The sequence below is a fragment of the Lagenorhynchus albirostris genome, chromosome 19, assembly GCF_949774975.1.
Source record: "Lagenorhynchus albirostris chromosome 19, mLagAlb1.1, whole genome shotgun sequence".
Lineage (NCBI taxonomy): Eukaryota > Metazoa > Chordata > Mammalia > Artiodactyla > Delphinidae > Lagenorhynchus > Lagenorhynchus albirostris.
The window spans coordinates 53,233,060-53,375,785 of record NC_083113.1 but is presented as its reverse complement, the minus strand read 5'-3'; the positions used below and the strand labels follow the sequence as shown (position 1 = coordinate 53,375,785).

General features: G+C 42.6%; 6 protein-coding genes and 1 non-coding gene across 13 annotated transcripts in view; 4 read left to right on the top strand and 3 right to left on the bottom strand.

The window, feature by feature from the left end:
• Positions 1 to 11,818, top strand: part of LOC132509181 (polycystin-1-like protein 2) — an 81,941-nt gene extending 70,123 nt beyond the window's left edge. Inside the window, 9 exon segments of the mRNA XM_060129819.1 lie at positions 165 to 273; positions 275 to 370; positions 1,533 to 1,629; positions 4,598 to 4,735; positions 6,340 to 6,525; positions 7,414 to 7,511; positions 7,736 to 7,965; positions 8,216 to 8,270; positions 11,657 to 11,818. Of these exon segments, the coding sequence (XP_059985802.1) occupies positions 165 to 273; positions 275 to 370; positions 1,533 to 1,629; positions 4,598 to 4,735; positions 6,340 to 6,525; positions 7,414 to 7,511; positions 7,736 to 7,965; positions 8,216 to 8,270; positions 11,657 to 11,818 (1,171 nt within the window).
• A 3,924-nt stretch (positions 11,819 to 15,742) lies between these two features.
• On the top strand, positions 15,743 to 28,208 carry GCSH (glycine cleavage system protein H). Its single transcript, XM_060130370.1, has 5 exons — positions 15,743 to 16,021; positions 19,518 to 19,597; positions 20,748 to 20,811; positions 25,785 to 25,916; positions 26,793 to 28,208. The coding sequence occupies exons 1-5, from the start codon at positions 15,874 to 15,876 to the stop codon at positions 26,888 to 26,890; spliced, it is 522 nt and encodes a 173-aa protein (XP_059986353.1). The 5' UTR covers positions 15,743 to 15,873; the 3' UTR covers positions 26,891 to 28,208.
• An 18,316-nt stretch (positions 28,209 to 46,524) lies between these two features.
• Positions 46,525 to 60,709, top strand: C19H16orf46 (chromosome 19 C16orf46 homolog). Of its 2 annotated transcripts, XM_060131475.1 has the most exons (3): positions 46,525 to 46,734; positions 51,813 to 52,781; positions 60,686 to 60,709. In XM_060131475.1, exons 1-3 carry the CDS (start codon positions 46,525 to 46,527, stop codon positions 60,707 to 60,709), a joined length of 1,203 nt encoding a protein of 400 aa, XP_059987458.1. The 2 variants fall into 2 exon arrangements, with proteins under 2 accessions (XP_059987458.1, XP_059987457.1); XM_060131474.1 differs by lacking the exon at positions 60,686 to 60,709 and having other exon boundaries at positions 51,813 to 52,826.
• A 2,317-nt stretch (positions 60,710 to 63,026) lies between these two features.
• ATMIN (ATM interactor) lies at positions 63,027 to 78,815 on the bottom strand. Its single transcript, XM_060131473.1, has 4 exons — positions 78,471 to 78,815; positions 68,276 to 68,401; positions 67,492 to 67,691; positions 63,027 to 66,793 (listed from the first exon to the last, which is right to left on the bottom strand). Exons 1-4 carry the CDS (start codon positions 78,813 to 78,815, stop codon positions 64,978 to 64,980), a joined length of 2,487 nt encoding a protein of 828 aa, XP_059987456.1. The 3' UTR covers positions 63,027 to 64,977.
• Positions 78,816 to 79,746: 931 nt separating this feature from the next.
• CMC2 (C-X9-C motif containing 2) lies at positions 79,747 to 117,169 on the top strand. Of its 5 annotated transcripts, XM_060131629.1 has the most exons (6): positions 79,865 to 79,881; positions 80,505 to 80,594; positions 89,541 to 89,690; positions 108,978 to 109,093; positions 113,164 to 113,235; positions 116,783 to 117,169. In XM_060131629.1, the coding sequence occupies exons 4-6, from the start codon at positions 109,013 to 109,015 to the stop codon at positions 116,867 to 116,869; spliced, it is 240 nt and encodes a 79-aa protein (XP_059987612.1). In that variant the 5' UTR covers positions 79,865 to 79,881; positions 80,505 to 80,594; positions 89,541 to 89,690; positions 108,978 to 109,012; the 3' UTR covers positions 116,870 to 117,169. The 5 variants fall into 5 exon arrangements, with proteins under 5 accessions (XP_059987608.1, XP_059987610.1, XP_059987612.1 ...); XM_060131625.1 differs by lacking the exon at positions 89,541 to 89,690 and having other exon boundaries at positions 79,747 to 79,881; XM_060131627.1 differs by lacking the exons at positions 89,541 to 89,690; positions 113,164 to 113,235 and having other exon boundaries at positions 79,747 to 79,881.
• CENPN (centromere protein N) lies at positions 81,873 to 102,436 on the bottom strand. Of its 2 annotated transcripts, XM_060131624.1 has the most exons (11): positions 102,133 to 102,436; positions 99,579 to 99,759; positions 98,281 to 98,326; positions 96,369 to 96,428; positions 95,992 to 96,068; positions 89,789 to 89,965; positions 87,892 to 87,993; positions 86,552 to 86,615; positions 84,914 to 85,026; positions 82,753 to 82,879; positions 81,873 to 82,497 (listed from the first exon to the last, which is right to left on the bottom strand). In XM_060131624.1, the coding sequence occupies exons 2-11, from the start codon at positions 99,747 to 99,749 to the stop codon at positions 82,415 to 82,417; spliced, it is 1,020 nt and encodes a 339-aa protein (XP_059987607.1). In that variant the 5' UTR covers positions 99,750 to 99,759; positions 102,133 to 102,436; the 3' UTR covers positions 81,873 to 82,414. The 2 variants fall into 2 exon arrangements, with proteins under 2 accessions (XP_059987607.1, XP_059987606.1); XM_060131623.1 differs by lacking the exon at positions 87,892 to 87,993 and having other exon boundaries at positions 102,133 to 102,263.
• Positions 117,170 to 142,123: 24,954 nt separating the features above from the next.
• TRNAV-CAC (transfer RNA valine (anticodon CAC)) lies at positions 142,124 to 142,196 on the bottom strand. Its single transcript has one exon. It is a non-coding gene; the product is annotated as a tRNA-Val (tRNA).
• Between the last annotated feature and the right edge of the window lie 530 nt (positions 142,197 to 142,726).

The following is a 142,726-nucleotide window of genomic DNA, read 5'->3' as shown; positions in this document are numbered from 1 at the left end:
ATATGTATGTGTACCGTATAGAATACAGAATAGGATAGAGGAGAATACTGAGGGTCTGAGGGGTTAAGGAGCTTGGCCAAGGTCACGCAGCTGGTAGGGTTGGGGCAGGGTTTGAACTGGAGCCCAAATGGTGCCCCCCTGATTATACCCATCCTCTCTTGCAGCTCCGGGCAGGCGAGCAAGCCCCCTCGAGGCCTCCCCTGGTGGTGTGTCCTGGTGGGCTGGCTCCTGGTGGCAGCCACCAGCGGAGTGGCAGCCTTCTTCACCATGCTCTTATGGCCTGCACTACGGGCGGGTCAGCCCCCTCAAGTGGCTCACCTCCATGGCTGTCTCCTTCGTGGAGAGTGTGTTTGTCACCCAGCCCCTGAAGGTCAGGACCCCTGTGTGGCTGCCCTCCTGCCCTCCTTCCCTCCACCCATGATTTCCCTCCTGCCAGCTGCCCAGTTCTTAGGCTTCAGCAATTCCTTCATCTATTCAATCTATTCATTCAACAAACCCACTTGGAGCACCACTTCTGGGTGGACCTGGGGCAGCTAGGTAACTACCAGGATAACCCATGCTCCCTCAGGGCCAGATGCTGACATTTCATCATCACAATCACCCTTAGGAGGGGCCTCACCTCCATTTTACAGATGAGAAAACCTGAGGTTAAGAGAATAAGGTCACCAAAAAATCTTGCCCTTAGGCCACATGTATAAATAGGAATGATATCATATTTCCTCAGGTCTAGGATGCTTTTGATCGTGAGATGAGCCAGCAACTTACACAAACTTTACCTTCAGAAAAAAACCCACCAAGCCATTAAATGTGTGCATGAACTGGAAATACTCCTATTTCTGAAAATGTAAAATTACGCAAGAGAGCAGTGAGAGTCAAAGAGACCCTGAGCCCCGCCTGGAAGGAGCCAGGCAGCAGGAATACTGTGTCGGGGGAGCTGCAGAAGTGAGGGAATATTTAGAGAAAATCCTTCCACCTACGAGGCATCACAGCATCCCCCACCCTCATTCTTCCCTGAACAGCCTTCGTCAGAGACTTAAACAGCTCCTGACACCTCCCTCAATCTAGTCTGAGAATATTAAGAACAGAGTCCTGAACCTTTTTGTTCCCCAATCAAACCACAGAATCCTTCTGTGCTTGTGCACTGAAGGTGCACAGACAATGTAATGGAAGGAATTACTTAACACAGAAAGAAAGGGAGGGAGGGAAGGAGGGAGGAGGCAGGTGTAAGCAGCTATGCTAGTGAGTCACCAGGCTGAGGGGTAGGAGAAAGGCCAGCAGGTGGGAGGGCTGGAGAATGCCGGAAGCAGCGTGAGCTCAAGGATTTGCTGGTCTCTGCCTGGTTGGTGGCCAGGCACGCAAGCCCTGCCCCTGACCCTTTATGACCACGTCCCCTCTCTGCAGAGGATGGCTTCCCCAGAGCATGGCTCCTGCACCCAGGACACAAGTGTGGCTCCCGTTCTACCCAAGCTCAGACCAGGAATTGACAGGGAGTTTCCAACACAGGCTTGGGGTTCACAGTGGGTGCCTTCCAGGTGCTGGGGTTCGCTGCTTTCTTTGCGCTGGTGTTGAAGACAGTGGAGGATGAGGAGGAGCCTGTGGCCCCCCTCCCGGGACGTGTCTCTGGCCCAGGTAATGGTGCCCGGGTGCAGGCAGGGCTCTGGAACCTGACAAGGCTGAGAAAGCCCCGTGGAGCCCAGACACTGGGTGGTCCCGGCCTCAGGCCTTCGCTCCCCATCAGCCTTCACCCTGACTATTGAAGCACCCCCAATCCATCCAGGGACAAGTGACTCTTCCTCTGTCTCTTGGGCAACCTGTTCCTCCCCTATCCGAGCCCTTCTGTCTGACACCTAAGCATGAAGAGGCACCATGGGGTCCACGTTCTTCAAGGGCCATCATCCTCTGTGTAATCCCAAGCAGGCAGCTTTCTTCCCCAGGGCTCAGGTCATTAGACAACCAAAAAACAACAAGCTTGTGTGTGTGAGGGGTGTGAGGGAGCTATAATTAGGGTTCTAAGACAAAGGTCTGCAAACAACAGCCAGGGGGCCAAATCTAGCCCAGCGCCTGTTTTTGTAAAGAGTTTTAGTGGAACACAGCCATGCTGACTGGTCAGAGGAGCCCACGACCAGCCCTCTTCCCCCCAACCTGATTTCTCACTTCCCAGCCAAAACTCCTGAGGGTGTCTCCAATAAGAGAATTACAAAAAACAAACAAGCAAGCAGAACAGATTCAACACTCTAATAGTCTAAACAGAGATTTTGACTTTCAGGGGAAGTAAAACGGGAACAAACGAAAGCCCACATCCCTACATCATCATGCAGTGTGGTGACCTCCTCATGGGACTGTATTCTTCTGCCCTACAATAGGGATTTGGCTTTGTAGATCCAAAAAGTCCATTAAAACCATCTTCCCAAGTCAAAAGAGTAATTTTTCTCCAAAGAGACGACAGCCTCCTGACCAATCAAATATTCATTCAGTAATTCCTTTGGCAATTATCCAGGGAGTACTTTCTGTGTGCCAGGCAGTACAATGGCTTCGGAACATGATTTACATAAAATCCAGTCATTGTAAGTGTATAATTACTGATTTTAGTAAATTTATAGAGTCGTGCAACTATCACCACAATTCAGATTTAGAACAGCTTTTTGGAACTTACCCCCAAAAGTTCCCTCTTGCCCATTTGAAGTCAATCCCCACTCTCAGCCTCAGCCCTGGCAACACAGCACTGACTGGAGGGAACAGGCTGCTGCTCTTGGAATGAACAGCCCATCTGGGAAGACGCATTAAACAAGTAAATGCACAAAACGACTTGTAAGAGAGAATGAGGGGGCAGAATAAGAGGGTGGCTCCTAGAGGATGGGAGAGGGAGGGTCTGAACACTGGGCATGTGCAAAGGCCCTGAGGTGGGACAAGAGCTTGTCATTTTATAGCAATTACTGACAGGGTGGCCAGAGCATGGGGAGCTGTGTGTGCATGGAAGGAATGCTTCAAGATGAGGGCAGAGAGGTGGATGGGGAGCAGGTCATACAGGGCCCTGTAGGGCCCGGGGCCATGCCGGGGTTTTGGAGTGTTTGAAATAGGAGAGCAGCATGATTGGACTTGTGATTTTGTGACTGCTCTTGGAGACCAGAGGTATTGGGTCAAAAGTAGAAGTGCGGAGGCCAGTAGGAAGACTACTGAAATGGTCCAGACTAGAGGTGGCATGCATTAGCAGTGGGGGTGGACAGAGGGGCATGGATCCAAAGGATAGCTGGGTCAATATACCCCTATCAGACTGGCTAGAAAGAGTGATAACACCAAATGCTGACAAGGACGCAGAGAAACTGGAGCATTCATACGTTGCTGGTGGGAATGTAAAATGGTACAGCCATTCTGGAAAAGTTTGGCAGTTCCTTTCAAAACTAAAAATGGGCTTACCATACACCCCAGAAATTACACTCTTGGGCATTTATCCCAGAGAAATGAAGAATTATTTTCATACAGGAACTTGTACACAAATGTTCACAGAAGCTTCATTTGTAACAGTCAAAAGATATTTAGCCACTCCTAGGAATCTACCCAGGAGAAATGAAAATATATGTCCACACAACACATTCCTAGCAACATTATTCTTAATAGACCAAACTAGGAGTAATCCAAATGTCCATCAACAGGTGAATGGATAAACAAAAGGTAGTATGTCAGTACAATGGAATATTACTCAACAATAAAAAGAAACTAACTACAGGGAATTCCCTGGCGGTCCATTGGTTAGGACTCTGCGCTTCCACTGCAGGGGGCCCAGGTCTGACCCCTGGTCAGGGAACTAAGGTCCTGTAAGCCACGTGGTGCGGGAGAAAAAAAAAAAAAAAGAAAGGGAAAGAAAAAGAAACGAACTACTAATATACACAACATGGACAAACACCAAACCATCGTGCTAAGTGAAAGATGCCAGATACAAGAAACTATGTACATATGATTCCATTTATATGAAAAGTCCAGAGAAAAGAATCTATGAAGACAGAAAGAAAATTAATGGGGCTAAGGGTGGGGATAGAGTGGGAGTAGAGACCAATTTCAGGGACATGAGGAAACCTTTGAGGGTGACAGAAATGTTCTAAAACTAGGTTGTGGTGATGGTGGCACAACTCTACAAATTTACTAAAATCACTGAATTGCAGGCTTCCAACGGTTGAAATTATGAAAATTATAGGTCAGTAAGGTGGTTTGAAAAAGAAGATACTTGGAATTACATATAACAGGACTTTGAGATATTAGTAACCTTCATCCTTCCATCCTTCCAAGTTTTGGAAGCACTGGGATCCATCTTAGAGTTCAGGAACACAGAAAGACAGCATCCAGGAATCAGTAAGACTTCAGGTGAGGAAGGCATCTGTGCTTTCAGTATGAGGAGAATTCTCCAGCTAGAGAAGAAGGGACGGAATTCTGAGCACTGGGATAGCACGGGCAGAGGCATGGAGGGTAGCATTGGGAAATGGCTCCCAAGGAGGAGGAACAGTGGATCCCGTTGTACCTGGTGAGGGGAGTCTCTTGGTTGCAAACGTACAAGCTGGTTCCACTGCCCATTTGGGGGACTGTCCTTGTGCCCTTGCTTTCACAGACCCCTCTGCCTTGTTCCAAGCACGAAGAAACAGCAGAAGGGACATCTACCAGAAGCCTCTGGCCTCTGACGTTGAGAAGATGAAAACCACCCACCTCAAGGAACAGAAAGCACTTGCTGTAATCAGAGAAATCTTGGGTAGGCAGCCAAGATTACTTACAAGCAACCTTCCCACTTGCTGTTTCTCAACATAGATTTGAGCAGATGTGGTACAATCTCTGACAGGCCCACACTGCTTCTGGGCCCATCGCCCCAGATATCTACTCTCCCCAGCTTCTCCCCTAAACTTAAAATCCTTCCGTGGCTCTTCCAGGCCCCTGGATAACGTCCAAACTCCCTGCTGTCCTCCACCCACCCAGGTCACCTCTCTCGGCCCCTTGTGCCCTCAGCTCCAGTGACACTGCGTCCTGCAGCTCCTGACCCAGGCCCTCTGGCATCTAGTCTGCCTGGAATGTGCGCACCCTCCTCCCTGCCTTTTCCTCTGGTTAATTCCTTTTATTCTTCAATTTTCAGCCCAAAGGCTGTGTCGTCAGAGAGGCTCCTCTGGACCGCTGACCAGACGCTTTCAAACCTCACTGTGTGTCTTAGTCTGGGCTCCCCCACAGGCAAATCTGGGCGTAAGCAGTTGGTTTGGGAGGCGATCCTGAGAAGCACTGGTAGGAACAAGTGCAGGAAAGAGACGGAAGCCGATGGAAGGCGGTTGGTGAGTGGGTTCCATGTGGGCAACTGGGGCTCAGTCCTGCTGAGATCTCGGGAGGGGCGAGCGTAGTACGTACCCCCCAGTTGCCACCCACCAGGTGAGGGCTGCTTCCGAGGAGGGCGCTGACCCTGCCGCAGCCCTGGCCTGCCCTCCCACGGGGAGCCCACGTGGCCAAACCACAGAGTGGTGGAGCTTGCATAGGAGCTGCATGTACAGAATGAAAAACAAGACAGATGTGGGCAGAACCCCAACAAGTCATCTTGGAGCAGGGGTGCCAGAATGCAGATTCCCAGGCCCTGGGCCCAGAGATTCTGGTTCAGTAACGTTCTGCATCCCCCAACATGATTCTGATGTCGGGCCTCCTACACTAAATCTTTGTACCTAATGGGCCCTTAGGTCACACTTACCTGTCTACAGGTGTGCTCCATGAGGGCAGGGAACACGTCTGTCGTCTTTATTGCTCTATCCTCAGCACTGCAACATGGCAGAGCCTCTTTTTTTTTTTTTTTTTTGGCCACACCATGCAGCATGTGGGACCTTAGTTCTCCGACCAGGGATTGAACCCCTGCCTCCTGCAGTGGACGCTCCGAGACCTAACCACTGGACCGCCTGGGAACTCCCCAGAGCCCCATTTAAAAAAAATTCTATTTAAGAAACATTCATACAGCACGAAGTCCGTTCAGGCACTATTTTAAGTGCTTTATAAATATTAATTTGTTGACTCCCTCATCACAACCCTGTGTGACAGAATTATCCCCATTTCACAGACGAGGAGAGTGAGGCACAGAGGGGTTAAGTCACTTGTGAAGGGCACATGGATAGGAAGTGGCAGAGCTGGGATTTGAACCCAGGCAGGAGGCTCATGGCCTGTGAACTTCACTACTTTCTGCTGTCCTTATAAGGATTCCTTTGTCACCAGAGGGGTGAGTGGTTGGTCTACAAGACCTCGACTGTTCTGAGCCATGTGCCTTTCCAGTTCCTGCCCTGGACTTGGTAGGAGCTGGGGCCTCTGCCTGACCAGGGGCTGTGCCTCCCTTCCCAGCGCACCTGGGCTCCCTGTGGATGCCGCTGCTGGTGGCCTACGGGCAGGGGGACCCCAGCGCCTACCACTTCAACAGACACCTTGGGCACAGCTTCACCTGAGGCTTTTCAGCCGTGCTGGACTTTCAGGACTTGCTCACGTGGGCCAACACCACCCTCATGAGCAACCTGGACAGTCATCACCCAGGTACCGTCCACCCACCCCAGGACGTGGGTCAGCTCCCTCCCGGGAACAACTGTGGGTCACTGTCAACTTCAGCCTTACAGAGAACCAATAACCACAGAGCCATATGCTTTGAAGGAGAGACCCTCTGAGGGTCCCTAGCCCTCCCTGGATGCAGAGTGGAGAACCTCCTTCTTAGATAACTGAGCAGGAATTGGCCAGGTAGAAATGGTGTGCCAGGCAGAAGGGACAACATGAGAAAAGGCAAGCCTGAAACACCAAGGCACTATACTGGAACTACAGAGCGTGGAGTGTGACTTCAGTGTACAGTAGGAGTTGAGGACCCACAAAAAGCAGAGCAGGAGAGAGGAACAGGGGCCAGATCATGAAGCCTCTGGAAGCTCATAGTTTATGCTTAAGGGAGTGAGGAGCCATTGACAGCTTCTCGGTGAGGCAGTAACATAATCAAATCTGTGGTAGAAGCTGCATTGGAAGTTGGAGTTGAGGGTAGGTAAGTTAGGATGCTGGGCAAAAATGATGCGACTGATGTAGGGATGGGGGCAGAGGTGATGGAGAGACGGGGTGGGTGCAGACAACATTGAAAAGGTACTATTGGTGGGCCTCGTTGACCCTTAGGATGTAGGCATCGAGGGAAAGGACATAAATGGTCTCCAAGTTGATGACTGGGTAGGAGTTGCCATTCCCCAAGAGAAGTTATGCAAGAAGTAGACCAGGTCCAAGGTGGGGAGATGGTGATGAATGGTTGAATGTAGTCTGTGGTTGGCCATGAACTTCTCTTGGCTAATTCTACAACGGGCACACTGAAATTCACATTAGCATCCAGGCCAGAAAGCTTGGGATTGTTAAGATGATGTTGATGGCTAGATTTATCCACTTGTTTCTCATCTCCAGGCTTTATCACCGATGGGAACTCCAAGCTGGTGGGCAGTGCCCAGATTCGCCAAGTGAGGGTCCAGGAAAGCTCTTGCGCTCTTGCCCTGCAGCTGCAGGCTTCTCTTTTTTTTTTTTTTTTTTTTGCTGTACGTGGGCCTCTCACTGTTGTGCCCTCTCCCGTTGCAGAGCACAGGCTCCGGACGCACAGGCTCAGCGGCCATGGCTCACAGGCCCAGCCGTTCTGCGGCATGTGGGATCTTCCCAGACTGCGGCACGAACCCGTGTCCCCTGCGTCGGCAGGCGGACTCTCAACCACTGCGCCACCAGGGAAGCCCTGCAGGCTTCCCTTGATGGATGCCGTGTGCCATATTCCCTGGACGTTGAAGACCTGTCAGACTATGGGGAAGGCTGGAATGCCTCCGTCCTCAATAACAGCAATGACTTTTCCCAGGCTTGGCAGTACCAGAGCCAGAGCCAGCGCCGAGGGTATCCCATCTGGGGCTAACTCACTGTGTACCGGGGAGGAGGTTACGCGGTCCCGTTGGGGACTGATCGCCAAAGTGCATCAAGGTAAGGCTCACTGGATTCACATGCAGCAGAGGAAAGACATTTGCTCAAGTCCAGGTCTGATTGGAGGGTGCAGCTTTCAAAACAGGGCCGAGCCAAGCTCATTGTATCATTGTGGGGAGGGGCTGGGGGATTCAGAGGCATTCAGGTCATATTTTCAGGCCCCTGGAAACTGTGCAATCTCAGAGTTCGAAGGGAAATCCTGCTTCCAGCATTCTCAGCCTGGTGCACCAAGCCTGGTGGCCTCTGCTAGAGCCAATACAGGGATGGGAAACTTAGTACGACGTAAAGTGTCCGCCACCAGGCAAGTAGGAAGTGGTGAAGGCTCTTAACCTTAACCAAGAATTATGCAGGGTCTGAGGTCTTACCCTACTCATAAGCTAACACACTAGCCTGTTTCATGGATGCTGGCAGAAGACACAAGACTCCTAGGTCAGAGACAAAGGATTTCATTACTCACAGCAAAAGCAGTAGCAGAGCTTCATGGTGTTTGAAGTCAGTTCCCTAGGAAGGGCCACAACAGATGCTTGCCCATGCAGTGAGTTACAGTACCAAGGAGGAACACTGAGCTTGGAGCATTCACTGTTTCTACAGTGGCAGAAGCAAGCCTGCTCTTTGTCTGAAGGAGGATGTCACCTCATCCCTTGAGGTTGCTCACTGCAAACTCAGCCCTGAGATGATGCCTGGGTAAAGCCCTGCCAGAGCCTTGCATTCCTGGAATACTCAGCACGAATGTGCAGGGACACTCAGGACCCACACACACTGTGTCTCCCAGCACGCTCTAGAGTCAGAGAGCCCTAGGTTTGAAACCCTGGCACTGCTCCTGTTAGCTGTGTAGTCCCAGGTGAGTTAGTGAACCCATGTGAACCTCCATCTCCTCCATGGCACTATTACAGCACCAAGGAACACAGGGAGCAAGCCCCAAAGGAGGACACCTGGCAGGGGTCCCCTGGGATTAAGGACAGGCCAGGAATAGCTTATTTCCACATAATAGGTGTTTTCCTGCCACTCTGAACAACTGATACTCTCTCTCTGCTTCTATGTATCAAAGCAGGATGCAGACCCACCAGGGACAGGGCATGTTTTAAAACAGGCCCATCATTACTGCTCTAAGTAATAACAGCTATTATTACTACATGTGCACACACACGCGCACACACACACACACACACACACACACACACACTTCTATTTCCTCTTCACAATGATCCTGAGGCACTGGTGTTAACACTATTGCAGATGAGGAAACTGAGGCCTGAAGACATTATCAGCTTTCCCACAAGGCAGGCAAGATTTGAACCCAGGTCCCTCTGGCATGTGCTCTTTCCATGGCACCCATGAGCAGATCTCCAGGAACTGGTCTTGTGAACTGCTAGCCCAAGAGGGACTGTGACAGTTGCAGCTAGCTGCTGCCTGCCTAAGCCCCTGATGCTCTATGTGGCTGCTCTAACACCATGGTCCTCAAACTTTAAAATGCATCATATACGAAGTACTATGTATAAAATTGGGACTTCCCTGGTGGTCCAGTGGTTAAGACTCTGTGCTTCCACTGCCGGGGGCATGGGCTCGATCCCTGGTCGGGGAACTAAGATGCTACATGCTGTGCAGCATGGCCAAAAAAATAAAAAATAAAATAGGCACGCAACAGGGAGATATATACATATATATATATATATATATATATATAATTCCCAAGTGAATTATAGCCCTTATTCTGTAATAACTTTTAATTAATTAATTAGGCTGCACCGGGTCTTAGTTGTGGCACACGGGATCTTCGTTGTGGCATGCGGGATCTTTTTCGTTGTGGTGCGCAGGCTTCTCTAGTTGTGGCACACAGGCTCAGTAGTTGCAGAGTGTGGGCTTAGTTGCCCCGCGGCACGTGGGATCTTAGTTCCCTGACCAGGGGGCAAACCCACGTCCTCTGCATTGGCAGGTGGATTCTTAACCACTGGACCACCAGGTAAGTCTCTGGAATAACTTTTTTTTTTTTTTAAATATAATTTATTTTATTTATTTATTTTTGCTGTGTTGCGTCTTCATTTCTGTGCATGGACTTTCTCTAGCTGTGGCAAGTGGGGGCCACTCTTCATCGCGGTGCGCGGGCCTCTCACTATCGCGGCCTCTCCTGTTGCGGAGCACAGGCTCCAGACGCGCAGGCTCAGTATTGGTGGCTCACGGGTCCAGCCGCTCCACGGCATGTGGGATCCTCCCAGACCAGGGCTCGAACCCGTGTCCCCTGCATTAGCAGGCAGACTCTCAACCACTGCACCACCAGGGAAGCCCTGGAATAACTTTTAATGGAGTAAAACCTATAAAGGTACTGAATCACTATGCTGTACACCTGAAACTAACATTGTAAATCAACTATACTTATAGATAGATAGATAGATAGATAGACAGACAGATAGATATAATGTTTAAAACAAACCAAAAAACCGCCAGTCATAATCCCTCGGATGGCTCATCAAAACACAAATTCCCAGGTCCCACCCCCAGAGTTTCTGACTGGGGAGATCTGGGGTGGAGCTTGAGAATCTGCAATTCTAACAAGTTTCCAGATGATGTGATGCTACCAGTCTGGGGACTGCATTTTCAGAACCTCTGCTCTGACGGCCAGGGGACCTTTGCACATGGGATGGGAAACTGAGGCCCAGAAGGAGGAAATTAATTCCCCAAGATCATGGCAAATGAAGGGCAGACTAGAATCATGTCTCCTGATTCGTGGGACTCTGTTCATTACATCAGTGATTCCCAGCCCTGACTGTACATTAGAAACACCTGGGGGCTTTTGGCAATGCCTGTCACTGCACCTGAGACCAATAAAAACAGAATTCCTAGGAGAAGGATCCAAGCACTGGTATCTTGAAATCTCCCGTGTGGTTTGCATACACAGCCAAGATTGAGAACCCACTGGAAAAATGACTAAAGAAAACAATTTAGGTGATGACAAACAAACTTTAACTTTTCATGAAGTGGACTGTCTCCATTCAGAGATCTGCAAAATGGAGTGGAAGGCAGGAAGCTTTTGTAGGGTAAAGAATAATGAACAAGGAAGCGGAAAATAGAAAGTATCTGATTGGCCAGGGCCACAGAGTCAACCTTGTTTGGGATGAGAAGGAAGAGGAAATAAGTATAGAGCCTGGAATTTGCCTGGTGTTTGGGGATTAGCTGACTGGATACACTGCCTTTCTGGTCAAGGGGAGCCTTTACAGAGACACAAAAGTTATCCAAGTTTCAGTTTGCTGACATGGCACCCTGCATAGGAGCAGCTCCATCTTGGGCCCAGAAATTTATTTCAGGATGTTCATATGGTTACTTTGGTTTAAATTTTGAGAAACCACCAAACTGTTTTCCATTTCACATTCCCAGCAGCAATGAGCGTCTTTGTACACAAATTCCTAATAGCCTTTGTGGGGGTTGGGGGGTGGTGGAGGGCATCTTGTCATTCTCAATGGAGGGGAAAAAGGAACCCCCTGGGGATAAAGAAGGACTCCTGTGGGGATAAAGGCAGGAGTGAACACCCTTGGGATTCCCAGAAGGAGGTCAATTCCAACACAAAAGCAACACTAAACAGTGAAGTGACTTTGGCAGGGACCAAATTGGACGATAAAACCATGGTTTCCCCTTAGAAAGAAAAGCCCTCAAAGAGAATGGCCCTACCTAAGTTGCATGGTTCTTTCTCCCTCTGCAGCTGTCGGAGGAAGGAGAGATCATCGATTTGCTACTGATGAAGATACTCAGTTTCCTGGGCATTAAATGTAAAAGACAGGAGCCTGGAAGCAGCAGTGAGCGGCCTGAGTTGCTGTCAGAGGCCTGGGCCCCTCAACCTGTATCAGCTGTGCCCCAAATTTAAGCTGTTGGTCCAGGCACAATCATCTGTAGAGTAGGGGAGGGCCAGCATCTTAGGCCTACACTTACCAGTGATTCTGTAATCTCTCCTGGTCAATATTTTTCTGTGTCCATAGAAGAGTTACCAAACCTGGCAAGCAAAAAAAAAAAAAGGAAAAATACATACATACCTCCATACAGTTGCCACCACTATCATAGACTGTTTGTTCAAATATATTTTCTACTAGAAATATAACAAATATTGTCTGGAGTTCGGGGAGGGGGGGTGGGAAATCCCCTCTACAGACTGATTATTTCATCTTCTTGGTCAGTCAGGAGTTGCCTTTGAACGATTCTAGTTCAGGGTTTCCTAAACTGTGTCCAGGAGATGCTAATGGGTGTCATATTAGTTTGCTAGGGCTGCCAGAACAAAGTACCACAAACCGGCTAGCTTAAAACAACAGAAATGTATTGCTCCACAGTTCTGGAGGAGAGAAGTCCAAAATCAAGGTGTCAACAGGGCCATGTTCCTTTGGAAGGCTCTCTTTTAGCTTCTAGCGTACGCCAGCAATCCTTGGCGTTCCTTGGCTTGTAGATGCATCATTCTGACTTCTGCCTCTGTTGCCACATGGCCTTCTTCCCAGTATGGGGTCTGGGACTTCAACCTATCTCTTTAGGGGCCACGATTCAACTCATGACAGGTGTCATCCTCCCCCAAATGTTTCTAGATCAAACGTGGGAAACACTGGATACACAAGTGCTTTAGCATGGGAATTGTTAGAGCTTTTAATATGCTAAATGTGCACTATGAGTCTTCTGGGATGAGATGAATGTGAGCAATAAAGTGTGTAATGATTCCCAAACCCCTATGACCATGGCTTCTGGTATTGAAGCACTTCAGTCAGGGCTAGTGTTCCTTAGGCAATACTTTGGGAATCGTTGATCTACACCAGTGGTTCTCAATACTGGCTACACGCTAGAAACCCCAGATTTCATCCCAATTGATCAGAATCTATGGGTCCCAGGCATCAATATTTTTTAAGCCCCCCCTGATGATTCCAATGTGCAGTCAGACTTGATAAACATGCTTTAAATTCTGAGAACCACAGACCTAGATAATAAAAGTCTTCCAGGTGACTGTGTGGATAACTGCACATTTCCCCTCTCCTATGCAGGAGAAGCACCTCACGAATCCTCTCCAATTCACCCTGTCTTGTCTCTCCTCCTAACACACCCATTGTAGCAGGTACTCTAGGTAGCCTGCCCCAAATCCATTCCATGTGTCCCTCCTTGCTATCAGAATCCCAATTTGTTCAGGTAGCCCCTACCCCTACCCCACATGACTCATGGTAAGGTGACCCTGTGGCCACCTCAAAGTAAATCTTGATTTGTCTTAGCAATAGCCCTTGACAGGGCTTCCCTGGTGGCACAGTGGTTGAGAGTCTGCCTGCCAATGCAGGGGACACGGGTTCGTGCCCCGGTCCGGGAAGATCCCACATGCCGCAGAGCGGCTGGGCCCGTGAGCCATGGCCGCTGAGGCTGCGCGTCCAGAGCCTGTGCTCCGCAACGGGAGAGGCCACAACAGTGAGAGGCCCGCGTACTGCAAAAAAAAAAAAAAAAAAAAAAAAGAGATAGGCTCTAGTGCTGGACATTGTCTGGTCTAAGACTGCTGGAACTCTGACAGCTACCTTGAGACCATGGGGAACAATCTGAAGATGGCAGAGCAGAAAGATGAGAGGAACATGCACACTTGATGAGGTCATTAAACAGCTAGTTTAACCGTGAAGCTGAACTACTGCCAGCCTTCTATCTGGATGAGAGCTTAAATATCTTTTTATGATGGCTGAACCAGGATCCCACCTAACTACCATGACAATCAAAAGCCAGAATCCTTTATAAACAGAGAGACACATAACATGGCAATACACATAAGACCTTGGGGATTTATCTTCTATGCACCCCAAAGCCCATCATCCATTCTTTATTGTGTCAGGTATGAACATGAGCTATATAAGCAGATAAGCATCAAATAATTCATACCAAGTGCACACATGTCTCCCGAAAGTCTGGTACAGAAATCTAACCAGACACATAAAGTCCGTTAGTTTAAATAGGAAAAGTTCTAAGATCTAGAGAAGTTGTAAATTCTTCATTTCTCTTTCCCATCTTTCCCATCCACTCTCCACGTCTCTGTTGACTATAAATATCAAACTGGAAATTTCTTGTTGTGAGAGAGAAAAATATATCTGCTTAAAGAGATGAGAAGGCCCCCCTGAGACACCTGAAAGAAATGACCACCTGCATTTTCAGGTGCCTGTACCAACTGTGCAATGAGATGACCTTTCACATTCCAAGCCATGGATGTTACAAAGATAATCAGACGAAAAAAAAATTTTTTTTTAATCCACAATGCTTGTTACATTAAAAAAAAAAAGACACACTTCCTATTGCTTTGGCATAAGGGCCCACAACATAGCCCACACATTGATATGTGACCTTGTTCTTCATACCAAATGAGTTAGTGAAGCTAGGAATAAATATTTTAGGGCATGGCTTGCATTATGCTGCAGTGGCTTGTAATGAAACAATAAAAACAGAACACTGACATTATGGAAACCAGACAAGATCTGGAGTTTACAGTAGACCACTGTGAGCCAGTCAGCATCCCAAACAGCGGCAAGTAGAACAGAGCTGAAGAGCAGTTGATTGTGAATCAGACTAGAGGGCAAGTTCTGCTACTGCCACCTAGTAACTGCTTAAGTCATAAAATGCCTTCCTCATTCCACTCCTGGGAAAGTTAGTTAAACTTTCTGAGTCTCCAGCTCTTCATCTACAAAATGAGTATAATACCTGCCAGAAGGGGTTTGGAGAAGATTACAAAGATAATATCTGCACAGCCCCAGTACATAACAAGGGCTCAATTAATGGCTATGATTTACTCAGAGGAAAACAGAGCACAGCAGCCCTTGCAGGCCACCACACACATGTGCCCACATCCCCAATTTTATAAATGAGGCAGAATCTCACTGCAACATTTGGGTCGCCCAAACGCAAACACACACACACACACACACACACACACACACACGCTTCAAGGTACTCATCCTGTAATACTGAAAGTGTAGAGATTGAAGTGTTTTTCACTCTCCCGTTTCTTTGCTGATTCATGCCCACTCCATAAAATCCATGTTAAAGGTGAGATCTTTCCTCAAACCTAATTATTTTGTCTCCTTGGATTGGGTGGGACATGTCTCCTGTTTAAGTAAGGAACTGATCATGCTGGGTCTCAACTCCCTGCCTTTTGATTGCTCCTGCAGTCCAGACCCCACCAAGAAGCCACTCCTACCCCTTCAACAAGTCCTTGCCCCTCTAAGTTTCATGATTCTGTCTGTCCCCTCTTTGGGGACCGTGGGCCTTTTGGGATCTGTAAAGTAATAAAGTGGGTTCCTGGACTGTTTTCAATATTTCAAAAAGTCAAAGAGAAACTGCATTTGTGTCACCGAGCCTTTGGCCAATGCCCAATAACCATCTTTGGCTGGCATGATTGTTTGGCCCTACTATGAATCCTGCTCTGGGTGACCCTGATCCTCGTAGAAGGGTGGGAACTAATCTTTTAACAGAACTGGGAGCACCCTGCCTTCCCCAGGGCCCAAGGGCACTGGAATGCGCTGGCCCAGCAGTACCACCCCTGATTGGAGCCCATTTCACCGCCCGGCTGGGTCGCGGAGGCAAGAAGGCCTGACCCAGCGCTTTCACTCGCCCAGAAGCAATGCCGGAAGGCGTGGCTCCACGCCTCCCGGGAGGCCCCGCCCCTGACGCCCGGCCCGGCCCGGCCCGCCCCCGTACTAGTCCCCGCCCCTCGCCGCAGCCCCTTCCGGGCCACAGGGCGTTCCGAGTGTCACGCCCCTCCCGCCTGCCACCCCATCAGGCCCCGCCCCTCCCGGGGCCCCGCCCCTGCGCGCCGGTCCAGCCAGCTCGCTCCGGCTCGCTCCGGCCCCGGGGCCGCCCCCTCCCCGCCCCGCCCCCTCCAGCCGGGGGTGCTCTAGATGCTGCGCGGAGACCCTCTGCACCCCTGCGAACATGGCGCTGCGAGTGGCGCGGAGCGTGCGGGCCGCGGTCTGCAGCCTGCGCGCCATCTCTGCGCCCAACGCGCCCTGCCCGCCGCGGCCCTGGGGACTGCGGGCGGGCGCCGTCCGGGCGCTGCGCACCGGTCCCGTTCTGCTGTCGGGTAAGTGCGGGCGGGCACGTGGGGCGAGCCAAGCTGACTCGGGGTAAGGGACTGGGGCCTCGATCCTCACCTCGGGTCCCCGCCGCTGGTCGCCCCGGTCAAGGGAGGCGACCCCTGCACACGCTTATTGTTGTTGGGATCCCGTGTCGCGAGGCCGCTACTCCCTGAGTGACTTAAACGACCCCGCAGTCTTTGTCCTGCGGGTTGGGAGGAGGGGGGAGGAGGGCGGGGAGGCCTGGAGAACACGCGCGGTCGCCGTGTCCCGGCTGCTTCCGGCAGGAGCGTCGGCCGCTCGCTGCTGGAGACCCGGGTGAGCGTCGCCGAGCTCCTTCCTGACCTTAGATTTCTAGCATTTGTGAGCGTCGTGGACCCTAAGAGTGAAGACAAATAATAGGCTTTACTTTGCTACACGGATCGTCGCTGAATTCTGAAGTAAAAGTAAAGCAAGAGCATTTATTGAAATGTAAAGCACTGGGTCTAGATTTTTACCAGCTAAAGCTGGCACAACTTTGGAGAGAGCTATTTCCTAAAGCAGTGAGATAAACTCCACTGGACTCCACAGAAGACGTTCTACTGAAGTCTGTATCGAGTCGTGAATGTGTGTTGGGCTGAAAGGAGGCCTTAGTTACATGGACTTGAAGGAACAGGGAGACATGCCCGTAAATGTCTTGGCCATCTGTCCTACTTTAGCACGCGTTACCGCAGAGGAAAAAACGTTTTACTTCATGCACCAATACCTGAGACATTAACTGCACCTCCGAGAACTCAGGCTTCTTGCTGACAGAGCGCAGGTCTGTGGTGGCTGTTCTCTCATTAAGTTCGTTGTTTTAGAAACCTGTTTGGGACTAGAAAAGTTGATAGGTTTAAGTCCAAAGTCAAACATAATGAAGCTTACCTCCTCCCCACCCCACCCACCCATTAAAATCTCTCAGCTCTGTTAGTGCCGCATTTCAAGGGAAGAGCCTTTCTCAGATAAGAACTGAATTTCAAACCTATGTATTTTGGTTATTCATTGTTACACTATCACTAGCTTTTTGCATTTTCCTGTTATCTAGTTAAATATTGCCCAAGATATCAATACCCATGATCTGGTTGAACACCTAGGTTTTTAATACTGAAGAGACCGAGTTCCAAAATTTCACTCCACCTCTTATGAGCTGTGACATCTTGGGTAGTCACTTAGCTTCTCTGAGTCTGTTTCCCTAATCAGAAAAATGGAAATGATAATCCATACCTTACAGATTTGTTGGATGAAATGAAATAATTTAACTGCTGTACATATAGTTTGACGCATAGTAAGTACTTGATAAATGTTACTTCTTATTAAATATTAGTGTATAGAATCAAATAAATAGCGGAAAGTTGATCAAATGTTAATGTATTTTATTTGACTCAGTGACTGAAGGGAGGAGAATGCAAACTTCTCATAAATTACTCAACACACCTAATTTTGGGGGGGGCCAAAACCCATGTTTTTCAAGACTCAGAGGAAAAGTAATTATTTACCTAATCTCCTGTTCCCTTCTTTCCTGTCGGGCCAAGGGTTAAAGGAGAATTGTACGAATCATCGTCTTTTGCCTAAATTGCATGGCCTAGTACAAAGACTGCATGGCCTTTGAAGTCAAGTGGACCTAGGTGCATTTAGCTTAGCAATGTTGCCGCCTTTTCCTCTAAACTTGAGGTTGCTCAGTTGCTAAATTGAATGTGAGAGCACTCTTACTCCTAAGATTATCTTTACAATTAGGTAAGATGGCAAGACCAAAGTCAGGACAGTAATTTCAGAGAAGTCATATGTTTATGGTTGTCCAGTCCTTACTTTTAAAAGGTATATTAGATTTAAACTGCCAGTTTTAGAGTTGTGACAGAATGTTAGGGAGAATTGAGTCCTGTAGCCAAATAACTATATATTAGATGTTTTGCTGAGCATCCTCTTAAACTTAAAAAAAAAAATTACTTCACTCCAGCTTTTGAGTGCTTTCTATATGCCAAGCACTGTGTTTTGAACTGGGAATACAGATGAGATAAAGCCTGCTCTTGCTTGCTTTGTACTTGGTCTACTGCCTGGGGGAAACTGTAGCCTGTTAAGTGCTATGAGTGTGTGGGGGGAACGGTGTGGGAGAGTGGTGCAGAGTGCTGTGGGAGCAGGTTGGACGGCCCAGGAACCCAGGCTTGGTGGGCTGCATAAGGCATCGGGCAGGCAGAGCTGCTAAAATGAGATCTGAAAGTCAAGAAAAGGCGGTGGGGAGAATGGGTTGCAGTCAGAACACTAAGTACCAACACACTTTCTTAGGGAAACACACGTTGACCTGAAGCATTTAGTATTTGAAGTGGAGTGAAGCAAAGCAAGTTACTTTGTGGCAGATTTTGCAACCTCTTACACTGAGGAGTATGGTATTAAAGTTTTTTAATGACTGGGAGGAAAAGAAATACTCTTTATTTACACTCTGCTGTGTATCAGAGCTGTGTAATCAAGGCAGTTTAATGTTGTTTTAAGTACAGTTATCTTTTGGGTAAGGGGTAAGAGTGAACCAGCAATGCTTATTGTAAAACAGTATTGAAATTAACGAGCCATTTTCTTATTAACTTCCGATGCAGTATTTTTGGAAAAATACTGCTTCACTTCAGAATGTGATATATATTTAGGAAGGTAAGTTTTTTTAAAAAAAATATTATTTTAAGCAAGTACTTTTGACATTAAATCGTAAGGAATTTTTTTCACATCACTCGAACTTTGGTAGGTCTTTCTTCCAAGAATCCTTCAGTATTTTGGCCATCCGTGTATTTGAAGAGAAGCAGCTCATAAAGCCAAGGCCTAACCTGTCCAATGAATGTCGAGCAGAGGCTGCCTTTCTACCATTTAATGTCTTAGCTCTGAGGTGACCATTGAGTTCTGATCGTATAGTTTGCTTCTTTAAATGATGGTAGTCACTTTCCTCAAGGGGAGACTTGAATTCATTTAAGGTGGAATCAAGAACTTAGACAAGCTATAATTGTTCCAGGTCAATTTTATTCCTGTTAAGATTCCACACAGCTCTACCTAAAGAGGCACATAATTTTTTAGGTTAAATCATTTATGAGCAGTCTTTATGCTCCTCCCAAAAGCTCATCACTCTTTCTTCAGAGGGACAGACTTGCTTTGTATGACAGACCAGTAATAGATAAATATATATTTGAAATGTGCTCCAAAATTTGTGTGTGTGTGTGTGTGTGTGTGTGTGTGAGATATAGACTGAGTAATGTGAAGGGCAAATAATCATATCTCCAAAAGATGCAAAGGTGTTCACATCAAGCCATCTTTGCCTAAATGATACCAATGTTGAGATGTGTCTTCTCACATGATCTGTTTTGTCCTGGGCAGTATACTGTTGAATGGCAATGCCAATAAGTCAAACACAAATACTGGGAAGGTCTTGCCCTTTGACAGCACTGATATGTAAAAAAATGCTTTTTAAGAAGTGATGCCACTGCTTTTCTGAAATATTGGTCTTCTATTTAGGTCGTAAATTCACAGACAAACATGAATGGGTAACAACAGAAAACGGTGTTGGAACAGTGGGAATCAGCAATTTTGCACAGGTATTGGATTGTCTTGCAATATTTCAGTCTGTTCTTGCCTAAATTGGATTGCTTTACCTTTTAAAAATTGTTTATTCTGCCCCTTAGTATTATTTTGGGCCCCTTAAAGGCCCTTAGAAGAACATCAGTCATAGATGGAAAAAGTAAAACATAGTTTAGTTAGGGCAGCGTATAGTGTTTTTAGAGATATTGAAAGGTTAACACTTAAAATTAAAAATTAAATTCAAGAGAGAAATGTTTGTTTCATATTGGGGCAGTTAAGGAAAAAAGCAGAGCAAGCAAAAGGGCTGGAGTGTTGACAGTGTTTTGTGGATAACAATGATATACACGTGATCTGGGGACTTGAAGAGGGAACACCTAGATTGGCACAGATTACACAAAGATAAACCTTTTATTTAGAGTTTGTCTCTACTAATTCCCTTATTGCCACTGATCCCATATTGAGATATTGTGTAAAAGCACTTGAGAAGCCAAATAGCAGCACCATCACTGATCTTCCACGATCTGTGGGTGGGGTGGGGAGAAGGGGCGGGGGTATTAACTGATGGGAGTATATACAGTATTCTTCAGAAATGCTGCCATCTCAGGTACTGAGAATCCATGACAACTGTATCTTCATTGGCATATCTGTACCTACTGAGGCCCAATACAGCATGCTTTGTGAAATACTGCATAAGTATTGTCCTCCGCTCCTGGAGTTTATGAGGGGGAATCAACTACATGGAAAATGACATACAAAACATTATGTGACGGATGCCTTGAGTAGTACAAGGCATTGTCACCTGATGGAGAGATCACTACTTATTAGTCAGCAGATGCAGTAGGGGAAATGGCCTCAGTAAAGTTGCAGAGGTGGAAAAGCACAAAGTGTTTTCTTAGAGGAGCCAGTAATCTTTTAGGGGGCATATGGTTTGTGACGGGGTCACTGCCACCTCTGGGAAATCCAGCTAGTGGCCTGTTTTCTTGCAGATCCTGAGGTAAGAATAATTTTGCAGTTTTAAAGGGTTATAAGAAAAACCAAAGAATTTGGCCCCTCAAGTGTAAAGTATGTACTGTGTGAATTAAAGGGATTCAGTGTTTGGCTTGTTCCTATTTACTAGGTTTAATTTGATTTCTTAGAGGTTTGGTGCTTTGTTTTTGTCTTTTAAAGGAAGCTTTGGGAGATGTTGTTTACTGTAGTCTGCCTGAAGTTGGGACAAAATTGAACAAACAAGGTGAGTGTTTTTCTCATCTTGGTATGTCATGATTCATGCCATGAATTTTCTTTATCTTGCATAATAACTTGTTTGTACCCAGGATCATTTAGAGTGCTTTTTCCTCAAGTAACAGAAAACTTACATAAGAGTAGATCAACCAACAGGGGTTTATTATATCTCATACAAGCAATCTTGGAAATAGGTGGATACAGGATTGACTCAATGGCTCAGTGAAGATTATCAAGGACACAACCTCTCTGGTACTTTTTCTGCCTCAGCATGTCAGAGGTCACAGAATGGCAGCAGAACCTTCAAGCATCATGTTCTCAATGACAGTATCCAAAAGTAGGAAGAGAAGGACAGGCTCTCTTTGTCTCTTTATCGGGAACAAATATCTCAACCAGAAATCTCTCAGATCACCTTTTCTTTTATCAATTTAGCCAAGTCTGGGTCGTATTGCCATGCCTAACTGTAAGGAATGATGGTGAGGAGAATAATGAGCATTTTCAGACTTTACAATGGAAGGCAGGAAGTAGAGGGAAATGGCTCTTAGCACCCTCCCCGCCACATGTTGATATAGTATAATATAGCTGAAGTCTCTGAAGTTTAAAAAATAAAGTCTGTCTTTGGAGGCAGTAAAGAATATCAGGATAGAACATGGGCTTCTGAGTCAGAATCTGGTTTTAAATCCTGGCCTCTCAACATAGCTGTGTGATTTGGGAGAGATTACTTAATGTAGGTCTCATCTGTAAGTTGGGATAATAATACTTACCTCATAGAGTAGTTGTAAGGATTAAATGAAATTAGCATAATAACCAGCATAAGATTAGTGCTTGATAAATGTCAGCCAGTGGAACCACGTGTATTATTATTCATGGGTTCCTTGACATATGTCAGGTAGCCCTACAGAATTTAAGTATCTGTTTTCTTTAATCATGTTTTATTTACTGTGTATGCACTTTGCTGTTCTCAAGCAGATCAGAAACTTCTGAACATCTCTTTATAGCAAGTGAGAAGGATGAACCTACTTTTTGTGCTTCTATTATAGAAAAAATTCTATTAAACTAAATATGTTGAGTAATACCCTTAAACTAATGAATGCTTTCTTTAAACTTTCTGCTAAAGGTGTTTTTTAAAGTGATACAAAATTTACATACAGTGAAAATGCATGGATCTTAATTGTATAAGCCAAAGAGTTTTGACAACTGTGTTTATACACTGTAAACCTTGCTAATCAAAACTCTTCTCAGGGCTTCCCTGGTGGCGCAGTGGTTGAGAGTCTGCCTGCCGATGCAGGGGACACGGGTTCGTGCCCCGTTCCGGGAAGATCCCACATGCCGCGGAGTGGCTGGGCTCGTGAGCCATGGCCGCTGGGCCTGCGCGTCCGGAGCCTGTGCTCCGCAATGGGGGAGGCCGCAACAGTGAGAGGCCCGCGTACCGCAAAAAAAAAAAAAAAAAAAAAAAAACTCTTCTCAATATACAACCACTTCTCTGATTTCTGTCACCATAGATTAGTTTTGCCTGTTCTTTAACTTCATTTAAAAGGAATCAGACACTATGTATTATGTATGGTTTCATTTGTCTAATGTCATAATTTCGAGATTCATTCATATTGCGTGATCAGTATTTTGCTTTTTTATGCTGCGAAGTCCCATCGTGTTTGCCAAAGAGGTTATACCATTTTACACTCTGACCAGCAGTATGAGAGAGTTCCAGGTGCTGCATATTTCATTGTGGTTTTAACTTGCATTTCCCTAGGGCAGATTATTGTTCACCTTGCCATGTGCTTTTTGCCACTCACATCTTTTTTTGTGAAGTCTCTAGTCTTTTACTTGGGTTATCTTTTTACCATTGATTTTTAGGCATCATTTTAAATTCTAGATACAAATCCTTTTTCATAAATGTATTTTATGAATATTTTGTCATATATATGTATGGAACATTGTCTTCTCTAAGAAGTCTTTTGTCTATCTTCATAGTTCCCAGACTATATACCCCAGTGCCATGAGGTGCTGTGGGGTATTTTTAATTTTTAACATCTGTTGGACACAGCACAGACTAATAAACAACGGAGGTAACAATTTCAATGTTGGATCTTACTACATTACTTTGGGTAATGTGACTTTGAAGCAAGTACTGCACAATTGGCATGGAACATCAGGTACGGCAGTGATTGATGTGACCTGATTCCCTGAGGGAGAACTTAATACAGTATGCAACAGACACATAATTTATATCTGTAAATTGTAATTAAAAATGAAAATTCTTTTTTGTTCAATTTATATGTGTTAATTTTTTCAAACCGCTACTCAATTGTTAGGATATAAAAACTTACTAAGTAGTTTGGACCTGACCTCTTAATAAATTGAAGTGTTAGGTATTTGTTTTGGTCTAGAGATTACCACAAAACCTTACTGAGACACTTAAGGGCATTGTGAACTGAGAAAGTGAGCAACTCTGGCCCATACCAAGGTTCGCAGAGATATAGTATTTCATCATTAGGTATGCTATTTAGCTGTGGAGTTTTTCATAGATGCCCATTATCAGATGATGCAGTTCCTTTCTATATCTAGTTTGCTGAGAATTATCATTTGTGGGTGTTGAATTTTTGTCAAATTCATTTTCTCCATCTATTGACATGATCAAAGGGTTTTTCTTGTTAATGTGATGCATGGTGATTCATTTTTGAATGTTTAACCAACCTTGCATTCCTGGTAGTCATGATACAAAAGTTAAAAATTATCTCTAAAAACATACTGCTGGATTTGATTTGCTAATTTGTACATTATGTTCATGAGAGATATTGGTCATTTCTTATAATGGCTTTGTCAAATTCTGGAATCTGTTATATTGACCTCATAGAATAAGTTTAGAAATATTCCTACCTCTTTTCTTTTTCTGAAAGAAAGTGCAAGATTAGTGTTGTTTCTTCTTTAATTGTTTGATAGATTTAACTGGTGGAATATGAGCCAGATTTCTTTGTAGGAAGGTTTTTGATACAAATTTCTTTAATATATATTCAGATTTTCTATATTATCTTACATTGGTTTTGAGAAATTTTTCCATTTCATGTTGTTATATTCAGCATACAGATGCTCATATTTTTCATTTATTATCCTATTATACCCATACGATCTGTAGTAAGGACTCCTTTTTCATTCCTTCATATTGGTGGTAATTTTCTCAATCAGTCTGCTGGCTCTATCAAATTTATCAATCTTTTGAAAGAACCAAATTTCTACTATGTTAAATTTTCTCTTATTTTCCATTTCATTTGTTCTTTCATATCTTTATTTTCTTCCTCCAACTTACTTAGATTTAATTTCCTTTTTCTAGCTTCTGGAAACTTGTGGTTTTGTTGGTTTTCAGGTTTTTTTACTGGACTTTTTTTTATCCATACTGTAAAATGCTGTCTCCCTTGTGGTGAGTGGCAGCTAAAATCTTAGTCTGATTCTTCCAGCCTTATCTAGGACACTTGGAGTCTGCCCCGTGCACATATGATTCAGGGATCATTCAGAGACCTGGACAGAATTTATAGACAGAATTTGGGGCTCTCCTTTTTATCTCTATCCTTAATGAGATTTCCCAGCTCACTTTCCAGTAGCTATCGTGGCCCCAAACTCTTGTCGCCTAGTCCTTTAAACCAGTAAGACTGAGATTTTCTTTCAGAATTTTGGCTGCTCCACCTGGCACAGATCAGTGTCCTTTCTTCAAGGCTAAAAGTCATTTAAAAAAAATCACCAGTGTCATCCCTTCTTTCTAATGTTGCCTCCTTTCCATAAACTGACTGCTTTTGTTCATTTTCTAGTGTCTTTAGAAGGCAGGTCATTGATTTTAAGATGTTCTTTTTAAATAACGCCTAAAGATTTTATTTCCTTCTAAGCACTTTTTTAGCTCTGCCCCCACAAACTTTGGTGTGTTGTATTCATCACATTCAGTTCAGATCACTTGATTTTGTCCTGCAGGTGAGCAGGGCTTTTTTTTTTTTTTTTAATTAATTAATTTATTTTTATTTTTGGCTGGTTGGGTCTTCGTTGCTGCATGCAAGCTTTCTCTAGTTGTGGCGACCGGGGGCTACTCTTCATTGCAGTGCGCAGGCTTCTCATTGCGGTGGCTTCTGTTGTTGCAGAGCACGGGCTCTAGGCACACGGGCTTCAGTAGTTGTGGCTCGCGGGCTCTAGAGTGCAGGCTCGGTAGTTGTGGCCCTTGGGCTTAGTTGCTCCGTGGCATGTGGGATCTTCCCGGACCAGGGCTCAAACCCATGTCCCCTGCATTGGCAGGCAGATTCTTAACCACTGCACCACCAGGGAAATCCCAGGGCTCTGTTAATTTTTCAGTCTTTTTTTTCTTTTCAAACTCTTCTTCAGATTGGTTAGTTTCAGATGATCTTCGTGTTCACTGACCCTTCTGCACAGTATCCAGTCTACTGTTAATGCCATCTAGTGAACGTTTTAGATATTATGCTTTCCAGTTCTAGAATGTCCATTTAAAAAATTATAATTTCTTTGCAAGTTATTTCCCCATATATTCACTCACTAGTTTTTTGTTTTTGTTTTTTGGTCTTTGAACATACTTACAGTAGCTATTTTAAGGTTCTCTGCTAATTCCAACATGTGGGTCTGTGGATCATTTTGAGATCTTTATACTGACTACTTTTTCTCTAAACTATGGCTCCCTTCTTTCTAGAATTTCAACCCTCAATTTCCAGCCACCTTAGGGGCCCACACTCCATCCTCTGACCCCTTTAGCAAATCAGACTGTGGTTTTCTACTTGTGTTCTAGTTACACTGTGCTCTTTGGATGGGGCCATGTTGTCAGGCTACAGACTGTATAAATGAAGATCTTGCATGACAAAACCTATGGTTTTATTTTAATTAAAGATATTTAGGACTTTCTGTCATTACTGTATTAGAGGTGATCACTTCTCCATATTTTGTATTTTGAGGTCACTAACTTGACATTTAATACTTTCTTTAATTTTCTCAATTTAGAGGAATTTGGTGCTTTGGAAAGTGTGAAAGCTGCTAGTGAACTCTATTCTCCTCTATCAGGAGAAGTAACTGAAATTAATGAAGCTCTAGCAGAAAATCCAGGACTTGTCAACAAATCTTGTTATGAAGATGGTAAGTTGTTGCTAGAAATTTTTTTAAAGATTGTTTGCTGCAGTTAACATTTAATCTGGAATTTAAAGCAATCTTTAGCTGATGGTGACTTCTTTTTGCCCTTCTTGGTACTAAATAGAGATATTCTGCTTTAAAAAGGGAAAACAGTTTAGCTGAATATATAAGGTTATGTTTAAAATCTGTCAATAAAAGCACTGCCTTATTTTATAGGGTTCTTAGTATCATAGTTGTAGACTCATTGTAAACACTTCAGAGTATTTACCTGTTCAGTCATAAAGCATCTAATCACATTGTGTGATGTAGGTGGTAATAGAATAACATTTATTACATTAATTTTCAGTTTTCTCACATCTTCATCTTCATAATAATGTAGTAAGGTAAGCTAGCAGCAATTTTTTCCATTTTGTAGATGAATTGAGGCCCCAAAGGATTTCTCTGCTAAGGTCACACAGCCAGCAAGATGCAAAATTAGCATTAGGTTGTAGTTCTCTATTTCCTATCACCTACTTCTTCTCTCTACTAAAGCTTTCTAATGCCATTAATCTAAGTTGTTACAGTGTTGGTGTTCCTTTTGTTAAAGATATACCTGGCCTTGTGTATTTGGATCCGTATGTAAAGTTGTTGATGCTTATTACAGCCTAGAAGTTCTTAATCCATTATGGTAGAATTTCTTCTGGTTCTTTTCAGTTATGATATGTAAGGAATATTAATTTAATTCTTACAGCTAAAATTTAAAGCTCTTTGAACAAATAATGAGTGATTTATGTAAAGAATACTAGGTTAATTTTGAGGCACTCAGAATTTACATTTTGAATGAATTTGACTTTCTCTTTAAAAAGGTGATTTAGAATATAAGATACTTTTTTTTGGTTGCAGGTTGGCTGATCAAGATGACACTCAGTAACCCTTCAGAACTAGATGAACTAATGAGTGAAGAAGCATATGAGAAATACATAAAATCTATTGAGGAGTGAAAATGGAACCCTTAAATAAACTAGTTTGAAACAACTTAATCTAGTATAGTTGTCTTAAATTAGTGGTGGATAGATTTTTAAAAAGCAACTTTTAGCAAAAGAAACTACTTTCAACAATGTTGCCTGAAGAAAATACCCCTTAACTTCCTAATGATTTCACATAAACACTATGCATCTTTTTCACAACAGCCTGTGATTTTTAGGCTAGTCTCCAGTTATAATACTCAGAATTCCTGAAATTATCTGTGGTAAAACTAGTTATAAAAATTATGTAATTCAAGGATAACATTGTTATCTTAACCTTACATAATATTGTAACTTGCTTACAGCCATCCCTGGATTTGGGTCAAAATACTCAATGAACTTGCCATTGGAAATAAATGACAGTGGAGAAAAGTTTGTTAGTTGTATAGTGTCCAGTGAAGAACATTACTATCTTAATTTTGCAATATACTGTGTTTGCTGGTGCTATTTTTATACAGTGAAGCAACAGCCTTGCAGGAAAATAAGAAACAGTTTAATAATAAAATATTCAACTTCTTAATTAATCGTGTTTTTTGTTTCGCTGTTAATATTTCATTTAGTGACTCCACTAGTATTTGTAAAGATGCTAATTTTAACTTACGGAAAGTTATTTTTTTAAAAGGAATTTTAAGCCCTAGTGATGAAAGATTGGTTCCAAGAAAATGTTTCCTTTTAGTCACAAATCTTGCTTTTCTTAAGCAAAGATCTAATTGCCTGATAGCATCAAGTACTATTTTTTGGTCATTTTTAACATAAAAGAAATCATTGACTTTGTTTTTCTATCATGCCAATTAGAAGAGAGGAGTAAAAACAAGGAAAGGTGAAATTTTGATCAGCATAGCACATGACATCCTTAAGAAAGTTAAACCACATTCACATAAGGTTTCTACTTAAGTAATGGGGACAGAAGTGGACACAGTGGCCAACATAGCATACTTTCTAATTAAGCCAATGGTAGTACTGTAGTATGCTGATATTTGGGGCAGGGGAGAGAACATACGTAAGTATATACACACACACAGATATATATACTTATACACACACACAGCAAGAACAAACTTCTACCATTTTCCCAGTTACTAGAGGAAAAGGGAAGTATGTAGACACTACTATCTTCTGGTAAATAAAGAGCAAATAAAGAACATAGAGTACGTAGGTAGGTAAGTAACATACAAGTCTTTCTTGTTCCTCTGCAGAAAGAATGCATTCTTTCCAGGACTGTGCCAGTGGCCATATCACTGCTGAGCTGTGTCTGTTATTAATCAGGTTAATTAATTTGACTGTCTGCTTTGGAAATAGGGATGAGTAATAATTGCTCATTTAAATCTAAATAAATCTTGTTTTAAAGTTACTCTCATATATTACCTTCTTTCATCTTTACCACAGTAGCCAGAGCTAGGTAGGGCATATCCATAACTACCACCATTTCACAGATAAGGTGACGGAGAGGATAAGAGGATATGGTTAGGATTTTCACATTTCCTGGCTCACTCTTCATCAGTTCCTTAGCAAAATGTAAGTTACTATGATAATACTTAAGGGAATTCCCTGGCGGTCCGGTGGTTAGGCGCTTTCATTACCAGGGCCCAGGTTCAATCCCTGGTCAGGGAACTAACATCCCACAAGATGCGTTAATGCGGCCAAAAATATATTTAAATGGGAATCTGGCAGGCGGGGGGAGGATCAAAGAACAAAACTTTATGACAACTTGCTCTTTTTCACTGTTTAGAATACAGAGCCAGTTCAACCTTTGTTTCTATTTTAGTGCTGCTGAAAATAAGAGGTGTTGAATGGCCCTCCAAATGGACTAAATCAACAGAGAATTCAATTTCTCAGACCTCATATTCCTTTGAATGGTTTTGGTCTTAATAGAGGAGCTTAATATAGGTTTTAAATAATGCTTTCTAATAATGTAAAATTCAAGAAATGGAACAGGTAACCCTGGAAGTGTTCAAAAAATTTTTTTTCTCTTATCACCTCCCAGATAGTTGAATAGTTTAAAGAAGTTGATGGCATTAAGTTTTAATAAAGAAACCACTAGAGGGCTCTCTGTACAGGCATGCTAGTATGAAAATGAGGCTGGTATTTCAGATCAACTCTTAAGCAAATCAATTTCTGAATTTTTCTGAATTTCTGCAGCTTTTCTGGGGCTGCTAAAATGTCAGAGTACCACCCACCTTCAGTTTTTAAAATTACGCTAACTATAACTGTGCCTTCATTACTTCTCAGCAATCACTGTATTATTTCAGACCTAATCATGCATCTTTCTCAGTGATTAAATTCTTTTTTCTTCTCAGCAACATGGCTTTACTATTAACTACCTATCCCCATCAGTCTTTTTTTTTTTTCCTTTTAAATACACTTTTTTAGAGAGTAGATTTAGGTTCAAAATTGAGCAGAGAGAAGTTTCTGTATACCTCCTGCCCCCATCTTGGTGTTTTTAAAACACTCCTTTGCCAACTCAGATCTTTTTCTACTAGAGCTTCTGTATCTTGATTCCATTTCTACTTTGGCTTTTTATAAACATGACTAGACAAACACTCATCCCTTTAAGTTTCTGCTCAGTCATGTTATCAGGCTTTTTTTTTTTTTAACATCTTTATTGGAGTATAATTGCTTTACAATGGTGTGTTAGTTTCTGCTGTATAACAAAGTGAATCAGCTGTATGTATACATATATCCCCATATCCCCTCACTCTTGCGTCTCCCTCCCACCCTCCCCATCCCACCCCCACTATCCCACCCCTCCAGGCGGTCACAAAGCACCGAGCTGATCTCCCTGTGCTATGTGGCTGCTTCCCACTAGCTATCTATTTTCCATTTGGTAGTGTATATATGTCCGTGCCATTCTCTCACTTTGTCCCAGCTTACCCCTGCTATCAGGCTTTTACCTGCTAAGCTTCAACAGTGATTAGAAGCCCGTTTAAAACGGGTATGCAGGCAAAATTAGTGTGAAGCAAATCATTTGCCAGATCTTCCACTTCCACATGTACTTAGGAGAATGTGCTTTCAGTCAAGAAGTTTAACAGTTATTTAGTAAATCTTAGTTAAGACTTTAGGTATACTTCCCAGAAACTGAGAACACAGCTTTAATGACTTGGCTAACAAATCCTGCTAGTCAGGTGGTTTCAAATTTTCTATTTGCAACAGAACTAAAGGAGGTTCTTTCTAACCAAACTGTCAGGTGATAATTAAAAAAAATTTTGTTGCTTACTAGGTGATTTCTGGTGTGGAGTTTACAAAGTTAAGAGACACTGCAATGACAAAAACTCCTTCATGGGGCGTCCCTGGTGGCGCAGTGGTTGGCAGTCCGCCTGACGATGCAGGGGACGCGGGTTCGTGCCCCGGTCCGGGCATGCCGCGGAGCGGCTGCCCCCATGAGCCATGGCCGCCGAACCTGCGCGTCCGGAGCCTGTTGCTCCGCGACGGGAGAGGCTACAGCAGTGAGGGAACCCGTGTCCCCTGCATCGGCAGGCGGACTCTCAACCACTGCGCCACCAGGGAAGCCCTATTTATTTTTATTTTTATATTGTTTTAAATATTTTTTTTGACGGGGACCCTTTTTAAAGTCTTCATTGAATTTGTTAACAATATTGCTTCTGTTTTATGTTTTGGTTTTTTGGCCCGGAGGTAGGTGGGATCTTAGCTCCCCAACCAGGTATCAAACCCACACCCCCTACATTGGAAGGCGAAGTCTTAAACATTGGAACGCCAGGGAATTCCCTCCAAATGGCTTTTAATCACAGGGGTATAAAAGGCTTATGATATTTTTCTCCAGCAGAAATCTTCACACTTTTAAAACCAGAAAGCACAAGGGCTTTGGAACCAGACCTGAGCTGGGTTCTACCACGAATGCCTGACTCCGGGCACAGGTTCCCACCCCTGGCTGCACCCTGGGATGCTCGAAAATACCAGCACCAGAGCTGGGAGGGGAGCAGGGGGTGACATTTCACTGTCTTCAACGAGTTCCTCAGCTGATTCAGCAACGTGGGGCTACTTTTCTACATTTGTATAAAAGATGCCAATGCCCACTTCACAGACTGCGCTGCTACACGACAGGGGGTGGCGCCTTAAAAACTTACTGGCCTGCACCACCCTGGCACAGTCCTTATGGGGGAGAGGCGATTGGGGGACAGTGGGCAAAGTCTGGGGACATTTTTGGTCGCCTGGCATCTAGTGGGTAGAGGCCAGGGACGCTGCTAGCCACTCCCCATCACAGAACTATCCGCGCCAAGGGCAGCAGTGCGGAGGGAGAGGTCCTGGGTCTCTGAGGGGAAGCTGGTCCCAAAGCCCTCACTTTCTAACTCCAGGGTCCGACGGGCACCCAACCCCTCGGTGGGTTTCCCTGACCAGCACTTAAGGCTACACGGTACCTCGCGAGGCGGCCTCCCGCGCTCTCAGCTGCAGTGAGCTCCTCAGGCGCGGGTGGAAGGTTCGCGGTCGCGCACAGCCTGCCGGGAGCACGCGCCCACCGCGGTCAGTGGGCGTCGCCTCTCGCGCTCAGCTTTGTTGCGCGTGGCGCGTATACGTCACTTCCACTGCGAATCCCCCGCAGACCCGCCTACCGCCCAGCCCCCAGCGCGTCCGTAACCCAGGGCAACTGCCTCTGCAGCCCGCCGGCGGGGACTAAGCTACCCGGGGGCCTTGTACCCCGCCGGCCCCACAGGAGGGTGTGAGCGGCGGCGGCCGCTTCCCCACCTCCGGGGCAAGTCCCCAGACCACTCCACGGGCTGCAGCGCGAGACCCCCTGCCCAGTTCGGAACTGCCTTCTGAGGCAGGGAGGCAAAAAGGAGAGGTAGTGTGGGCCCGGGCTGGAATGAGAGCGGGGAGGGCCTGGGGAGGAGGGCGCGGAATGGGTGGGGCAGTGGGAGGAGCCATTGAAAGGGCGGAGGCCTGTGGGGGAGGAGCCAATGGGGAAGGGGTGGGGCTTGTGGGGCAAGCGGGAGCGCTTTGCTGGAGGGCATAGCTATTGAAAGAAGGGGATTGGGAAATTGGGATTGACATATATACACTAATATGTATAAAGGAGATAACTAATAAGAACCTGCTGTATAAAAATAAATAAAATTTAAAAATTCAAAAAGAAGGGGAGCATCTTTTGTGGCAAGGTAGGAAGTGCTGGAGGAAGGGGAGGAGCTAGATGAGGAAAAAGGAAGGATCGTGGAAGAAGGGGAGGGGCCTGTGGGGGAGGGGTGGGGCTACTAGAGGAAAGAGAGGAGCCAGGTGTCAACTGCCTGGGCTTCAGGAGCCACAGGTGGAGTGAGTGTGTGTTTCAAGACTTGAACTTTCCTGTACATTGTATGCTGTGTGAGAGCCGGGAAGACGGGCGTTGCTTTACCATTTTACTACCAGTGCTAGGCATCTAATAGGCACTTCGTGAGTAATGAATGTGACTGGAAAAAGCAGAAGAGTTGGAGACTGGGATTGGAGTAGAAATGTTCTGGTAGGGAGGGATGGTTGTAGAAACTGCTGTCTAGGAATCATTCTGTGAATAATCAAAGCTGCTGTGCTTTGTAGGTGTATAAGAAGCATAAAGCACAGATAATGTACATGGGGAGATAACATTTATACTCTTGAAAATGTGAACAAATTGTTCGAATGGGGTGGTGCAACCTTTGAGGCGAAGTTTCAACTGCCAAGTTGTGTTCCCAGACGGTAAGTTAGGTCGCAGTCCCAGTATCATTTTCCTTTAGAAGCTATATTGCCAGTGATCAGCATGCCCAGGCCAATCTTCAAGACCTATTTAACCAGTTCATATGCATAAAACTTAGCTCTGCAGTAAGAAACTTAAGTTCCATCATGGCTAAGAGTGTTTGTATTCTTTGATTTCTTCATTCAACACATGTTGATAAGGATCCACAGGAATAACCTTTCAGAATTCCAAGTGAGGCTGCCAGAGACCCGACATTCCCTGGCTGGAATTCTGACATAGATTCAAGATTCTTTGAAACCTGAAACTTCTAGGAAAGTGGGGGTAGGTGTGTGGGCATGACATAGAGCCAGGGAGCGGGTAAGGAGTTTTGAGGTAATCACAGCCTGCTTTCGACAGAAACAACCTGCTTTTGACTTCAACACTCTGGGCTTTTCACCTCTTCTGGCCCATTAACATTCCCTTCATCATTAATTGATTAAGAATATGTCAACTAGGTATAGGAATAGAGGGTAAGGCATTTGTGGTCTGACTGCATGGACAGGTGATAGCGAATATGTGGCAAAGATGATGGCAAAAAGAAAGAAAGAAGAGTGTCGGCACTCTTCAAAGACAGTAAGGTGCCTCGAATTCCTCTCGTGCTTTGAATCTCTGACTTCTGCTGCTGCTACTCCTGCTGCTAGCCAGAGAAAACTCTCTGCTTTTAAAGGGCTCATATCATTAGATTAGGCCCACCCCAATAAACCAAGATAATTTCCCTATCTTCGGGTCAACTGATTAGCAACCATAATTACATCTATAAAGTCCCTTTTGCCACATAATATAACTTACTCACGGATGTTATAGCACATCATATTCATAGTCCCAGGGATTAGGATGGGAAACCTTGTGGAGGGAGGATTGGCAGAATTCAATTTACTACATTATCTTTCAGGAATACTGTAGAAAAGCTACTGCAACAGGTTTTTTTTTTTTATTTTCCCAGTTTCTCTCCGTGAACATAAATCACACTTATACACTATTAGTTCCACCTCTAATCATTTTACCTTTGAATTGATTCAAGTACACTCTTGGTCTTCCAAAGAATGGAGCTTGTATTCTGATACTTTTAATCTGTAATATTCATGTTTTCCTCTGACTTTATGATACGTACCAGCCTGGCTTTGCACGGTAGAATACCTATAGAAATTTGTTCCTTTCTATAGTGCTGAAATACGCTTTTGGGGGGTATTTTTTCATAGAAAAACTACATTTATTTTTCTTTCATACCTGAAGCTAGTTCTTGTTTTCTATCATTATGTAGCTTTATATACAATAGTGATAACTTACAGGAGTAAATAGCACTCTAGTCCCTTTAATACGTAACTCTTCATCCAGTTATTTTAAAAACTATGTTATAGCTAGCTAGTTTCTTCTTTTGCTTCAGGTGTAATAGTTAAATGAATCAGCGCTAGAATCAGAAAGGTCTGGCCTTGGAATTTCAGTTGACACTAACAATCTCAGTGACTGTGTTCATTGGTAGAGGTCAGGCTCTGCTGCAGTAACAGACAGATCCTAAAATCTCAATGGCTTGACTCATTAAGTGTGTTATCATTCATGCATAGTCTGATGAGTGCTTATGGGGGTTCTTCCCAAAGCTGTGACTCAGGATTCAGGCTTCCTTCGTTTTGTGATGCTACCAACTCAACATGTGACTTCCAAGGTCATAGTGGGAGGAGAAGAGAGAACTGAAGGGACACTTTACCTCTTAAATGTCTCATCCAGGAAGTGATATAATCAGTTCCACTCGTTCTGCTGGCTAGACTAGTCACAGGGCTCTAACACAACTGTAAGAGAGGCTGCAATGTAGGGAAAGACAATGGCTCTTTTGGGAGAACTAACTTTCTCACAGTGACCACAGAAATTTTCCCAACATTCCCATATGTTTTCTCATTAATAAAATTATCCTAATAATCAGTAACTATGAGTTCCTCTCTTTCAGAGGTTCAGTATAGGTACCAGATATAAATATATGTTGACTTTTATTTTTATTTAGCTGAGTTGAAACCAGTGTTTCTTGTATGTCATCTTTGTCTCGGAATTGTTCATTTTCAATATAATGATTTCCATTCCCCTCCAGCCATTATATTTTCTTTTCTGGCATTCTTCCAACCTTGATCACAGACAGCTGGTGGCTTGTATTGATTAGTAATAACGTGCACATTTGACTGAGTCATTTTGAGCTGTCCCTTCCCACCTAGAGTGGGGTTGAAGCATTCTGAATTGGGGTTGAAGCATTCTGAATAGACTGATCTCTAATAAAGAACAATAAAGACAGGGACCAGTTATGGACGTCCCTTGCACCCTTCTCAATGTGGCTAGACAGAGAGTCTCATACCACCAGAACCATCAGACTGCTGCTTTCTGATTGGCATTGGATTCCCAGGAACAAGAATTTCCACACAATATCATGAAGAAAAGCATGCATGGACTTTTAGAGTCAGAAAAACATGTCTGCAAATTCTTTGATCCTTCTCCCATGCAGAAGTGGAGTGTGGGTGTCCCCTCCTCTTGTGTGTGGGATGACCTCAGTGGTTGGTCAACCAGGTGAGTCCAGCAAAAGTGAAACGATGTGACTTATGAGGCTAGGTCGTAAAAGGCAATTCAGCTTCTGCCTATTCTAATATTGTAATGATATCAAACACTTGGCAAGCGTTAGTTGTCCTTCCTTTCCTCAAGCTTATCTTTCTTCAACTAGTTTCCTGAGAAACAAGACTGACTCTGCAATGCTGTGGTAGAAATTGGTTGCAGCCCAGCATCTTTACATTTCGGTAATATATACCGTATTATGAGTACCCTCTTTGAGGTAGAACAGAAAACTCAAGACCCCTGTACTACCTTGTAGCAAGGATTCTGGCATGTGACCTAGTTTCCACCAATTAGATGCACCCTCACAATACATGCATTGAGAAGTGAATAACAGGAAGAAGTGGTTGTTTGCGAAGGGGTGAAAGAAAATTGTCGTGATGGTGGCAGAGGCATTTGATACTTTGGGGCTGGGGTGGCAGAGCTTTGGAATCCAATCCCAAGTGTCCTATTTCTGAAAGCTGAGTCAGTTACATATTTTGAATAAATAGTTCCAGGAACAAATTTTTCCTCACTTTATAGCCTCAAAGTCTGGCTTTCTGACCCACTCTTCCCCTGAAGATTTTGTAGGCCACCTAATAACTTCTGATAATTTTGTTATTAAAAACCAATGAGGAATATATAAAATAGATAAACGGGAACCTACTTTATGGCACAGAGAACTATATTCAATATCTTGTAATAACCTGTAATGGAAAAGAATCTGAAAAGGAATATATATATAAAAATCACTTTGCTGTAAACCTGAAAATAACACAGCATTTTAAATCAACTATACTTCAATAAAAAGTTGTTTGTTTTGAAAAAAAAAAACAACTTGTGGTTACAATCAAGAGAAGGAAGGGAAGAGAGACAAATTAGGAGTTATGAGGTTAAAAAAAAATCAATGAGGATTCTGTCATTTACAACAAAGGCCCAACTAATAAAAATGTACACTTCCAATTTAAGCCTCAGATCCAACGATTAACGTAACACTTATGTAAGAATAATGTCTCATAGTTATACATAGTTTATAAAGAGCTCTCATGAGTTATTTTTTAATGTAAATTTTCATCTTTAATGCCAAACTCTTTTCCAAATTATACCCATTTACTCTCCTACCATTGACATTTTACACTTTATCAACAGGCATTTTTTAAACTTTACCAAAATTTTGGTTATGTTGTGCTATCTCAATTGACTTTTTGTGTAAAGTTCTATGAATTTTAACATATATATATAGACACCAATCTGTCTACCATTGCTATAGTTCTGTCTTTTTGAGAATGTCATATAGAGTATACACTCCTGTATACTGTAGAGCATTCAGTACAATTTTTTGAAAATGACTGGCTTCACTCAGCATAATGCCTTTGAGATTTATCCATGTCATTATACGTAGAGAGAGTTTGTTTCTTCTTATTGCTGAGTAGTGGTCCATTGTATGCATATACCAGTTGGGTTACCTGTTCACCTATTGAAGGATATTTGGGGTGTTTTCAGTTTGAGGCAATTATGAACAGAGTTGCTCTAAATACTCATGTACAGATTTTGTGTGAATATAAGTTTTAATTTCTCTAGAATAGTAATCAAGAGTAGGATTGCTGCATAGTTTGGTGAGTGTATGTCTCCCTTTATAAGAAATTGCCAGATTGTTTTCTAGAGGGGCTTTACCATTTTGCATTTCTATCAGCAATGTATGAGAATTCCAGTTGCTGCTGTCCTTGCCAACAGTTGGTATTGTCAATATATATTTTTTAACATCTTTATTGGAGTATAATTACTTTACAATGGTGTATTAGTTTCTACTTTATAACAAAGTAAATCAGCTGTACATATACATATATCCCCATATTTCCTCCCTCTTGTGTCTCCCTCCCACCCTCCCTATCCCACCCCTCTAGGTGGTCACAAAGCACCGAGCTGATCTCCCTGTGCTATGTGGCTGCTTCTGACTAGCTATCTCTTTTACATTTGGTAGTGTATATATGTACATGCCACTCTCTCACTTCGTCCCAGCTTACCCTCCCCCCTCCCCGTGTCCTCAATTCCATTCTCTACACCTGCCTCTTTATTCCTGTCCTGCCCCTAGTTTCTTCAGAACCATTTTTTTTTAAGATTCCATATATATGTGTTAGCATACCGTATTTGTTTTTCTCTTTCTGACTTACTTCACTCTGTATGACAGACTCTAGGTCCATCCACCTCACTACAAATAGCTCAATTTCGTTTCTTTTTATGGCTGAGTAATATTCCATTGTATATATGTGCCACATCTTTATCCATTCATCTGTCAATGGACACTTAGGTTGCTTCGGTACATCCCCGGTAGTGGGATTTCTGGGTCACTATTTTTAATTTTAGCCATTTTAATATGTGGTTTTAATTTGCATTTCCCTAATGGCTAATGATGTTGAATGTCTTTTTATGTGCTTTTTTTTTTTGTGGGGAATAATTGTGATCCCTGATCCCCATCACAAATGGGGTTCAACAGGTTACCTGCATCTCCCGGCATAGGGTAGGCACACACTGAGCTAGGCATCACAGACCTGTTATTGCTCAGTCTTGGGTGGCTGAATGCCCTTTGTCCCTCTAAGAAGTATGTGCTTATTATATCCTCTTTGGTGAAGTGTCTGTTCAAGTGTTTTGTCCATCTTGTATTTGGCAAAAATAATTTTTCAATTTTCTATTTGTTGTTATTTTCTTACTATTGAGTTTGCAGAGTTCTTTACATATTCTGGATAGAAGTCCTTTATCAAATAAGCGATTTGCAAATATTTTCTCCCAGTCTGTAGCTTGTTTCTTTTCATTCTCCAACAGAGCCTTTGGCAGAGTGAAAGTTCATAATTTTAATGAGGACCAGTTTATCTATCTATCTATTTACAGTTTATCTATCTATCTATCTATTTATTTATTTATTTTATGGATCATGCTTTTGGTGTCATGTCTAGAACACTTTGCCTAACCCCAGTTCTTAAAGATTTTCTGTATTTTCTTCTAAAAGTTATATAGTTTTATGGTTTATATTTAGATCTATGATCCATTTTGAGTTAATTTTTTTGCATATGAATGGCCAGTTATCGCAACATTCTTGTTGAAAGATGTTCTTTCTGCAATTAATTTTTTTTGCATCTTTGTCAAAAATCAATTGGCCGTGTTTATGTGGGCATATTTTTGAACTCTTTATTCTGGCCCATTGATCTGTTTGTCTCTGCATTCACCAACACCATACTGATTCCTATAGTTTTATGGTAATTTTTGTTTGTTTGTTGTTTTGTTTTTGAGTTTAAAAAGGCATTATTCTTTATTTTAAAAAATAGTGATAAAATATACATAATATAAAACTTACCATCTCCACTATATTTAAGTGTACAGTTCAGTGGCATTAACTACATTCACATTGTTGGTGCACCCATCACCACTGTCCACCTCCAGAACGTTTTTCTTTCTTTTTTTTTCACACACACACACACACACACACACACACACACTGTATTTTATTTTTACAAGAGCTAAATAAACTGACACCAAGCATTGTAAATGGATGACCACAACAAGATACCATACTGATTCCTATAGTTTTATGGTAATTTTTTAAACTGGGTAATGTGATTCCTCCATTTTGTTCTTCATTTTCATAATGGTTTTAGCTATTATAGTTCCTTTTACATTTCCTAATAAATTTAAAAACCAGTTTGTTAATATCTATAATAAATCCTGCTCTAGATTCATACCTTGATATTCAGCAGTTATTCCTCCAACTTTTTCTTTGGGATTGTCTATCTATTCTTGGGCCTTTGTATTTTCACATACGTTTTTGAATCCCGAAAATTGAAAACAGTTTTAAGAAAATAATTTTAACTTTATAGTCCTATCTTCCCAAGATCTAGGACTTCCCATTTCCAGGGCCCCTGGACTCTATTTTCAAAGACCACAAATGTCTACATTTTAGGTAGCGATATTTATAGTTATTAAAGGTCATTTGCTTTGTATCTCACCTCTGATGATACCAGACCAGTGTGGAACCAAGACATTACTACTGGTCACCAAAACCTGGCTTCCTTTTCCTTCTGGAGATAGAGGAGGAAGTATTATCTCCACTTCTCCTTGAAGCTAAGCAGTACCTTGTGACTTGTTCCAGTTAATCACATGGGGACTGAAGTCATATGAGTTACTTCTGGGCAGAAACATCTAAGAGCCAGTGAGGGCTTCCCTGGTGGCACAGTGGTTGGGAGTCCACCTGCTGATGCAGGGGACGTGGGTTTGTGCCCCAGTCCGGGAGGATCCCATGTGCCGTGAAGCGGCTGGGCCCGTGGGCCATGGCCGCTGGGCCTGCGCGTCCGGAGCCTGTGCTCCGCAGCGGGAGAGGCCACAGCAGTGAGAGGCCCGCGTACCACACACAAAAAAATAAATAAACAAGAGCCAGTGATTCCCCATGTTTGCCATCACATTCTGCCATCGCAGTTGGCTACGGTTTCCCAGGATGGTGTCTCCATCAGTTCAAGTTCCAGAGTGAGGATAATGTGCCACAGAGTCCAAAACATCATACAGTGGACATGTAGCATGAGTTAGAAATAAATTTATGTTGTTTTTTACCACTGGAAGAAAAAACCCTGGGATTGCCTGTTATTGCATGATAACCTTGACTATCTTGACTAATACTAGGTAGCTGAGGCTAACAGACAGTGACCATGTCAAACTGAAGTATACCCTGGTAAGGCTGCCAGGGCAACCTTTTCCAAAAAGAACCTGACAGCTTAAGCCATATCGGGGGCAAACACACACAAAACAAACAAAAATTCAGAGTTTTATGGGCATTTTCAAATAGACCCATTTCTACTTTTGTTAAAATGATAAAGTAACTACATTATCACCTTCTTGACCAAGGAAATACAAAGTTTCTTTATGTAATGATATAGCATACTCTATCTGTCTCTTCTTGTGTCTTCTGCTATCCCTTTTCTTAGCTTCTCTTCAGCTACTAGCCTTTTGGAAATGTCTTTGTGTTCTTGGTTGGGGTTGCGGTGGGGGGGTCTTCTCTTTTCAAGTAGGTTTCTCTCTGGGCAGCATTATTTATTTGCAAATAGTAGATATGGTCATTGTTCCTGGTTTAGTAGATATGGTCATTGTTCCTGGTTTACAAGAATTTCAACCCCTGCCACCCTATTTTAACTTTCATCCAACACATCCATGAGCATAGCAACAGAAGACGTGTCCTTTTGCTGGACTCCGCTGTAATAGCGGTGTGCCTCTGCCACCGGCCAGTGGCAGCTTAATGGAAATCTTTGTTCATTTCAGGAGCAGGACACTTTGTATTCTAAGTTACAGATTGGTTAGGCTGTCAAAGCGCCATTGATTTTGCCAGATGTATAACAAAAAGGCATTTGGTAGTCTCTGTACTTTTTCATTAACATACTACACCATCATAGTGTGGGGTCAGAGATCTGGAAGGTAATGTCTACTTTTTTTTCCTCTGCATTTCAAGCCCTTTCTTTTGCATTCAGTAAATTCAATGAGAAGGCTTTGAGTACTTTGACTTATGAGTAGTTGGCCAATTATTTATGGAGTGTCTCCAAGTCACCTTCGTAAGCTTTATTCTCTGGTATTTTTGACTTTGTGGTACATCTGTTCTCTTTATGTAAGTCCCTCTTCAAGGTCTTTACTCCAGCTTAAAATTATACAAACCGTGTAATCTATTCTTTGATACATTTACTTCAGTTTGCTTAAGGTCAAAATTCATGCTTCGCTCACCTCCACCATATTCTGATAACACGATGGCTTAAAAAACATGTTATTATGGAAAATTTCACAGTGACATAAAAGTAGAGAGAATAGTGCAAGTAACCTCCGTGTCCTCATACCCTTCTACAACAAACAGAATTTGTGGCTACTTTTATCTCCTCATTCTCTCTTTAACCATGGCCACACCCACCCCCTTGCAGGACTTTTGAAACAAATCATAACGGCTTATGTTTAATTGGTAAAATAATAACATACTTTACAGGTTTTTTGCTGATTATTTTCTTTCCATTTCTGTTTTTTTTTGCAACTTTATTTATTTTTGGCTGCATTGGGTCTTCGTTGCTGCGCGTGGGCTTTCTCTAGTTGCCGCGAGCGGGGGCTATTCTTAGTTGCGGTGCAGGGGCTTCTCATTGCAGTGGCTTCTCTTGTTGCGGAGCATGGGCTCTAGGAGCACGGGCTTCATTAGTTGTTGCATGCGGGCTCAGTAGTTGTGGCACACGGCCTTATTTGCCCCGCAGCATGTGGGATCTTCCCAGACCAGAGCTCAAACCCGTGCCCCCTGCATTGGCAGGAGGATTCTTAACCACTGCGCCACCAGGGAGATCCCATTTCTGTTTACTTTAAATGCTACTAGAAATGATATTTTCTGTATCATACTGAATTTCCATAGGCTCTTAGACTCTCATTCATCTTCTTTATTTCATTTCCACATAGCTTAAGTTCCTTGGATCAGTTTTTCTTTGGGTTTATTCTTGTTTATCTAAACATGTACTTTCGGGGCTTGCACCTCAGTCAAAATTTTCTTCTTTGTATATTTCAGTTCTAGCCACTTCAGTAGCGTATGTCAGAGAATTTAATACCTTCTGGCATACATCTGTGTGCCTTCCTGCTTTGTACTCCAAATCCAATCTTCTAGTTGCATCTGCAAATGCATTTTCCCATGGGAGCATTTTCACTGTGATCTTTGTGTTTCCTTGATGTAATTTTCTTGGAAAACATATGGACTTTTATGTATACTTTACACCAGTGATTCTTAAACCAAATCAGGTTGTAAAGGTCCGTGGAAATCAAGAAGTGGAAGAACATGAGTTCTGATTTACTTCAAATCTATAAACAAGGCATAATTTTATCATCAGAAAGTGAATATTATATCACTGCAGATTTCTGCATTCCAACATAAAAGGAAAACTGCATGTAATTTGTAAGAAATCACATATCCACTCTTTCAGTTGACCTTTGATTGCTTCTTGCACGTTTCTATTTGTCACCTCTTACATGAGCTGGAGGACAAGAATGGGCAATAAATCTCGAAGGCACAGGACTTCCCTGGTGGTCCAGTGGGTAAGACTCTGAGCTCCCAGTGCAGGGGACCCAGGTTCCATCCCTGGTCAGGGAACTAGATCCCACTTGCATGGCGCAACTAAGAGTCTGCATGCCGCGCTATGTTGCAACAGGATCCCACGTGCTGCAACTAAGACCCGATGCAGCCAAAATAAATAAATAAACTAATTAAATATTTTTAAAAATCTTGAAGGCGTGTTTATAGGAGGAAAACTGAAAATTAAGATGATTCTTTACACTTACTGAAGTTTTTCTAATTAGGAAAAGCCCACCAATATTCTGTTTTAGTAGTGGAGCAGCTTGAGAACACCAGTGTTCCAGAGGAGCACCTAGCAATCTGGTATGCAGTAATCTGACCATTTGACTAAGAATACTGCATTTACCAACTCAGAGATGATGCTTTGTTTTCAGTCATAAGGAGTCAGTATAGTTCCCATGATCCGCCCATTAAATGAGCAAAGTACTTATATTGGGTTGGCCAAAAATTTGTTCAGGTTTTTCCACAAGATGTTACAGGAGAACCCAAACGAACTTTTTGGCCAGCCCAATAAAAATGTAGCATTTATAACGAATAAGTAAAGTGCATAGAGCAGTGCCTGGCACATAGTAAGAGCTATGTAACAGTAAGTTTTATTATTAGATTATTGTTGTTACCTGGGTTTCCTTTGGCACTTGGTAATATAATGTGACTGGAACCTCTTCTGGTGCCTTCACCAGGTCTGTCTTCTAACTTACTCTAGTTTTTGTTGTTGTTGTTGATTTTTGTTTGTTTCTTTTTGTTTGTTTGTTTGGCTGTCGCATGAGGGATCTTAGTTCCCCAACCAGGGATCGAATCTGTGCCCCCTGCAGTGGGAGCGTGGAGTCCTAACCACTGACCCACCAGCGAATTCCCTCTACTGACTCTAAAATAGGGGCTTGGGCCTTCCCTGGTGGTGCAGTGGTTAAGAATCTGCCTGTCAATGCAGGGACACGGGTTCGATCCCTGGTCCAGGAAGATACCACAGGCTGCGGAGCAACTAAGCCCGTGTGCCACAACTACTGAGCCTGTGAGCCACAACTACTGAAGCCTGTGAGCCTAGAGCCCATGTTCCACAAGAAGAGAAGCCACCGCAGTGAGAAGCCCTTGCACCGCCAAGAGTAGCCTTCCGCTTTCCGCAGCTAGAGGAAGCCCGCACGCAGCAACGAAGACCCAACGCTGCCAAAAAAAAAAAACGGGGGGGCTCACCTAATACCACATCTTTGGCCTCTGTGGTTCTCCTCTCTAGATATAGAGATAGAGATAGGGATATAGTCTTCCCCTCAGGTTTCACGTATTCTCTTGACATGTGAGAAGTAGATGGAGGAGCTGGAGATGGTTAACCTGTAAGAGAGAAGAGTACATGGAGCATTTCCATAGGGCTGTTGGGAGGCTGAGGCAGTGGCCAGCCTCTGGATCAATGATTCTTCAATCCTCTGTAGTGACAGACTGCTTTGTACCTCTGATGCAAGCCCTTCCCCCAAAAAATGATTGAGCGTTTGCAGAGGCATCATAGACCTCCAGAAACCCATCCGTGGATGGGAAGGCTTCCTGCCTTGGTCTGGAGGGCAAAACGAGGACCAGGGAGTGGACGATGTTGAATGGGCAGGGAAAGAAGTCCTGGTTCAATATAAGGATGCTCTTTCTAACAGAGTGGTAGTTCTCCAACTTTGCAGGATTTTACAATCATCTAGGGCGATTTTAAAAATTCTGATGGCCAGGCTGTGCCCAGACCGACAAGAATCAGAATTTCTGTGGGTATAGTCTGGGCATTTTTACTTTTTATAAAGTTCCCCAGATGATTCCAAGATGCAGCTGAGTTCAGGAATCAGTAAATTAGAGTACCTTGCCATTGGAACAGTCTCTTTAAGTAGTGAGCACCTTGTCAGTGGAGATACTTCAAGCACAGAACATTTTTCTTATTGATTTGAACATTCTAACTACACTTAATCTCTCCTAAACAGTATCTGTTTCTTTGCTCTATTAACCTCAAGTTCAAATTTATTTTATTATTTAAGAAATGACTTCGCTTTTGATTCTCTGCTTTTTTTCTTTCCAATTGTACACTTGTTAAGTCTATGGGTTCTGTGGTATTTGCATTTGTAATTCAAAATTACAAAGGTATGAGTGTACTCATAGGAGCTTCTTTGGCCTGGGCAGCAACTGAAGTGAAATTTCACAATATGAAAGGCCCAGGCTGGTTTGCACAATCTGTCTGGTCCTTAATCATACTTCTGTTTGGAAACAGAATAGCGCTTCTAGTTTTCAGTCACTTGTAATATCATTTCTTTCCCTTTCAGTGTTCATTCATTTCCTCTGATGTCATATTGGAAAAGATTAGGATGCCCAAAGATATTTGACCTTCCATAGGTACATGGAACTTGATTAGCATCAAAATGCCATTTTAAGCCTATGTGAAAAAGCCAAAATGGTAATTAAACAGATATTGTTATAAGAAGTTGCTGATCTCTACCTAGACAGAAAGTGAAAATGTATGCTTCTGGCAGGGGTCACTTTGGGGTGAGAGAGCAAGGCGTGTGGTCCCCAGTGGCCTCTGTCTCATTACAAGCAAAGTTTTCCTCAGGAAGGCCCTGGCCATTCATCAGCAGCCATTGTGCTGATGTAATATTGGTGGTCATTGCCTGGGCATTAGAGTCCATCCACACAGCTTGCGGGGTCCCCAGGAGGAACCCATCTGTGGGACTGTATTACAATCATGCTGGTTTTATAGATGAGCAAACAGACCTGGAAAAGTAACTCACCCAACAAAACAGACAGCTAGGACATAGGATTGGAACCCGAGTCTGTGCTCTCCTGATAAGGATGATTACTTTCCTAACACTTTGGCTGGCTTATGAATGCCAAGTCCTATTTTTCAAGCTGGAAAAACATCAGCTAAAGATAGACAGCATCATCATCACCACCACCTACCACCACCACAGCCACCGACACCATCATCACCACCACCTACTCTATCAGTTCGCTAGGACTGCCACCACGAAGCACCACAGACAACAGAAGTTTACTGTCTCAGTTCTAGAGACTTGGAGTCCAAAGTCAAGGTGTTGGCAGGGTTCGTTCCTTCTTTTTTTTTTCTGGGTTGTCTTTTTACTTTTTTTGTTTGTTTGTTTGCTTTGACCACGCTGTGCAGCATGTGGGATCTTAGTTCCCTGACCTAGGATCGAACCTGTGCCCCCTGCGTTGGGAGTGCAGAGTCTTAACCACTGGACCGCGAGGGAAGTCCCTCACTTTTTTTTTGTTATATCGAAGTATAATTGATTTACAGTGTTGTGTTACTTTCAGGTGTACAGCAAAGTGATTCAGTTATATATATACATAATAGATATAATATATAATTATATCTATAATATATATACTCTTTTTCAGAAAGAATATATATATTCTTTTTCAGATTCTTTTCCCTTATAGGTTATTATAAAATATTGAGTATAGTTCCCTGTGCTATAGAGTATGTCCTTGCTGGTTATCTGTTTTACACATGGCAGTGTGTATATGTTAATCCCAGACTCCTAATTTATCCCTCCCCCTGGGTTGGTACCTTCTGAGGCTGTGAGGGAGGGATGTGTTCCAGGCCTCTCTCCTTGACTTGTTGATGACCGTCTCGTCCCTGGGTCTCCTCACATTGTCTTCCCTCTAAGCATGTCTGTGTCCAGAGTTCCCCTCTCTATGTGGACAGCTTCATATAGGGTGGATGAAGGTGAACCAATTGACTTAGCTTTGACCACATTCTCCACCAGCTTCCTCAGAAGCCAAAGGATCCCCAAGCCGACATCCAGGGCTGTTCGGACAGGACAGAGGAGGTGGCTGGGATGCATCAGTCACACATAGCACGATGGTTCTCTTCATATTAGCACAGTATCATTTGGATGTTTTGGGAGTGGAGGGTAGGGATGCTTAACCCTACATTCCTACTCTGTAGGGGCACTTGGTACCCCATCACGAGAGACAGAGTCTGTGGTAACATCTTTCTACCCTCTTTTCTTCACTTCCAACTTTGGTCTTTAAATCCATCAGTCTTTAAAATTAGCCTTATCTTTTACAATGTCAATAGCTGGCAAAGGATGATTTTGTAATATTTCTTCTGTCTATTCCTGAACATATCTTGAAGATATTTCGCCTGAGTTGTTGAATTGCTTTAAAAAAAAAAAAACAAAAAACAATACTAAATGCTAAGTTCAATTTGCATTTCAAACCACAGGAAGAAGATGTTAAAGACTTTAAGCAACCATCACAGTAATGGATCTCAGTCTGAAAAATGAGACTGAATTAGAAAATAGTGAAAATAATGAAATTCAAAGCACAGAAGAAACTGAATTAAACTATACTTGTCCAGATGAAAGAAGTGAAAAGAATCACGTTTGTTGTCTTCTCAATATCAGTGACATTACACTTGAACAAGATGAAGAAGCCAAAGAATTTGTCATTGGAACTGGATGGGAAGAAGCAGTGAGTATTTTCTTGAGTTAGGTCTCTTGCATGTCAGTGTTTTGATACAAGCCTTTTCTTTTACTATTTTCAAAAACAGTTACTATTGCCAAAAAAAAAAAGTGTAAATGATGAAATATAGAAACCTTTTGGAACAGAGGTAGAATGTTAATGATGATAATAGCTGTACCTTTTATTGAGTATTTATGGCCACTCACTATTGGCAAGCACAGTACTGAATGCTTTACGTACATCAATTCATTCACTTTCTCAATAGTTCTGTGAGGCAGGTATTATGTGAGGCATAATATTATGTGAGACAGCCTCACTTCTTGGACAAGGATACCAAAGCACCCAAAAGTTGAAATGTGTCAAAGATCACCCAGGCAGTGGGCAAGGCAGGGCTTGAACCCAGCTCTTCTGGACTCCAGAACCCAAGCTGCTTAACTTAACCCAAGCTACTTAATTCCCCAAGAGACCTGAGATTTTTATCCTGGTGGTTCTACTCAGAACCCTGTGGGTTTATTCTTAGACTATTCTTAGAATCAGTAATAGAAATACAGTTCTAAATTTAGAACTGTAAGGGAATTTGGTCTAATCCAATGATTCTCACTTGCTAGTGTCACAACTGGTGGGGAGGGAGAAAGGATGCTACTGGATGTAGTGGGTAGAGGCCAGGAGTGCTTACAATGCCCAGGGTGGCTCCCACCGCAATAAATGGTCCAGCCTTGGACCACTTCCCTTGCGGTCTAGTGGTTAAGACTCTGTCCTTCTATTGCAGGGGGTACATGTTCGATCCCTGGTGGGGGAACTAAGATCCCACATGCCACGAAGCCAAAAAAAAAAGAAAAAAGAAATGATCCAGCCTTGTCTTAGCTTGGGCTGCTGTAATAGAATACCATAGACTGGGTAGCTTAAGCAACAGACACTTATTTCTCAGTCCGAGGTCAGGGTCCCAGCATGGTTGGGTTCTTGGTGAGAGCCCTATTTCATTTTATTTTATTATTTTTTGGCTGTGCCATGCAGCATATGGGATGCAGAATCTTTAGTTTCCCAACCAGGGATCAAGCCCTTGCCCCCTGCAGTGGAAGTGTGGAGTCTTAACCACTGGACCGCCAGGGAAGTCCCCTCCTTTTCTTATAAGGGCACTAATCCCATCATGAGGGCCCTGCCATCTTGACCTCATCTAACCCTAACACCTCCCAAACACCCACCTCCAAATACCATCAACTGGGGATTAGGGTTTCAGCATAGGAATTTGCCGGGGGAGGGTACACAAACATGCAACCCATAAAAAAACCCCAATGTTGGTAGTGCCAATGTTGAGAAACCTTGATCTAATTGGTTTATTTTATAAATATGGAAACTGAGGCCAAAATAAGGCAGAGTGACTCTACCCAAGTCCACTTGACAGTTGCAAGAATGTGTCTTCAGGGCCTCCTCTGGTGCTCTCTCTACTGTACGCCACCCCCCCACCTCATTAAGCATATATGACCTATGACCTTCCATACACACACACCCAGATCAGGTAAGTCAAGGTGGTAGAGAGTTCTATTTAAGCATGGAAAACTTTCTAAGCTTAGAAGTTAGAAGGTTCCATTTCTAAGCTTAGAAGTTAGAAGGTTCAGTTTACTATTCAAGGTAATTACTTTGAAATACCAAGGGCTGTTGGAAAAGAATTTTCTTTTAATTGGAAAAATTGCCCCGTGTCCCATGCTGAGAGTACGATTGCTGTTCACACTGTCTGGTATGACCATTTCCTCCTGCCTGCTGCCTGCTACTCTTTGCTCTCTCTGTCCAGCCCCCGACCCCTGCCCACCCAGCCCTACCCCACCTCTCAGACAGCCTTGCCTCAGGAGGGTTGACTGAGGTTTGTCCCTGCCCCCTGCAAAGGCTGGCTTCCTGCACTGGCTCATGGTCCCCTGACCCTTTCTGTGCTGGTGCCAGGGACCCCTGGGCCAGCATTTAGAGGAGGACAGAGAACACTTTGCTGGTAGCAATTCCTGAGAGTTTCTTATGCTTGCAGAGCCAAGGGACCTCACAGGAGGCAGGTGATGGGATGTCTCAGGGCTGCACAGTGTTGACCCAGGCTGACCCAGTGCAGGAGCCTTTCCTATCACTACCCTGCTGTTTCTCCCCGTGGCAGCCTGTGGACGCCCACACCACTTGGTGGCTCTGTGGACACTCAGTCAGGAGGGAGGCACAGTCACCTTGCACTGCAGCTGGGCTCGAAGTCCTGGCAGACATCCAGACCTTTTCGGAAACACCTAGCTTACCTGTGACACCTCACCTGTAAGGACCAAAAAGGCAAGGTGTCATTGCCCCCTGCCCTGGGACTTGGATCCCCTGCCCGGCCATCTGAACACCCTGGAGATGTAGATCCTCTGTATCAGCCTCGACCCAAGGCTCATGTGGGTGCCTTTTTTTTTTTTTTTTTTTTTGGCTGTGCCTTGCAGCTTGCTGGATCTTGGTTTTCTGGACCAGGGATTGAACCCGGGGCCTCTGCAGTGAAAGCGCCAAGTCCTAACCACTGAACTGCCAGGGATCTCCCATGTGGGGTGCTTTCTATTTTATTTATTTTTTTAAAAAGATATATTTATTTTATTTTTTAATTAATTTATTTTTGGCTGTATTGGGTCTTCGTTGCTGCACGCGGGCTTTCTCTAGTTGCGGCGAGCGGGGGCTACTCTTCACTGCACGCTTCTCACCGCGGTGGCTTCTCTTGTTGCACAGCATAGGCTCTAGGCACGCGGACTTCAGTAGTTGTGGCACGCAGGCTCAGTAGTTGTTGGCGCATGCGCTTAGCTGCTTGGCGGCATGTGGGATCTTCCCAGACCGGGGATCAAACCCATGTCCCCGTGCATTGGTAGGAGGATTCTTAACCAGTGCACCACCTGGGAAGTCCCTGGGGTGCTTTTTAAAATCTACCTTCCCAGGGATTCCCTGACCCTTCCCAAGCCCCTCCCCTGAGTACTGGCTTAGTAGGTTGGGGTGGGCCTCGGGAATCTGGATTTTGAAAAGCAGCTCAGGTGACTCTTAGGGTCAGGCAACTGGGGAGCCTTTGCTGACTCAGTTGGACCTGTTTAATAGATTCAGAAAGACAAAAGCTCAGGGGTTGCTGCACATTTTAGGCTCCCCTCACTCAACATCCCGTTAAGCCAGAGTTGGCCTTTTCCACACACACAGCCTGGAGACAAATCCCCTTGCCTGGGTGGAGGTGGGGACCAAGCGACTTGCCTCACTCCACCAAAGCCACCATCTGGAGAGAGGCTGTCAGCCTGAGGACCTATTAGCAAATGGGCTGGGACCCTTGCTTTTCTGTAAAAGCTGGAAAACCACCTGGGGAGCCAGGGTCAAGAGCAGTGAGGTGTGAGGCAAGCAGCATGGTCCTCTTGAAGATTCAGTGCCGACCCTGCAGCACGTGAAGGCACGGGGTTCCCAGAACAGAGGCAGAGGGAGGGGGAAGCTGGGGAAGATGTGCTCAGGCTGACTCAGCGTGCAGTGCTGGGCAGCAGCCTTGTAGCCGTCCAAGAACTGGGACTTCACTATGCTAAAGAAAATGTTTTTCTTTTTTTATGAGAACATATTCAAGGTTTCAGCAGCACGTCTTTGGGAAGAGCTAGGCCTGTGGAATAAGAAAGTATCGGACTCCAATAGCACTTACTAGACTTTTTAAAAAAGTGATGCTGCAGGCTTCCCTGGTGGCCCAGTGGTTAAGAATCCGCCTGCCAATGCAGGGGACACAGGTTCGAGCCCTGATCTGGGAAGATCCCACCTGCCACGGAGCAACTAAGCCTGTGCGCCACAACTACTGAGCCTGCGCTCTAGACCCTATGAGCCACAACTACTGAGCCCTCGTGCCACAACTACTTGAGCCTGCGTACCTAGAGTCCGTGCTCCGCAACAAGAGAATCCATTGCAATGAGAAACCCACCCACCGCAATGGAGTGTAGCCCCTGCTCGCTGCAACTAAAGAAAGCCCGCACAGCAAAGAAGACCCAACACAGACATAAATAAATAAATAAATAAAAAGTTCCCTTTAAAAAATAAAAAATAAATAAAAAGGAGTTTTTCTTGACACTTACGAATTTCTAACAGGAATTTGGGGAGCTGAACACCTGAGGTGAGAGGGTGTGGAGGGTGAAAAGGGGATGATGGGAAAGGGATGTTTTTGTGCAGGAGGCCCAGAGGCGGGCCCCACCTTCAGGCCCAGGAGACGATGCTGCTCCGCACAGGCTCTCCTTGTCCTCTGCTTGGGGAGGCACAGACCTCCTGAATGTGCCAGCACTTGTTGGCTGTAAGGATATTTTAAGCCTCAGTTTCCTCCTCTGTAACCTGGATATCAGAATACCTAAACTGTAGCACTCCTGTGAGGATTAAATGAATGAATGCCAAGAGATCCTCAGCTCAGTGCCTGGAACATAGTAAAATCGTGGGAGCTGTTTTTGCTTTTTTTTTTTTTTTTACCATATAAGGTTGCCAGATTTAGCAAATGAAAACACAAGGCACCCAGTTGAACTTGGCTTTCGGTAACCCTAATTAGTGTAAGTATATCCCGAATGTGGTCTTGTGTTTTTATCTAACAGCTCTGTTTACCTGTGACCTCTGTGGCAGGGTCAGCCAGGGGACTCCGGGTGTGGCCGCAGGCATGGGTGTGCCTGGGCCCTGCTGACCCTGCGTCTGCCTCTGCTCCTCTGCCTTTCCTTCAGCCTCTCCGAGCAGCAGTCTCCCGGGTGTGGTAAACAGACCCTGCAGTACAAGAAAGGCTGGCAGAGGGGACAAGAACAAACAGTTTTGATTTTATTTTAATAATTCTGAATTTACTTTAACGCACATCTAAAAAAATGTAGAGTCAGCACATCAATGTGGCCATTTATAGATACTATCGCTTAGTATTTTCGTCTTTAAAAATACTGTTACAAATACTATTGCTTAGTATGAGGCTAAACTAGGCATGAGAAGTTAAAACTAAAACATTTAAGTCAATTTTTAGAGAAATATTGATTTAAATAGGACAGCCAAACTGGGAATGGGGCCAAAGTAGGGGCAACTGGAGTCTAGGCAGCTCAGCTGAGAGTAACACGCTGTTTTATTTGCAGGTCCGAGGCTGGGGAAGGATTTCTCCAACTGCCTGCATCTGGCCCAGGAAGAAGCTTAAAAAGGCGAAGATGGGAGAAAGTGCCAGCAGCTGCTTACTCTGTGTCAGCCTCTCCCAAGGGAGCCTGGAGGCCAGGCTTCAGTCGGAGGCCGGGAAGTTGGAGTCGGGCGCTTCAGCTCCGGCTGAGGCAGGGCCGGAGAAGGATGGAGGCAGCCTCTTCCAGACTCCGGGCCCCCCGCCAGGCCCCAACACTGCCTACCGGGAAGTTAACAGGATCTGCTTTCCCACTTACAGTCAGGGAGAGAAAAAAAGTCTGCAAATAAAAGAGTTTATTTGGTGCCTGGAAGACTGGGCCACTCCCGAGGCTGTGAGGGGCAACGACCCCGGAAGCCCCAGCGGAGGCGCTGACGGAAGTGCCTCCGTGGCAGACTCCTTGACTTCCAAGGCCCATTTAGTTCTACCTGCCCTGAAGTCTTCACCCCCAAATGGCTTGGATGTGCCAGGTAAGAAGAGTCAGAACTTTTTCTTGCAGCAGGAAGAGAAGGGGCTGAGCGTGGCGAAGGATGAGCAAGTGGCTTGTGCATATGGGGTGAAAACAGTTGACAGGACAGGTGAAAAGAGGCCCATTGAGCTGGCCAAGCACCACAAGGTGAAGGAAACGCAGCCTTTCCCCACCCCGGCGGCCCGGACATCCCTGCTGGCCGGTCCCGAGCCCTGCTGCCTGCCCTGGTCCCTCCTGCCTGAAAAACACCTGGTGTGCCCTCCCCACCACAAGAGTGTTCGCTATCTCGCCACCCTGCAGCTTGTGGAGAAACAAGGAGCGCAGACCTACAAAGCCAAATTCAAAGCCAGGGAGCCGAGACCTCCCATGAAAACCCCACACCGCGTTCTCACAGCGGCCAAGCCAGAAAACAGGCCCCAAACGCTGGAGACCAAAGTGTTCTCAAGACCTCTCTTGCCGTCCCTCACGGTGAGCAGAGTTGTTATGGCCGTTCCCACTCACAGACTCCTCTGAGTTGCCATGATGTAATTCCCTGGGAATAAGCACCGTCTGAAAGTTGTTCATCTTCTCTTCGCTCTCTCCCTCCTGCCCCAACCCCAGTCTCTTCCTCATCCTCCTCCTTGTCTTCTCGTACACTTTTCTCTCCCCCTCTCCCCTGGTGCTTTTTTGTAGTATAATCAGGGGAAATTGAACCTCATTGTACGGGTTTTGATGTGCTCTCAAAGCCCCGATATTTATGTGTTACCTGCTTCTATTGCTTAGCCGTTTACAAAACGCAAACTGGTAATGCCAGTCTCAGCCTCTGCCTGACTTATCTCTGCACTGGAAGACAAGTGGATGGTGGGGAATCTGAAGGGCCTCCCTCAGGGATGCCCCCATGCCAGCCCTGAGCCAACCTGCAGGGGCTCCTGCCCCCTCAACCCCAGTGCCTTAAGCCAAGGGTACTGGGCATGTGTAGACCACATCGTTTCTTGATCTTTTGAACCTGGCAGATGTCTGTCTGTTGCCGCATTTTCTCTTGCAACAAAGATCTGCTTTAATAGAAACAATGTTATAAGAGAAAAATTCCAGCCTGTGTCCAAATGAATATCCTCTGTCCCAGGTGGTGTATCCTTATATTATATCCATGGATGTACGGTATCCCTTGTTTCCTATATGCCCCAGATTTCATATATTATAGCCTCATGCTTGTCGCACATTTCATATATTTCATATATTATAGCCTCATGCTGGTCTCTGTGTCTGGGAAGTTTTTCTTACCATTCTACAAAATTCATCTTGGGAGGCAGGTTAAGAATAATTTTTTTTTTAAATGTCGCTGTGATTATTATCAGCACACATGCTTCCTCCAGTCTTACCTTATAACTACTATTTGGGAACTCGACAACCCCAAACAGACAAGTATGGAATGGGGCTGTGACTTTCTTCCTTCTTCCATCTTTCCTCTCCCCTCATTTTACCCGAGTGCGTATTTCCTGAAGTTGTATATAAATTAAACTTTTGTAAATTAGTTATATTTTAAATGTGAAGTGACAATGCTATGTAGAGAAATGCTCTGAAGAACCATTCTGTAATATGCATAACCATTTAGCCGCTCTGTAATTACATAGTTGGCATGTGCTTAAGGTAGGTTGTACTTGAACTCTAGGCTTTCCGTCTCCTAAATGATGGGCAGACAGAATATATGACTGTATTTGTAAACATCTGCTTTCCATAACTGGTCTTTGTGATGTCTTGTCTAAGTTTAGGTTTTTTGGTTTTGTTTTGTTGGTTTGTCTTTACAAAACACCAGAAATGCAGGAGTGACTATAGTACAACCGTCACTGAAAGGCGTATTTTGCCTTTTGAGGTCATACACTTTATAGTCTAGAAGCAGTTAACAGGTTCTACTCATTCTTTCTTCTCTGAATGAAGAAACCATCTGGATTCATCCCCAAGAAGAGGCCCTGATTTCCCACTGTGTCTGGACAGTGGGGGTCTTGGACCCAGTACTGTTTGAGGACCCTCCAGCTCTGGCAGCCTGCCCACCTAAGTCAGTGGTTTTTCAAGCCCCTCTTTATAATCTGCAGAATAATGAATAAGCTCACTATGTAAAGCAGTCTTAAGTGTTTGATTGGGAGGGAAAAAGTATCCACCAGTATGAGGGACAAAGCCCACCTGCTCAGCCCAGATGTACTTACCTGTTGAGATCTTGAGGCAGTTTGAACTGATCCAAGTTACAACATAATGTTTTTTTTTCTTAAGAAAAACTCATTTGTTGAGATAAGGGTTATAAATTCTATAGCTTTGGGGGTAAACATATAATAATTTAGAATTGAGGAGAGCCAGTTTGAACAAGGGAAGGGCCAAATTTAAAGGTTTGTAGTATCTTTTTTGAGCAAATAATTTGGTCAACAAAATGTTGACTAGAAGATCCCTCTGTGAATAGATAAGAATGCTTTGCATTTGGCATCTTTTTCTTTAGGTAATTATTCAAGTACCTGTTAAAGGCCCTCTGATATCTTATCTGTGTTAGCCGTGGTTTAAATTGTTTCTCTGTGGATAGTCACTCTAGGCCTTGTCCCAATTTCTATTCAGATTAAATCAGGACATCCGAACTGGTCTTTGATGTCCAAGTTTAGATAAAGGCTAAATGTTTACTAGAATGCAGCCCCCCCTTAGGGTTCTAGGTCACTAACAAAAATCCTGCCATTTTAAGGAGTTAAGCATGTTACAATTCAGTGCCAGTGGCCCTCTTCCTACCTCCAGGTGATGATCTCAGTTAGGTTTTGGTTCCTCTAGTCCTCCCCAAACCAAGCATGGAGGGCTCTGTGTTTCACCCCTCATTCTGTTATGTTTGGCTGTCTCATTAGTAAAGCTTTCCAAACCCCTATTCTTTTTTGAAATTAAAAAAATCACCGAGTGGAACTGTGGCAGCACCCGACAGAGGGCTCCTGCAGGGCCTGAGGTCAACTACTGGGTGAGGCCAGGCTGAGGTGTGGGGATGCTCCTGGGCAAGGGCAGGGCCATAGGGGCTGGAAACCTCGGAAAGAGTATAGATCTGACAGAGAGACGAGGGACAAGGCCAAGGGGAAGACTAAGAATAAGACCCGGAGACATTTGGACAAGTATGTAGGGCTTTGGCTACTCAGGGAGACTTTCCCTAATTTTTAGCTATGTTCTTTTTATTCTGGACTTTGCCCCCTATTGTGAAATTTACCTGTACTTCCAGGACCATGCTATGACTTGAGCCCAGAATCAAATTTGCTTTCAACCTCTCCCGAAGCACGGGAGCCCCAGCCCGTCTCCCTGCGGGCTCCCCCAGCTGGCCAAGCAGGCCGAGCTGCACAGTTGGAGTCCCGCATCTGGGACTTTTTGGGTGTCTGGGCTTGGGTCCAGTGCAGCCTTAGTGCTGCAGTTTAGGGGCTACGGAAAAGTCAGATGGGGAAGAAACGGGCTCCTGTGGCTGTGACTGAGGGCAGATGAGGGTGGTCCCTGGTACCACGGGCAACACTCTCCCACTGTCTGCCAGGCTAACTGGGGCACTGGAGCCAGGAGAGATTCAGTGCTGTGCGCTTGATGCCCAGGCTAAACTCTGACCCGAGCTCCACTAGCCGGTCACATGATACAATAATTCCACTTGAATTGGCAAGGCACTGTTCTAAGAGTTCAAAGCCTCTTCTGGGTATTATCTCTTTTTATCCTGAGCAAATTCATGAGGGTCAGGGATCATTTTCTCCTGTGACCCAAGGAGAATCCAATCAACAGAGAGCTTGTGTTTAGTCAGGGCTGGTGTGCACCTTGGGCGTCTGAAGGTGCCAACTTATCTCCAAGGTGAGGGAACAGCTGGAGCACTGGGTGGAAAGTATCACATAAGGCAGGAAGGAAGCCTTCAGAATGTCATTCCTTCCTGTAAGATGGGAACAATTTGACATAGGATGTGGTAAAGACGAGGAGGTAATGTATGTAAAACAAATCAAACAGAGGTTTGATCTGTGGTCTTCCTGAATGTGGTGATCAGATCAAATACAAATAGCTGGATCATTTCCCTTTAATGAATAGCTGTTCAAAATCACCTAGAAATCCTGTGGGCATGGCCAGTTGTCATTTGGAGTTTGATGGGTCTTCACTCTTTAAAAGTCCTCAGAGGGCTTCCCTGGTGGAGCAGTGGTTGAGAGTCCGCCTGCTGATGCAGGGGACGCGGGTTCGTGCCCCGGTCTGGGGAGATCCCACATGCCGCGGAGCGGCTGGGCCCGTGAGCCGTGGCCGCTGGGCCTGCGCGTCCGGAGCCTGTGCTCTGCAACGGGAGAGGCCACAGCAGTGAGAGGCCCGCGTACCGCAAAAAAAAAAAAAAAAAAAAAAAAAAAAAAGTCCTCAGAACTCAGCTTCCTAACTTGTCGACTTAGGGTCCTTGCTTGGGACTCCTGTTAATCCATGGGCCATCTTCATTCCCTGGCCCTTTTCCTCATCCTGTTTTGCTTGAATTTCCACTGCACCAGTCTAAACACCATTGCTCTGCAGATTTATACCATGCCTCTCATACTGATTTTGTGTCACCTTGAAGTGTTGTAGCAAAAAATGTACTTTTCCAGTTTAATCTCTCAGATCAAAACTATTGTATATCTTCCTGAACACAGTCTTAGGATAACTCCAGTGCAACAAGTAAAACTAGCACCATCATCGTTTTTCCTAAGAGCTGAGAACTAGGATTTTTTTTTTTAATAGCCCAGCTTTCCCCCTGGACATTGTTGACTCTGCCCTATAAAATGAGGGGATTAATACCTAGGGTCCCTCCTAATTCTGTCATTTTAGTGCAGTTAACTTGACTGTAAATATTACCAGACACTCAAAATGTGAACAGTTCTTTTTGTTGCAGATTTGCGATCAGACCTCCTCTGGATGCTGGCTTTTGTAGTGTGAAATTTAAAAAAAATCTAAATGAATTTCAATTTGTACATTTCAAAAGTTGTTTATAGTAAAAATCCTAAAGAGATTAAGAAAAAAAATTATTTTACATAAGACTATGAGAATTCAACTTTACTAACACATTCTTTATAAACAACGCATGTACTTTTTTTTTTTAAGACAATTTTTTAGAGCAGTTTAAAGTTCATAGCAAAATTGAGAGGAAGGTACAGAGATTACCCATGTGCCCCCTCCCCCCCACCACAGATGCACAGCCTCCCCCAGGATCAGCATCCCCAGAGTGTGGACATTTGTTACAAATGATGAAACTACGCCGACATGTCATAATCACTTAAAGTGTTTACATCAGCGTCATTCTGGGTATTGTACGTTCTGAACACACATACTTTTTTTTTGAATTTTATTTATTTTTTATATAGCAGGTTATTAGTTATCTATTTTATACTTATTAGTTATCTATTATATATATATTTTATTAGTGTATATATGTCAATCCCAATCTCCTAATTCATCCCACCACCACCCTCTGCCGCTTTCCCCCCTTGGTGTCCATACGTTTGTTCTCTACATCTGTGTCTCTATTTCTGCCCTGCAAACCGGTTCATCTGTACCATTTTTCTAGGTTCCACATATATGCGTTAATATACGGTATTTGTTTTTCTCTTTTTGACTTACTTCACTCTGTATGACAGTCTCTAGATCCATCCACGTCTCTACAAATGACCCAATTTCGTTCCTTTTTATGGCTAATATTCCATTGTATATATGTACCACATTTTCTTTATTCATGAATGCCCATTCATCTGTCGACGGGCATTTAGGTTGCTTCCACGACCTGCCTATTGTAAATAGTGCTGCAATGAACATTGAGGTGCATGGTGTCTTTTTGAATTATGGTTTTCTCTGGGTATATGCCCAGTAGTGGGATTGCTGGGTCATATGGTAATTCTATTTTTAGTTTTTTGAGGAACCTCCATACTGTCTTTTTGAATTATGGTTTTCTCTGGGTATATGCCCAGTAGTGGGATTGCTGGGTCATATGGTAATTCTATTTTTAGTTTTTTGAGGAACCTCCATACTGTTCTCCATAGTGGCTGTATCAATTTACATTCCCACCAACAGTGCAAGAGGGTTCCCTTTTCTCCACACCGTCTCCAGCATTTGTTGTTTGTAGATTTTCTGATGATGCCCATTCTAACTATGTGAGGTGATACCTCATTGTAGTTTTGATTTGCATTTCTCTAAAATTAGTGATGCTCAGCAGCTTTTCATGTGCTTCTTGGCCATCTGTAGGTCCTCTTTGGAGAAATGTCTATTTAGGTCTTCTGCCCATTTTTGGATTGGGTTGTTTGTTTTTTTAATATTGAGCTGCAAGCTGTTTATATATTTTGAACATTAATCCTTTGTCCTTCAATTCATTTGCAAATATTTTCTCCCATTCTGAGGGTTGTCTTTTCATCTTGTTTATGGTTTCCTTTGCTTTGCAAAAGCTTTTAAGTTTCATTAGGTCCCATTTGTTTATTTTTGTTTTTATTTCCATTACTATAAGAGGTGGATCAAAAAAGATCTTGCTGTGATCTATGTCAAAGAGTGTTCTTCCTATGTTTTCCTCTAAGAGTTTTATAGTGTCTGGTCTTACATTTAGGTCTCTAATCCATTGAGTTTATTTTTGTGAACACACATACTTCTTTAATGTTCCAATGCTCAGCTGATATTGCATCCATAGCAGTGCTTACAATTCCACTCCACCAACTGGCCCTATGCCTCCGGCAGGACTTTTCAACCTTCACTGTTGGCATTCAGGAGCTGGATAATTCTTTGTGGTGGGGCTGTTTTGTGCACAGAGGGATATTGAGAAGCATCTCTGTCCCTCTACCCACTAGATGCCAATAGTCCCCTCCCAGTTGTGACAATCAAGAATGCCTTCAGACACTGCCAAGTGCCACAAGGGCAAAACCGGCCCAGGTGAGGACCAGTGCTTTAGGGAATTAGTTATCTAGAATCCTAGAATTAGTTATCTAGAATCCTAGAATTAGTTATCTAGAATGCCTCTGTTTGCTGCTTCCCTGACAACTTTACTTACAGAGCAAGAAGCAGCCCTGGCACAGAGGCAAAGGAAATGTGGGAGATGTCCTGCCTGCTTCATCCTGGAAAGCACAGGTGCTCTCAGTTTTGTCCTAGTCCTTCAGGGCCTTCTGGGGGCACCTGCCCGGTTTCCCTCCTGAAGGAAGTGACTCCGGGCCTGCTTTTCTCTGAGACAGTCTCTCTCAGAGTAACAGTAGGGCCCATTTAGCCAGCGCCAGGAAGAGCTGTTGGCATTCTCTTATCCTTCTTTTAGGAGAATGTACATTATTGTTTTGGCAAGGTTTTCAAGAAAATTCTAAGATGTTAAGTTGATTTATTTACATTTAATGGCATCATTCAGAATTCTCTACTTTTTTAACCAGTACTCTCCTCAACTTCACTGCTTGTGCTAAATCACTGAATATTGAGAGGCAGCCAACACTACGTATGACCCTCCTCAGTAACCGCTGGAAAATCTATACTTCATGTATGTGTGTGTGTGTGTGTGTATGTATATATATATATATATATATACACATATATATACACACACACACATACACACACACATGAAAATGGCTTTCTTCTCCCATTTAGCTCAAACTACAAGCCTTTCTTCCCTTTGTATCTTTTAAAATGAAACAATTTCTCGCTTACTAAAACTTGAAGACTGCTAACTTGAAAACATAGCATAAAACTAGTCTTATTTCCAACACCACAGGAGGGTTAGGACTATTCACTAAGTCTGTAAATGTGAAAGGACTCTCAGCAATTTCATTCGCTTTAAGCTCTGTATGTGAAGAAAAGTAGAAATCTAACTAATTTGAGATAAAAACCACTGGTCCTGATACTGTTCATGACTCTGTGAAGGTTTAGTTTCATGGCTATTCACCCAAATCCTCATGACTGACTTTTCTAATGTAATTCCAGGAAAATGGGCTGTCAGGGACATACCATTATGGCAGCTAATGAGAGAACTTGAAATCTGAAGGCTTACTCCTTAGACACACATCTCATTAGAGAAATGGGATTTAAATGGTTTTAAAATACACCACATCTTACCAAAAGAAAAAGAAAAAAAAACTGATACCAGCTTACAATTCATTAACAAGTACTAGACTCTCAAATATAGCTAAACAAAAACTATTACCACGAACTGAACTAAGATAATATAAACAGTTCCTAAAGCATAGTTTGCCAAAGTTTGGATGGTTTCTCAAAAAGCATACTATAAAAATCTTAGTTTTTGAAGGCTCACTTTTTAAATAGGGAAAAGTCTTTGAAGAGCATTTTAAGGTTAGATATCCTTTTGTGATTAAGTTAATTCAGATGCATTGACTCCTGCCAAATTTTTACTGCAGCACGAGCTACGATTTCTGAAGTCACTAAATTTCTCGTTACAGCACAGGAAAAGGAAGATAAAGTAGGAAAGGGATCAGTTTCAAATTCAGTCCTAAGCAGCAACAATGTTTGAGATGCAATCATAAAACCAAATATTTCACCTAGGACATGGAAAAAGCACTAGATCACCAGAAAGCAAAGAGTAAAAAGCTGCAAGCAAAAGCAATAAGAAGATGCCAAACTTGGAACAAGGTCTTATTGACACATAATATGCTAATCAGCTCACTCCTTTAGGCCAAAAAAAAAAAAAAAAGTCTTTGTTCACATAGGTAACATATATTTTTGAGAATAACAAAGTCACCATGTGGAGATATATTTTTTTAAACAATTTTTTATTTTCTGAAATATTTGACTATTTCACTGATAAACTAAAAAAGAATATTATTTAATTTTGTTGTTTCTTTTTTGTAGCCTTTATGACCTGTAATATTAACTTGCTTGATGGTAAAGAACCAAAAGTTAATGGAAGGGCCTTGACCACGAGTTTCTCCCATGACAACCTTCACTATTCTTGATTTTGTGGATTTAGAACAAAGTTACAAATGTGTTTTATTTTGTTAGTTATTAGTAAGGCAATATATAAATTTAGATTTTTTCTGAAGTTGAAAGAACTGAATGAATACTAGCCCTCTTTCAGTTTCAGTATTATAGACAATGCTCTTATTCATTCACGTACTTTGACACTTGCTCCTTTCAAACATGCATACTTTTAAATTACAGTGCCCAAATGTGTTAATTTGAGGACACCAACAACCTGAGAGGCCTTTCCATTTGCTCTTTAGCCTCCTTCTCTTGATATGTAAACTAGTGTATCAGTGTGTCTGTTAATAAATACATTTCACACAATTGAGAGAACCCTTTGGATTTAAGCATTGCAAAACAATGGTATTTAGTCGACTATCTTCTTGACTATAAGAACATTAGACTAGCCGACATCTTGCTGAAAAAACTAGATTAAATTCATGCCATTTAAGCCAACAGACTGACGTGTCCTCTCCTAGTGTCGAATCTAATCTGTGGCACTTTAACACACTTCAGGTGAGAACACACACATATATTGAGATATAAGGAAAATAAAACTGCATAATACTTGAGACTTCAAAGGCATCATTCCTAAATGCCCCAAAGTTACATGTTCCTCCTACTCTTTATTAAAGAGCCTTCCGAAAACAAGTCTGAGAAGCATTTCTTTAAGTATACATGATAGAAAGTACTCTTCAGAGTCAATATTAATTAGATAGTAAGTTTGGACTGGGAATAAGATAAGCATTCTAAAATTGAGACTATAAAGGATTACATGAAAATATCATCCTGTCATTAAACAACTCAACTTCACAACTACCCTGACACTGATACATTTTCTTCCAATCAAAAGTAGCTGCAAACTGGGACTTCCCTGGTGGCGCAGTGGTTAAGAATCCGCCTGCCAATGCAAGGGACACGGGTTCGAGCCCTGATCTGGGAAGATCCCACGTGCCATGGAGCAGCTAAGCCCGTGTGCCACAACTATTGAGCCTGCGCTCTAGAGCCCGCAAACCACAACTACTGAAGCCCACGTGCCCAGAGCCCGTGCTCCGCAACAAGAGAAGCCCCCGCTCTCCGCAACTAGAGAAAGCCTACTAGCAACAACGAAGACCCAACGCAGCCAAAAAAAAAAAAAAAAAAAAGTAGCTGCAAACCTTACTCTGCATCTTTCAGGTAAGTCTATAAAAATTTTCTACTTTTATTTCCCTTTATCTAAAGGGAATCAAACACACTGATTGGGCTTTCCTGCAATTAGTGACTGAGTATGAGCAAAGAACTAGTCATAGTCCTACCCTCTTAATTTTGCTCTTAAGCCAGAACCATATTACTTACAAAGAAAAACACACCCCATTATGAAATGGTGACATTTGGATGAAAAATGAATCAGAGTAATTTCCTTTGAAATTATTTTTTCAAATTTCCTTTGAAAAAAATTTCCCAAAACTTAAATCATAGGGCAGTTTTTATCAAAATAAAAACTTTACATCAAAACAGCAGCTTTGGGAATTCCCTGGCAGTCCAGTGGTTAGGACTCTGTGCTCTCACTGCTGAGGGCTCAGGTTCAATCCCTGGTCAGGGAAGTAAGATCCCACAAGCTGCATGGTGTGGCCCAAAAAAACCAGAAGTTTTGGTAATGGAATGTCTTTTCATTTTCTACTAGGAAAATTGTTAGCATATTTTCATGAACAAAGATAAGACAGTAATGGAAATAACTAGGCACAGTCATTTCATCGTGTGACTTTCAGATGATGATGAGTTTGTGAAAAGTTAAGGCAACGAAGTCACATTATGAGTATGCTGAAGAATTCACACAAAAGGTAGAATTCTCACTTCTCTTTAATCACTGAGTTTCAGATTTTACAAATAATCTTAGAACAATTCAGGTAACTAAGGTTTTTGGGGGAAACAGTTCTTACTTGTACATGAAGAACTATTACATGCTCCATTTTTCTGCAAATAACTCTATTGGCTGGATTAACAAACACTGTCACAGAAACACAGAATTTTTTTAAAGCCATAGATCGCTGCATATATATTTACAAAAAGCCATAAACAAACATGCATTTCTCCTTATTAGGAGAACTTAAATAGATGTTTGAACATTAAGGCAGTGATGATTCTAAAACATAATGAAATTCTAAGTTAAGGCTTTATGTTTGTTTTGAAACCCATATTCATAGGCAACTGTGACCAAAGCAAACTTTTATCTATCAGACTGAGTTCATCTACTCAGGATATGTTATTTATCCACTACCAATAATTCTTCTACAGGATAGGAATTAGTAGCAACACCATTGAGTTACTTTAATGAATTCTTAGTCCCCTCCTTAGGTTTTATTTTGAGGATTTAGCCTTCAGCAGCATAAGCATGTGCCACAGAAAGAACAGAGCATTTTTCTGGGTAAACTCAGAAAAATTTACAGACTGCACTGATTTTTACTTGCCTGAAAGTTGGCCAACAATCAAGAACTCAGAATCTCCTAAACACAGAAAACTCCAAAAGCATACTTAACCACACACCCATCTCAAAACACAGATGTTCTTGATTATTGAAGCACTTGGTCTTCACCTCATTTTCTTTGAAGACTGTTTGGTATTACCCTCTCTAAACAAACAAAGCAACAAAATGCAGAACACCATACTTTAGATGGATCTATTCTATAATTACTATCCTCAAGGCACAAATACTATCCTTGCTAGACCAATGTGTTTCCTCATTTAAGGAAAAAATGAGAGGTGGATGAAAACAAGATTCACTTTAGAATAGCTGCTGATTGCACTCTTGCCCTATCAAGCTTATGCAAACTATTGAAATTTAGGGGGGAATGTCCTTTTCTCCTTATGTTATTTTTCTTTAAACATTTAGAGAGAAAAACTCAGGCTCAGCTGGTGGGTGAGCTTTGACGAGCAGCTCTGGAGCACCGTCCTGGCCTTCTGTAGAGAGTAGGAGAGATGCTGGTAGGACACACTCCAGTCTGGGCTAACAGGCATGATTTCACAGCCCAGCATTTCCATAGTTGGGGTGACTTACTGTCACTTAGACTGAAAGGATCACTATTTACACTAAGTGCTTGCCGCTACTCCTTTAAGCAATAATTTTACAGCAACACGTCTTGTGAGGAAAGTACTATACACTTAACGTTGGTATCAGTTAAGAGTTCATGTAGAGGAGGGATGGCATTGACTATATGAAAATTGTCTCAAAAGCTAAAGACAAGTGTAGTTTCCTTTGTGTCTTCAAATCAGGGGAGAGTAAGATGTCAAAGCAGATGAAGCTGTTGGTGTTTAAATCTGATGGTATAGCATCAGACTTCTTTAGACATTATTGGGACACAGGAATTTCTAACAAGCACTGGCAAAAGTATTTTAGGTGCAATTTAAGTGAGTCATACTTTGACTAAAGTGTTTTGAAGGTTTGAAAAGTTTGTACCCTAGTCCTGCTAAGCTTGGCTTCAGGTGAATGGCTAGATGGGTTTTAAAGATGTGAAATACATTTTTTTTTTTAAGAAGGGAAGACTACACTGAAAGGGCAAATGTAGGCAACACAAAAACAATTCTTGTTAGATCAACATCTTATACTTTATAATACACTCACACATTTTTACACAAATTTCATGTTTACAGTACAAAGGGCAAAGAACCTCAGATAATCGAAGTAACTGTATCATCAAGTACATTCAATAGAGTTAACACTGTTGTCCCCGTTCTCCATCTTCTAAATCCAGAAGGGAACCAACTGTAAATGCCATCCCCCATGTGGATTCCACTTTCAGAAGTTGGAGACTGGGTGTAGTTCTGCACATGTCTGGGTTTCAACAGAGCTGAATTGAGATTCCATCGTGTTCCAGGCCAAATCGGCCAGAAGAAAGTCATCCATTGCTGTTTGAGTTTCATTGCTGGTGAAGAATAAGCTCCCCAAAGTTTCAAAGCCAGAATTCATGGTCTGTGTTTCTGCACTGTTCAACTGAACTTTGCTTTCTAGAGCAGGTAGGTTTTTAGCAGTGGAGATTCCTTCAGTTTGGGTCTCTGTGTCAGATGAATCAGTACTCATGGAAAAGCTGGAGTGTTTCAGAATACTTCCCAGAGGCAGATGAGGGCTACTGTCTAAAAAGAAGTTCAAGTCCGTCTGTGTCTGCGTGTCAAACATTTCAAGGGCTAAGAAGTTAGAATTTCCCCTACAACTGTAGGACTGGGCACAGGCATCTGCAAGTAAGAAGTCAGTTTGGGTCTCTATGTCCAGGGATTCCAAGACTGGCTCCGTGGTCATGGTGCTAAGCTCACTCTCTTCAGTTTGAGTCTGGATATTTGAGGCCGAAAAGAACTCTTCAATATCAAAATCAATTGCAGGATTCTGGGTTGGGCCAGATGGAAGCTGGGTGTCAGGTCCAGTATTTGTGTCAGACAAAAGACTACGATTGTCCAGTGTCTGACCAGGCAGATTACTTGACAAGATGTTTTCTATATCACTTAATAAATCTATGGTTTGGGTCTGATTATCTGTCATATTCTGTGAAGAAAGTATACTATTATTCTGTGCACTGAAGTTTATAATTGGTGCAGATTTCTCAATATCTTGATTTAAAGTTTTAGGGTGGTTCTGAGGTAACAAACCATGAGTCACAGTCTCTGCTACTAAGCTGCTGCTTATAATACTGTCTGTAGAAACACCATATGACGAATGGACACTCTCAAAAATGTCTCCACACATTACAGCTTGGTCCATCTGTACTCGATCATCGGTTGGACTTTGCATTCCACTGGTCTGAGTTTCTCTGGAGATCCCACCTGACTGGAAACTGGCATCTATAAACACATCAGTCTGAGCTGCTATAGATGAGGTTACCTTAGAACTGGGCAAAAAAGTTTGAGTATGAACACTAATGGGAAGGGAAACTTGAGAACCAAATGTCAAATCAGTTTGAGAACAAGATGACACAGAGGAATCAGGGCTAGCCCACTCTGCAGACGGTATAAAGTGTGGTATGGTATAAGACAGTTCTGTCTGTACATTGATTGAAGAAATGCTGTTCTTCTGACATGTGTTCCCTAGTTCTTGTAAAGGGTTAGATGGACTTTTACCCAAGTTCACTTGAACACCTGTGCTAACTGGCTCAACAGCAACAGGATTTACAATTTTTGAAAGAGGGAGGCTCTCCTTGAGAGAGCAAGACTCCGAATCTAGGCCGAGGATCAGGGTTCCGACGGACAAGGGCAGTAAGTGCACAGCACCGTGGGTAGAGCCCTGATGATCGACACCCAACACCACAGGCTGGGCTGAGGAGTCGGCTGTAGGCACAAATACAGGCACAGGAGAAAGCTGCATAACGGGGAGTTTAACCAAAGCCACTTTGGGCTTTGGTAAAAGCAACTTCTGAGGATACCTTGGAGGTGTTGGAAGAGTCTGCTTTCTGGCATTAGAGCTGCAAGAATCTTCAAACGAAGCCACTAGCTTTACTTCTGAAGTTTCTAGTTCTTGAGCATCTGGTCTTGGGGTTGCTTGGTTGTTCAGTGATTCAACAGTCTTACTGGACAACTTCTGGTTGTGCAGGCAGTTTTCCATTTTCCTTTTCTTACTAGGTGGATCCCTGAAAATAATGACAGAGTAAAAAGAGAAAAACAATTTTAAACTGCAGTTTTCTTCATCAACCCTGGCACTGTATCTTCACTTACAAATTCTATTTCCCACATCTACAGCAGAGGTCAGATTCAACCCAGCGAAGAGAAATCCCTTCTTTTGTAACTCAGCCTATTATCAATATATGGTAGGTAGAAGTTCAGAAACATGCAAACAGGGAAGCACACCTTTTTTTGAGTAAAGTGCTAAGTACCAGAACTCAACTTAGATCCATAAGCATCAGGAAGCTAACAGATTATATAATGCAACTATTATCATTTCTAAAGTAGGAAGCTCTTAATTCAATTATAAATATGACCTTTCAAATGAAGCACAGTTTCATGATAAAAAAACTCTTCAATAATCTAGTATCCCTCTAACAGAAAACACTGGAAGTTTTTGAAGAATTGAAAACCCAATAGATTTTCAGTTGGGAATAATTAAGCGATTCTCAAAAGGAGCTGGTGAAAGAATAAGGAAGAACAGTTGGGTCAAGTAGATGTGGATCATTTGCTAGTACTGCTGCCATTTCCAAAAGTTCCCTTTTTCATGTCACATCTTTTCTCCGCCATTCCTCCTTTCTCCCCACACTAATGGCTCTACAGGAAGTTTCATTTGAAAATCTTCCCACAGCTATTGGCTTTTGGGCCACCATTTTTTCCCCTTTACCTGTGTTCTGCAGGGATCTCATGGCCAGTTCGGTAGATGTGGGACTGTAATGCAGTCCTGCTGGCATAGGGACAGCCACATGTGCACTGGAAGGTCTTACCACAATCCTCTGCATGTCTTTTCAAGTCCCACTCAGTGCCATACGAATTGCTGCACTTACTACATTTATGCTTCTTTTCAGCATGCATTTTCATAAAGTGCTAGGAAGAACACAAAAGGACTAAAATGAAAAACTGCAACTGCTCAAAACATTTCAAAAACCATCAACATACCCAAATTAACAATGATTTTACATGATACAATATAGCAGTGCAAATCAAAAGAATGTAAAAGCAGGCAACTCTTCCAGTCCAGAATCATCTCTTTCCCCACTGGCTGGGTCCCTCCCTACTCTTTAAGATAGCTGCTTCTGAAAGATAGCTGCTTCTTTTCCCTGCAGTTTCTTCCCTTAGGAGAACATCTCCTTTGTGCTTTTGCTCCTCTGACCTTGAAGGCATGCAGATTCACACAAGAGATCTGGAAGTACAATTTATCATACTTTGCTGACTTGGTCTTCTTTTCTTTCCAAATCCACTTCTGGACAACTTCCCCTCCAGAACAAGCCATGTCTCCTTCACTTACACCCTACTCATTTTTTCCCCAAGTGGGAGACTTGGGTGGCTGTCCTTACAAGCAGCTTTCTGCTCAATTCTCTAGTTATGATTGGTAAGTAATTAGAATACATGAGGTTTATGACATCTGCATTTCATCCTCAGAGAAGTATACTTCAAGACAAGTAAAATACCTGTTTTACGAGAGAAAATTGAGAAAATGGTCTGTCAGGGCCTCTAGGGCATCCTTCAATTGGACAACAGTAGAATTTTGGTACAGTTTTCAAATCTTTTCTTATTGTTGGATTCACTATGCCATCCTGCAAAAGAAAAATTACTTTAAATAATTATCTTCAAAAAACCAACAGATGGGCTTCCCTGGTGGCGCAGTGGTTGAAGGTCCGCCTGTCGATGCAGGGGACACGGGTTCGTGCCCCGGCCCGGGAAGATCCCACATGCCGCCGAGTGGCTGGGCCCGTGAGCTATGGACGCTGAGCCTGCGCGTCCGGAGCACAGGCTCCGCAACGGGAGAGGCCACAACAGTGAGAGGCCCGCGTACCGCAAAAAACAAAAAACAACAACAAAAAAACCCCAACAGAACGAGCTGGGAGTGATAACAAGGAATAAGTAAAGATGTGCACAAGCGATCTTTTTAGGGTGATGAAACTGTTTTAAAATTTGGGATTGTAGTGATGGTTGCACAACTGTAAATCTACTAAAAAGTAACTGAATTATTAATATTAACTTAAAATGGGTAAATTATATCATGTGTAAACTATAGCTCAATGAATCTGTTAAAATTTTTCAAAACAAAATAAACAAAAACCAACTATATTGTTTAAATATCTTCTATCCATTCCTTTAGCACTCCTTCTAGACTTAAAAATCTCTGCCCTTCAAGCCAGCTTCTCTAATCGTTAAGTGGTATATTTATAGTTTCTCAGGCTCAAGACCTGGTATCATCCTTAAGTCTTCCTTTCTTTTTTATCCCAACCCCACTGAATTAGTGTGAGTCTCTGAAAAAAACCTGACTATGATCTAGTCTTCCTGATAAAGAGAACTGTGACTTTCTCTGATCACCACAATGCCCCCTAAAGTAGCTAAAGCTAGTTAACACAACTTTTATACAGTAGCGTGAATATAGGCACCATGCTCTGAAATTCAGTACTCATTATAATGGCCAGTGCTAACATAGCTTTTACTACCGTGGCAGGCATTGTTCTAAGCACTTTATATATATTAACTCATCCTAGTAATCCTTTCTTATTAAGTATGTGATTGACTTTTTGGCTGGGAATTTTAAAATAATTGGTGAGTTAATTTAGCTTAAACTGCTGTCTTGTTGCCCTTGATGAGCCCACATACCTCAGGAGTGAGAAACCTATGACCTCCAGTATAATTCTTCCCTGGCAACCCCCAGCTGGCCCCAGAGGAAGGTGTGTGGATGGGGGGTTGGGGTGGGGAAGAACCTCCCCACTACGGATGGAAACAACTGGACACGTGCTCAGGCCTCAGCTACCGCTGTAGCACCTGGACGTTTTAGTCCTTAGGTGCTGTGATGGGAAATGATTCACTACTTTTGGAACACGCCCACCTCCTCCGCTTCCATCAGTGTGCATCTAGAGAAGAAACGAAAACCGTGCGGCTAGGACTCCCTCCGTTTGCTTTCCTACTGGATCTCAAGAGGAACATGTTGATCTTGTTTAGTCTGTCTGTGTCCACTCATGTAGAGGGGAAAAGAAGCTATTCTTGTTTCATTTTTAAACAACGTAATTTATCTCTCAGTGATATCAAATGTAGTCAGTTATTCCTCCATGTCTTCTACCTTGGTCCATCTTTTTATAATCCTATTGCACTACACTGTCTAGATATTCATATTCATTTGGATTATTTAAATGGTTTCCTAAATAATTTTCCTTCCTCTTCTAATGTCAGAACAAATTTGACATTCCAAAAAATTATTTGTATATATCACCAAATACTATTTTTTTAAAAAAGGCACATAAAATAAAATCCCGGGACTTCCCTAGTGGTGCAGTGGTTAGGAGTCCACCTGCCAATGCAGGGGATGCAGGTTCAAGCCCTGGTCTGGGAGGATCCCATGTACCACGGAGCAACTAGGCCTGTGTGCCACAGCTCCTGAGTCTGTGCTCTGGAGTCCGCGAGCCACAACTACTGAGCCTGCATGCCACAACTACTGAAGCCTGCGTGCCTAAAGCCTGTGCTCCACAACGAGAGAAGCCGCCGCAATGAGAAGCCCGTGCACCGCAATGTAGGGTGGCCCCTGCTCGCTGCAGCTAGAGAAAGCCTGCGCGCAGCAACAAAAGACCCAATGCAGCCAAAAAGAAAGAAAGAAAGAAAGAAAATTTATAAATAAATAAATAAATAAAATAAAATCCCATCTCCTCATTATGCCTCCAATCTACCATTATGACCATATCTTTTTCTGTTCCCTTTTCATACAATCCCCTGCTCAGCCTAAACACTCTTCCCACTTCCATTTCCACCTTCTACAGCCACTCTCGGATGACTGTCTCCGTTCAGGCAGAATGCAACGGTGGGAAGAGGGCACAGCATGGAGAGGCCTGTGAGCCATTTCCACCTCTGATTAGGCACATGACTTTAGACAGGTTATTTAATCTCTGAGCCAGTTTGCTCATTTCAAAAACAGAGAGAATAGTTAACTCTCAGGATTATCTAGTACTGGATTGCCATGGAGCCCGCTCACATTCTCAATAAATAGCACTCCCTTGTTCTGCTCACCACCCAGCTCTATTCCTTGTCTGAATTCCAAGGTAGCAGCTAACTTAACTTGTAAACTATTGTTTTCTTCTACAATTCCTGCCTCCTTAACTAAACTTCTTAAGGGCAGAAACTAATTTATACACCTCTTGGTACTGTTTTCATGCTTTAGACTGCACACTAAAGGCAGAGCACGTTTAGAAAGGCAGTCCAGTGTAGGGCAGCAGCTCTGAAATCTAGCGGCCTGTGAAAAATCACTTGAGGCGTTAAAAAAAAAAATACCTGTGCCTGGTCCCAGTCCCAGGTAATGATATAATTAATTTGGGGTGGGTTTGGTATTTGGTTTGGTATTTGGTTTAAAAATCTCCCCTGATGATCCCAGTGTGTAGCCTGGCTTAAGAACCATGGTGCAGTGGTTAAACGCATGGGTTCTGGAATATGGAATTTTCTACATTGCTCCTTTCCTGTGACCTTGAAAAACTTAACTGTCTTGGTTTCCTTATTTGTGAAGCAGGCATGATAGTACGATCTACCTCAGGGTTGTTGTGAGGATTTAGTGAATAATTTAAGAGACTTAGAACAGTGCTTATCACATAATCACTCAATTAATTATTACAGCTATTAGTTATCGGCTGTGGAGATTTTTGTTGCTTCTTTTGCTTTCTGCCAACCAACTTAAGGCCAATAAGCTAATCTAAACTAGTACTTTACATTAAATACTGTCCTTGTGGCAACAGAAATAAAAGCAAAAATAAACAAATGGGACCTAATCAACCTTACAAGCTTTTGCACAGCAAAGGAAACCATAAACAAAACAAAAAGACAACCTATGGAATGGGAGAAAATATTTGCAAATGATGCGGACCGACAAGGGCTCAATCTCCAAAACATACAAACAGCTCATTCAACTCAACAACAACAAAAACAACCCAATCGAAAAATGGGCAGAAGAACTAAACAGACATTTCTCCAAAGAAGACAGATGGCCAACAGGCACATGAAAATATGCTCAACATTGCTAATTATTACAGAAATACAAATCAAAACTACAACGAGGTACCACCTCACACCAGTCAGAACGGCCATCACCAAAGTCTACAAATAACAAATGCTGCAGAGGGTGTGGAGAAAAGGGAACCCTCCTACACTGTTGGTGGGAATGTAAGTTGGTGCAGCCACAGTGGAAAACAGTATGGAGGTTCCTCAAAAAGCTAAAAATAGAGTTGCCATATGATCCAGCAATCCCACTCATGGGCATATATCCAGACAAAACTATAATTCCAAAAGATACATGTACTCCTATGTTCACAGCAGCACTGTTCACAATAGCCAAGACATGGAAACAATCTAAATGTCCATTGACAGATGAATGGATAAAGATGTGGGGTGTGTGTGTGTGTGTGTGTGTACACACACACACACAGTGGAATACTATTCAGCCATAAAAAAGAACAAAATAAGGCCATTTGCAGCAACATGGATGGAACTACAGATTATCATACTAAGTGAAGTGAGAAAGAGAAAAATACCATATGATATCACTTATATGTAGAATCTAAAATATGACACAAATGAATTTATCTATGAAATAGACATGGACTCACAGACATAGAGAACAGACTTGTGGTTGCCAAGGGGAGGGTGGGTAGGGGACGGACGAATTAGGAGTTTGGGGTTAGCAGATGCAAACTGCTAAATGGGTAAATTATAAATGGGTAAATTATAAAATGGAGAGAATGGAGAGACAACAAGGTCCTACTGTATAGCACAGGGAACTACATTTAATATCCTGTGATAAACCATAATGGAAAATAATATATATATATAAAGTATATATAACTGAATCACTCTGCTGTACAGCAGAAATTAACACAACATTGTAAATCAACCATACTTCAATTAAAAAAAGAAAGAAAAATCCATGGATTCATCTCAAAAAAAAAAAATACTGTCCTTGTGAAAGTCTGATTGAAATGCCACTTTTATTGAAACACTGGCCTCTGCTAGCTTTAATGACAACCAACACTGTCTCTCAATCACCAAACTCATCCCATTCACCAGTTCATCTTTTTTTAAATGAAATACTTATAAACTCATATTATTTTCCTTCTAGTGTTATCTGCAAGAAAAAATCAAATACGGAGAGAATATTAAGAAAGCTTTAAAATTCTTTTTTTTTTTTAAGTCTAGGACAATTAAAAAATTTTTTAATTTATTTTGGCTGTACCAGGTCTCAGTCGCGGCATGCATGTGGGATCGAACCCCGGGCCCCCTGCATTGGGAGCATGGAGTCTTACCCACTGGACCACCAGGGAAGTCCCCATGCTTACTTCTAATACATCTTCAATTTGCTTAGCAATCCTTTTATTATCCCTTTTCAAACTCCCTATCATGTTCTCAATATACCTGTTCACTTCACTTTTTAAAATATTAATAAACTTTATTTTTTAAGAGAAATTTTATTAGATTCACAGCAAAATTGAGCGCAAAGTACAGAGAGTTCCCATACACTGTAGCGCCCCCGCCCCCCAACCCCAATACAGCCTGTTCCACTATTAACATTCCTCACCAGAGTGGTACATTTGTTACAATTGATGAAACTACACTGACACGTCATTATCACCCAAGTCCATAGATTTTATTAGCGTTCACTATTCGTGCCACACATTCTATGGGTTTTGCCAAATGTGTAACGACAGCTATCCATCGTTATATCATACAGAGTATATTCACTTTCCTAAAAATCCTCTGTGCTCCACCTATTCATGACACCTTTCCCCTTAAGCCCTGGTAACCACTAATCTTTTTACTGTCTCTGTAGTTTTGCTTTTTCCAGAATATCATTTAGTTGGAATCATACAGTATGTAGCCTTTTCAGATTGGCTTCTTTCATTTGGTAATATGCATGTAAGGGTCCTCCATGTCTTTTCATGGCTTGATAGCTCATTTCTTTTTAGTGCTGACTAATATTCCCCTGTCTGGATGTGCCACCGTTCATTTATCCATTTACCTGCTGAAGGACATCTTGGGTGCTTCCAAGTTTTGGCAGTTATGCTTTAAAAATGTCTCCTACCACCTCCTCGCGTTTCCTTTCTCACTGCTACCACCATTAGTTCAAGTATTCCTGACTCTCTGTTTGGACTTTGTCACTAACCTCTTAACTAATTTCTAGACCTTCAATTTCTTTTTCATTCACACTTTGCCACATTCACCTTTCTAAAATATACCTCTGATCATGACATTACCTCACTCAAACATTTTCAACGGCACCCCAACACTCCCCAAGTCCAAATTCCTCTAGCCACTGGGACATCCAAAGTCCTGTACTATATAGCTTCAAACTATGCTTCTTTTCCGTCATTTCTCTGTTATATCTAATGGAATTACTTGAAATTCCCCAAACCTTTTCAAAAGGAGGAATATATTTATAACTTTGTTGCACTTGGGAATGTTTTAAAAAGAGTAAATGTTCAGTAAAAACTTGGGGCATTATACTGAATATGTTTAAGTGGCCATCTAAGTCAAAACTGTATCACACACCAGGATGAGACACTAAAGGCAGTCATATTGGACATCAACATCATCTCCTTGTTGCTGTCATTACAGGTGTGGAAACAACCCGACGCTGTTTGCTTTCCTGCTTTCTGAGGGCCAACTCCTCATTCCTCCCCATCACCACCTCTCTTCCCCAGTTCCTGACCTTCTTCCCATTCTTGTCCTTAGAAAATAAGCTCTGAGATTAGAATGGGGTAATAAGAAATGGTAATGGCACAATAAGACATGAACTGAAGTAAGAAAGTGATGTTTTTGTTCTGAAGTGCTATATACATTCTAGAATAAAACTTAGCAGACTTATTTTTTAACTGTGCCTTTTGTGTGCATAACTGAAAAAAATGACAAAAAATACTTCATGCTTTCTCTACCTTTTGGGTACCTGTTTATAAAACATTTTAAGTAAAAGAATTTGAAAAAGAACCTATGAGAGGAAATAACTGAAAAACAAGATGGACAAAAGTAAACAAAGAGAAGAAAAGCAAAGCAAGAGGAAGGACCCCAATGAAGTGAGGATAAAAGGAAAGGAGTGTAAGAACTGGCACAAATTGGGAAAAAAAAAAAAAGAAGAAAAGGCATTATAGCTACTCTAGCATCTCTCTGCCTTCACAGAAAAACATCCAAGAAGAAAAGTAGTTTGCTTTGTTGTTGTCTTATTGTAAATTTAAAATTAGAAGTCTTTGTATACTATGATCTATAGAGCAACTTGGAACATTGTCTTTCCTTAAAAAAAAAAAAAAAATTCCTGGCAAATCATTAAAAGCAAACCCCTGGACTGAACATAACACAAAATCCACTAAGCCATGTTTTAAAAATATGTGTTGCTGGATAAGAGGTTCTTTAAGGGGGCCCCTGTCCCCTTCACTATTTTCAAACGTGAGGGATAAAAGAATCAAGAAATGCCCATTTACTCCTACTCTTCTTTTCCCTGAATCACCAGCTTTCATTTCTCCATGGATCCCCTTGTAGGCAAGGCTGGACTAGGATATTTCCAGATTTACTTACAGGATATGGAATATAGACATATATCTTAAGAACCCACATAAAACCAAAAGGTATCATGTACCTTACACCTTACAACTCTATCTCCACTTTTATTCATCATCCTTCAGAAGGATTTGTTAATCATTAAGAAGGGAGTATTTGATTGAGGGCAGGGTATCTTCTGAAGACTAGAAATAAATAAGAAACTTACAACAAATAATGGGGACGGGAATAAAATATAATCATAGGGGCTTCCCTGGTGGTGCAGTGGTTAAGAATCCGCCTGCCAATGCAGGGGACATGGGTTCGAGCCCTGGTCCAGGAAGATCCCATATGCTGTGGAGCAACTAAGCCGTGCGCCACAACTACTGAGCCTGTGCTCTAGGGCTCACGAGCCACGATTACTGAGCCCACGAGCCAAAACTACTGAAGCCCGCGCGCCTAGAGCCCATGCTCAGCAATAAGAGAAGCCACCGCAGTGAGAAGCCCGCGCACTGCAACGAAGAGTAGCCCCCGCTCGCCGCAACTAGAGAAAGCCTGTGCGCAGCAACGAAGACCCAAAGCAGCCAAAAATAAATAAATAAAATAAATTAAAAAAATATATATTATCATAATCTAGGAGAAAAAAACCACAACAACTAGGACAGAAACTAGAATTATGTAAGTAGCCGTAACCAAGAGAACAAAGGGAAAAATTGCCATTGAATACGACGCAGATCTGCCAAGCAGATACACTCACGCCTCAGGGCCCGTAGGAGCACACTGGACTGCTAGTGGAGCCTCTGGTCCAAACGCAGCCCACCTTCAAAGCCACAGGGAGCTCTCAGTCAGCTCTTGTCCTTATTAGGCCTCCTTCATCCCCCTCCCTCCTCCCAATACTTTGAGAACATCAAGGGTCAAGCATGATGTTTGAACTCAAGAGCCTACTACTTGGCTCCCAATTGTGCGGACAGATTCACCACACTGGGGCAACACTATACAGATATGGCTATTTTGTCACATAGGCTACCTTCATTAAAAAAAAAAGAACCCCCTTTCCACCAAGACAGCAGATGTTCAGGGGCTGCATGGTTAGAAAGACGGAACAAGGCAGGAAAGTGAGCCTGTTTGACATGGAAGAAACAACGATGGTTCAGGGTGAGGTTTCTTTAATTCCTGCTGAAACAGGTCTCTCTAGTGACCCAGGAAGGAAACTCAGGGGAGTCCATTTTTCGGTTGTTCAAGATTTGCCGTTCAGAAAGCAATCTTGAGCGTACTGTGCTGTCTGCAGCCAAGAGAACTCTGAAAAAATGACTAAAACTGGAAAAATGGCTTCACACAGGTTCTAAGCAAGGGGAGATGCTGATACTCTGCCGTGCTAAGGTCCAAGTAAAGGTTTGACTGTTAAAATTTACAGTTGCCTCAAACATATTCCTCCTTCTTAGGCCTATTATATGCTTCGGATTGGTAGCTTCAGAATTCCTGAACTTTACATATTTTAAAAACATTATTAGAAATAAACCTACTGCATACTACCAAACCCATTGTATACTAGTCCTGACAAGTAAATGGTATCTTTGCGCTTAACAGATGCACTTAACAAAGTCTGCAGAGATACACAGCCCCTGAGAGCAATTCCATAGAAAAGAACAATGTAAACTGTTAAAAAGTGCTTGCGAGAGTGATGTTCAGGCCAACACAAAGAGAGTCGTGGTCAGACTGGCAGCTTCCTCTGTGCTCAGAGATGTAATGTCTGCCTTAGTTGTCTACCAGTGAGGGGAGGATACTGAAAGGTGGATGATGGCTGTTATACATGAGCTGAAGAGAACCCAGGGATTAGGCTGAAGAATTCCTGCAAATATACAGTTCATCCACTCAAGATAAAATATGGTTAAGAAAAGGAAGTGTTTAATTAAAATTCGGGATGGAGGAGAAAACAGGAGAACGAAGACCATTCCCAGAGTTACTTCACTTGTGTTGTGGAAGAAACGCAGAACTTGCAGGGAAACTGCAGCCCCACCTGCAAGGTCTTCCTCAGCCTACCTCCATGTACCTCTCCCGATCGGGCCTCCCTAATCGTCACTTCAGGACGTTGTTGCCTCTGTATCCAGCTGGTGCTAGTAGGGGGCTGCCCTTCGTGGGCATCACATCTGCCCTACTAGAGACCATCACCTCAAACTTTCTGCTGTTAAATTCTTATCAGAAGCCTGATTCTAAAAACGTTTCTGAGGAAGATTTACCTGAAGGGCAGACGGGACATGCAAGAGGCGAGGTAATTTAAACTTACTCCTGAATCAATTCAGACCACCGAAAGCTACATACTCGCAAAACTCCTTTCAGTAACGTGCTTTGGAATTATGCCCCTGTTGGCCTAGAAAGACTTGAAGAAGTGGTGCAAGTAAACTTCCCATTGTAATGACTGAGAAATCATGATTTAATAGGTCTGGGATGGGGCTGGACATCTGGATTTTTAAGAAGCTTTCCGCAGATGTGCACTGAAGGCTGAAAGTCGCCCCATTTTACGTAAGGTGGAAGGGACGTTCAGATTATTGTCCTGTTATTATATACCGTGTCCCCTCTTAAACAAGATTCACGGGAGAAATTTCCCTTAGGTCTCATCCCTGAGCAAAGGTGATGTTTACCAACACTGTGGAACATGTTGCCAAAGCTGCAGCTCCCTGCTAACAACTCGCCCGGAGGAGGAGGCAGTGTGGGTGCGGTGCAAACGGCACCGGCTTCGATCCGAGCCCGGGTTTAAAGCCCAGCACTACGCAGGTGCGTCATCGGTTTCTCTGCAGTAGAACGAAGGTGCCGTGAGAGCTCACGAGACGAACGTGAGATATGCCCGCGACGCCAAGTGCGAGGCCGGTGGTCCGGCCGGCCCGAGCCCGACAGCGCAGTGGCATGACACAGGGTTTTCCTACCGCTGCGCCTTCCTGCCTCCTAGGTCCCACTCTCCCCACCCGGACCCCCTCCCCGGTCCGGCCCTTTAGGGCCTCGGAAGCCCCCGCCGACGCCGGCCGGACCTCGGCGCCTTCCCGTCCGCGACTCTGGCCGCCCTCGGCCCCGAGCGCCCGCTTCAGGCGGTCGGTCGCGTCAGGCCCCGGGAGGCGCCGTCCGCAGCGGGCTCACCTGCAGGCGGTGGCTCTTGACCAGGTGCATGTTGAGCGCGGGACTGTTGGGCAGGATCTTGCCGCAGCCGCGCACCGTGCACAGGATGTTGGTTCGCACGGCCCGGGACAGCTCGCTCACCGACGGCTGGATGAGCTCCCGGGCCGGCGGCGCCGCACCCGCAGGCTGCTGCCTCGCTGCCGTGGGTCGCGGCCGGCTGCCCCTCAGCCGCCCGGGGGGATCCCACGGGCCGGGGGCGGCAGCGGCTCCCCTCCCGGCGGCCGGGACGGCCGCGGCGCCCAAGGCCAGAGCCGTGGGCCCCGCCGCCGCCGCCGCCGCCGCCACAGTCGCCTCAGAGGCCGCCATGGCTCCCGCACCTCAGCCCGGACAGCTAGGACGCCCCGCCTCCCGCCGCAGCGACTTCCGGAAGGGGGCGGGGCCTCTCGGCTCATTAGCATCCGGCGGGCCCGGGCGGCCGCGGCGTCGCGTGCGGGTGGCGGAGGGCGCGTCTGCCAGGAGCCACGACCAGATGAGGCGGGCGGGTTACAAAACGTCACAGGGGTTCCTGGGGACAGGTAGCACGTATTGGTCCCGCTGATCCATTGTTCGCCTTCCTAGAAATCTTACCTCGGGCCACAGTTGGATAGAAGGAAAAGCAATGCGTTCAGGAACTTTACTTCCCAAAGATTGGAAATAACCCAAGTGTTCAACAGGAGGAGAGGCGAGAGTATGTGAATTACAACTATCTCTGTTTACTAGACACTGGGAATGCACTTTTCATTCAGTATCTCATTTTGTCCTCGAAACAGACCTAGCAGGTACGTATTATAAGTTTTCCCATATTTGAAGAGAAGTAAGTAACTAGCCCGAGGTCACATACAAAAAAAAGGATTGTTATAATTGACAGAGTTAATCATTTTAGGGAGGGTAGATTTACTTGCCTGTATTTTAACTGCTGAAATTTGATTACTGTTTGGGAGACAGTGTAGCTCAGAGGAGGGTTCCAAATCCTAAGTCGGAAGAGGGACCACCAGATAGGTCATCTAAATGAGTGTAGAAGGCCAGGTGTAGTCAAAAGGGAGGGGTGAGGACTGCAGCGGAATGGGAGTTACATCCTTTGTTTAAAGGGGGCAGTGGCTACTACTCGTCTTTGGTATTGCAGGATTTATTTTTCAAGATTTTTATGTGAAAACTCCCAGCTTTTATATATTAGTAGCTCTATTTGTTTTCTATTGCTGCAATAAGAAATCACCACAAACCTGGTGGCCTGAAACAACACAGATTTGTTATCTTACATTTCTGGAGGTCAGAAGTCTGAAATGAGTCTACTAGGTGAAGATCAAGGTGTTGGCATGGCTGCATGTCTTCGGGAGGCTCTGTGGAAGAATCTGTTTACTTGCCTTTTCCAGCTTCTCGAAGTCATTAATGAATGGTGAGTTGAGGCTTCTTCACATCACTGATTTCTTCAGTAGTCAGGTCTCCCTCTGCTTTCTTCTATTCCTCTTCCACTTTTGAGGATCACACTGGGTCCTTGTGATCACACTTGTGATCACACTGGGTCCTTGTGATCACACTGGGTCCATCCAGGACATCCGGGATAACCTCCCCAACTGCAAAGTCCTTTTGTTTTGTAAAGTAACAGATTTACATATTCCAGGGATCAGGATGTGGACATCTTTGAGAAGGGTACTATTCTGCTTCACAGTAACGAATTCTGAATTAAAAAGTACTGTGGGCCCCAAACCCCCGACATCTGTGTGAGAGATAGCATCCACGGGCTATTGTTTCTTCCAGCAGTGTCCAAGAGGGCAGGCTCTGGAGGCCAACTGCCTGGGGTTAATGTGGGCTCAGTCACTTACTAGCTAGTACTAAGCTTTGGTATTCACGCCAATAGAGTGAGACTAGTAATGTCACCTGCCTTATAGGATTATTATGAAAATAAGACAAAGCGTATAAAATACTTGGCACAGCGCCTGCCACATAGTAAGTGCTCAGTAAACATGAGCTCTTTTTCCATTTTTGGAGACCCTACCTAATGTGCATCCTTTGGCCTAGAGATCCTTGGATCTGCATTTACTACTCCATCTGATCCCACGACTGCATCTGAATGGCGTATGTGTCTCTGGACCGTCAAGCACATACCAGGTAAGCATTCCCTGTATCTCATTTCCTGAAGCAGAAGCCTCTGTCTGGGAGGGCTGCAGGGTGCAGGTTCAAGTGATTCCACTCTAGGCTGGGTAATACTGGGTTGGCCAGAAAGTCCCTTTGGGTTTTTCTGTAAGATGTTACAGAAAAACCCAAAGGGACTTTCTGGCCAACCCAATATGAATAGTGGCTTTCTCGTTCAGGCTCTCATTGCACATCCTTGCAAAGCACCAGAAAGGGCTGTGACCCTTTGGGAAACCATCCCAGGAACCTGCAGGGCCTCCGTACAGACCTAATATGGGCATTCAGGCACTGAGTAGAAGTGCCTACCATATGTGTGCACATAGGAACAGATGCTCTAAACCATGACTGTGGTCTACAAAAAAAATTAGCGTTATTAAGCCCCTACAGACTCAGTGCCTCACTCTGAGATAACTGAAGTGTCTAAGCCATTTGCTAATTAAATCTAAACAAATATATTTCACATAAAATACCTATTGGTATAGACAATACCAATACATTATATTGGTATAAAGCATTGTTTAGCCCCTTCTGATTGTGTTTATATCTGTATATTAAGCCTCTTTTTGATTTTCATCAGAAGTAACTGATATACTAGTTTTTAAATATCTCATTTAAATTGGTGTTTTTCTCCTCTGCTTTGGCCACTGGCTAACGCCATCCAAATTTTTCCTTTTATTCTAGCAGTTGAGGAGGCACTTGTATGTTCGTACGTGGTAATCTTACCTCTAGTTTTATTTTGTCCTCCTATTCTTTTTCTGTCCTTCATTTGCCCAGATTTCCTCACCTTTTAATTTTTTGTTAAAAATTAATTAATTAATTTATTTTTGGCTGTGTTTGGTCTTCGTTGTGTTGCGCAGGCTTCTCATTGTGGTGGCTTCTCTTGTTGCGGAGCACAGGGTCTAGGCACGTGGCTTCAGTAGTTGCAGCACGTGGACTCAGTCGCTGTGGCTCGCGGGCTCTAGAGCGCAGGCTCAGTAGTTGTGGCGCACGGGCTTAGTTGCTCCGCAGCATGTGGGATCTTCCTCGACCAGGGCTCGAACCCGTGTCCCCTGAATTGGCAGTTGGATTCTTAACCACTGCGCCACCAGGGAAGCCCCTCACCTTTTAATTTTATCATAATTGTAACATATGTTGTTATAACCCCAAATCCTTTGTGGATCAAGATAGGGAGTAGATTTTAAAGTGTTATTGTAAAAGGACATACAATTTAGTGATGATCACTGTAGGATTTTCACCACAAGTGACCGATACACCCATTTTTAAATATCTTTATTCACAAACCTGTATATTATCTGTCAGTTCGAATGCCATATGTATGATAAAATAGACGAGAAGTACCATATTTACAATGAAATCATTATTTTATATAGCTGAATCAACTGATAGGCTACCTCCTGCAATAATAACTTAATGGGCCCAATTCTACTTTTTGAATGGACCAATTTTATGGTTCTCCTGGAAAGTTTTGGGTTGGGTATAGTTTCTTGTTTCTTCTTTCTGTGATCCAAGGCTTAAGAGAAAATCCCTGGAAACCAGCAACTGGAACCAGACCTCTCCAGGATTGAGGAGAGACAGGAGTGAGAGAAATGACATCCTGTCACATCTTAAAGTCCCACAACTGCTATGCTTTGCAGGAGGAGGAAAGAATCAGTCCCAAGAATTATACTGAACATTTCTAAATCATCAACATCAAGGATTAATCTCTAAAACAAGTTTGCAGATAGAAGCTATCCAGGTAGTCATTATAAAATGCATATGCAATACAGTCAAGCTGTGCTTACAAAACCGCATACATCTTATTTATCTCTAATTTTAAAATAATTCATTCCCTTATTGGGTATGCAAGTGAGCAATGGAGAAAGTGGTGCATCTGCAATACCTGAAATTAAAAAAAAAAAAAGAAAAGAAAATGAAAATAATCACAGGGACAACGATTTGAGTCAGTTTAAAAATGACCGAGATTAGAGGGTGGATCATGGACCCCCATTAAGTGAAGCAGAATATGCAAAACAGGGCATGATGGGATAGCAGACTAGAGCCATGAGAAAGCTCAGGGGCAATTAGTCAGCAAAGAGAGGGTCGAATGTAGTATGTTGTTAATTCTTCTGGCTGATGAAGTGTCCTGACTACTTACCGGCTGGTGCTAAGGATTTCAGTGCTTCCAGAAGATGGGGGCTAGAGAACTTAACTAGGCACCGGAGGGGTTCTTCTCTCTCAGCCAGGATGCCCCCATTTAGGTCACTTTTGAATTTCGTTTCAAGCTGTCAACAGATATATTTTTAAGTGACGATTAAATATATCAGTTGCAATGGCAAAATATAAAGAAATAGGATTATGTATTTCACTAATTCTTGTTATCAAGAAACACAGGGACTAATGGGGGTGGGAACCATTTAATTTGCTAATTGCAAACATTGAGGGCAACCAGTATATCTAACAATATTGCATGCAAAAAGCCAAGCGTGCACAGTGCCTGACACACAGGAGACCTTGCATGTCAGTTCTACCCTCAGATGCCCTTTACTTGAGCATTAGGTTTGCATTCTTAATGGAAAATGAGCAGTTTTTTGTAATCTGTCATTTCGATGTAAAAATGTCTTGTGTTTTGAGTCATTACCGCAGTTTAACTTCTTATTATAGAAGATTTAGAAAACATACAAAAGCGAGGAGCACAGTGTAATGAGTCCCCATGTGCATATCACCCAGCTGAAACAATGACTTGTCTTGTTCCATCTATTACCCTACCTTCCGTTCCCTACTGCCCACCCCCACTGGATTATTTCCAAGCAAATCCAAGACACCATAGTATCCCACCTGCAAATATTTCAATGTATCTAAAAGAGTCCTAAAAAGGACTCTTTTTCAAAACTTCACTCCCATAACATTACCACACCTAAAAAAATTAATAACAGTTCCTTCATATCATCAAATATATAAGTACTGTTACTTCAGTAGGTACTTGGCTCTTAGATTCTAACTTCATTTTATTTTTTTTTAACTTAAAATGATCCTTAAAATTTAGAGACAGAATGCTGAAATATTTAGAGGGTGAGTAATGTCTGCAGTTAATTCAAATGGTTCAGAATAAAGAAAGAGAAAGAAAGCAGATGTGGCAAAATGTTAACCATTAGTAAATTTTGAAACAAAGGGGAAATGAATGCTCATTGTAATATTCTTGCATGTTTTCTGAAGGTTTGACATTTTTCAAAATAGAAAAGGTAGGGAAAAATTAGTAGCAGGTATGAAAAAATGTATGCCTTGACTTATAGAACAGACCCATTCTAAGATGTGTATAAAGAGAAGTTTTGTGGACTAAATCTTATGTATCCTAGATCAGTGGTTCTCTGTGCAGAATCGGCTAGAGGGCTTGTGAAGACAGCTGTCTGGGACCCACCTCCAGAGTCCGCAATCCAGTAGGACTAGAATGGGGCCAAGAACCTGCCTTTCTTACCCGTATTCCCAGCTGAGGCTGATTCTGCTGGTCCAGGGACCACACTTTGAGAATGACTTTCTTAAGAGTGTGAGCTGTTTAAAAGAAATGGGTTGAAACCTGCCATTCAGGGAGCATAACTTGAAAGGTGTCAGTCAACTTTTCCCACTAAAAACAAATCAAACCAAACAGGCACTGGGCCTGAGTGAGCAGATCAATGGTAGACTTAAAGTGTGGTCCGTAGCTGCAGAAGGTTCCTTCTAAGCAGAAAGAATTTTATTGGAAGGTCTGAGGGGAGGAGGGTGTTACGAGTATGAGCATGAGTATTAGATTAGCGTGATCATGATATAAGCCTTGAATTCTTCTAATGGTGGCCATGGGCTTGCCCCCCACCTGGCTTTCCTGGTGGGCAAGCTTCTGTAATGAGCCAGGTTTGCAGGCTGCTGGGTTTTCTCCACATGATGCCAACTGGGCTTTGTAATGACTTATTTATTCACTCTTTTATTTAATAAGTATTTATGAGCACTGACCATGTGCAAGCATTGTTCTAGGTGTGGGTGGGCTAGAAAGGTATAACCTACCTTTTTTTTTTTTTCTCAAAAATACAGATCACAGCTGGGTATACATAACTGAATTAATATGAAAGGTGAAATGAAAAGACAAATTCAAAATTTCCAAAGGTCTCCTTTGCAACAGAGGAACTTACTAAATATGATAAAGAAGTCTATTTTAACTCATAAACTTTTTATACAACATTAAAGTGACAAATGAATCAGAGACAGTTGCTTAGATCTGTTTTCCACTTAGTTTTAGTTCTTTTTAAAAAATCTTGATAAGTTGTAGTTAGTTTATAGCAGTGTCCTACCTTATATTGTGCAAATTCTAGCCTTGGTTGTGGATAGTCTCCAAAAATTTCTTGAGTCACTCTCTGGACCCTCTCTTTTTCTGTTTTGTTTTCATGAATGATCCTTGAATCCACTACAGATGGAAGATTTCAAGAGAAACAGCTGTTATATATTTAATATTATTATAATAATATATATTTCATCCATAAAGTATCATCCTTTCATTCCTAACCTTTCAACTTGCTTGCATAACTTAAAAATAATGTTTACTGTTTCTTCTCGATTGTAATAATTTCTTATTGTTGAAAAGCTGGAAAGTATAGGCTGGTAAGAGAAAATAAAAATCACCCATAATTCCACCACACAGAGATAAGTACTGTTAACATTTTAATCTATTTGTCTAACCCTTTTTTCAGTGAATAAAAAGATATGTATTTTTTAAACTGGGATTATAAAATACACACAATTTTGTATCCTGCTTTCTTTACTTAACATGACATCAATAGCAGTTCCTATGCCATTGGAAAGTCATAAGTATGTTTAGTTCATAATGGCTGTACCATTTCATTTTATTGCCAAGTCACTGCCAAGAGAGAGGAACATTTTCATTTTTATAAATCTATATTGTACCCCATCACTTTTCTGAACTTTCTGATCTACATTAGTAGTTTCATACTATATTCTCCTGGGTTTTCTAGGAAAGGACTCATGTCACCTGTGAGTAGCAACAGGGTAACAATTCTGATTACAGGCACACCTCAGAGATAAGAGGGTGCAGTTCTATACCACTGCAATAAAGTGAGTCACATGAATTTTTTGGTTTCCCAGTGCGTATAAAAGTTATGTTTATATTGTACTGCAGTCTATTAAGTGTGCAACACTATTATGTCTAAAAGGACAATGTACATACCTTATTTAAAAAGTACTTTATTGCTAAAAAATGCTAACCATCATCTGAGCCCTCAGGGAGTTGTAATCTTTTTGCAGTAGTAACATCAAAGATCACTGATCACAGATCACCATAACAAATATAATAATAATGAAAAAGTTTGAAATATTGTGAAAATTATGGAAATGTGACACAGAGACGTGAAATGAGCAAATGCTGTTGGAAAAATGGCGCTGAGAGATTTGCTCAATGCAGGGTTGCCACAGACCTTCAATTTATAAATAACGCAATACCTGTGAGATGCAATAAAATACTCAGGAAGCATTAAGAGCCTGGGCTCCACACTCAGATTCGGATTTCACTCCTGGCTTTGCCGATTCCTAGCTATGTGATTTTGCCTCACAAGTTACTAAACCTCTCTGAAACCCAGTTTCCTGATGAAAAGAGCTTGTTCATGGGACTGCTGTGAAGAAATAGGAAATGACTCATATAAACACCTTACTATGGTGCCTGGCACAGAAGAAATGCTCAACAACTGTTAGTTAATTTTTGTTTTTGTTCTGATTATTATTAGATGCCAGTCTAGTAAATTCTAAAAGAGATTATGGTAGCTTAGCTTCCCCACTTCAACAGAAATGTAATTTTCAATTTTCTGAAAACAGTAAATACTTTTGAATCACATCCTGGTACATAAATGTTTTCCTGGGTGACAGAAATCTGAAAAGGAATGTCCTTCCAAATTTCAGTTTTTATCTTAAAACACACATACTATTTATATCTAGCCCAAGGCTTCTTTCTTGTAGAGGTGTAGTAGAGTTGTGAGTTTCAAAGATCTAGGAAAAAGAAAAAAGAAAAAAGTGAATGTTTTCCTAATTTTATCACCTTGAAGTATAGATATTAATTGCTTTTAATGCACAAAAATATGGCAAATCTTATCTTTAGTTTTTCCCAACACAAAGATTTGAGGCCATTTGCAGACTGAGTTGAGCATTTCTCCTAGAGTGATGTTGGCAGAGAATGCCAGCAACATGGCTGCTTTATTTGAGGAGCTCTGTACCTTGTTAACGTAAAAAATGGATCTGGAAGAAGTATAGCTGGTGAATGCAAAAGCTAGAGGAATCAGAGGCAGCATTTACAATGTGATGTTTCAGCTTTATATATATGTCTTTATAACTGTAAAAAATTTGCTGAGATTCCTTATCGAAAAATAACTTTCCTATTGTAAGTCTGAACCTCTCAGACCCCTTCGCTTACTTTCCCCACTGAAGCCATTGTTTTTATAATTAAGTGTTTGACAATATGAATTTTCCTAGAAATGCAACTGTCATAGGAGAACCATTGATAGCAATTTGGTAGGAGGGTGGTAGGTAAGAGGGAGGGGCTGCTGTGGGAGAAAATCATTATCTAACTTCTTAATGTTAGATTTTTTCCTTAAAGAGTAGCTTGCAGAGAGCCATCACTTCTTTCTACTTAGAACAGATGAAAATACATAAGTATAACATACCTAAGGCCTCAAAGATATACACAGAACCTTAACAATCCTATAGGATTGTGAGCATCTGAGCACACAGATGCCATGCAGAGGAAAAAAAAAACAAACCAAAAAAAACCCTGAGCCTGGGAGCAAGGCCAGATCCGTTCTTATCATTAAAGGGGAACAATGTGTTCAAATAATTTTGAAAAATAAATTGTGGGACTTAATAAACCAATGCCTTCTCCTTTACTTCCAACTCCTGTATCACCTGCTTGACTGATGGGACAAAAAATTCTGCTTCTCTCTTGCAGAACAGAATAATATAATCAGCTTCAAAAGACAGTGTCGAGTTACTCTGAAGAGAAAATAAATTCTGATTGGAATAGATGATTTGGAAACGGGGACCTATAACATAGACCCCAATGACTAATGGGCAGTATAAAATACAACGCAACTATAAAAAGATGAGAGAGAGAAATTATATTGTTTCCTTTCATGTTAACTGAAAACTTTCTGCACTTCAGGGATATCTGACGTGTTGCTGGAGGTAGACTTTCCCACCTGCTCAGCTTCTAAATTATGTGTGAAAGAGAAAATGGAGACTTAACTTTAAATAGAGTCACTGATGGGCTCACCTGATTATACTGTTTAAAAACAATAGCCTTAAGAGAGTCCAGATACCGGCTTCTGAGGTCCATTTTCACAATCTGATGGTGTTTGCTAGCAATTGTCAGTGCCTTGAAGTGAAAATTAGCAAGACTATTAGCATTACTGTGTCTATCTCTGTATTTACAATACTTGTTCAGGAAAAAATCGGGAACAATTAAATCTCATGGCCTGTTACTCAGCTTGAAAAACAAAAACAGGGGCTAATGGCATTAAGATTCTCACAAATGTAAGGTCTTTCGTAATACCATTTTTAGAAAAGTGATCCTGTTTTTTTTTTTTTATTAAAAATTTTTTTTTTTTTTTAATTCTTGGCCGCACCAAGCAGCATGTGGGATCTTAGTTCCCCAGCCAGGGATCGAATCTGTGCCCCCTGCAGTGGAAGCACGACTCTTAACCACTGGACTGCCAGGGAAGTCCCAAAGTGATCCTGTTTAAAGTTAGGAATTATAATAAATGAAATTCAGAGTTAAGAATAAACAGTGAATACTCAAATGTTACCATTTTTGATTACTAGTCATTAATACTACGATACTGCCATACAAAAATGCAAATATGTATGTACGCTCTAGGACAAATTTTGAAGAAAAAAGTGCAAATTAAATGCAACTTATAAAAGCTTCCCATCGTCTGGGGAAACAAGTTGGAAGACTGAAACAGAATTAATAGAATAAGGTATTTACCTGGAACTAGAGCGTAGAAATAAGTTTGCCTTAAGATACACATTAGAAAAGAACATTAGCTTTTGGGGTGATGTTTAAACTAGGTGGGATAGGTTGGACTCACGTGGCTGTCAGTGGATGGAAAACCACCATTTATTATGGAGGAAGAGACTCCAAATGTAAAGGAGAGTTAAGTGTTAGAAAGAAATAGAAGTGAGCAGCAGTAGCAATCTTTCTGCCAATTCAGTAAACACCTAAGGAATTTAAATGACAAGTCCGCCTGCCTGGAGGACTTGGTGTTCTACTTGGCACTAGAGATGATGCAGCCAGGATGGCAGAGCTGCTTATCTACAATCAGCTCTGGAACCAACTGAAGCACCATTGTAGTTGTGAATGTTAAGACGGTGGAAGCAGCAGCAGTTGCCAGGCTAATTTAGGGATGGCTTATTTGGGGGAAGATGCTAGGAAGCCTATGACACCAAAGGCAGAACCATAAACAGAAGCAGGCTCTGACCAGAGGACCATCTTCTGTTAAAGCACGCTTCTTGGGTACGCAATGTGGGGAAAATGGTTACAAATGAAAATAATGTTCATTAATAGGTAAATGATGAGGTCATGAAAAAGTAGTGAGGTACATTCATATGTAACCTCATTGAAATGTTCTGTTAAGTTAGAAAAAGCAAATTACAGACCCTATGTACCAGTGTGGTTTTTGTAGTAAAACATCTTCTGAAAGGAAATAGCAGAACTGTTAAAAGCAGTTATTTTGGGTGAATGGGATTGCGCAGAAGGGTATGGAGTCTTAAAAGACTGTTCAGAGACTTCTATGTTGGTTGGATTTTTACCTTGATTGTGTACTACTTCTCAATTACAAGACAGTAATGAAGAGTTCTAAACCAATGCTTATGCTGTCCTCCCACTTGTAGAATAATAACGTTTTCTGCTTCTTATTTTAGGAGATAAAGAATTACAGGTGGTATTTTCTTTTTTGGCTGCGCCGTGCAGCATACTGGATCTTAGTTCCCTGACCACGGACTGAACCTGTGCCCCATGCAGTGGAAGCGCGGAGACTTAACCACTGGACCGCCAGGGAAGTCCCCCTACAGGTCGCATTTTATATCAAATGATATTGAGCAGTTTAAACCTACACGGACCTGAGATAAGGATAATACAGCATTATAGCTTATAGTAATTGGTTCCATACCTGACCCAGAAGGGGTAGATTGCTTTTCAGTTGGGAGGAAGAAGTGAAAGCATATGGTGTTTGGGAATAATACACCACGTAAGCAGGTTTGTACTGGTTTGGCTTTCTATACTGTGTTCCCCAGGCAATTCGAATCCATACTGCATTCTCCTCAGCATCTCTGAAGCTGACTGTCACCTTATTTAAAAAAAAAAAAAAAGATGTAAGTTTCCTAATTAAAATCTCATGTGGCACCAACAACAGGTGCTTTTTAGGGGTGAAGGATGTTATTATAATCTTGCACACTGGCTGAGGTCTGGCAGTCTTTTCTCCTACGTGTTTTTTTTTTTTTTTTTTGGCCGTGCCGTGAGGCATGCAGGATCTTAGTTCCCCAGCCAGGGATTGAAGCCATGCCCCCTGCAGTGGAAGCACGGAGTTTTAACCACTGGACCACCAGGGAAGTCCCTCTCCTACTCTTCATTACAGTGTTTTGGGAAATCTTTGGGAAAATATTTTGTGGTCGTTTTGTAAAGATACATTCGTGCCTTGCAAAGTCTTTTGGAAGGAAAAAAATTTTAAATCCTACAAGCAGGATATGACATCAGAAATTTTCAGTAATTTCTTGGGGTTTGTCCTGAAAAACTGTAAGAGTTTATGAAGCAAAGCAGCCTCACAAATGAGATATCTTATAAGGAAGCATTTTTAGCATTGAACACAGACCTAGCATGCACTGTAAAGTTTAATAGTAAGATTTCTATGTAGCAATGGGCTTAAAAAAATACTAATCCTAATGCTTTTACGCATTTAGCTCAGGTGCTAAAAATTACCCCAAAGCAAAGTTACATAGCGAGAATATAAGAAATTCTACATGGTTTCCATTTCATGGATAAAATATAGACCTTTCTAAACTTTTAAATATGATTGCCAGTTTCTATGGAATTAATAGCTCACTCCTAGATTATTAGCCCCCTTTGCAGCTCAGACCCTGGAGATACTTGAGACAGGCACACTTGGCTTGCCCACATCCCTGTTTTTTTTTTTTTTTTTCCTGGCTGTGCTGCACAGCTTGCGGGATCTTAGTTCCCTGACCAGGGATTGAACCCGGGCCCTCGGCAGTGAGAGCGTGGAATTCTAACCACTGGACCACCAGGGAATCCCCTGCCCACATCTCTTTATTTCCTCCCTCTTGTATCTTATTCCTGGTGATCACATGGCTGCTGACATTAGCAAAGAAGGCAGTTACAGTTGTCCCTAAGGATTCTGGATGATTGGTTCCAGGACCCCTCTCAGATACCCCTCTCGGGATACCAAAATCCGAGGATGCTCAAGTCTCATATAAAATGGTGTAGTAATTGCAAATAACCTGTGAGATTCTCCCACATACTTTAAATCATTTCCATGTTACTTATAATACCTAACAGAAAGTAAATGCTATGTAAATAATCATAAGTACAACATGAATGCTATGTAAACAGTTGCTGACCCAAAGCAAATTCAAGTTTTGCTTTTTGGAACTTTCTAGAATTTTTTTTCCCGCATATTTTCAATTTGTGGTTGGTTGAATCCATGGATGTTGAACCCATGTATATGGAGGGCCGACTGTATTTTGACTCTGCCCACTCTTTATCTGGTTGCTTCCCCAAATTTCCTCAGTGTATCAGACAAGGAACCCACGACGAGGGGCATGGAGGGTACAGAGCAGTCTGACCTTCCCCTAGATGAGCAGCACAGCCCTCGGCCCCAGCAGGCATGCAGTGGACCTCTGCCAGCTTGCATGGAAGAGGAAAGGATCTTATTCTGAATAGCCTCTTTGCATCACATTACAAAAGAAAATAAGTGTGTAAAGTCAACATTGAGTGTAGTGTACGGAGGGCACATTTTTGCTAGGAGAAGATTGGTAGCATTCAACGGAGTCAGGTAGTCTCTAGTCTAGAATGAGGATAACTTAAGTGAGGGCTCATGAAGGGACTTAAAGAGGTCTGTGACCTCCTGAATTGGATGCACCGTTGGATGGACATGTCTAAAGGTGTGCTTTTCTAGAGAGGTGCTGTGCCACTTATCAAAATGTTCATAAGGGTCTATAGTCCAAAAAAAGGTTAAAAATCAATAGGCTAAGAGGAAAGGGCGTCCACAGAGTCAGTGTAATCCTGGCCTGGCTGGCCGATGCTCCATCTCACATTCTTAAAGTAAAGAAGATACTCAGATACCTGTAGAGGCAGGGCCCAAATATAGATATTTATTATTTTCCCAAGAAACTACCTCAATGGATATCCTCCTGCAATACCTGGGATAAAGTGTTTCACAGAGGAGAGCTCAGATTAATATTGCTCAAGCTTAAACGAGTGCAGCCAAGGGACTTCCCTGACGGTCCAGTGGTTAAAACTCCGTGCTTCCAATGCGGGGGGGCGCGGGTTTGATCCCTGGTCAGGGAACTAAGATCCCACATGCCATGTGGAACAGGCAAAAAATTAAAAAAAAAAAAATTTAAGATGACATAAACGAGTGTGGCCAAGGGTCCTAAGTGGTTTGGCGAAACTGGGACTGTTCTCTTGGCCAGGGTATCCTCCACTAGCCATCAACTGTCAGTAACTGGCCAAGGCCCACAGCTACTGAACATACGTATGTTTGGCGTGAGAATCAAATGAAGCTTACAATACAAAGAATCACCACATATTTAACACATTAACATACTTAACACAGACCATCATTATTATACTACATGATACAGGCATAGAAAGGGACAAAAAATGTGCTACCTTACGATTGAAGCAGTTTTTAGTTTGTCTCTTCTTTGTAAGTTTTTCCAAGAACTTTGTATTTTGAAGAGTTTTACCTGGTATGATGTGCAGTTAATCTCTCTCTCTCTCTCTCTCTCTCTCTCACACACACACACACACACACACACACACTCACTCACTCACTCTCCACCCATCACTCCCCAGTTAGGCTCCCTGTGTCCTTTCATATCAGCTTCTCTCCCCCATTGGTTCAGGGCAGGAGTTCTTTACCTGAAGTCCATGGTTAGAATTCAGGGCATCTGTGGACTTGGTGGGGGAAAAATTTCATCTTTATTTGTACTAATTTCTAACTGAAATTTAGCATCTCCTTCAACTGGAAAGTAGGCATCAAAACAGTGGAATTTTAAGACCCGTTACTTTGTTGTCCATAGAAATCCCAAATACTCTTATCATATTATAATTGTTGCACATGCCTCAAAAATATCATTTACACCTATGAGTACTTTGAAACTAGTTGCTTTTAGACCCATCATGAGATTATTTATTGTGTTAATAAAGAAGCACATGCATTACTTATCACAATTTGCCATTTTAATACCTTAACTGTATTTTTAATACCTTTTGTTTCCCCTGTGAGTCTATGGATTTTATTTTATAGCATTTAAATACACTCTTCTGAGAAGTGGTCCATAAGCTTCACTAATAGCCAAAGGGTCCTTGTCACAAAAAGGTTAAGGTGCCTGTCCTAGAGCAGCAGGTGAGTCACTCTTCACTCCTGGGCACCAGGAGGTGCTATTTGTCATGACGTCACCGTCATCAGCCTTTGGGAAAGTGGAGTTATCCAGCCACTAGTTAAGTTATGTGGAGGAAGGTGAAGATAAGCTGGGAGTCCTCAGTCAGTTGAGGAAAGGGCTGAGGACACGTGGGCCAGCTCGGAGTAGAGAGACGGGGAGACAGAGAAGACACACGGCCTTTACCTGCTCATCCTCATCTAAAACCTGCAGTATACAAAGCACGTCACTCTCTAGCTGGCCTTTCAAGCAGGACAGATATGATCAGTAAAAAAGCTCCTTTGTCCCCCAGCCTCCCCCGCTAGTGTGCCTGAAATTCATTCAGGAGGCAAAAGCTTTTGGTAGTGATAAGAAAAGAGAAATCTAACAACTGAAATACATGGGCATCAAAGTGGGAGGAAATGTGAGTGTTTCAGACTCTTTTCTCCATGCCTGGTGAGGGCAGTGGCCTGGGGTTAAAAGAACAGAAGTTCCTGGTGCCTAAAACAGGGACAGGAAAGACCATCAAGTGAGAAGGTGTTGGGAGGGAAGATGCGGATAAACTCTGAACTGGGCCAGAGAGAGAGAGAGAGAGAGAGAGAGAGAGAGAGAGAGAGAGAGAGAGACGAGTGTTTCTCAAGATGAGTTAGCCAGTCATGTTCAGCTTCATAAGAAGGCTGCTTCCAGAAGGGTCCAAACCACATATCCACAACACTTGTGGAGGGCTGGCCAGGGATCATGTGGTAATGAGGCTCTTTGTTTAAAAAAAAAAAAGCAGATGCATGTGCCACAACCACAGTCCAGACAGTACTCTCCTGTAATGTCTGCAAAGTTCATAATTTCATGGTAAGAAGAGTTTTCAAATAATATAATCCAAAATAAGAACTTAGGAGCAAGGTAAAAAAAAGTGCTTGCTTATTCACAAAATTAAAAAAAAAAGGAGACATACCTTCTCTTGGTTCACAATTTTCTTTGAATTAATTTATAAATTAAATGCAGGGAATTCCCTGGTGGTCCAGTGGTTAGGACTCTGCGCTCTCACTGCTGAGGTCCTGGGTTCAGTCGCTGGTCAGGCAGCTAAGATTCTATAAGCCGTGTGGCACAGTCAAAAAATAAATAAATGCACCCCTACTCAAACGGCTGAAGATTTCGTTTTGTTCTGTAAACCTGAGAAAATGTTCCTAAGATTCATCTGGAGAAACAGTTAGGACATTTTTGACAAAGAAGAGTAATTGGGGTAGGGGCCTGGTTGACTTGTCTTAAGGGTTATTGAAATGTTTTAAAAAATACAGCGATTAAAGGAATGGGGAGTTTGCTCCAGGCAAGTGGCCCTCCTGATACCAAATCCAGAAGCAGGCAGAGCAGCCTACATGGTAACTGGCAGGACCGCTCTGAGTCGTCTCCCTGCAGGGGCAGAGCCGGCCCTGGAGGAACAGACCAGAATAGGTGCTGCCTGCAGGCAGCTGCTCTCACTCAGGCTAAGGCCCTGCTCCTGCTGGAGGAAAGTGAAGGGGGCGGTGAGGAGGGGCCAGTGGGATTGCTTCCATGTGTGGGACACATCTGGAGCAAGAAGAAATATTTCCCTCCAAGAGTCTTGTGGCAGAAAGAACAGAGCTTGAGGATGAGCCTGGGGAAAGGATGTACTTTTACTGAGACCTGAGCACATTTATAAGCAGTATAGTAGGAATCAGAAGAGGCAAGAGATTAAGGATGCAAGAGAACAGAGGAAAATAAAGCAGGTATGTTGGATGAGGACATAGGAGATGGATTCACAGCACACACAGAGGGTCATTATAAGAAAGGAGATGAGGGAATATGTTCGGTGACAGGTGGGTAAGTAGAAAGCAGGACCAGTTAGAGACAGGATGAGGTAAGGGGATGGAGAGACAGGTCAAGGAGTTTATCAGAGAAGAGGGAACACCGCTATGCCAGAGAGGACGGGCAGTGCACAGTGAATGGGACAGTTTTTGGCATGTCTTTATATGCAAGGAGGACTAAGGCAGAGTAAGGTGGAAAGGGAATGAAGGAGGGGAGGCTGTTAAAAAGTGATCACCTCAGGACCTACTGCATATCACAGGGAACTTGGCTCAACATTCTGTAATAACCTAAATGGGAAAAGAATTTGAAAAAGAATGGATACTTGTATGGGTATAACTGAATCACTTTCCTGTATGCCTGTAACACATCACTGTTAATCAACTGTATTCCAATATAAAATAAAAATTAAAAAAAAAAAAGCAATCACCTCAATCTAGGATAAGATGTTGAGGTGGTACCTGTGGAAACAGACTGGCAGCTGAGGACTCTTCTGTGCTCTCGAGCTACCCTAACATTGTGACCATGAGCCACCTAGGGCCATTTAACTAAAATTCATCACAGTTAAATACGACGAACGTTTTAGTTTCTCAGTCACACCAGCCACACTTGGCTACTAGCTGGGTCCTGGACGGTGCTGATCTAGAACAGTTCCATCGTTGTACAGTCCTACCGGGCAGTGCTGCTCTTGAGAAAGAAGCAGTGCCCCTGAATTGAGAGGTAAGGGGAGAGGAAAGTTTTTACACCGAGTAGAGTTTGTCTTTGATACGGAATAGAACAGTATGGAATATTACTAACTGAAATTCTTACGAATTGAAAAAAAGAATGTAGTAGCGAATTTTAAGTGCACAGATGCCGTGAAATTGAATTTTATGGAAATTCAGATAAATTTTAATCTTACATTTTTTAATGCTCTCTTAAGAATTTTCTTGAATGAACTTTTGAATTGTTCCATATCAAAAAGGTCAGTGTCTTCACCTGTCAAAATGAAAAGAAAAATCAAGAAGAATCAAGGGAGGTACAGTGTCTTCAATACATTTACAAAGATCCTGAAGATAAGCATTTGGTGTAACCTCAAAGAGCAGTAATGATCAAATCACACAAACGCTGCTGGTACGCCTGACAGAGCGTCACCAGATATATTTCTCATTTTTTTATACATAAGTAATAACCACCGCATTTGGAAAGAAAAGAGACTTACGAGGAACAAACTGCTACTCATTTTTAAATTGCCAAAACATCAAATACAAGTGTTCAGTTAAAAATGGAAAACATTACCTGGTCCTTTACTCATCTGAAAAACATCCCAAACTTTCTGATGCCGATGAAATTGAGTATCTGAGACAGGGAGGAAGAGCTTATTACTATCATATCAGGAGAACTTTCGAGTAACTATCATATCAGAGAACTTTCAACTTATAAATACATATTTTTAATAATGTGAAAGTGGAGAAAATTAACAGTAATTTACAAATTAAGTTATACAGATCTTTATTCAAAATATAAATTTTAAATGGATCAAATTTACTCCAGACAAATAAAACAAGTCATAAAGAATTACTCAACATAGTAGAGATTTAGCATTTATTCTTAGACCATTTATTCTGTCCACACAGGTCTACTCCATAGACTGCTGCATCTGCGCAGCAAGCCAGGGATGATGTGCTCCTGGAACTGGTGTTTCTATCGGCTTTCCTTAGTCTGGAGCACTCTTCTCCTAGCTCGCTGCACATCTCATTCTGGTCTCTACTAAAATGCCACAGTGCAGAATGGCCTACCCTGAACACCCTACCCAAATCGACCCCCCATCCCGCCCTGCTTTAGTTTCCTTCATAGTACTTACCACTACCTGACATTACAGCATACATTTAGATGTTCATTTTTACACTGCTTGTACCTGTGGGATGTTGGACTGAGTCTTGTTCACTGCTGTAGTCCCAGCATCTAGCCACTGGCTGGCATTAAACATATATATTTGATGAATGAATGAATGAATGAATGTATGATATAGAAGACACCCTCCAGGAGTTACAAACTTAAGAGTATCTTGGAGTAAAAATGGGCCTAGGAAGTTACTGAGTTCAGTCCCAACACATTGTCATCCTGGCTTTACTCTATCCCTGCGCTGACCTCGGTCTGCATCCCTGTGTCTTTGGACCTAGGCCCAAGGTGCTCTGCACCCCATAAGAGGAGCTGTTGGCCCCAATACTCAAGGGCACCAACCTGCTGGGCCTTTGTCTTATTACTTTTCTTGTCCTGTGTCTTTTTTTTTTTTCTTTTTTTGGTGCCTTGGCATCCTTGTCTCCCCATCCCACCCCATTTATGGCGATGGCCTGACAATTCTTGATTATCCAATTCTGTCCAAAACAGGTGTAATCAGGTATAATGTGATGCCTGCCCTGAAAGATAGCATTCAAAGGGTTTTGTTTCTTTCCGGTATTTTCTTCCTTGGTTCTCTGTTTCAGAGTTCAGATGGCCTGCTAAATGATCTTTGAATAAGGTTGTTGTCGTAATAATGGAGATTAAAAACTTTTGTCGTTAATGATTCTTTTAAACACCGTGTAGAAGTTCATGATAAATGGCAAGGACTTAAATACAAATGCAGATATTTCCTCAAATAGAACACATGCTAGACTAATCCATGATATTTGTGACAAGCTTGGTCCACCTCTAGTGTCTCCTATCTTAGCCGGGGGCCCAACTTCCTTCTAGTTGCACATGCAGACCCCAGAGCCATGTGTGCCTCTCCCACTTAGTGCCCCCATGACCACTCTATGTGCAAGTACGGTCACTGTTAATCCTTACGTTCCTTACAGGCTGCACTGTAATTAGAACACATTCGCAGACATCTACTTTCAAATTCTGTTAATAATAATACAAAGCCTAACAAACACTAACTATGTGCTTATTGTATGCCAGTTACTGTGCTAAGGGCTTTTCAAGTCTTATCTTATTTAACCCTCATAACAATCCTGTGAAGTAGAAGCTGTTATTATGTCCATTTTACTTAGGAAAAGTCTGAGCCTTAAAAAAAGGTCGTGTGACTTGGCAAAGGACACAAGACTGGTAAGTGACAGAGCTGAAATATGAAACCAGGTCAACTTGACTAGAATCTGAGCCGTTACATACAAAACTGCCTCTCTGATGAAACTGGACGGGTTAAGCGTAAATACAAATCACCAAAACTTACAAATGATGTCTAAAAGGGCTGCATCATTGAGACTTGCACGATTTTCCTGAAAGAGAATATACCATTTTTAGTAATCGTGGTGATAGGTGTGGTTCTACCCCATCTACAGCACATTTTAGGATTGCTTAGAGCAGATGAGGGCTCTCTCAGTACTCTACTGACAACCTGTCTCCCATCTCTGCTCTTCTGTTAAGTAACACATACACCTTCTGATTCGTGTCTCATTACAGGTTCTCACAACTGTTCTCCCCCGATCTAATCCTCATTTATCACTTTTAACTTTTTTTTTTTAATCTATGGTATCCGTCTAGATTTCCTCTATCCCAGGTTTTCTCAACCAGGCACTAGTGACATTTTGAGTCAGATAAAGCTGTGTTGTAGAAGCTGTCCTAGGATGTAAAGGAGCATTCCTGGCCTCTACCCACTGGAAGCCAGCAGCACCCCAATCCCACAGTTTTGACACCCAAAAACGTCTCCAGACATTGTGTCCTCTGGGAGACAAAATCATCCCAGCTGAGAACCACTGCTCTATACACACACATTTATATGTTTACATATTATATAGTTTCTTTCAGTGTTATACAGAAAGATCTAATTTATTCTTTTTAATGGTTAAGGAATATTTTATGTGGACATATCATTATTTATCTAATCTCCTAAGTATAGTTGTTTCCAATTTTTTGTGTGTAAACAATGCTAGTTAACATCTTTATATATAGATATTTACATATCTATAACTAGGTATATAAATGTTTATCAATTATGATATTACATATACCTCCTTTTTTTAATTATGTTTTCCATATATGTAAATTTCGAAGTGGAATTGCTGGGTCATAAAGTATATTTATTTAAAAATGAATGAGGAGGAGCTTTCCTGGTGGCGCAGTGGTTAAGAATCCACCTGCCAATGCAGGGGACACGGGTTCGAGCCCTGGTCCGGGAGGATCCCACATGCCATGGAGCAACTAAGCCCGTGCGCCACAACCACTGAGCCCGTGTTCTAGAGCCCGTGCTCCGCAACAAGAGAAGCCACCGCACTGAGAAGCCTGTGCACCGCAATGAAGAGTAGCCCTCGCTCGCCGCAACTAGAGAAAGCCCGCGCGCAGCAACGAAGACCCAACGCAGCCAAGAGCAAATTAAAAAAAAAATTAGTTTCTTTTCCGCTATCGTGGTACGTAGCCCTCCTAACTTCACAGCCTAGCAGCTACCTTACATCTCTTTCGGACTAAGGAAAGGAAAGAAAAAAACCAAAGGGTAGCATCATGTTCAAGGTTAATCATTTCGAACACTGTTACCTCACAAAGCAGAACCAAGTCCTGAACAAGAGATTCCTTTCTCTGCCGGAAGTTTACAGTCTGCAGTTGATTTTCAGACAAAAAATTCCAGGTTTTTAGTATTGTCATCATTTCAGTCAATGGGATTTTCAAGATGGTCCTCCTGAAAAACTCGGAAACAGTTTCATCCATCTCTTTGGCACTTTCATAAAGACAAAACCAAAAACAGCACGATAAAGTATTAACCAAACACAAAAGTGTAACTTAGTGAATTTTCAGCATGATATTTTTAGCCAGAATTTTGATTTGTAGGTCAAGCACCCAAATGTTTACCATTTTTCAGGTGCTCTGCGAACAGTGTTCCAACAGGAGGATTAAACTATTTTCTCCTTAAGCGTACATTTAAATATGTTTTAGAGTTTTTAAAAATTAGTGCTCTCCCTCCTTTCCTGGCTAGAGTGTTTTGATCTTTTGATGGCAATGACATGTGAATCATTCACTCATTTACTGATTCATGTATCAAATTATTGAGCATCTGTGTGTGCCAGGCACTTTTCTGGGGATAGATACAGCTTTAACCAAAAAGACAAAAATCCCTGCCAATGTGGAGTGTCCTTTCTAGTTGGGAGAGACAGGCAACAGGAAAATCACAAAAAATGTTAAAAGTGATAAGTGCTGAGGAGAAAACGGAGCGGTGTTAGGAAGCAGTGAAAGTGGAGCAGGCTGGCAATGGGTGGTGGGGATGGAGAGCAGGCCTCAGAGAGAAGGTGACATTTGAGCCAATCCTTGGGGGAGGGAGAGTGAGCCATGGGGCTAGCTGGTGGAGGAGCTTTCCAGGCAGATGGAACAGCAAGTGCAAAAGCCTCGGGGTCTTCAAGGGACGGGGAGAAGGAGGCCTCCAGAGAGGTCAGAGTGGTGAGTGAAAAGGCACAGAGGAGGAGGTGAGGTCAGAGATCATGAAGGGCTGCCTTTATGACTAGAGGCAGAAGTCAGTCTGTCAATCTCACCTGCTTCCACCACGACTATGGGATTTCCAAGGGCAAATAGAGGAGATTCCCCTAAAAGAATCCTGGCTGCGACGTATTTCTACCATTTAAGTGTTGAACACGGCATATAATTTATTACCATCACCCACTTCTGAAAATATATGGGTAGTTGAATATATTGCGTTGCCCAAAAAGTTCGTGCGGGTTTTTCTGTAACATCTTATGGCAAAACCCACACGAACTTTTTGGCCAACCCAATACTTTGAAAAGATACTAAAAACAATAGTTAAAAATAAAGAGGAATGATTAGTTCTTTAGAGAGAAAAATAACTGAATTAAGAATGTGGGAGCAGCATGAGGATCATGAAAATTGAGCCTGACTCATTTCCTTGTCCAGATGCAGGACGCACCTGCCTTAATGTCAGGACTGAAATCTTCACCATGGTCCACAAGGCCCTGCGTTGTCTGGTTCCTGCCTCCCTGTCATCCACCACTCTCTCCTTGGCTTTCTGAGCTCCAGCTACACTGCCCTTCTAGTTTCTCTATTACAAGAGGATCCCTTCAGCTAAGGGCCATTGCATCTGCGGTGACCCCTGCTTAGAAGGTTCTTCTGCACATATTCACATGGCTCTTGTAATTCAGGTCTCAGCCATGCTTCTTCACAGAGAGACTTACCCTGACCACCCAATCTAGTTATTTCCCCACCTTGTCTTTACAGAACTATCTGAAATTATCTTGCTTATTGCTTTATTGCATTAAATATTTGATTAAGCTTCACTAGGGCAGGAACTATGTTTGTCTTATTCATAGCTGCATTCCTAGAATCTAGAACAGTGTCAGCCCAAGAACTGTCTAGTGGAAATACTTGTGGAATGAAGTCTTAGAGGCTGTCCGGAAGCAGCCGTGCCTGAGGAGGTAAACAACCTGGGAAGGATTAGGGTCCAACAGTCGGTGACAATATCAAGCCAGCGTCTCCCATCAAAAACACTGGAGATGGTGGTTGTTAAAATGCAGATTCCTGGGCTCCAACGATTTAAACTGGGGGTGGGGTGGGGGACCGAGAAGGGCTTGAGATTTTTGCATTTTAAGACTTAAGAGTCTTAATTCCCGCTAAACTTTGGGAATGCCATTCTAAAGAATTCTGGTAGAAAGAGTCCACACAATCTCATCAATAAAGTTGGAAAACCCTTGAATAAACTCTTCTGATTCCCTGTGATTAGCTAACTTCTTTTTACATCTGAGCGCTTAGCACAGTGCTTGGCTTGGTGCTCGAGATATAACAGCTGAATGAACGCATGACAAAAAAGGTCCCTTTTAAGTAACTTTCCTGGAAATCTGCACAGCCTAAGAGCTGCCACAAGGAGCAGCAGGAGTAATGCGAGAGGCTGCAAAGACTAAAAAGGACGGACGCCAAGGTTAACCAAAAACAAGAACACTCAACTCTGGGGAAAGCAGCAACCCAGGCAGGGCTGGGATAGTTTAGCCGGTGACAGCTCGGCGCGGCTCCAGCGTGACGCAGGCCTTACGTAAGGCTCCGCCCCACCACGGGCGGATGTTACGTCACGGCCCAGCGTCATCGCCCTCCTCACCTCAGCCTCAACTGTAGTCCCCAGCCTCCGGCCCGAGAGCAAGGGCCAATCCCACACCTTGGGACTTGCGGCAGTCGCGAAGAAGTCGCCTCAGAGGCGTGGGACGTGGCTTCTTCAAGGCTTCCTCCACGCTCGGGGGCCCGATGCCATGCCGCCAGGGGTCCTCTTACCGTACCACATCGCCGGCCGGCTCTCTCCTCATCAGATGTTCCCGCCTGCTGCACCTTCAAAGCCACCAATTGCAGTTCCCGCCGCCCTGGAGCCCCTCCCAGCGGAGCCAAAACTTTGGACTGTACCCTCGGCACAGGGGACCGTGTGGGGAGAGCGACGGAAGTGAAACTCTCCGAGTCCCCGCCTCACTCTTCTTAGCAGAGAATATTGTTTGAATGCTTTAATCCCAGCCACGAAATCTGGCTCGTCGGTTCGACTTAAAGTTCAGGCTCTGCCGCGCCTTCGCGGACTCGCTCTCTCTCCCCCTACAGCGCCAAAAAATGGGCCTGTCCAGGCCGGATGGCGCATGCGCATCGGGCGGCGAGCGGTGGGGGCTGGCCGCGCGGGGTCAGGCGTGGAGGGCGCGGAACCTTCGCCACCCGGAGCTGTTCGGGTTCCGGCGCCCTGGCCGCCGGCTTTTGGGTGCAGAGTCTTCGCCGGTGAATACCGTTTCCACTCTCCGGGTGTGGCCGCCAGTCGGGTGAGTCTCGGGGGTCCGGGCCGTTCGGAGGAGCGCTCTCTTCGTGGCCGAGGTGTGAGGGGAGGCCGCGGGACACTCACCTGTCCCCCCTCAGGTCCCAAACTCGCGCGCCCCGCTGTGTGCCATCCTGCCGGGATTTCGCGCCCGCCTGGGGGGTTGGGACCACTGCGCTGGGTGTTGCCGGGGCGTTGGAGTCGTCCTGAGCTCCCCGCCCTCGGGCATTCTCTGGGACGCGCGCTGGTAGTTGAGAGCCGGCTTCGGTGTAGACCTTCACTGCCTGCGGGAATCGGCCTCGCCGCCGCTCTCGAGCCTGTGACCTTGGGCGAGCTCCTCCTCACCCCGAGCGTCAGCCTCCTCGCCTGTGAAATGGGTATAACCCAGCGCCTCGGTTGTGAGAAGGGAAGCCCTGAACACCGTGTCTGACGCGGTGAGCGCTTAGTACGTTGTGTGATGATTACTGTTACTGGGTATCCAGGCGTTTAGGATTTGCTTGTGGTAGGTGGGAGCCTGTTAGGGCGCATCTCAGCTTCAGAGAAAGTTCCCACCAATCCGTCTTGCGATGCGAGAATCCAGTGAGATCACCCTCAGTACGCTTTTCAAGGAAAGTGACATTCAAATCTCGTTTATTGGGTTTCAAGATTACTGAGCTTGTCGTTTCACAGTAAGTGGTTTATGAAGAGTCTTCAGTAAATCCGAGTTCTGGAAGCCTTCATTTGAAGACTTAAATGCATAAAAGAAGTTTGCGCTGGCAAAGGAATTCTGTTGTGACACCCCTTGTGTCTCCTTTTCTATCCACACAGGCTTCTGCACTTGTTTGGTTGATTTAAAGTGACCCTCATTTCCCACCTTTTAAAAAAAAATAACTATGTCGATGTCTGAATCAATTCTCAAATCCATGGTAATCCTATATTCAACGTTCAGTAAACATTTATTGGGCATTTACTATGTGCATTTAGGGGAATGTCCCTTCCCTCACTAGCCTGTGTGTTCGTTGAAGTTCATGGACTAATTTTTTTTCCTCTGAAATTCAAGTGATCTGACAGAGTGCTCAGCACCAAGTAAGTGCTGGTAAATATTAGTTCAGGGAAAGCTGCACCTGGGCCCATTCCTTAAGAAATTATGTGGGTTGCTCTCAGTAGCAGTGGGGCATGGTCTATACTCTGGGAGCACTTGTCACTCAAAAGCATCTGTTTAGATTTGGTGACTTTGCAGCTGTGATAAGTAAAAGTGGGTAGGGTAGGGAGTCCCCTGCTATGTCTGCTACCTCTACTGAATATGGTGCAGTTTGAAGTAGAGAAACACTCACTTAACTAATTCCAGTGCTTTCTGAAATTAGACTTAAAAAAATATCTTTTAGAAAGCATTAACTCTTATTTTATCATTTTTCCTGGAGAACAGCTTCTTCAGACTGAAAAAGAGCTTTTCTGGGCTTGTTTTAAAATGACATTAGAAATTATAACTGTAGTGTAAATTTCTTTCTGGTGGGACCACACAATAGCAAAATCTTTCTAAAGAAAGCCTAAGTGGCATTAAAATATAGGGTTTCCCCCTTGTGATCATAGTTCTGCTGAAATGTGTTATTAGAATGCTTCCTCCCTTTTCTTCACTAGTTAATGTATTTCTTACTCTCGGTTTTTTTATTTTCTAAAATTGTGCCACCTGGTGGTTGAAGTCTTCTGCCTATCACAGAATACTCGTTAGAAAAATTTTACCTCAGGGTCTTGGTAGAATAAGGTGAAGCAGTGAATAAAATAAGACTATAGTTTTTATATCTTTAGTGAGGGCACCCTACTGCTTAAACCCTCCCAGCTTACCTTCAAGTAAAAGTTACAGTTGCTTTGCAGGGGCCTATTAGCCAGTTATCAAAATATCAAATTGTCACAGATGAACATTTTTAAGAGTTTAAGTGGACTGTTGTGGTATCAATGTGTGCATACCTGAGGAAGTGGATGGGATTGGCATGGGGAAGGAAGAGTTGTAGCTGTGACAAGTAAACCGTTCTGATGGTTTCAAAATGCCAGTGTAAAAGCGGGACTGAAGTTTTGTGTTTAACTAAGTACTAACAGTTTGAATGGAATTTATCCCTGTCTTTCTCACTGCAAATAGCCGTACACAAAGTCTTGTCACCAATGAACACTCCCTTCACCTTTGCTTCAATAGTGCGGCTGATGTTCATAATTACCTTGGTGCTGCCTTTTGAGATTGTTTTCTGTGTTATCAGTAGTAACAAGCGTTTATCCCTTGAGGGCAAATTTTATTTTTGGCAATGGCTTAAATTTAATTGTGAACTTAGATTTGAGAAGAAAGGTAAGGATGCAACGTAAGAATATACTCTGTAACATCCTTAATTAACTTAGCCAGTCTCTTGGGCACATTAGGACAGATAAATGAGAAGTTCACACAGCAGCCTGTTTCATTGTTGGACAGCTCCAGGAAGATGACAACTGCCTCTGTAACTGCCACACTTTGGTTTCCAGTCCTGTCCTCGGACACATCTCAGAGTCAGTTCAGTTCAGCCTTTCCCATCAGGTGACAGGGCATTTCAGATATACTAATAATACTTTACCTTTGTCGCACTCACTCTTCACTATTTCAGATACTCTCACATATGTTATTTTAAACCTCATGATATAGGTCAAGAGCTAATTCCATTTTATGGAAGAAGAGACTTAGGTCTCAGATTAAGTTAGCCAAAGTGATATAACTTGTGAATAGCTGTGTCCACAGCCTTTGCCTTCAGACCCACATCTTCTCCCTTCAAATCCATTACTTGTCATACTTAACCAGGCTGTTCTTTTTATCTGTCTCCTCTGTTGTGGGTTTCCCTAAGTTAGTAAATATTCCCAATTTCATGAATGGCTTCCTGTTTAAACCTAGTGTCAGAGCCATCTCCATCCTGAGCATTCCCCCCGGGGGTACTCAAATTGTCAGTATTCTGGACATGGCTGATCAGGACAAACACAATACTTTTCTTTTTCTTGATGTAGACAGATCCTCTATTTCTAATAATACAGGATAATATTACATTGACTTCTTTGAACCTAGGCCTAGAATTAGTCCCTGTTGAAGTTGTAGCTAACCAGAGGTTCTTTGGGAAATAGTTTTTTTCTATCTGAATTTATTTCATTCACAAACTGCTGGGAAGGCATGTCTTTCCTATTTTGAATGCGGGAAAAATCTGTCACGGTGGGAGATTACGTTGGGTAGTAACTCTGTCACTTACTGTGTGACCCGGGGCTTAGTTTTGCTATGAAAATATGAGTAATGCGTATTTTGACCTACAAAAAAGCTCTTTCTTATGGTTCAACTGAACTTAAAAAGGTACCTACTTCCTCCGGTTATTGGGAGGATTATAAGACTTGTGCCTGCAGGTGGTTAAGTGTTCAAGAAATTATTTTCTACTCTAATAATGTGGATATATTCTTATGGCTTTGATGAAATTTTAAAAATAAGCATATGCAATATATATTTAGCTTTTATTCAGTTCATAAAACGTTACTTTGAGTTACAATAGTGTTACTAGAATAAGCTTTTAAAGATGACTACTGGAGGGTGTCAGCACTCATTTAAATGTGCTCTAAGAAAAATGCCATTGTTTTAGAGTTATGTTTTGTATATTACACCCAAGAGTGCAGCAGTGCATCTGCATATACACCAACAGTTAGCCAAAGCCAGTAGATAGAAGGAAAAGGGAAGAAGAGAATATCTAACTAAAAAGATAGGGTGGAGGCAAGAGGGGAATGATTGATAAAGCAAGGAATTTGTTAGATAAGGGATAGGTAAGTGTTTAGAGCTTTAGGTTAAGTCACAGCTTTCACCAAGAAGAATAGGAAAAGGAAACTATATGAAACCATTTTCTTGTTTGACACAATCACCTAGGATAAGTAGGTAGACAGGAAGACGTTTCATTGGCACCATGACTGGGTCTACAGTAACGTACATGTTTGAAGTAAACTTTTGTGGAGGGAGGAAAAATATGTATCATGATATACATTTACGCTTATATACAAGGTGCATGTGTATATTTATCTCAGCAGCCAAGTGTGTTCTTAAGTTTTACCTTACCAATGAGAGAGGTCATTTCAGTACATCAGAAGCTTGTTTCTGAGCTGTAAAAGCACACATTTGAGGGCTGGGTGATAGAAATATGCAAGAATATTTTGTCAAATATATTTACAGAATAAAATGTTAACGGCATTTTCTAGGTGACTAAACCAGTGTACATCTCCCTTCAGAAAAAATAAGCAAGGCAGAAGTAGGTAACTAATATATACATAAGTGTAGGTATATAATACTGGTGTAATATTAGATGACTTAAATTGCTGGACTGTATGAGACCTCATTTTTCTGAGGCAAAATTTTTATATCATTGAAAAGACTTTGTTGTCAGTGACAGGCAAACAGAACTTGAACTTGGCTGCATTTCCAGTTTCCATTTCAAATACTCAAATACTTACTTGGCACAGCGGCCTGATTTGTGATCTTTAGCTGTGGTGTGTGTGTGTGTGTGTGTGTGTGTGTGTGTATGTGTGTGTGTGTGTGTTTAGTAGTTACTCAGTGGAACAGTGATCTTCTGATATTTTTATCACTTGAAATCTGAAATAGGTATATTATAATTCTCTGCAATTATTTGTTTAGTCATTTTTAACGATTTTATTTGTCGGGAGTGGGACGTTGATGGGCAGTTTGAATTTCTTGGAGCTTTTTTTTAACAGCTTTATTAAGGTATAATTTACATACCATAGAATTCGCTCACTCTAAGTGAATTCAGTGATTTTAGTAAGCTTCTACAGTTGTGCAGCCATTACCACAATCCTATTTTAGAACATTTTCATCCCCCAAAGTTTTCTTTGTGCCATTTGCATATTAATCCCCACTCTCACCTTTGGGCCTAGGCATCGATCAGCTTTTTGTTTCTACAAATTTGCCTTTTTTAGACATTGCATATAAATGGACTCATACATTCCAGTGTTTTGAATATGGCTTATTTCATTTAATTTAGTGCTTTTGAGATTCCTCCATGTTGGCACATGTATAAGTTCATTCTTTTTAATTGCTAGGTAGTAGTATCCCATTGTATAGATATACCGATTTGTTTATCCATTACTTGATTATTAGACATTTGGATTGTTTCCAATATTGACTATTATGAATAATGCTATGAACATTCACATATAAGTCTTTGTGGAGATATATGTTTTCATTTCTCTTGGGTGTGGTCTTAGGAGTGCAGTTTCCAGGTCATATGTTGTTTGTGTTTAACTTCTTTAGAAACTGCCAAATTGTTTTCCAAAGTGTCTGTACTATTTAGCGTTCCCAGTTGCAATGAGTAAGGTCCCTTTCCTCTACATCCTAACCGGTGCTTGGTATCGTCTGATTTTGTGATTATAGCTATTCTGGTGGATGTGTAGTAATCTTTTCTGAGTTAAAAAGAATAGGTTTAAGAAAAGAATAGGTGAATAGTGCTGCATAAATATAGCAAAACCTGAAAATGATGTTTTATCTTAGACCTTGGCTGCTAATTTTCTTCTTTGTGAAATGAAGCAATTAAACTTAATTTCAGGGATTTTAGGTTCTTGTTTTCATTGTAATAATTGCATTTTATGAGTATATATGCTAAATTTGAGAAAAAAATTTCCACATCTGCTTCTTGTTTCTCTTCATGGTTTAGTTAGATTTTCTCAGCCAGATGTTAGTTAGGAAGAAAGCAGTCTACATTAATTCACACTGATGTGAGACTGACTAATGGCCCTTTAACCCTTATACATTTAAAAAGGATTAATAGGCCAGTTCTCGTCATTGGTAGAATTTCATCAGAACAAAATGAGTTGTAATCAATTTCAGGAATGTGGGAAAAGTAATTGAAGGCACACTTATTAATATAGGCAAGCTGTTTCTGCTTGAGCACCTATTTCCAGGATTGGGTCTCTTGAGGAGTCCGCTTTTTTCTGAACCTGCATATTCTCTAAACACTCCTGATAACCTGCCAAATCTGTTAAGTCATTGGATAAGGAAGCTGAGGCTCAAGTTTAATAATTTGCCTAAGGTCAGCATTCTTTTCTGATAAAAGTCACTGCAGGTTCTTACTGAAAATACTTTTAGGTCGCATTAACAAGTACAGTCACACATATTCAAGACACTCTTGTATCCACAGGTTGCTCTGCTGTGCTCCATCTCCTTCTCCTAAAGATGCATCCTGACTTATCTCCACACTTGCATACTGAAGAATGCAACGTCTTGATTAACTTGCTTAAGGAATGTCACAAAAATGTAAGAGTTCAGAAAATGACCATAAAGCAAAAATGAAACCTAGGTACAGCACACCGATGTAAAACGTTATCTCCATTAATGGAAGGAAATGATAATGTCTTAGTTATGGGTCTTAGCTTAGTAAAGATTGATGCTTGTGATCTTTTTAGAAACCATTTCCCTTTATGAGTAGAAATCAAGCATGGTAGTTTATTAGGGAGCTTCTGAAATGATATATAGTAATTAGAATCCCTGTTCCTTGTCCTTGACTTCTACAGTTCTGTGTTTAAAGGAAGTTGAAACATTTTTTATAATTATATGTTAACTAGATTTAAATTGTGACTGGCCTAATTTGACAGGTTTACTTAGTTGTTAGTGGAATGGAAATAAAATTCCATGGTTAAAACCAAAATAGAAAATAAGCCCATTTTTGGAATGCGTTAAATTAATCTGATATTTTTCCCAATGTCAGCTATTTAGCTTTTTTCATGTGTTTGATGTATGAGACAGTTATAAGGAGCATTTGTGTTTTTCTTTAACTTTGCATGATGCATTATTTCCTTCATGTTATTCATATACTGTAGATATATCAGATTCCAATAATAGTATTATTTAAATGAGTAAAATTTTAAGACTAAAAGTAAGGTAGTAAGGAATGCCGATGACCTGTGAAGTCAGGTATTTATACTGGTTCAAAGAATGTTGTTGATGACAATATGCTTTTCGGTAAACTGTTTCTGCCATACATCTAGATTAAGAATTGATACTGTGGGATTGACATATATTCACTAATATGTATAAAATAGATAACTAATAAGAATTGATATTGTAAGTCTTTTTAACTTTAGCCATTCTATGGATGTGTCATAGTATATTATTTGGTTTTAAATTGTGTTTCCCTGGGGGCTGATGACTTTAAGCATATTTTCATGTACTTATTGGCCATTCATATAACGTCTTTTGCCCATATTTTAAAATTGGGTTGTTTTGTCTTGTTATTGAGTTGTAAGAATTCTTTTTATCATTTGGCATAGAAGTCCTGTGTCTCATAAGTGTATTGTGAATATTTTCTCCCAGTCTGTGGCATCCTTTTTTATTTTCTTAAAGATGTGTTACAAAGAGCCGTTTGTAAGTTTGATGAAGTCTAATTTACCAGTTTTTTCTTTTATTGTTTATGTTTTTTGTGTTCTAAGGATCTTTGTATATTTCCTGGTCACAAAGATTTTCTCCTATTTTTTCTTCTAGAAGTTTTATAGTTTTAGCTTTTAGAATTTAGGTCTGTGATTCAAGTTAATTTTTGTGTATGGTGTGAGGTATGAGTCAAGGTTTATTTCTCTCCCTGTGGATACCCAGTTATTCCAGCACCATTTGTTGAAGAGACTGTCCTTTCCCCACTAAATTACCTTGGTGCCTTTGTCAAAAATCAGCTGACCATATGTGAATGGGTCTACTTCTGGGCTCTCTAGTCTGTTCCACTGATTTATATGTCTGTTTTAACACCAGTTGATTCCAACATTATCTTACTGGGGCCACCTGGTCCCATGACTGTTTTGTCCTCTTTTCTGTCCCAGTTCACTTTCTATGCTCTATCTGGAGTTCTCTCTCAGACGTAAGTTTAATCACTGTTCCCCTTAATGGCTCCCTTTGCCTGTAGAATAAACTCTAAAATTTCTTTGTGTTTCGAGGCCTTCATGTACTGGCCCCTACTTACTCTTGGGCTTGACTACACGCCACCCCCCCCCCCGCCCCCGCGCCCGTCATCCTTCCTGCGTGTTCTTGTCTGCAGTTGTACTGGAGCATGTTTTTGTCTTCTAAGCCTTTGTACTTGTTTTTTCCTATGCTTAACTTAGAGCCTTCCTCACTGTCTCAACTTCTCATTTGCTTGATCAGGTTTTATCATCCTCCAGGCTTTATTCTGCTTAATTTGTCATTTCCTCTTCCTTTTCTTTCCTGACCCGGATTCTCTGTACTCCAGTAATACTGTACAGAATAGATTTCCTATGTTATGGCAGTTACTCTTACTCTTTTTGGTCTCAGGACTCCTGCACACTCTTAAAAGTTATTGAGGACCCCAAAGAACTTTTGTTTATGTGGACTATATCTACCAATATTTAGTGAATTAGAAATTAAAACTGAGAAATTGAAAAATACTAATTTATTTAAAAATTATAATAATAAACCCATTACATGTTAATAGTTATTTTTCGTAAAAAAGACCTTATTTTCCAAAACAAAAAAACGGTGGGAAGAGTGACATTGCTTTTGCATTTTTGCAGTTCTCTTTAATGTTTAGTTTAATAGAATACAGCTGGATTCTCATATCTGTCTCTGCACTCAATCTGTGGTGATATTACACTTCATGTAGCCTCTGGAAAAATCCACTGTACCCTTGTGAGAGAATGAAAGTGAGCAAAGCAAATAAGATCTTCAATTATTAGGAAGATAGATTTTACCTTCCCCTGGAAAGGTCTTGGGTAGCCCTGGGGACTACACTTTGAGAACCGCTGCTTTATAGCAATCACTTCATGATTTGTCTCTTTCCTCTGACTCTGAGCTATGAGAGTAGGGCCCAGGTCCACCTTGCTCACTGTTGTGTTCCTAGTGCCTGGGACACTGTCTTCCAGACACTGACTAATTGATTCACTTATTCAATCAGTTGCTCTACCAGTTTGTTCTCTATGAACAGACACCAGGCACTGGAGGCTTATGCATGTGTATACAAGAGAAGTGCAGTCCATGGGCATTTCTTTTACCAACTCCACTGGGGCGTTTTGGGTTTGTTTTTCACATAATGTCACAAGAGTATAATTCTCATTTGGCTAATGTTGAGGTGAAAGTGAAAATATAAATTAGTTTTTGTCTTGAATTTTAAAATAAGATGTATGTGTATGGGATGATATGAATAAATATAAACTAAACTATGAAATATTGCCTTACATTCTAAAAGTTTAACCCTTTCTGGTATTTCTCTTTGGCCAGAAGGTGTGTGAAAAAGCATTGTCCCTGTTTGTTGTGAAAGAGGTAGTTTATACACAGGAAATATTTATCCTGAAAAGGTAATTAGGTAATCAGTAGAAGATCTTAAATGCTTGCCAGAAAAACTCTGACCATTTATTGAATGTGGACCAGAAAAGTACATTTAAAGTGGTGAAGAAACAGGGAAAAAAGAAGTAGCATGACTATTACTAATTATGTGTTGTCTGGTTTCCATGAAAGCCTTAATTAGAAAGAAAAGGAAAAGATGTGCTTATTGTTACAAGTTCAGCATTTATGGCATGTCATTATAGGAGATCACCGTGCTGTCCGACCTGCCCATAAAAATCGTGACGTGCAAACACAGTAATTATGGCCCTACTAAAATTCAGGTTCTTGATGTCAGTCTTTATCTGCTTTGGAGCATATATACTTTTTGCCATGATAATAGTCACAGGACTTGAAACCACTAGAAGATTTTTATCTTTGCTTTTCAAACAAAGCAGACTTTGAATTCAGACATTGATTTTCTTATATTGTGAATTACTGGCTTGGTTATGTGGCCCTTACAGGCCATCTAATAATAGTGTTATGTGTTTCTAATTTATTCTGATGACATTTTGAATGGAGGCAAATGAGAGAATGGCTTTGGCACCAAGCTTTCCATAAGTAACTCTTCTATGGGACAGGAGTGTTTGCTGGTGAAATAAGTTACTGGTCGTGTCAATATGGCTACACTGCCCTTTGACATCACTCTATAATAGAGGATGGATAACATGCCCTTAAAGAAAGGGTATTAGGTAATAAAATGCTTTTCACTCGGTCATTATGAGGTTTTGGCAGGTTAATAGTCTTCTCTTTTATCAAAGAAAAGTCTTTTTATTTTTCATTTCTACCTATAGAGCATTTATTCCTCTTTTGTAGCAATGCCAGAATAAGCCTGTTTATTTGTATATTTTATACCTGTGACTTAACTATTTGCTTAACTATTAACTGTTTGCTTATTGACAACGTGACCCATTAAACCCATTTCTGTAGGAATAAGTGTTTCAATTCTGTGTGCCAGAGACCGTAGCATATTATAGGATGAAATATTTTACACCTTTTCTTCCTTTTAGCACAGCATTCTGAAATTTTTTGGTCATTGCAATGATCTTGATCGGGAGATGAGAAAATGCTTGAAGAATGAGGTAAGGAAAATGTTAAAGGATGGAAATGGTTGAACAATAGAAAAGAACATCTTGGAACAATATTGAGTTTTTTGCAAATTTTTGTATAACACCAAAAATTGACTTTATATGTATGTCTTCCCCTAAAACCAAGAGGAGAAATGAAAGTATCTTCTGGGGACAGTTTGGGGACATTGCTGATTTTTTATTGCATGTACATAAATGAAAACAACTATCTTATAATAGTCACTGTAACTCCTTTGGATGGATTTTTAAGGTTTAGGACATTGAAGCTGTTCAGCAGAAAGACTTGTCAGTCAGTGTTTAGCTATAGCAGGTAACTAAAACTCTCTGGGCCTCAGTTTCCTTGTATAACATGAGGAGGCTAGACTTAGGCTCTTTCCAGCTTTAAAATTTTGAATTTCTTTATAATTATAGTATGTACAACCCGTAGGGATCTAGTTTGACTTGTTTGGAAAGACTCGTTTCCTGAATAGAGTTTTAGGCTATGACTTGGACTTGGGCAAACGGCCAAAGTTTATTGTCTTTTTTGCAGGTACTGCAAACTGTACAGAGTGTGTTTTAAATCTTTGAAAAGAAATTTAATTCCATTTCTGTTTTGTTCATCAGATATTTTAGGTCCAGAACCTTTAAAAATATATAACTACTAAAAATCTGCCCTCCAATTTGCGTTTTCTGTACTTTTGAACGTTTTTTCCCCATGAGCCTCATATTGAAAGGTATTAGATATGATATTTGAAGCCATTCAGCATCTATGAATCATTTTTTGTGTTTTCCACTTTGGGGCTCTCCCCCCGCCATCCCGCCCTCCCTGGAATCGCTTTACAGCATCTTTCCTGTTTGAAAAACTTCCTGGAGTTCTGATAATTTTCTTTGTGTGAACAAATGGGTATAAGTGTTTTAAACTGGTTTTTGAAAAGAGTTTTTTCATCATATGTAAATGGTAGTTTATATGGAAACTAAACCTAGGGCTGTGTTCCTGTTTTAGTAAGATTATGGAAAAATAAAACCCATAGTGTTTTATTTGGTATAGCTGTTTGTTTCTTACATGCTTTCAGTTGTATAAGATAGCTTTTTTCCTAAGTTTAGATTTTTTTTTCCCTTACATTTCAGTGATTTTGCCATTGGTTTGGTGATGAGATCCTCATATGAAATTTTTTTTTTCCTATTTGGTAGAAGAATGTGTAGATATTTTTCTTATTTTGTCTGAGTCTGTTTTCGTATAAATGTCAGGTTTTCTCCTTGACTGCTTTCTAAGTCCTCTATGTAGTTTTTTATATTGCTTCATTACCTGAGTTATAGATGTTTTTCTGTCTGTTCTTTCATCCTTCAATTCTCCGAACCTGTGCTCATTTATTTCCTCTCTGCTTTTAATGCTTCCCAGTTTCCCATTTACTGCTTCTAATGCTCTCCTCCTACCATTTCCTTCATGTGTCATTTAAGTACTTCATTCTTTGAAGCTTTAACTAGAAAAAAGGTCCGGCCAGTTCTTTCTGATGCTCTCTTTGCTGCTTTGTTGCTGCTTTTGTTCTTTTTATTGAAATAACCGCTAATACTACTTTTGCAGCATCCTCTTTTGTCTCTCTTACTTGTTTTGTTTGGTTTGGTTTTTGGCTAATTGACCTTCCATGCTATCTGCGTTGTTTGGTGGTGTTTTGTGAATAACATTATAGTTATCCTTTTTTTTTCTTCTTTTATTCAGGGGCCATGTTGACTCCCTTTGGAGATACCGTAACATGTATTTTAATATACACTCTGTTTTAATTTGCTTTATGACTTATTTTATTGGCCTGCTACAGAGTATTGTCTTCTGAAGACTTACCCATTAGACCCTCCTTTGAACCTGATTGTTGGAGGCTTCATATGATTAAAGAGGGATATCAAATATTTTTCTCAGAGCAGGTATCCCTCCATGTTCTACAACATTTTTTTTTTTAACCTTTTAAAGCAATGAAACGCCCTTCCCCTCTCCCCACCGACAGTCCTATGAAGAAAATTAATGTATGACGGATAAAAGGAATGTTTTGGTTAAAGGGACCTGGTGTTTCATCTGTTATTTGAAATGGCCCTTTGATGAGGAAAAAAAAAAGTTTGAAAACTGCTACTATTCCAGAAGATATGTTAGAACTCTTCAGTCAAAACTTTAGACCGAGAAAACTTCTTAAAGATTATCTAACCCAACTGCTTACATTTGAGCTTACTGGCCCAGAAGATGAAGTAACTCAAAGGTGTTAATCTCAGGACTCAGGGGAGGGCAGCCAGAGTCCCTGGTTAGTGCTCTGTCCCTAATCTTTTGCTTCTATGGCTTCTTTCCATATCTCTGACAGCTGAAAGATTTTGATGTCCAATTATTCACATATACTCAGTTTTTTCAACTTGAATTTGCTTTTCCTTTTTTTCCACTCTGCCTAAGAACCCCTCTTGCACCTTTAAAATATGTCTTTATTGGTGTATTTATTATAAGCATGTAAATATACACGTATGAAACCACTTACATTCAAGTTTCTCTACTTTAAACAAGTACTTTTTCTCAGTGCCAGGCTCTGGGTTTCCTGTTAGTTATAACCTGCTGGCCAGATCAGAATACTAGGCTAAAATCCTCCAAGGTGAAAACTACATTTAGATCCAACCGATTACAGAAACATAAGATTTGGGGAGAATTGGGTTTGATGACTATTCATGATGAAAAAATCCTAGGAAGTTCAGCTGACTATAAGTTTCCATATGAACCATTAGGATAATATGGTTACTAACAGCCAGTTACTCTTTTGGCAATATTTATAGAAATATGGTGTGTTTAGGTCATAAGAACTAGAAGGCCCACTGTAGTCCATATCTGCCGGACTTTGTTTAGAGCACTAGAGTATTTAATTCTGGTGTGGTATTTTTTTATAAGGGGTTATTTATTCATATTAAAGTGTTGTATAAAAGGCGCTTTACAGATAAGACTTTAGAAGGCAGAAGCTGTGTTCTGTGGAACAGTTGTAGAAACCAGCAGCGTTCAGCCTGTAAAAGAGATAGTGAGTGGGTTACCTGTAATCAGATATTTGGAAGATTGTAGCAGGCAAGGAGAAATAGAGGGAAGTAGGAGAATTTACAGGGAAACACTTGGTTCAACACGAGAAGCTCTGGAACAAGTAGAAGTGTCCAACAGTTAAACAGGCTGCCTCTCAGGGTAGGGAGCCTCCTGATTAAGAAGTGTTCAAGTAGAGGTTAGATGACACGCTAGATTGTGAGCTTCTGGATAACAGGGACAGGACTCATCCATCCTAAATATTTATTGAATTCACGTTTTGGGAGGAAATAACTCAGCAAATATTTCTGCACCTATTAGGAGTTAGGTGCTGTACTGTATTGAATGAAATTTTACTAGATGGCCTCTAAGGTCACTGTTTCCAATCTCAGATTCAGTGAAATAAGAGCCATGTAGAAATTTTGTCAGTAAAAATGTTATTTTTATTTTGCAAATATATCTAAATATTTAACGTATGTAAATGATGATGTAATCTATTGTCTCTCTTCTCCCCCCCTTCCTTTTATTTTCTAGTACATGGAAAAGAGGAACAAGAGCAGGGAGCGTGGCAATGCAATGCGAAAGAGACTTTTTAATCCTCCAGAGGAATCTGAAAAATAGATCATACTTTCATTGGATGCCTTGGCTGAGAGAAGACCCAAAGACTCTTGGGTGGTAGTTGAAGGAATCCCGTTGCATTTGGTCTTCAGAATCCTTTGAATGGAAAGTGACCCATGAGAAATTGAACCTTGGAGAAGTATGGAAGCCCTGGATCTGGAATTTTGATTGGGCAGAGCTGTTAGTACTCTCTCTCCTCTTCCACCGCACCTGAGACTTCTAACGTGTTTGTTCCCTTTGCCTACAGCCCGTTGACATTTGAGTAACTTATCTCCCTCAATAAAATCATTGATTCTAATCATATTTTCTCTGTTCTCTTAGACTCTTGGAATTAGGGCAAAATGGTGCCGTTAGACTTCTCTTTTTGCAGTGTGGCAGTTCTGGAGCCTAAACGTTGAACGCACAGCTAGGGCAGACAGAGCTTGGGGAAATCCCAGCTGTGTTAACTCTATGAAAGTCTTCCAACTTTATTGTTTTTAAAGAGCTCTTTTCCAAAAGGTTAAATGTTTAGCATTGGTAAAATTGTGTCTGGCTAGGATTTAAGTCTGAGCAGACTTAGCTTCTCCGTTTGGTTGAAGGTGCCCACCCTGGGTGCCAGTTGTCTCGTGGGCATCAACCTTAGGCACGCGTGCCTCCTCTTTGCTGGGCACAGGGCCCTTCTTCCCAGTCTCATTTCTAGCAGCCATCCTGCCAGTGTTCCTTTCGCCGGGTGTTTCTGAGACCTGTGACAGTCTGGAAGCCAGCTTCCAGCCATGGCCACAGCAGGGCCTTGAACTTCCTGTTGGATGAGGTGTCAGCAGACTGTGAGCCATGAGCTCTTTGTAGTGAACTCTGCCTTCATGTGCAGCAGGAGGCCTTGTTGGGCATCAGTGTTTGGTAGTGATTTCCCCATCACAAGAGGTGTTCAAGAGGCTGGACATTCATTTAGCAAGGGGGTTACCCAGGGTAACAGACATTCGATAAAGACATGGAGGTAGAAGCAGAATTAATTCTGAGGTCCCTTTCAAGACTGAGATTTATGAATATTTATTCAGTCAGCCCTCCCCCAAGTGTCAGGCAGAACAGGTACAGAAGTGAGACATTTTGTCTTCAGAAGCTTGTAGTAAACTGACAAGTTGACTATTACAGTAGTGTAGTAAGTACCATGATTAGGTAGGTGTCATGGAAAACATCGGGCATCCATGCCCAGCCTTCAGGAGGAAGGAGCCGTTCCAAGAAGGCTCCTTAGCAAAGGTGACCTTTGGCAAACAGTGAAAATGGAACTTTCTCAGGAACTTAAGGTTGTTTAGCCTGACTGGAATATGAGAACTACTGGTGGAAGAAGCTCCCAAACAGCTTTGAATTCTGTTGCAATTTTATCTTCAGTGCTATGATAACCAGTTGGGGAAGTAAAAATGGTGACTAGGGATTTGTGGAGGGGCCTTAGTTGGAAGGATGATGTGTTTCAATTTGTATTTTAATAATATTTTTCTGGTTATGGTTTGGGGGATAAATTGGAAGAGATGGGAGATTACACCCAGGGAGACCAATTTGGTTTTTGCCCCAACGTAAATGAGAAATTACGGCCTGAGTTAAAGAAGTGGCTTGGGGATCAAGAAGAGGGACAAGAGGGCTTCCCTGGTGGCGCAGTGGTTGAGAATCTGCCTGCTAATGCAGGGGACACGGGTTCGAGCCCTGGTCTGGGAGGATCCCACATGCCGCGGAGCAACTGGGCCCGTGAGCCAGAACTACTGAGCCTGCACATCTGGAGCCTGTGCTCCGCAAGAAGAGAGGCCGCCATAGTGAGAGGCCCGCGCACCGCGATGAAGAGCGGCCCCCGCTTGCCACAACTGGAGAAAGCCCTCGCACAGAAACGAAGACCCAACACAGCAAAAATAAATAAATTAATTAATAAACTCCTACCCCCAACATCTTCTAAAAAATAAATAGAAGAGGGACTAGATTTGAGGGGAATTTGGACCTAGAGTCAGCATGACTGACTAGGTGGAGGGTTTAAGAAGAGTCCAGGAGGTCGCAGGCTTTTTTTTTTTTTTTTTTTGCGGTACGCGGGCCTCTCACTGTTGTGGCCTCTCCCATTGCGGAGCACAGGCTCCGGACGTGCAGGCTCAGCGGCCATGGCTCACGGGCCCAGCTGCTCTGTGGCATGTGGGATCTTCCCGGACCGGGGTACGAACCCGTGTCCCCTGCATCGGCAGGCAGACTCTCAACCACTGCGCCACCCGGGAAGGCCAGTCGCAGGCTTTTGATTTGTGTTTTCATGCTGATGGTCCCTGCCCTGAGCTGGAGGGAGTACAGCAGAGGTGTGGTGAAGTGTTGAGTTTGCAGTGTGTGTGGAAGATCCGGATGGAGATGGCTCTTAGACTTTTGAGTGTTCAAACCTGGAGCTTGTTAGAGTCACCGGGACTAGAGCAGATTTGAGAGAGGGCAGCATGCAGGTGGCAGCTAATGCCCATGGGCCCATGTTGACAGTGGACTGTGAGTGGTGTTTTATAGACCAGAATGAAACTTTGGGGTCACTTAACTTAAAAAACAATTGTATAAGTTCATTTTTTATGGAACATTCGAGCAATTTATGTCTTACAGAGTAAAAATTTGAAACCCTTTATACCCCTATATTACTTGACTCCCGAGAGGAATCTGTAGTTGACAGTTGGGTGGGTCTTATGCACTTACATGGATATTTCAGGACAGGAGAAGGAGCCCTGTGTACAGAGAAGGAGGAGGCATAGAGGTAGAAGGCAAACCACAGGGAAGGGTGCCTCAGATTGCCAGGTAGTTATGGAGGAGGGAGTTTCACTGGGTCAGAGTAAGGGCTGAGGTCAGTTGATTTGGTTCCTCTGTCATGTGTGACCTTAGAATGGTGTGGTGTGGGGTGTGGAGAAGTGGGTGGAAGTCCGGGTGGAGCTGGAGGAGTCAAGCACCTTTGAAAAGGCTTGGCTCTGAAGGGAAGGGCAGTGGAGAGTTGAGAGACAGTCTTCTTTTTTTTTTTTTTAATTTAATTAATTAATTTATTTATTTTTGGCTGCGTTGAGTCTTCGTTGCTGTGCATGGGTTTTCTCTAGTTGTGGTGGGCGGGGGCTACGCTTCGTTGCGGTGCGTGGGCTTCTCATTGCAGTGGCTTCTCTTGTTGCAGAGCAGGGCTCTAGAGGCGCGGGCTTCAGTAGTTGTGGCACGCGGGCTCAGTAGTTGTGACACGTGGGCTCAGTAGTTGCGGCGCACAGGCTTAGTTGCTCCGCGGCACTTGGGATCCTCCTGGACCAGGGTTCGAACCCATGTCCCCTGCATTGGCAGGCGGATTCTTAACCACTGAGCCACCAGGGAAGCCCGAGACAGTCTTTTACAAAATCAAAAGAAGTGGTGAGTGACACTTGGGAATGGGTATGTGTTGAAAGAATGGCAGAAAAGAGAGAGGGATACATTTATGGAGTCAAGTCTTTGAGGATGCAAAAATGGATGAGATTCAGGGTTCATGCTGACAGTGATATGTTTTTTTTCCAGAAGGCAAATTAGAAACTCTGAAAACTTGAAGCACTGTAGGAAATGTTAAGTATTCCTTTCAGAGAGCAATAAATACCTATTTGTGCAGGACGCAGTGCTGTTTCTTCTCCAAAGAATTAGGAGGTTCTGTTTCTGCTTTCTGAGCACCAAAAGCTCAGACACACTAACATGGTCACCAGTTACCAATGATAAGCTGGTAAATGTTTAATAACTGGCTCTCAGAAAAAAAAACAAAAAACAGAATGGAACAACTCCTTTGCAGCTTTTTCCGTTTCCCATAGTGTAAATACTCCTGCCATGGCAGATTTTAAGGTACCAAGCTGACCTCACTGAAGGTGGTGTTGGGAAGAGGTGCGCACAGGGGTCTCTCCTGAGCTGGTATTAGCTGGCACCCGCCCCGTAGGGCCCTCCTCTGATGCACAGAAGGGACTGCAAGTCATTTGATTGCCCCGATTGTCACCTTTCTCACTTCCAGCGTTTGGTCAGTTGACAGTTCCTGTAACTGAGGTGAACGCTAAAGCAAGAGTGTTGTGATGTGACTTTTGTGACAGGGCAGCTGTGGTCCAGCTCCTGGAGTTCAGAGAGTCTCCAGGGCGTGTCATTTTGTAGAGGAGCGAATAACCATATGCCAGGTGGTTTAGGAAGGAAATGAGACCTGCCTCTGCCCTGAGGGCCCCAGCAGCAGAATTCAGGAGCTGAGATGCCTCCTGTCCTCAACCCTCCTCTCCATAATCACATTACCTTGGTAGCCATCTCAAGGACTTTGGGGACCTTCAAAAATGGGCACAGGCTGTCTCTGAGTTGTCACCTGGCTGTGTGACTTCTCACAGGTTGTTCAGTCTGGATTTCAACTCTTATTTTTTAAATTTTTCTTTTTGCGGTACACGGGCCTCTCACTGTTGTGGCCTCTCCCATTGCGGAGCACAGGCTCCAGACGCGCAGGCTCAGCGGCCACGGCTCATGGGCCTAGCCGCTCCACGGCATGTGGGATCCTCCCGGACTGGGGCATGAACCCGTGTCCCCTGCATCGGCAGCCGAACTCTCAACCACTACGCCACCAGGGAAGCCCCAACTCTTACTTTTAAAATGAGGTTGTCGGACTAGTTTACTGCGTTGTTTACCTCAGGCCTACTAAGCACTAAGTAATCAGTAGGAGATAATTTTGTTTTGCAATAAAAAAAGCTATGATTGTCAGGGAAATTTGGCCCGGATGTTTTTGTTGTTTTGTGTCATTTTCCCTTTAAAGTTCCATCCCATCTAGGTCTTAGCTTCCTACCTTCGCATCTCTTTCTGACTGCTGTAAGACACCACCTTTACTAACAGGACTATATCGTATCCCTGGAGGATGGAGGCTAAATTGAAGGTTACAAAGTACCGCTCAGAACTCCTTTCCCTGCTCTGGTCTGGCCTCCTCTAGACAACCAACTCTCCCAGTGCAGTAAGTCCTCTACATATGAACGGGTTCCGTTCCGAGAGCATGTTAGTAAGTCCAATTTGTTTGTTAAGCCCAGCAGAGTTAGCCTAGGTACCCAACTAACACAATCGGCTATATGGTACTGTACTGTAATAGGTTTATAATACTTTTCACAAATAATATATAAAAAACAAACAAACACTAAAAATAAACAACATTTTTAATCTTAGAGTACAGTACCTTGAAAAGTACAGTAGTACAGTACAACAGCTGGCATACAGGGGCTGGCATCTAGTGAACAGGCAAGAAATAAAGATACTGTACTACTGTACTCTATACAGTACTGTACAGGAAAGTACACAAAAGCACAACCACTTGTAGAGGATGCACACACGTGATAATGTACACCAGACACGTGAACTAACTTACGTGATTGGACATGCAAACGCACGTTCGCATCTTTGAAAGTTCGCAACTTGAAGGTTGGTATGGAGGGGACTTACTGTACTACCAGGGAAACCCTGCACTCTGCTTTTCATGTCCTACTCTGAATATTCCAGCTGGTCCTAATCCCTGTACAATAATGTGCACACTCAAGGCCTTGGCCATATCAGCCCTTTCTACTTTTCTAGCTCCTTCTAGGAAGGGAGTTTGTGAAGCAGAAAAGGCTGTGGAGCTGGTGCACAGCGGGTGAGGGAGAGAGGGGACAGAGGTAGGGAGAGAGGGGACAGAGGTAAGAAGAGGAAGGTGGGCAGGGCCTGGGGAGCCACAGCAAGGAATTGGGATCTTACAAAGATCTGTCTGGTGGCTGGGTGAAGAATGGTTATGGTGAAACTAATTCAACCCAAGTTTAGTTACTTAAAAAATTTTAAGCCTCACATTCCAAATCTGTAAATGAGGAATAATATCATTACTTATCACATAGGGTTACTGTGGGGATTAGTTGAGATAATGTATCTAAAGGTCTTAGCAAACTAGCTAGTACAAAGTAGGGCTCACTCAATATTGTTATTCTTTATAAGTGCATTCAAACTGGAGTAATAGAAACACTTCCCCTGCACCTTGGTAGAATGTACCAGATCACTTGGGGTGGTCCCATTTGGGCAGGGCCATGGCAGAGGGGTGGGGCGGGTCACGGTGAAATGCTTGGTATGTGGCAGAAGAGGGGACCAGGCTGCTAGAGAAAGAGCACTTTCCTCCTAGGGATTTCTGGCTTTTAAATTTGTTTTTCAGTTGCCACTTGTAGTAGAAGCCTAAGAGGCTGGAAGGAGAGAGGGGTAGGGAGGGTCAGAGGTCCTATGTTCTCTTGCCTTTTTCAAGCACCTGGCACTGTGCTGGGTGCTGGTGATGCAGTGATGAACAAGCTGGACATAGTCCAGGTGAGGGCTTGTGTTATGAAAGACCACCTAAGTCCTGGTACAGAGTTGGCTTTCCTTTCAAGGGCACTGGAAGACATTGTCGGGTTTCTGTGGGCTGCAGAGTGAAGTGATAGGTTTACCTAGTGTCCAGTGCCTATGGGTCATAAAGGACCATCTCTTGAAGAGCTCAAGCCAGTGTTTTCCAGAGAAATCTAATTTTGCAGAACAGTGTCAACCCTAATGTTCTGGTCACAACAAATTTATTAATGATTTATTGCAAGGAGCACTCTACACAGTTCTACTTAAGACTGAGGAGAGAAAAGTTGAGCTTCTTCTGACCCTTCATAAATGGAGTTTAAAATCAGGTTAATCTCCATGGGGTTTTTAGCTCAAAGCACAGAATTAGTTTCCTGAGAAAGAGTTTGGGCGAACCCCAGTGATGTCATTGGACTGCCAGGTGGACACACCCGAGATTATTCAGTCTTAGCAAAAGAACAAGTCCCCAAGTCCCAAGTGAGCTCCCTTTTCTACCCTGCCCTGAGATGGAAATTGGTGCCCTTTAAATGAGGTCCAGGGGTTCAGATAGGCCAAATCCTGCCTTTATCCACAGGCATGCCTGCTTCCCCCAGTGAGGTCACTGAAAGAGACATGTGAGTGAAAGGGAAAGCAGGGGGATGCTTTATTATTACCAGTCTCCTGCCTCCTCTGTGGTATTAGAGATGGAGCAGGTGGCGTAGGCTGGAGGCTGGTGGCCTAGGCTGGAGGCTGGTAGTTTCCTTCCTCTAAGCTCAAGTCTGATCTCACTGGCAGCTGGTCACATGGGCAGACAGGAGGCTGAAAACGAGACTGATGGTAGACAGGGAGTGAGAGCGATATGGCTGAGCTGCTCTCACTCATAAAAGAAATTGGCTCCATGTGGATCCCCTCTGACACAAGAGCCAGAGGAGAGTGCCACATCCCTGCGTGAATGTTGCCATTCTTTTTGTAAAGTAAATATTTCAGATTTACTGAAAAATACAGATGCTGTATGAACACCCAGGTACCCACCATCTAGCTTTATTAATTTTAATATTTTGCCATATATGTTTCAGAGTTGTGATGTTTTTTGTTTTCTTTTTTTTCTTTTTTTCTTTTTTTTAAGAAATAGTACATTACAAATGTGGGTGAAGCTGCCTGGGTATGTGTCTCACCTCGATCCCATTCCCTTTCTCTGTCAGAGGTAACTATTTTGACTTTGCTATATTTCATTCCCATGTATGATTTTATACTTCTCATTTATAGGTTAAGTATCCATAAACTATATTATTTTGCATGTCTAAACAGTTTAATTAGAAGTCGTCATGATGTATGTAGCCTTCTGTAGCTGGCTTTTGTTTTTATAAATTTATTTTATTTATTTATTTTTGGCTGTGTTGGGTCTTCATTGCTGTGCGCAGGTTTTCTCTAGTTGCGGCGAGCGTTGCAGTGCGTGGGCTTCTCATTGCGGTGGCTACTCTTGTTGCAGAGCGCATGCTCCAGGCGTGTGGGTTTCAGTAGTTGTGGCTCACAAGCTGTAGAGCACAGGCTCAGTAGTTGTGGCGCACAGGCTTAGCTGCTCTGTGGCATGTGGGATCTTCCTGGACCAGGGATTGAACCCGTGTTCCCTGCATCAGCAGGCGGACTCTCAACCACTGCGCCACCAGGGAAGCCCCACTGAAGCTGGCTTTTTTCACAAAATATTATGTTGATAAATGAAGCTCTTTACTCATTTTAACTGTTATATAATATTCCATTGTATAACTGTACCACTGTTTGTTTATGCATTTTCCTGTTGATGATCATTGAGACACCAAGTTTTTGCTACTATAAACAATGCTTTAATTGGCATTCTTACATGTCTTCTTGTGCAATCTGTGAGAGAATCTCTTGGGTATAACCTGGGATTTCGATTGTTGAGCTGTAAGGTATGCATCTTCAACTTTACTAGGAGTTTCTAAATTACACCTCAAATGGTTATAGACATATAATTAATACATCTTAATGATATTAAGTTTTTCTGTCCATGAACATAGTATATTTCTCAATTTACTCAGGTCTTTTATGTTTTAAAATAAATTTTTATGATTTTTAAATAACCATCTCATGAATCTTTTGCTAAATTTGTTCCTGAGTGGTGCCTTAAAAATTACATATTTGATCTTATTGTTAGTGGTATATAGGTATGGAATTGATTTCTTTATATTGATCTTATATCTAGAAAGCTTGCTGTAGTTTATAGTTTATCTTAGATATTTCCATGTAGACAATCATGTCACTTGTGAATGTTTACAGTATTGCTTCTTCCTTTCCAGTCTCAGACTTTTTATTTTTAATTGCACTTAGGGCATCTAGTACAATGTTTAATAGAAACACCAGGTTTCTCTTGTTACTGACACTAAATCCTAACATTTCACGGAGAACGTGTTTGTAGTAGGTTTTTGGAAAACACCTGTCTGTTGTTAAGGAAGTTCTTCCTGTGGTACATGTTGTGGACGGACTTTCTCCACCTCAGTTCCACATGCCTCCCCAAACTACTGAGAAGGGAAAGCTCAGTGCTGCATTTTCTCAGGTTCCCTTACAGTCAGGCTTTCAGATACGAATTAGTATCCATTCACCAGTGAGACTTGAGTTTAAAGCTGACTTAAGGTGCGGGAGAAGCAGCACATCAGGTGTCCATTTAGCTGGTGTGGATTCTAGCACACAGGGAGCAGTCAGAGGGCCAGCCATTGTTGCTGCGGTTCCCCCCGCCCACCCTTTTTTTTTTGGCTAGGCAGCTTCCTAATTGTGTCAGGAACATATACCCAGCTCTGCAGAGTGGCTTTGGGATTTGTTCCTGAAGTTTCTTCATCCCCCTCAGTAGTTAAGTAGGGTTACTTAATACCTTGTAGTAAATACTTTTCTGCCATTACATGCTACACTCTTTCCTTTTTAATGTACTTTATTATATATATTATAAGTATATATTTAATACTCACTGCTAGTCTTATATTAATATGTCTCTAGTCATTTTGGTTGTCTGAAGCTTGTTCTCCAGCAGATTCCTCAGGAAGGTCTCATGGGAACAATATTCCCTGGGTTTTTGCATGATGATAACAGTTTGCACCCTTATAGTTTCTGAACTTGTAGAAGGAGTCTTGGTTCGGATGATTTTTCTGACAGTGTGAAGTCTTATCGGTTTTGCATAGTATTAAACATATACTATGCTTTCTGAGATTCCTTGGCTTTTACTCTTTCATTTTTTTTCTGGGCATTCACTTTTCCTTACCTCTGTTGTCATATCCTGCTCAGCCTTTTTTCTGCTTCCTGCATTTCCTCCCCAGGGTGGGATCTTGTCCTGGAAGGGAACGCTGGAGGGTGGGTTTTGAGAGTTCACAAGGGCTAAACTGCTCCAGCCCTTTTCACATCATCCACGGGCCCCTTTTAACTCACCCACTATTGAAGCAGGCAAAACTCCACCTTAGTTGCTCCACGGCCTGTGGGATCTTCTTGGACCAGGGCTCGAACCCGTGTCCCCTGCACTGGCAGGAGGGTTCTCAACCACGGTACCACCAGGGAAGCCCCAGTCTCAGATTGGCTTGCCAGCCTTCGCCGTGAAGATCTGTTGACTGTGTTGCGTGCTTCAAATGCCCAGTTGCTCCTGTGTGCCTCTTTGCACATAGTAGATGCTCATGCATTACAGTGCTGTGGTTCCTGAGGATTTGTCCTCACTTGTGCTTTGCAGGTTGCCTTTTTTATCTAGTTTTGTTGTAAGTGTTGTCCATGGCCTTTGTCTTGGTTTACTTATCTGGTTCCTCTGTGTGTGTGTGTCTCTGTGTGTGTGTGTGTGTGTGTGTGTGTGTGTGTCTCTGTGTGTGTGTCTGTGTGTGTGTGGGGGGGGATTTGGAGAGATCCAAAAATTTGCTTCCACAGCTACAACCATCTTTCCAGAATTTCCCATCATGCACACTTGATTCACAAAGGCTAGAGTTAATCAGTATCTCCTGAGTAGAGTGTACTTAATTTAAACTCCTATTTACACCTTATTGTTTTTCTATTTGGAGAGGTCTCTTATTTTAGAGTAGTGATTGTTTTGTTTTTCAACTTCAGTATGTGTTTAGGTTTGCCATAGGTTGCTCATCATTCCATCCTGTATCCCACTCCTTCTAGGTTTAATTACTTTGTTCCTGAAAAACAAACCTTAGAAGTTCTTTTAGTCAAGGTCTACTAGTTGTAAACTTTTTCGCGGTTTGTCTGAGAATGGCTTAATTTTGTCCTCACCTTGTATTATCTTTGGCTGGGTATAGAGTTCTAGGTTATCATTTTCTCTCATCATTTTGAAGAAATTTTCTTATTGTTTTCTGGCTTATTGTTGTGTAGTCAGTCTAATTGTTGCTTCTTTGAAGCAACTCTTCTTTTTTCTTTAATTTTTCTTTTTTTTCCCCCCAAATACCAGAAGGCATCATTATTTTTTTATTTTTATTTTTGGGCTGCGTTGGGTATTTGTTGCTCTGCATGGGCTTTCTCTAGTTGTGGCGAGTGGGGGCTACTTTTTTGTTGCAGTGTGCGGGCTTCTCATTGTGGTGTCTTCTCTTGTTGCGGAGCACGGGCTCTAGGCACACGGGCTTCAGTAGGTGTGGCTCACGGGCTCAGAGTGCAGGCTCAGTAGTAGTGGAGCATGGGCTTACTTTCTCCACGGCATGTGGGATCTTCCTGGACTAGGGATCCAACCCGTGTCCCCTGCATTGGAAGGTGGATTCTCATCCACTGTGCCACCAAGAAAGTCCTTCTTTAGTTTTAAGATCCCTTTGTCTTCAGTGCTCTGCAATTTCGTTATGATTTGTCTTAATGTGGATTTTTAAAATCTTGCTTGAGAATTTGTCTGATTCCTGAATATGAGAATTCTTGCCTTTATTTGAAAATTCTCAGCTGCCATTTCTTAGTTTCCTCCATTCTCATTATTTTCTACTTCTAGAGCCCCTATTACATATGTATATCTATGTATGTATGTGTGTGTGTGTGTGTGTGTGTGTGTGTGTGTGTGTGTGTGTGTATATATATATAGCCTTTTTATTCCCTTTTCTATTTCTCTTGAACTTTTTCAAATTTTCTATCACTTTACCTCTGTGCTGCCTTCTTGGTAATTTTCTCAAATCTATTTTCCAGTTTATTAGTTAGCTCTTCTGCTTTGTCTCCTTCGCTTATTTATCTATTAAATTTATTTATTTTATTTATATATTATTTTTGTCTGCGTTGGGTCTTCATTGCTGCATGCAGGCTTTCTCTAGTTGCGACAAGCGGGGGCTACTCTTCCTTGCAGTGTGCAGGCTTCTCATTGCAGTGGCTTCTCTTGTTGTGGAGCACGGGCTCTAGGTGCATGGGCTTCACTAGTTGTGGCTCATGGGCTTCAGTAGTTGTGGCTCGCGGACTCTAGAGCGCAGGTTCAGTAGTTGTGGTGCACGGGCTTAGTTGCTTTGCAGCAAGTGGGATCTTCCTGGACCAGGGCTCGAACCCATGTCCCCTGCATTGGCAGGAGGATTCTTAACCACTGAGCCACCAGGGAAGCCCTCCTTCGCTTATTTAAACAACCCATCAAGTTTTTTATTTCAATGACTGATTTTCCCTTTCTAGAAGTTCTATTTGGTACATTTTCAAAATTTACCCATTCTTTTTTCACAAAGCTATTTCATATGTTTTCAATTCTTTATTTTTTTAAAGATAGTTTCCTTTTTAATAGTTTTTATCCAATAGTTCTATTATTTGAAGTTTTTTATATCTAATGCTTCTGTTTGTTTGCTGTCTCTTCCTCATGGTTGATTGTTTCCTTGTGTGTTTTTAATTCCTTTATTGTTAGCATATCTTTAGCAGGGTTTATTTAATTGGACTTCGTACAGTGTAACTTGAGGGTGTATCTCTACTATATTTGCCTCTACTAGGCACCACAGAGGTATTACTGACTCAGAGCCACCTTTTATGCTAATTTTGCTGGTTGGGAATTTCTGGATCACTTGAGTAATGAAAATTGCTCACGTTTTGGTAGGGGAAGACTCAAGGTTATGAATTCTAGGTGAAAATTTTTTTTCTGTTCAGAGCCCAAGATGAGTCTTGGCTTTACTCTTGTCTCCCTATACTGGTGAGTGGATGTTTTCTAGTTTCCTTTTCTTAGAGGGGATACCCTTTGGTGGTCCTGGCACTATGTGGTATTCTTACTTCCTACACCACTCCTCATACAGACCCAGTGTCTTCCATCTTTTTTCAGTGTGTGAATTAAAACCTATTTCTAGGTTACTGGAACTGGTCCAGGATGCACAGCACCTCCTGATGCTCGTACCTTTCTGGTTTAACAGTGCTTTCAACCCTCAAGGATTTTCTTTACTTTATTGTGAGCTCAACTGTACCTTAAAAAACTCATTTGAAATATGTGCTCTAGTATTTTAAAATAGCTTTTTAGTAGGAAGGTGTTCAGATGATCTAATCATCCATATTACCAGAAACAGATGTCCCATGCATAAAATTTAACTTGCTCACTGGGAATGGTTGTATTTTAAACAGTTAAAGGAATAATTTCTCATTCCTAGGGGGTGAGTGGAGAGTGAAAGGGGTTGGAAGGAAAGGGGAGATGAGAAGGGCATGGCAAAGAGAGGAGTTGTTAGGGAGCAAGTGTTCTTTTTTTTTTTTTTTTTTTTTGCGGTACGCAGGCCTCTCACTGTTGTGGCCTCTCCCGTTGCGGAGCACAGGCTCCGGACACTCAGACTCAGCGGCCATGGCTCATGGGCCCAGCCGCTCTGCGGCATGTGGGATCTTCCCGGACCGGGGCACGAACCCGTGTCCCCTGCATTGGCAGGCGGACTCTCAACCACTGCGCCACCAGGGAAGCCTGCGAGCATTCTTTTCCAGGTGTCTTCATCGATGTTTGGACTCTTGCTACTTAACTGGTCCATGGATCAGCAGTTTCAGCATCACCTGGGAGGTTTGTTAGAAATGCAGTCTTAGACCCCATTCTAGACCTACCGACTGAGAATCTTTTTTTTTTTTTTTTTGGCCTCCCCGAGGGATGTGATCTTTGTTCCCCGACTAGGGATCTAACCCGTGTCCCCTGCAGGGAAGCGTGGAGTCCTAACCACTGGATCACCAGGAAATTCCTGAGAATCTGCATTTTAACAAAATGCCCAGGCGATTTGTATGCACATGAAAATTTGACTTAGACTATTCCTGATCTAACTACTTCCTTAAAATGACTACTTCTTTGAAGTTAAAAACCTTCCTCCACTCTTTTTTTTTTTTAATTATATTTTTATTTTTGGCTGCGTTGGGTCTTCGTTGTTGTGCACAGGCTTCCTCTGGTTGCGGTGAGTGGGGGCTACTCTTTTTTTTAAATTTTTTTTTTTTTTCGCGGTACGTGGGCCTCTCGCTGTTGTGGCCTCTCCCATTGCGGAGCACAGGCTCCGGATGCACAGGCTCAGCGGCCATGGCTCACGGGTCTAGCCGCTACGTGGCATGTGGGATCTTCCCAGACCGGGGCATGAACCCGTGTCCCCTGCATCGGCTGGCAGACTCTCAACCACTGAGCCACTAGGGAATGGGGGCTACTCTTCGTTGCAGTGCGTGGGCTTCTCATTGCGGTGGCTTCTCTTTGTTGCAGAGCACGGGCTCTAGGCATGTGGGCTTCAGTAGTTGTGGCATGCGGGCTCTGTGGTTCTGGCTCGCGGGTTCTAGAGCACAGGCTCAGTAGTCGTGGCGCACGGGCTTAGTTGCTTTGCAGCATGTGGGATCTTCCCAGACCAGGGCTCGAACCTGTGTTGGCAGGTGGATTCTTAACCACTGCGCCACCAGGGAACTCCCTTTCCTCCACTCTTGTAACTACTTCTCTGGCTTTGTTCTTTTTCTGCAGTTAATTTTTAAGCATTTTTAAGCACTTTCCTGAAATGGCTTTTGTATTGAGGTTTTTGAGAACATTCCTATTGGTGATATATTATATTGAGGAAGTGTTAACGTGAGAGATTGTCATATTGAATATGACAGCAAAATCTTACTTAACTCTGGAACAAAGCCATTATGAAATTCTCAGAGTATTTGCTTTGTACTCAACACTGTAGGGTAAAGGACTGAGAAAGTGGAACATTCTGTATAGAGAGCTTTAGACCTGGCTATTTTTTCCTGGAATGTTTGCCCTGTACATGGAGGATTCATATTTGCCAGTATCCCAACAGTGCACAAGGGCTCCCTTTTCTCCACATCCTTACCACACTTATTATCTCCTGTCTTTTTGATGCCATTCTTACAGATGTGAGGTGTTATCTTACTGTGGTTTTTTTGATTTGCATTTCTCTGATGATTACTAATGTTGAGCATCTTTTCAGGTACTTGTTGGCCATCCATATGTCTTCTTTGGAAAAATGCCTATTCATTTCCTTTGCCCATTTTTAAGTTGGTTGTTTTTTTAGCTCTTGAGTTGTAGGAGTTTCTTATGTATTGTGGATATTAACTTCTTATCAGATATATGGTTTGCAAATGTTTTTTTCCATTCTGATTGCCTTTTCATTTTGTTGATTGTTTCTTTTGCTGTGCAGAGATTTGTAGTTCGATGTAGTCCCACTTGTTTATTTTTGCTTTTGCTGCTTATGCTTTCGGTGCCATATGCAAAAAACTGTTGCCAAGACCAGTGCCAAGGAGATTTTTTCTTATTTTTTTTTCCCTAGGAGCTTTACAGTTTCAGGTCTTATGTTTAAGGTTTTAATCCATTTTGAGTGCATTTTTGTGAGTGGTGTAAGATTAAGAAACCTAAGAAACATAAGAACCAAATGTATGAATCATGTTTTGCTTCTGATGGGAACAAGCCAACTGAAAAACAGACATTTTGGGGGACAGTTGGAGAAATTTGAGTATGATTGGGTTTCAGATGATGTTAAGAGATTGCTGTAATTTTGTTAAGTGTGATAGTGACATTGTGATTACATTTAAAAAGGTGTCTTTGTCAGTTAAATATGCATTATGGTTTTATTCATAGGGGGAGTGATAAGATGTTTGGGATTTACTTTAAAATACCAGCAAACAAAGTGAGTGTGGGGTTATTAGATGAAACAAGACTGGCCATGAGTGTATAACTGTTGAAATTGAATGGTAGATTCATAAGGGTGTATTATACTTTTCTCTCTTCTTTAATGAATGCTTGAAAATTTCCATAATAAAAAAATTTTTTTAAGAGCCCTAGATGTTTAGAGTCAAGAAGCAATTTCATCTAGAAATATGATTTGTCATAAATACATATTTTTCTGAGGAAAGGAGTCAGTACTGTTGGTTCTTTTTTTCCTAAATACTTAAGATTTGTTTTGAATTTTTTGACTCTGAAAGGTTCTGGGTTTTTCTGCTGAAGACAAAGGGCAGCCTTTCAAAAAAGAGAGATGTTGACTGTGGAAATGCTAGGAGTGGAATAGAAATGTGTTCAAAATATGATATATATGTGCCCACACAGAAACCTACTCATAAATATTTTGAAGGCTTTTTTTTCCCCCCAGGGCCTTATTTTCCATGACAAATTCCCATAAATCCAAAATGTCTATTTGTTGAGAGTCAGAACACTGCCATGATCAGGAGTTTGGAATCAGACAGACCTATATTCAAATCCCAGCTCTGTCGCCTCTGAGCTGCAGTGATGGAGTGCAAATTTAAATTCTCTGAACCTCGGTTTCTTCAACTGTGAAATGAGACTGTTATAGTACCTACCTCATAGAATTGTGGTGAGGATCAAATGATCACATTTCACATGTGGTGATCTTGGAATACTGTGAGTATCCATAGAATCCTAGCTTGTATGTATGTGTTAGAAAACTAGAAACCCAAGCACACGGCCTTATGGAGACAGATGCCTCTTGTCTGTCTTTATAACCCCATCTCAATTGTGATACATAACTTCCTGTGTCAGTGTAAGGAATTCACTCCTCTGAAGTGAATTTGTACTGCTGTTTTTGGAGTTGACCACTCAGAAGTGCAATTCCATATATTTGTCTCATTTTCCTTTGGACTTGATTTGTCTTCTCAACTTTCCCCAGGGGAAGAGAGTGATATGTGAAAAACAGGCTTAAGGACCATTTGATTAACTGAGGAGAGCACTGCTAGATACCACCCGGGCTACAGAGGTTAGCAAGACCCCACCTGTGTCCTCAAGAAGGCCTGGGACATATCTCTGTGTGTTCGGGGAAGAAGGAAGAAGGAGGTGGTGGTGTGAAAGGCAAGTTTCAGAGTCAGAATTTTTCACTGGAATCTTGACTTCCTTGCATATCTTTGGCAGGTTATCTCTCCTTATGCCATAGAACCCCAATTTTCTCAGTTATAAAATGGAGTTCTCTGCTTCACCAGTTGTTGGGTGGATCAAAGGAGACTCTGGCATTGCTTTTGAACTATGCAGGGCCATGCAAATATTCGTTGATATTTTCTAGAGAGAGTGTGTCAGACATCTCTTGGCATCCCAACAGGCATCAGAACACGCAGGGAGTGGCCCCTGAATGCTCTGTAGACTCTCCTGGAGCATGAGCTGGGTCTAGGGATGCTCTGAAGGAGAGTCTAGCCCCCACTGTCTTATACTCGGCCTCCCTGTGCTGCTCCTGGGCCCAGACAAGGGAGTTTCCCAGGATGTGTTCCTTGACCCATATTGCAGTGTCCCTCAGAGCATGCAGGAAAGCCCTACTCAGCAAGGAGAAGGTATGAGCAGTCACAGCCCCTAGGGTCACTCTGCACCTTCATTCAAATCCTTATGGGATCCCCAGGCCAGTGTACAAGGTGTCGGGAACATAGCATGAACCAACAGACATGGTGCTTATAAGTTCAGTGAGTAGTCTACTGGGTGTTCCGTGTGTCGGCCCAGCATTGTCCAGTAGAATTTCCTATAATAATGGAAATATTTATGTAATATCTGTGCTGTGCAACTCAGTAGCCTGTAGCCACATGTGAGTGTAGGACTGTTGAAACGTGGCTTGTGTGATTGAGGGACTGAATTTTAAATTTCATTTAATTAATTTAAACTTAAACAGCCACATGTGGCCAGTGGCTACCATATTGGACAGCATTGTACAGCGCTGGAAACATTCTGAGAAAATTAGGAGGGTACCCATGCAGGCCGAAGGCTTGACCTCCCTTCGTAAGAAAGAGCTGTGAGACTCAGAAGACCTGGTTTTAGCTCTGCCTCCCACTATGTGTGGTTTTTGTCATAGTACTTGGTACTTGGTACTTGGTACTCTGTTGACATGGTACATGGTACTCTGTTGAGTCTCCTGATCTGTAAAACAGGAACAGAGGGATTGGATTAAATTCTTTCCAGTACTACATTCTTGACTCTCTTACTGTTGGCCTTTTATTTGCATGGTGTATTAGTGTGCTATGGCCTCTGTAACAAAATGCCATGGACATTGTGGCCTAAAACAACAGAAGTTTATTTTCTTAGTTTTGGAGGCCAGAATTCCAAAATCGGTTTCATTGTGTCCAAGTCATGGTGTCGGCAGGACTGTGTTCCCACTGAAGGCTCCAGGGGAAAATCAGCTTCTGGTGGCTGCTGGCATTCCTTGGCTGGTGGCTGCATCACTCCAATCTCTACCTCCGTGGCCACAGGTTCTTATCTTCTTTGTTTGATCTCCCTCTGCCTCCTTATAAAGATACTTGTGATGGCATTTAGGGCCCACCAGATAATCCAGGCTAATCTCCCCATCTCAAGATCTTTAATCACGTCTCAAAGACCCCTTTGCCATATAAGGTCACATTTACAGGTTCCAGGTATTAGGACCCGATGTCTTTGGGGGCCATTATTCAGCCTCCTACACACAGTAATATTTAATGATGTGGATTCGCTTCAAATCAAATACCGTGGCTGTGTAACTGGATGTGTGAAAGTTGCCGCCTGCCCACATGCTCTCCTGGGGAGAATTGTCTCAGCTTTCTGAATAGGGACTTGAGTTTGATATAAAATACCCTTTCCTGCTCCTACCTTGATTTGTTTATGCCAGAGCATCTTTACCAAAAGATTGATTAACTCATGAATATGCCCCAATTCATATACTTCCAATATTGAAATATTCCCCATATCACCAGCAGTCTCCAATATGTGTGGAAGGGGGCTTTGACTGGGATTTGAGTCAAGAAACCAAACTGTATTGCATGGGAGTGAAAGGAGAGAGCATTTGTTGGATCAGCTGGGTAAGTGATGTTTCTCTAGTGGCATACTCATAAATTTGAAAATATAAAGGATTGGCCCCGACACAGCCCGAGAACAGCTTGTAACTGATTTGGAATGTCATGTTTTACTGTTACTTAATCAAATCTGAGAGCAGTGGTTGGAGAAGTGGGTTCTGTAAATATTGCTCTGAAGCTTTCACATTTCGACAGAGAACAGATGCCAAGTGTTTTCATTATTATCGATGTTCGAAGTTATTGGAATCAACCACAGATATACTCCTTGGAACAGCAATTGCCTGGGGTGGGGAAAAGGTGGGGGAAGAACAATGAATTTGTAAAGTTTGAATGAAGAATAAGTTGGCTTAATTTTTTTTTGGCAAAAGAGGCCTAAAAGTGAAATATTCATCATCACAGAGATAGAGAAGCACAATTATCATTTAACATGAGTCACAACCTTGTGTTGTTCAACAGGAGATGAAATGACTTAGAGGCGGAATAAAACTACTTCATTTGTGTCTCTTAAGAACACAGAGTTCTGTTGGTCTGCTTGAGTGCTTGGGTTAAATAAGCGGAGAAGTATCTCTTCTGTTCCCCCAGGTGATCAGTGGCTTTGTTACTGGCCATTCATCTGAGGTTGCTTTTCAGATAATTAATAACGATGGTGATAATAATAATAATAACATTGTGTTTCTTAAGTGCCAGACACTGTGCTTTACTTGCATGATCTCATTTAATCCTCACGTTGCCCTATAGGATAAGTATCCTTATCCCCATTTCATAGGTGAGGGTAATAAGGCTCGGAGAAGTTTGGTAATTCTCAGCTACTAGGCATCACGGCTGAGGTTTGAGCCCAGCTCTTAGTCACTTGCCCTCTCCTCTCTGATGAGATGGGCTTGGGAATTCCCTTAACTTTCTCTCAAAAGCCCATGGAACTAACCTGGCAAATTTTGCCCTGCGCTGTTCATTCATGGTCACTGTCGTTGGTGTGGCGTTCGGGGGTGTGGATTACTGTGCATGAGGTTTTAGCTGCTTTGTAAAGTCTGAGCATTTATGCTTTTTTTTTTTCCTGTGACTCTATTCACCCGTGCCCACCCCCCTACCAACCAACACATTTCTAAATGGGAGAGGAGACAGGATTCAATAGCTTCCAGGGATAGAGAACAAACTCTTTTCCCCACATCGAAAGAAAATCTCACTGACTTCCCGACAGGGAGGATATTTTCCCTTCAGATTCCTGTCTGTTTCTGACTGATGAGTTAACACCCTGGTTTTCAAAGTGTACTCGTAGCAAGTGCTGGAGTTCTGTGGGCTGGTGCCATAGAATACTGCGTTCACACGTGCCTTCTTCCACTTAGCAGGTATTTATGGGGCTCCCGCTATGCCAGGCCCTGGGCCAGGTGTTGGGGACACACTTGTCCTCAGCCTCCCAGAGCCTGCAGAGTTTTCAACGAGAGCGCTATGGGCATTTTAGGCCAGATAGTTCCTCACTGCGGGTCTGTGCTGCTCATTGCAGGCCGTTCAGCATCCCTGGCCCTGACCCACTAAATTCCCAAGCAGGGAGACGGCTGAAAATGCCACCACACATTTCCATATGCCTCCAGAGGGCGCCGCTGCCCCGGTTGAGAACCACGGCAGGGGAGACGGATTTGGAAGGAACAGAAAAATTTGGTTGCACGTCTTGGGTGTGGTGCACACTTGTCTTTGCCAGGATGGTTGCCTTCCTCCTCTTCCTTCATCCCCGTCTCCATGTGCTCCCACCCACCTCCCTGCTCCCATCTCCACCAAAGGGTAAACCCGATGGACCTGAATGGCTGAGCCTGAGCCAGAGGCAGAGGGAGACCCTGGCCAGGAGGCGTAATGAGGGGCTAAGTGACCCTGAGCACTGTGGGGGTGGGGGGGAGGACTCCTGATAAAACTTGTTGGCAACCTGAGGGCACAGGTAAAGGCATCCTTTCCCCATCCTCCAGATCCCGTGTGCATGCTGGTTGAGCCCACAGCAAGGTTCTCCCAGTCACCAGACTGTACCCTCCCACCTTCCCTCCTTACTGTTAACAGCACAGCAAAGGATTTACACAGAGAAGAAGAATGAGGCCAGGACCCCGCACTCAAAAAGCTCAGCATCTGGCCCAGCTCTCCCTCGTGAAACTTAACAAATGCTGAGTGTCGTCTGGTGTCTGGGAGTGAATGAAGTAAACACATTCTTGGCCTATGGGGAGTTTGGAGATTAGCAAGAGCGACAGACCATTTAAAGATGATTTACAAGACCAACCCATTTCAAAGTGGGACTCGGCATGTCGTTGGCAAGAGTGTGGAGGGGCAGAATCCTCACGCACAGCTGGTGGAGATATAACTTGGTACAGCCTCTACCGAGAACAATGAAAGCTAAAGATGCACATACCTTATGACTCAATGATACCAATCTTACTCATATACCCAAAAGAAACTCCCCTAGGAATATACAGTCATGTGCTGATGAGCATGTTCACAGCAGCTTTCTTTGCAGCAGTTAAAGAAAAAAAAAAGCATCATCCTAAATGGTGAACAGGAGAATGAATGAATACGTTCGTACATTGGAATGCATCTGTGAAAATGTGTGAACTGAAACTTCACATATGCCTGTGGACATGTCTCACTAATCGGATCATGAACAATGAAAGCAAGTCGCAGAATAGCGTGTACAGTATGATCCCATTTGTATTAAGTTTAAAAACACACAAAAGAATGCAACATATTGGCTAGGCGTACAAGCGTATATAATAAAAATAGAATGAAATACACGGGAATGATAAGCCCTAAATTTAAATCAGCAGGCAACTTTAAGGAGGAAGAAGGGAGTGTAATTGTTCACGGGACTGCAGGAATCTTCAGCCATGGCTGTATTTTACATTTTAAGGTGGGTGGGATGGTGGGCACATTAGTATTGTTGCATTATCATTTATATTCAAGGCCCACCCATCATGTGTTCCCCTCTGTTCTTCCTGACAGAACCTCCATTTTGTTTAGGGCTCCACCCTCCCTTCATGCATCCTATTGGGGCCTCGGAGAAGCTGACCCACCCTTAGGTTTGGGTTGCATGGACTCATTAGTTTAAGGACCCATCACTCTTACCAGCAGTTGGTTCAGAAAAGGGCATGTGGTCCAATTGTGTTCAGTTAAACTTGGCAAGGTTTGCTGAAGTGTTAGGGAAGCACCTTTTCTAAGGAGAGAGCTACAGGAAGCCTCTCTCTGTCTCTGGACTCTCTTCCTGGACCCCAAAGAGGAAGCATGTAGCTCTGCTTGCCAACAGTGAGGGGAACAGCCTTAAAAAGTAAGCAACACTGTATATGGCAGAGTGGAGAGATGATTAAATCTGTTGATGGTATCACGCTGGCTCTGAAGCCCGCCCCACTTTTGCTTTTCCAGAAGGGGAGCCAGTAAATGTTCTTGAGGTTTGAGCTACTTTGGTCTGGGCTTTCCACTTGTCTTGCCGCCAAAAGCATTCTCTCTGTACCACATAGGTTGTGGAAGCACATAGCAATTGTTTCTTAATTTACTCAATTTTAAGCTTTTCCCCTATTTGTACTATAAACATTTGTAGTAGTAACAAGGGTTAGCCATTGAGGAAACCCATGAACAAGAAGAAAAGAAAATATTAATGGAAAAGATCTTGAAGACTTTAGTGTGGTTGTCCTTTTCTGAGAACGTGTGTTAGTTTCCCATGTCTGCTGTAACAAATTACTGCAAAGTAGGTGTCTTAAAACAACAGAATTTATTCTCTCACATTTTGGGGTCCAGAAATCTGAAATAAAAATGTTGGCAGAGCTGCGCTTCCTCCAAAGGCTCTGGGGGGGATTCTGTTCCTTGACTCTTCCAGCTTCTGGTGGCTGTTGGCATCATTCCAATACCTACCTCCACCTTCACATAGTCTCCTCCTTGTGTCTCTGTGTCTCTCCACTTCTGTTTCTTATAAGGACACTTGCCACTGGATTTAGGGCCACCTGGATCCTCAGGATGGTCTTATCTCAAGATCTTTAGGTGAATTACATCTGCAAAGACAAATTTCCCAAATAAGGTCATACTTGCAGGTTTGGGGAGTTAGGGCATAGATATAGCTTTTTTTTTTGGTGCCAACATTTGACCCACTACAATGTGGTTGCTCTTTGTTGTGATTTTACAGTGCAAACAGATAACACGGTTTTAATTTTCAACCTAAAAAGTGGTTCCTGATTCATAAAAATAGGAATACATAGGTCAGTACTTACTTGTGCTCCACAGAAAGCATTAAATTTTCTCTTATCCAAGTTGGATAACTCCTTAGTTAACATTTGAGAGTTTTGGTTTTTTTTTCTTCTTCTAGATTTTAACAGAGGAAATGAAGTTGTGTGATGTAAATGTTGGACAGCATGTTCTTGACAGTGTAAGTTCCTGGCTCCCTGGGAGACAGATGGTGTTCAGCCTCAGATACGTCCCAGGACAAATTAGACAAAGAGGCCCAGCATCACATACAGGTTAGCCAGAAAGGAAAAGTATGAATAAAATCGTCAGAGAGCAGATGAGTGTGAGAAGGGAAAAACTCAAAACACGTTTTGAGGCCATTTGATCTCCTCTGAGAGGTGGTAGATAGATCCCAGAGAGACAGCTGTGGAAGTTGGAAAGGAAGGAAAGGACTTTTGGACTTGGAATCAGATAGACCTGATTCATGTTGCTGACATGTTTCCATATGATCTTGGGGAAGTAATGTGCTCTCCCTGGATCTGTTTTATCTCCCATAAAACTTAAGAAAATTGCACTTCCCGACACAAGTTTATTTTGTAAAATAATGGGGATAATGATGCATACCTCTGAGGGTTGTTATGAGGATAAACTGATTTGTCCTCTGCAAGAGAACCTTGCCCGTAGTGAGGACTCACGACATGTCTGTTGAATGAGAATCTGAACTAGAAACATCTTCAGTGAGTGGCAGGTTGGGAACACCTACAGCGTGGGCATGTTACCATAGTTCTTCAGATTCATCAATTTCTACAAGACTTCAAGTAGAAATAGAAAGGCCGAGGTAAACACACGGGACTTGAGTTTCTAGCCATGATGGAGTAACTGGTGTTGATTAACCCTCCCCCCACAAACAACTATAAATACACAGGGCAACTTTTGTCAGACAGTGGGCGACAAGTAGAGCAATAACGTGATCCCTGAGAGATGGGAAACTCAAGAGTTGAGTCCTGTAATCATCCAGCACCCAGTCTGGGGACAATATTCTGGCTGTGGCATAAAGAATTAGAATTTGAGCAGAGCACAGCTGTCCCACTGACTGACGGAGGCAGAGATCAGAGTTCAGGGCAAGTGAAGAAGTAGAATCCATGGGGCAGGATGTTACAGAAGAGGGCTCTCTGTACAGGAGGACCCCCTCTCTGCGGGTCCCCTTTGAGTCTCTAGTGGCCTAGAGACACATGTGCAAACAAGACCACCTGAGGCTCACAGAGAAGGGCAGCCATAGGGTTGAGAGAAGAATGTAGGTCCTAGAGGATGAGCAGTGCTGGGGATCATTGGATTTTTGGTCCTGCCACAGTGGAGAGATATCATTAATGGCTTGTGACTACGCTGGCATCCAGCTGAGATGCTAGAAAGGCCACACCTTAGGAGGAAAGTCTGTCTTAGAGCAGGGTTCCCAACCTTGGTATTACTGACATTTCGGACCAGAGAGTTCTTTGTTGTGGGAGCTGTCCTAGGCATTGTAGGATACTGAGCGGCCTCCCTGGACTCCACCCACTAGATGCCAGGAATGCTCCACCACCTTGAGACAACCAAATATGTCTCCAGACATTACCAAGTGTCCCCTAGGGGCAGAATCACCCTAGTTGAGAACAATACCCTAGGGTAAGACCTAATTTGTACCTTCCCTAACAAACCCAAAATGGCATCGCGACAAGATTTGCAGTTGAGACAGAGTTTGGAAGTTGAGTCCTACCAAGTTGCAGAGGCTGGGCTTCCCGCAGATCCACACTAATGTCGTAAAACTAAACCTGCACTAGTTCAAGGTGGCTTGCCAGTAACTGAACAGCGGAACAGTGTGAGCTGGACTTAGTGACTGACTTCTGATGATTGGATTATGGTGGAAGTGCTGGTGAGTGATTTCCAAGGCAGGGTCATAAAAGGCCTTGTGGCTTCCTGCTTGCTCTCTCTCCCTGATCACTCATTCTGGGGAAGCCAGCTGCCATGTTGTGAAGACACACAGGCAGCCCTGGGGAGAGCCCTTTAGGCGAGGAACTGAGGCCTCCCGCCCACAGCCATATGAGTGAGCTATCTCGAAAGAGGGCCTTCCAGTCCATCAAGGCTTCAGAGGACTTTAGCCCTGGCTGATATCTTAACAGGACCCTCACTAGAGACCTTGAGCTAGAAGAGCCCAGCTAAGCCTCTCCCAAATTCTTGACCCATAGTAACGGTGAGATGATAAACCTTTATTGTTTTGAGTGGCTAAATTTTGGGATAATTAATTATGCAGCAATAGGTAACTAATTCAGTCCCTTTCCTTGGTGGATCTCAGTTACCACCTCTCTCACAGCTCCAAAATCTCTCATCCTATTTCTTATTTTTCACTCTTTTCAAAATTTTAACAAATACACTTAATTGTTTAGGACCAATTCTTCCCTTCTCTCTCTCTCTGTCCCTCCCTCTCTCCCTCTGTCTGTTTTTCTGTCTCTGTTTCTTCTTTCTAAAAAAATATTTATTTATTTACTTGTTTTTATTTGGTTGCACCAGGTCTTAGTTGCAGCTTGCCAGCTCCTTAGTTGCGGCATGTGGGCTCCTTAGTTGTGGCATGCAAACTCTTAGTTGTGGCATGCATGTGGGATCTAGTTCCCTGACCGGGAATTGAACCCGGGCCCCCTGCATTGTGAGTACGGAGTCTTAACCACTGCACCACCAGGGAAGTCCCTCTCTTCATAATTGTTTGCTTGATTTTGGTTTTGTTCTGTTTAGCTTTTTTCCATTACAAATTCTCATCCCCATTTCTCTGGTTCTTCTCCCACTGATGAGCCAGATTTCCCACATAAGACCCAAGAGTAGAGGAGAGTGTGGAGAAAGGGAAGAAGGAGGAAATGTTGACCAAGTAATGCCAGCCTCTCTTCAATAGGAGAAGAAAGGGGAAAGCTATGAACACACATATATCAATTATTTTTGTCCCTATTATATTAGTACTTATAACCAAAGTTTGTTATTTGCTTGATATATGTTGGGTACAGTGCTAGGATCTTTAGGTGTGTGTGTTTAATCCTAAAAACACATTCCAATGAGGTAGATGCTATTATTATCCTATTTTTCAAGAAGAAAATTGAGGCACAGAGAAATTAAATTAGTTGTCCACAGTCACAGAGCTGTCAAGCAGCAGGGCCAAGGTTTAAAGGTCTGTATAACTCAGAAGAACATGGCTGAAGTTGCCATGCAAGTTACATCAAATTG

Bases quoted from the DNA above. Each gene is read 5' to 3' on its own strand.
- CENPN (XM_060131624.1), bottom strand. From the start codon at position 99,749: ATGGATGAAACTGTTTCCGAGTTTTTCAGGAGGACCATCTTGAAAATC. The intron at 96,069-96,368 runs GTAATGTTTTCC...TCATTTTGACAG, and splicing joins TCAGATGAGTAAAGGACCAG to GTGAAGACACTGACCTTTTT. The intron at 86,616-87,891 runs GTGAGCCCATCA...TCTTTTTCCTAG, and splicing joins TTTTTAAACAGTATAATCAG to ATCTTTGAAACTCACAACTC.
- ATMIN (XM_060131473.1), bottom strand. From the start codon at position 78,815: ATGGCGGCCTCTGAGGCGACTGTGGCGGCGGCGGCGGCGGCGGCGGGG. The intron at 68,402-78,470 runs GTGAGCCCGCTG...TTTCTTTTGCAG, and splicing joins TCAAGAGCCACCGCCTGCAG to GATGGCATAGTGAATCCAAC. The intron at 67,692-68,275 runs GTATTTTACTTG...TGTTCTTCCTAG, and splicing joins AATTTTCTCTCGTAAAACAG to CACTTTATGAAAATGCATGC.
- CMC2 (XM_060131625.1), top strand. The intron at 80,595-108,977 runs GTAAGCATTCCC...TTGTATCCACAG, and splicing joins GACCGTCAAGCACATACCAG to GTTGCTCTGCTGTGCTCCAT. The intron at 113,236-116,782 runs GTAAGGAAAATG...TTTATTTTCTAG, and splicing joins GAAAATGCTTGAAGAATGAG to TACATGGAAAAGAGGAACAA.
- C19H16orf46 (XM_060131474.1), top strand. From the start codon at position 46,525: ATGGATCTCAGTCTGAAAAATGAGACTGAATTAGAAAATAGTGAAAAT. The intron at 46,735-51,812 runs GTGAGTATTTTC...TTTTATTTGCAG, and splicing joins GAACTGGATGGGAAGAAGCA to GTCCGAGGCTGGGGAAGGAT.
- GCSH (XM_060130370.1), top strand. From the start codon at position 15,874: ATGGCGCTGCGAGTGGCGCGGAGCGTGCGGGCCGCGGTCTGCAGCCTG. The intron at 16,022-19,517 runs GTAAGTGCGGGC...TCTTCTATTTAG, and splicing joins CGGTCCCGTTCTGCTGTCGG to GTCGTAAATTCACAGACAAA. The intron at 25,917-26,792 runs GTAAGTTGTTGC...TTTTGGTTGCAG, and splicing joins CAAATCTTGTTATGAAGATG to GTTGGCTGATCAAGATGACA.